Consider the following 144,179-nt stretch of genomic DNA (forward strand, 5'->3'; position numbering starts at 1 on the left):
CACCTTCCACCATGATTGGAAGCTTCCTGAAGCCTTCACCAGGAGCAGATGCCAGCACCATGCTTCCTATACAGCCTGCAGCACCGTGAGCAAATAAACTTCTTATAAATTACCCAGTCTCGGGTACTCCTTTATAGTAACACACAAATGGACACACACATGCCATCTAATTTTGTTTCTTATTTGCCAAGATTTCCTGTTGTTCTCCCCATCCCCAACTGTTCATTCCTTATGTTGGATTTCATTGATTTGGTCATTGCTGTCTTCCCTTTCATGTTTTGGATGTTGGACATCCTTTCTTTTCTCCCAGTGGTCATCCGAAATGCTTAACATGCATATTTAAATGTTCCTTTTCTACCAGGATATTAATCAGTGCTGACCCAGTAAATCAAAAATTTCAGCTCAACTTCACTATTTTCTTAGTTTCTCCATCACTGATCACTCCCACCCCTGCTCCCATGTTGAGATCATTGAGGGCATGAGAGATTCATTCATTCACTGAGCGGGCACTCAATGAGCACATACCGTGAGCTGGGCAAATCCCAAGCTCTGGGCATGCAGCACTGAATGTGTCTTACAGGATTCCTACCTTCACAGAAGGAGACAAAAATAGAAAAATGTATTCTATGTTAGTCATTCCCCAAGACGGGATGGCCTCATTGGGAAGGTGGCTTGCGAGTGGCAAGGGAACACCAGAGAGTGGGAGGGTCCAAGGGGCATAGAGGGATGAGGGGCAGCAGGCCTGAGTGGGCACTTGCCTGGCAGGGTCCGGGGAGCTGATGGGCAGTGAGCAAGCGGGCCATTGACCTTAGCCATGGCCGCATGCTTAACCCAGGTCAGTGGAGTCTGGGAAGTGTGGTGGGAAGCGCTGCAGGGAATCAAATAGGCTCACTGCTCTAAACCACTTCCCTGGTAATCATCCAGACAAATGTCCCAGGTCCCTTCCGCCCTTTGCAGCCACCATGAAGTGCAGAGTTCCCCCAAACTATCTTCCCTTGGTGGCAGGCTTCTCTGCACATTCTGAGCTGGTTTCCTCCATATTTGTTCTGCTGCAAATCCAATGCAGTCTGCCTTTTTATCCTCAGGAATTCTGCAACATGTTAATATACTCCACCTTTATGGCTTTATTCTTATTTCTTTTCCAAAACTATCCATTTATTCTTATTTCTTTTCCAAAACTATCCATTTTAAGCAGGTAGTCCCCAAAGATGACTAGCCACACTACCTTCTCTCAAAACAACGCTATAAATACTCACCAACAAAACAATACATGCATTATAAGTTTTATTTATAAGACTGGAACAGACAAGAATATTAGTTTGAGGGTTTTTTCCAATTGAAATTAACTAATAAAGTGGGAAGAATGACACAAAAGCTGCTATTTACAAAAGACAAGTATGATTAAAGAAGCTCAGTTTTTATTCCAAAATAGGAATAATGAGATACACAAAGTGATCATTTTATAAACACTGATCTAAATATTTAATACTCGTGGACTTTTTTTCTTAGGAAAAAAAGATTGACATCAACTCTTCGGCATCATCTTTTACAATCATTTATTCTTGGATTGTTATCCATTAGAGTGCTTATAAACGTCTCGGATAGATGTGTAAGAATGCATTCTGAGGCCAGGCGCCTGTAATCCCAGCACTTTGGGAGGCTGAGATGGGCAGATCACCTGAGGCCAGGAGCTCAAGACCAGCCTGGCCAACACGGCGAAACCCCGTCTCTACTAAAAAAAACAAAACAAAACAAAAATTGGCTGGGCATGGTGGTGGGTGCCCATAATTCCAGCTACACGGGAGGCTGAGGCTGGAGAATCACTTGAACCCAGCAGGCAGAGGTTGCAGTGAGCTGAGATCGCACCATTGCATTCCAGCCTGGGCAGCAAGAGTGAAACTCCGCCTCAGAAAAAAAAAAAAAAAAAAAAAAAAAAAAAAAAGAATGCATTCTGATGATGACCTTGAACTGTCTTTAAACTTTTCCTTCAAGTTATGTGCCACTTCAAAACCAGTGTGGCACTGAGGATAGGAGAGTGGGAGAAGGGAGACCTGGGCTGCAGAGTCCAGAGATCAGAACGTTGAACGGTGGCTCTAGCTCTTTCCAGCAGTGAGACCTTGGAAAGGTGGACTCTTTGCATCTCAACCTTCTCATCTTTCAAAGGGGAAGAGTCATTCCAATCACACAAGAAAGGATTGAACAAGATGATCACTGGCCGGGTGCCTGGGCAATGGGTGGCCTCTCAACTGTGGCTTTAAAAACCATTCTGGGCCGGGCGCGGTGGTTCACGCCTGTCATCCCAGCACTCTGGGAGGCCGAGGCAGGCGGATCACAAGGTCAGGAGATAGAGACCCTCCTGGCTAACGTGGTGAAACCCCGTCTCTACTAAAAAATACAAAAAATTAGCTGGGTGTGGTGGCGGGCGCCTGTAGTCCCAGCTACTCGGGAGGCTGAGGCAGGAGAATGGCGGGAACCCGGGAGGCGGAGCTTGCCGTGAGCCGAGATCCGCCCACTGCACTCCAGCCCGGGCGGCAAAGCGAGACTCCGCCTCAAAACCATTCTGTCGGCCTGTGAAGGGTGAAGCCTGAGAAATGCGCCTCCCTGCCTCCTCTCTTCTGTCCCCACCTCCTCTCTAGTCAAGCGAGATTCTTCCCTGAGGAACCAAATATCAGTAAGAGAAAATGAGCTACTTCAGCAACTGAAAACTAAACTCTAGTAAATTACAGTCATAAGTCTAGTTCTCATCAACTATTTTCTACATCGCTTTGGTTGTTTTCATTGTTTTTTGGTTGTTTTCATTGTTTGTTCCAAGTAAGCAATGTGGTCCTCTCTCCTTTGTGAGGCAAAGTTTAGGTCAACCTCTGTTAGCCTCGTTTCCTCCTCCCCAAACCCCCCCAAAAAAACCTGTTAGTTTTAAAGAAAGCTTCTTTGCATTTTTGCCCTTTCTAAGAGGTAGGGTATTTACCCTACATTATTTTAATAGGATCATATTTGCTCTGAAGTAAATCAATTTGTTTAACTTTATGAAATTTGATGCCTTTGGGCTAGCCTCTGAAACAGCAAACTTATAGGCAATTAAATAATTCTTATTAAAACGATCTACTTATTTTTTCTTGTCTCCAGCCTTTACAGTTAAAATGTTCCTTTGGAATATTGCTTTGTAGGAGGTTACAGGGGAACCTATTTGGCTGAAATCCCATCTACTGAAATAGTGGCACTGCTACAAAATAACCCAAGATTCTTTAGAACTAAGAGAAAAAAATCAAGTTTGTCCATGGAAGCACACGAATGTCAGGACAGGAAGCAAATATTTGTTCCTCATGAAACAGGCTTTAAAACAGCCCTGGGCAATGGGCTGGCCCAGAACTTGGGAGTCTCAAGTTTTCATTCCCACCCACTGCGGAGTCTTTTCCTGGCTCCCAGGACCACAGCCTCAGGGGCCCACGTGTACTATGAGGGGCTGCGCTGCAGACAGTCCCTGGGGTCCATTCCAGTCAAACACCCCACAGTTCCAGGCCTCCCTTTAGCCTCAACAGCATGAGGGCTCTGAGCACTTCTCTCTTCCAGAAAACTCGCCACTGTCTTCCTCAGATGTGTCGTCCGGTCAGAAAGAAGAGCGGCCGGTCTTCCCTGGCATTGGCGGTCTGGAACTCATCGCGCAGCCGGAACTGCCACTCATCCTCGAGCTCCAGGCGGACAACCGTCTGGCGCAGTGAGCTCCGGTCCTGACAGATGACACACAAGGTCGCACCTGTGTGGACAACAGCAGAGGTGTGGGAAGGAAAAACTTGAGTTTATCCAGATGAAAGCGGCTGCCTAGATTCTACTTGCAATGGCAAGACAGGGCACTGCTGGGAAGGGCAGAAGCGGCGTCCAAGTCAGCCTCTTGCTTCTTTCAGGATGATGTGCAATCTTAGCGAGACAGGAGTGTGGCTGGGATGTGGCAGGTGTGCGGGGGAGAAAACACGGAGGCAGAAGGAAAGCTGAGCAGGGACTGAACTGAGATGCGGAGAGGAAGGAGAGAGGCTGGTCGAATTGCAAACCAAGCATCCTCAGCCCCAGCCGGTAGCTCACATACCCCACCCTACCTACCCCACCTTACAGCTTCATCCCCCTCTTCTGCCACCCATCCAGGCCTGGGGCAGCCCCCACTGTCCCATGTGACGACCACAGGAATTCTCCTTCCTCTCAATTCCCAGCACATGGTGACACGTCAACCCAGTCTCCTCCACGCTTTCCCTCTCTGCTTCCCCCCCACCTTCGTGTCCAGTCTTCCCTTTAGATGAAATGTTTCCCAAGGCAGAGACTGCTGTAGAAACCTCTTGATCTTTCCCAAGGCCTTAGACGCTGCTGGTGCTCACTCAGTGCCTGCTAGAGAGGAAGGTCAGAGCCAAGGGCCACCAAGGAAAGCGAAGGTCAGCTAGGGATCTGAGCAGGACTGGAAATGCAGACTGGAAATCGTGTTTTCAAGTCATGCAGAACAAGTGCTTTTCATTCTCAACCAAGCTGGCGCAGACAGGAGGAAGGCTGGCGTAAAAGCCAAGGTGGTGTGGGACCTCCCAGGACGAGGAGGAAGACTCGTCTACCAGGGGGAAGAGTGTCAGCAACGACTGGGACACTGATGCGAAGGATTTGGGTTGGAAAAGAACACAGATGGCTGGTGCAGTGGCTCATGCCGGTAATCCCAACACTTTGGGAGGCCAAGGTGGACAGATCACCTGAGGTCGGGAGGTCAAGACCAGCCTGGCCAAGATGGCAAAACCCTGTCTCTACCAAAAATAAAAAATTAGCCGGGCGTGGTGGCAGGCGCCTGTAATCCCAGATACTCGGGAGGCTGAGGCACGAGAATCACTTGAACCCGGGAGGCAGAAGTTGCAGTGAGTCAAGATTGCACCACTGCACTCCAGCCAAGGCAACAGAGTGAGACTCCATCTGAATGAATGAAAAAGAAAGAAAGAAAGAAAGAAAGAAAGAAAGAAAGAAAGAAAGAAAGAAAGAGAGAGAGAGAAAGAGAGAGAGAAGGAAGGAAGGAAGAAGGAAGGAAGGAAGGAAGGAAGGAAGGAAGGAAGGAAGGAAGGAAGAAAGGAAGACAAGAAACACAAAGGCTAAAAAAATGTCTGCAGTTCATCTAAAAGAAAGGGGGATGTGTCCTGCCTCTACCCAAACAGGCATAGGGAAAAGAGAGCCCCCGGAGATCAAATCCCAGCTCTCTTGCACGCCCCTGGGTGGCTGAGGCAGTCCCTTCCCTCTCTGATTCTCAGTTTACCTATGGGCAAATAAGGACTAAGACCAAAGGCCCCCTCCTCAGGGTACCCAGTGACTACAGTCATTGAAGACAAGGTGCAGGGTTAAGAGTACAAAAGTTACCTTTCAGAAAATGAAACTTTTTCAAAAAGCTAGCTCCCACAAAAGAGTCACAGAGGTACAGCAGCAGTCCACTGAACAGCAAGTCCGAGCAGCTGATGTTTAAAGAGTGGGGCCTGGAGCTCACATAGCAAACAGAAATCTGAAAAAGAAGAAATCTAAGAGAGAGCACCGTTTTCTATGAAATGCTCAGTGATGTTTGCACCTAGTAAATACCAACTGCTTGGTCCAGCTCAAGATTTTTGGGGGGCCAGAGACAATATTTTCATGTTCTTTCCAAATCTGTATCTGAAAAATCAATTCTGGAAGTTTTATCCAGATTTATCTAGTCATGAGTTCATCTGAGAATCAGAATATTCAGGCGGGGCACAGTGGCTCACACCTGTAACCCCAGCATTTTGGGGCGCCGAGGCGGGTGGATCACCTGAGGTCAGAAGTTGGAGACCAGCCTGGCCAACATGGTGAAACCCCATCTCTACTAAAAATACAAAGATTAGCCAGGCATGGTGGCACGTGCCTGTAATCTCAGCTATTTGGGAGGCTGAGGCAGGAGAATCACTTGAACTCGGGAGGCGGAGACTGCAGTGAACCGAGATTGTGCCATTGCACTCCAGCCTGGGCGAGAAGAGTGAAACTCCATCTCAAAAAAAAAAATTTGGGAGCATCAGAATTGGGCTGGCTTCCTAGCTTCTTACTTCTGGGCAAAGCATCTCAGGTCTCTCAGCTGAATGGCTAAAGCTATAAAGTGGGGTCAACCCCGAGACGAACGAGTTGAGGACTTAGGATTCAGAGTTCCAGATTCCAGCCCATCGGTTCTAGAGATTTCTCTGAATTAGGGATTCAACAGCACCCCCTCTGAAAGTCACCTGAGATCCCAGGTTAAGGTAACAGTCGACAGACAGCACTGGATGGTCATGGTTCTTCAGAGAGAGCGGGAAGAAGTGGTGGCTGTGGTGCTGCAAGAACTTCTCCAGCAGGAGCTGGGCGGGCGCTGCGAGGAAGGTGTGCTTGCTGTCCGGGGCACAGATGTACTGGGCCGGCACGACTGCCGCGGAGTTATCGGACACCTGCAAGGAAAGCGAGGGTGTCAGACCACTACCGCCCTCAGGGGCGAGGACCTTCCCATGGCTTCTGGGTGGCACGGGGTGGGCCAGGCATGGAAGCTTGTGTCGCTCAGGGGAATGAACTGAGAACACATACTTCAAGAATAAACTTCTCTGTTGAGAAAGATTAGATTTTACTCAAGGGAAACATGCAAGAGACACATCCAAATGAACCAACCCAATCAGTAAGAATGATAGACACTGATCATTCCATGCAGGAAACCGGCTTTCCGGTCTAGAGAAAACAAGAGAACCCACGGGCTTGGGGGATGCAGGCCTCTAGGAGTGGCCAGCTCCCCACCAGAGATCCTGTCCCGGTCCCGCCCAGCCGCGGGGCTCTTCCCACCCACAGCCGGCATCCAAACCACAGGCTCTTGCTCCATCACCAACATGTTTACATCAGACTCTCACTGGCTTCCCTCCTGTGAGTCCTAGAGAAAAGTCTGGAACTTTCCCATAGCTGGGAAGGCCTGCCTACTTCCCCAGCTCCTCCCCACCACCCTCCTCCCCTTCCCCCATACTGACCTCACTCCTACCTTTCTGCACCTTCCCCCACTGAAGGCATCCTGTCCCTGTCCCTGTCTCTGTCCCTGCCTCTGTCCCTGCCCCTGCCTGTGCCCCTGCCCCTGCCTGGGCATGTGGCTCACTCTCTTCCTCCAGGTCTCTGCTGTAACGTCACTTCCCCGGGGACTCCCACAGACTCAGGTCTCCCCACAACACACCGTTCACCTTTGTGGTGCTTCTCCCGATGGTCCTTAACTAGCCACGTGTCTGACATCTGCCCCGGCTGCTGGGCTGTGTACTCCTGAGCATGGGGATTGGCTGCTCAGTAAGTATTTAATGAATAAATGAAAACAATGCAGTGATTTCACTCACATGAAAGATTATAAGATATGACTAGCTTTCTTATGTATAACCAATATGCAATCAGACGTAATAGAAAATTAAGATTATGCTCAAATAATAAAGATAAAATACCCAAGAGTTTAAAAATGACACTGAAGGACATAAAAGGAAAGTTTGTTTTAAAGGCACGTCTGGCCCTTTGATGGAGACATGGTGAAGGTGTCTGTTTTCTCTGATTAAACAACAAACCTCACACAATTTTAAGATCTCAGTGATGGTGTAAGTGGGGGCCTTTTATTTAAAGGTCTTGTTACTTTGCAAGAGAAATGAGGAGAGGCCTTGCACTGCTGGAAAAGGCGCAGTACCTGCCTCTGGGGGTCAGTGAAGATGGAGCTGGTGTCCCAATTCAGACCCAGCCCACCTCAGCATAGCTAAGTCTGTAAACTCAGCAGTTTAGAGAGATGAGGAGGGAAAGAGGCTGGGAAAGGCAGCTGGTGGCATTAGGGCAGGATCAAGACAGACAGAAGTGACAGAGAAAGGGGCTCTGGCCCATAGGACTGGGGAGAGCTTCGGGCAGAGACACACCTGCTGCACTGCTTCCTGGAAGACACAGAGCTATCAAGACTTGCTGTGATTTTACATCTTAATTCCCCAGGCCTGCTTAGCTGGAACACACGTAATCGCACCAGGTCTCTCCCAACCCCGAGGCTGCCCAGTGGACACACAGTGTGACTATGGAGCCAGCCTGCAGAGCCATTCAAATAGTTATGCAATTAGGCACCATCCCAGGGGCCCAAGGAAGAGTGTGGCCTGAGACCTCACCCAGCTGGGGTGGGTGAGAACACACAGGAAGGCTTGGTTGGAGCCTTGCCCCCAGCAGAAGCTTGCGGGATACTGGTTAATATCAGAGGTAGAAGAGAGAGCCCATGGAGCCTGTCATTTCCCAGGGCTCAATGCCAATTAAAAACCTTTACTGACCCCATCCAGTAGGGCCCCGCCCCACGCGCTTGAAAGAGACACAGCCTCCCCCGATTGCTCCTACTGCTCAGTGTGCGTGCCAGGGCGGCCCAGGCGGTGGACATAAAGCCCTGCCCAGCGGCGAGGAGCTCACCTTGGACGTGATGTGGAAGGACCTGTGGCCGCCCACCACGATCTGCTTCTTCATCACGCTGAAGCGGTTGAACCGGCAGAGCAGGAGGCCGGCGCTGTGCACCCGCAGGTTGAAGTCTACATCATCACACAGGAACCTACTCAGGGCCAGAGGAGGGGTGGGTGTGATGGGGCACGGCTCACACCCTCTGTCACTGCCCCCAGCACCTAGAGTGTGGGTCCCCATCGTAGGGGGCTATGAAGGTGGAGTGGGCTTCATTCTTGCCTCAAGACCTTCCTTCCTCTAGGGGAAACGTAAGGCAAAACAGACAAGGAAAACCCACAGGACAGACAGGGCCATCTCTGCACGGGAAAGGCAGTGTGTACCTCACGCTTAAACCATACAAGGTCTGCCCGGTGGTGACCAGAGGCCAAGGGCCAAGTGCAGGTGAGAAACGTTACCAACACGACCTCACGCATCGGTGAAAAAGAAAGCAACAAAAAACCTCCGAGGGTAAAAACATGAGCCGCTTTTTACAGCTAAGAAGAATAGGGCTCGGAGGTGAGTGGCCTGCCTGTGCTGCAAAGATGATACACAGCAGAACCCGGGTTCCCAGAGGCCCAGTCAGTCTGGCTCCAAAACCGACCCTCTTCGAGCAGCTGACGCAGGCTGTGGCCCAGTGCCCGGTGCAGACAGGCACTCCATGGACACTGAGCAGTTGAATCCTCTGGAGATGGGAGCACTTCTGTGACTAGATATGTACAGAAACCTACAGAAATTATCATTTTCTTCCGCGCTAAAGCTCCTAAAAAGCAATGTATTGGGAGAATGAATCGAAAAGGCAAGAAAAAAAAACCACACAGTCCAATGTAACTCACTCAAAAAAGCATCATGAGAATTGGTGAATGAAGCTGAATGATCTGCGAATACTCAAAATTATTCTACACTAAAAAAACTGGGACAACAGAGAGCAAGGCCAGGCCAGTGCTCATCGCCAGGACGCCTCTGCAGCCCGAGGCTGCCCTCACTCGGGACTCTGCGCCCCCGGGGCCGCCGCCTCCTCCGCCCCGGGTGCAGACGCTCACCGGTTCTGGTTGTACTGCACGTTCTGGGTCAGGTCCACGTTCAGGATGATGAAGTTGTGCACGTGGCAGCGGGAGAAGGGCTCTCGCACCTCGCTGGCCCGGGTCTTGCTGGACCACTTCCGCAGGCCCAGCAGGGCGTAGTGCGTGATGTTGGGGGCCGCCTCAATGTGCTGCATGATGTGCTTCAAAGACACGTTCCTTTCCGACCAGGAGAACTCCCTGCTCGAAGGAGGGAGAGTGAGCCCCTAGGCTGACACCGAGCAGCAGCAAGGCCCTTGGGATCAGGCAGTGTGGCACCGGCTCTCAGACTGCCGTGAACACCTGGACAAGCCAGTACCCTGCACAGGCCCCCAGGGGCCAGGCACCCTGCTGGGCACTTCCCACGGGCACTCATTTCTTCAATGTGCTGAACACATTTGCAGGCCATAATTTAGTCAATTATCACAACAACCCCAAGGCATAGGTATTCATTGCAGATGAGGAAACTAGAACCCAAAATGATTTAGCCATTTGCTTAAAGTCACACAGCAAATAAAAATAAAGCTAGGAGTCAGCAGTCAGGCTAGCGAGGAGGGGTGGGGCTGGGGGCAGCAGGAAGGGAGTTTCTGGGGGGCAGCAATGTCCCTTTCTTAATATCGGAGTTGGTTAAATGAATGTGCTCAGCTTGGGAAAAGTTCTGTATATATATTATACTTTCCTTTTTGTCTATATATTAAATGGATAGTGTGATTTTCTGTATTATACTTCAATAACAATTTTTTTTTTTGAGACAGAGTCTCACTCTGTCACCCAGGCTGGAGTGCGGAGGCACCATCTCCACTCACTGCAAGCTCTGCCTCCCGGGTTCACACCATTCTCCTGCCTCAGCCTCCCAAGTAGCTGGGACTACAGGTGCCCGTCACCATGCCTGGCTAATTTTTTTGTACTTTCAGTACAGACAGGGTTTCACTGTGTTAGCCAGGATGGTCTCGATCTCCTGACCTTGTGATCCACCCGCCTCTGCCTCCCAAAGTGCTGGGATTACAGGCATAAGCCACCACACCTGGCCCAAAGACAATTTTTTAAAATTAAAAGCAAGCCAGGCTTGACACGTGAGCTCACTTTTACCACACCCAGGGCTCTGGGAACCACACCCACCCCTTCTACTATGAGAGGCCCTCCGGTCTTCCGGGGTGGGCGCACTCCCCATACAGAGAGTGCACACTCGTTGGTCATCCTTCGTAGGGTGGCAGTGCTGTCAGGCCACCTCACCTGCTTCTCTCCCCAGCAGAGTCGACATCCACCACGTTCCACATCACGCAGGAGTCATCAGAGATCACGATGAAAGGCCAGATGTCCTGTGGCTTGATCCCCAGCTCCTCCTGCCGGTTCCGCTCAAGCTCCAGGTTATGGTAGGACAGCTCCTTGATGAGGAAATGGGCAGCACCTACAGTGGGCGAAGCAAGTGGACTCAGGGCTGTCTCGCACCCACACCCACAGCAGGCAGACCCCAGGCAGACCTGCCGCCAAGGCCGCCCAGACAAGCCAGCTCTGACCTTCCTGACATGCATCACCTGTCACAAAACACGGCCCATGGGCTAGGGAGAGAAAACTACAGGGAGGAAAACACTCCTCTCCAGGTGGAACACACATTTGCTTTCTTATGCTTTCTTCTCTAACCATTGAAAATATCAATTTGGCCAGGCGCAGTGGCTCACGTCTATAATCCCAGCACTTTGGGAGGCCAGGGCAGTCAGATCACCTGAGGTCACGAGTTTGAGACCAGCTTAGCCAACATGGTGAAACCCCGTCTCTACAAAAATACAAAAGTTAGCTGGGAGTCATGGTTGGTGTCTGTAACGCCAGCTACTCGGGCAGCTGAGGTGGGAGAATAGCTTGAACCCGTAAGACGGAGGTTGCAGTGAGCCGAGATCATGCCATTGCACTCCAGCCTGGGTGACAGAGCGAGATTCCATCTCAAAAAAAAAAAAAAAAAAAAAGAATGAAAGAAAGAAAATATCCATTAAATGGATAACACTGGGGCCGGGGGGAAGACTGCATAAAAAAGTCAAACAAAATGAAAATAGCTTTAAAAGTCCAAAAGTAAAAGGCTTGATGTCACATGTTTAACTTTCATCTCTAGAATACTCTCTCAAGTGTTCGTTCCCAGGAGTTTGACTGAGTAGATGATGTTAAAGGACACTCACCAACTCCAGCGCTGTTGAAGATACTGGGGAGCACCAGCATGATGTGGTTGGGCCAGTATTTCTTATAAATCGCCATCTCGTATTCCTTGACGACCAGCACGTGCAAATGGCTGGCACCATCCATTGCATGGTACAGATTAAAGAGCCCATGTTCGTGACGGCCAGTGGTTGGAGTGAATGTTGGACTTTTTATATATTCATGGCTCTGCAAAGTACAGGTATCATGAGGTAGAGTGTTTGTAAATGTGGCCACAATTAGTCCCTTGACATGACTTTGCAGCATTTTCCATCACAGAATGATGACCATTTCCATACTGCTGGAATTTTCAGCCTTGTGACTTGCTTTTCCCAGTAAAAGTCAGGAAAAATGGACTTGTGCCAGTCCTGGGCATAGCCTCAAGATGACTTACATGTTCCACTCCCTCTCAGAACTCTCCCATGCACAAGCCCGGGCTAGCCTGCTGGACGATGAGAGATCACTTGGAGGAGAGCTGAACAGCCTAGCTGAGGCCACCAGCCAGCCCGCAGACAACCTGCTGGCTCACTGTCAACACGAGTGAGTAAGTACAACCGAGCCCAGAAAACCACCTGGCTGAAGCAAGCTCAACCTGCTAGCCCACAGATCCCAAAGCTAATGCTTATTTGGGAATGGTGTGTTAGGCAACAGAAACTAACTGGCATATAGCAATTAACCAAATTCATTACCCTCTCATATTAGAATCTAATGTTGTGCCCAGAGTACTCATTATTCATGCATGCCTTGCATTTTCCATACACTATGAACACACAACACCCCCCAATCGCCGCCCCATAGAGCTTAGCTATCCACTCGGGTTGTTATATCTTTTATGTAAATAACTGTTTTCTTCAACTCCTTCCTTAACAATAAGTTCATCTGGCAGAGGTAGGCCCTCTGCTCCCTCTGAATTCCTCAAAGCACCTGCCACAACACTGTGAAGCACTGGTGCTCACGGCCAGCTCCGCCAGGAAGGCTGGAAGGTGAGTGGAGTGGTGGAGAAACCCCAGCTCTCATATTTCATCCATGGAATTTCACCGCAACACCCAACCCCAGCCCATGGGTTAGGAGGTAGCTTACAATGAAGGCCTGTTGGGTACACTACAAATATTTTCATTGCTTAATAACAGGCTGCTGGGTCTGAAAGGCCAGGTGCAACTCCACAGGTGCCTGGCACTCTGGAGAAGGAAAAGCAGCCTCTCCACATGGCCTGCCTTGAGCGGGGCTGACTCTGAGCTGACTCTGAGGTGATCAGGTGAGGACTGTTAAACCAAAACTCTACAAGAAGCATCTCTGTAAGAATGGTCAGAGCAATGAAACATTCAGAACAATCTCTTCAAAAGATAAAAGGAAATGTGTCTTTTAGAGAGACACACTGAGATATCTATATCTATAGGTATAAATATCTATAGATAGATGACATGATTTGAGGTCTGGGATTTACTTCCAAATAAAACAGGAAGGAAGAAGAGGAGAGAGGGATGGATGAAACAAGGCTGGCCATGAGTTAGCAATTGCTGGAGTTGGTAACGGGCTCGAGAGGATTCACTGTACTGTTCTATCTACCTAAGCCTATGTGAAATGTTACCTGGCAGAGCATTCAAGAAAAGATGGAGCGGATGAACATCTACCCAGCTCCTGTTATCTTCTAGGCACGGAGCTAGGGCCTTTCATCAGTTATTCCAAATAGTTTTCACCACAAGCTTTTGCAAGTTACTACTGTTCAACATTACAACAAGGAAATCAAGGCTTGCAGATATTAAGTGACATGTTCAAATACACAACTAGTAAATGGTAGAGCAAGGCTGAGGCTTGGAGTGACTCCAGAGCCTGTGTGCGACACCAGCCTCCTCCAAGTTCAGTCCTGTATCGGTGTCTGCACTCCCTCATCAGGCAGTTCTGTCTCTAGTCCCCGGCTCAGTCCCCACTTGAAGCCACTTGGATCTGCCCCACTAGGTCTCTGAGCCAGTACCTTGTCTGTCACGAGGGGCAGTCGCATGCTCTCCAGCTGGCCTCCAGGTTGGCTGAAGACAAAGTGGTGCTCCTTGGACTTGGGGATGATGAAGTGCAGCTGGATCTCCTCTCCTAGCATGGAGTAAGAGAAGGCAAAGGCGTGCAGGGTGGACTCATATAGCTGGGGTGTGGGGGAAAGGACAGAGCTTGCCATCAGAGTCCGGCCTGCTTTCCAGAAGACCCCAGGCCCACTCTGCTGTGACAATGTGCAGTTCACGGTCACCTCTTCCCTACAGCACAAGAAACCCACAGGGTGACTCCAGTGAAAAGTGTAGACACCTAGGTCTGTTGACAGGGCAAGCGTGCCCGAGGCCACACAGCCACGGCGAGAGCCTGCTCCCATCCTCAGTCCGCGTGGGGCCTCACCCCGCCGTGCCATGCAGGCAGCAAGCTTTTTGGTCCCCGTGGCTTGGAACCAGAGCCCTGTTCTGGGTCACCAACTAAAGCATTCATGCTACAGAGCTCATTTGTAATTCTAATATGTGTATTTTTCCATCACAGTTACATGCAATTGCATATTAGCACTAGCTGCATATGCTTGGACGCTCCCATAACACTTCGCCTGGCACCGTTCTGTCCTGTGTGCTGCCATTAACAATCCTACAAAGCAGTACTGTCATCATCCCCATTTTACAGATGTGGAAACTGACATTCAGAGACCTTGGGCTCACTCCTGTCACCAAGTCTGGCTGTGCCCTTAGTCACCTCCTCCAGCCTCCATTTCCCAGGAGCCTCACATCCCACATCTGTGCACGTGTTGCTCTGGGTGTGACTTCCAGCCCAGCTTTGCCCTCAGCTTAAACATCCTCTTAGGACCCCACCGACTCACAGCCCTCCCTACTGACATCCCCTCCTCGCCATGTGCTCTGCATGCATCCCAGGGTTCCCAGGGGAGGAGGCGGATGAGCACACACTGCTTTAATCTCTGCTATGGCTCTGCTAGACCCACAGAGCCCTTTCTTTGGGAGCAGAGATGAGGGACAAAGGGATTTTGACTGGGGGAGGCAGTTAAGGAGGACACACTGAGGCAGTTTCATAAAAAAGGTCAAGGGAGCCTTGGAAAAGAAAACAGAATGAGCAGGTGCAGGCCACATGGAGACGGCAGCCAGTGGGTCACACGGCCTCTGCACCAGCGCCAGCTGGTTTCAAGCCCCCTCACCGTCTCAGGCCTCCTCGTCTTCCACTGTGGCCCCCAGACCTGCACATCCCTGAGAACACAGGCCAGGCGCAGCCCAGCCGGCTGCCTCTCCTCCTCCTCTGCCCTCTGGTGTCTGTTGATGCAGCCCGAGGTCCTGACGGCACCACCCACTCCCGACACTGACAGGGATGACTGGGGACTGACACCTTTCAGTCTCTTTCAGTTCCCTACATTTCAAAATTAAGGATGTGTTTTCACATATGCTTTTGTTTGCCTTGAAAGAAAAACTACATCTCCAAGAAACAAAACGTTAAGAGAGTTTATCTCGAACAAATGGGATTACTGATTATTTTGACCCTTAAAAAATTGCTCGTATGTTCTTTCTTTCATCTACAGTACAATTGCATACTCAAACAATAAGTGCTGCGTCCCCGGCAGCCAAGCTCCAGGCCAGGCAGACAGGGGCTGTTTCCCTCTGCAAAAGGGATGGAAAGAGAGGCCAGTGTTCTTGCCTCAGGCCTTTCTGAAAGCAGCCCAAGACGTTAGCTGCCCTACACGCCTCTGCTCCCCAGCCAGGCATCTGACTAGCTCCTGCTAACTCTGGTCCTCTCCCTCTGCCCCTCTCTCCCTTGCTTGGGTCTGAAATGAAAAGAAATACTCCATGTAAAATAAATCCTCTCCCCTGTTTATAAATAACCAGCCTCCCAGGCACTCCATACACCTCTATGGGACTAAGAGACCAGTCTAAACACAGCTCTACCCACACTGGGCTCCACTTGGGAGTTCCTGCTGAAAGAGTCCTCGTTCCTCTCCATGGCACCCACCAGGCGTTTTGTGGTCTGGCCTCTGCCTACCCTCCAAGTTTCGTGGCTGAGTATACCCACCCCAAAGTCTGGGTTCCAGAAACACCCAACCCACATCATTTCCCATCCCCCGGAAACCCCACCTCCCCTCTCCCACACATGCTGTCCCTCTCCCTTCATCTTATTAATTCTTGGCCCCTTGGCAAATTCTTATTAATTCTTCCAAATCTTCTCTCTTCCACTCCCCACCCAAACAGGATCCTCATTTATAAAACAGGGACAATGAAATTTTAGTGTGAAGTAAACAGGACACTAGACAGGATAGTTCCCATACAGTGCACCGTAAGTGGCTTGCAGGTGTGGCTTCAGGTGACCCACCAGAGCCTGAGGCAGCCAGAGGCCTGGGTCAGAAGCCTTATCCATTTCTGTGTGTCTAGGATAAATATTTTCTATTGCATAAAAGGTTGGGAGAGATTAATATATAAAAAGTGCCTAGGCACATTGCCTAGCATGCAGTAGGTGCTCAATAAATGCAAATTCCTCCTCTTATCAATGGATTTCTGTGCCTCAACCATAGTACTCTTTTTGTCTGCTTCACATCATTACGTTTTGCTTATGTGCACATCTCCCTCCTAGACTGAGTGTGGAGGACGGGGACAGAGTTGATTCAGCTCTGCACCCTCAGTGCCTGGTACAGAATAAGCACCTGGTGAGCATCTGCTGCATTGGACTAACTTCTGAAATCACTGGGACCTAAAGATGATGACCACTTCCACGGCTGGGTAACTTGGCCACTGATAAACACACAACCCCAGGAGAACCGTGGTACTCTAGTTCCAGCAATAATTCCACAGACAATTGAAGGGAACAGAGGATGCAAACAGACCAGGAAGCCAGGGCTTCCAGAACTCTCTATCTCCTACTCTGGAATGAAAGCGTGAGAGAGCAGGGGAATGGATGAGGTGCGCCAAGGTGAAATGCCTGGTGGGGAACTGCTAGGGCCTACCTGGTAGCGGGGGTGGAAGCCCATATACTGGTGGCACTGCTCGCAGTGGTGGTAAGTGTTGTATGCTGCATACTTGGACAGTCTCATCCGTGCCGTCTGACGCCGCACATAAAGGTCCTCCGGCTTCCGGGACATCCCTCTGTCTGCACCAAATTCCCCAGGATTAAAAAGCAGCAGGGAGCAAAGCAAATATTGTCCCCTGCCTGCTCAAACAGAAACCAAAATGCTCAAAATGACCAGATAACAGGATTCTGTCTTGTTGGGGAGGGCTGCCTCTCACCTCCCTGGGCCCTGATGTGACAGCTGGTCAAAGGAGACAATGAAGGACCACAAAAGTGTCAGTGGAATAAACTAATTAAGGCACTGTCCATATCATGTCTTACTGTAGACTAAAAACATTTCATCAGCACCTGTGTAAAGATCCACTACACAATTTAAATCGATTGCCAACTTAACACGCCAGCACTGAATGCAGATGAACTGCCCCTTGTTTTTCTTTTTTTGTTTGGTTTTTGGAGACAAGGTCTTGCTCTGTTACTCAGGCTGGAGTACAGTGGCATGATCTCAGCTCAGAACCTGCAACCTCCGCCTTGCAGGTTCAAGTGATTCTCCTGCCTCAGCCTCCTGAGTAGCTGGGATTACAGGTGCATGCCACCACACCTGGCTAAGTTTTGCATTTTTTGTAGAGATGGGGTTTTGCCATGTTGGCCAGGCTGGTCTCGAACTCCTGACCTCAGGTGATCCGTCCATCTCAGCCTCCCAAAGTGCTGAGATTACAGACATGAGCCACCACACCTGGCCCCAGCTTGTTTTTCAAATGACCTGGCCGATTAAGATTTTAACACTCTGCCTTCATTAGAAACTGGCCTACAAGAAGGATCCTTGGTGCAAGGGATGTATTTTGATAGCAAAAACGATAAAGTTGTTGGTTTAAAATGGAGTCTGGTAGGTCACTGATATGGTTTGTCTGTGTCCCCACCCAAATCTATCTTGAATTGTAGTTCCCATAATTCTTACATGTTGTGGGAGGGACCTGGTGGGAGATAACTGAATCATGGGAGCAGTTTCCCTAATACTGTTCTCATGGTACTGAATAAGTCTCATGAGATGCGATGGTTTTATAAGGGGTTTCCCCTTTTGCTGGGCTCTCATTCTCTCTTGCCTGCTGCTATGTAAGACGTGCCTTTCGCTTTCCACCATGATTGTGAAGCCTCCCCAGCCACGTGGAACTGTGAGTCCATTAACTCTCTTTTTCTTTATAAATTACCCAGTCTTGGGTATGTCTTTATCAGCAGCAGCGTGAAATGGACTAATACAGTCATTTCCTTTCTCATGGCATTTACCAAACCTTTCTAATCTAAGTTTATAATCGCGCTGGCCCCGGTACACTGCAGCGTCAGCACACCATGGATGTCAGGGATACCTAAGGGGGAGGGAAAAGTCAAGACATCGGGGGAGGAGAGGTGAACACGTGTACCCGTTTTGACAATTCCAAATTAGTAAGTAAACATACACATCTTTTATCTTATATTAGCGAGTCTTCAGAATATTCCAATGGTGACAAATCAGTAAGGGTGTCGTCATCGTCACTTAGCACTTCCTGAGCAACACTCTTCAACTCACTGGTTTCCATTCCTCCCTTCCTCATACAGGGAGATGGTGACCTCAGTTCTGTACTAGGTATGGCAGGTTAATTCATCACCACCTGATTTTATGCCTAACAAAATCCAGCTCGTCCCTTCAAGAGGCCGTGCCCATGCACTTTGGAAGGTGAAACAAGAGATTCAAAGTCTGACCTTCACTCTTTATACTCTGATAGTGTGAACAAATCAGGCTGGCATCTTCATACTTCGGGTCATGAATGATGTAGTCAAAGGGCAACTTCTTGAACAGCTCCAGGTCTGGCCAGGGGTCGCTAAGCTGGAGACAATGCCAGTCAGATTCTTCTCTGAGGTCTATAAGATTGGTAGAAACATAGATGTGACAAAATAGGAAGTGAAAACGATTTAGTCATGCGGTGCTGAACAACACAGAATATGTTCTGAGAAATGCGACATCAGACGATTCTGTCACTGTGCTAACATCCTAGAGTGCACTTACACACCTACATGGCACAGCCTGCTACACACTAGGATATGTGGTGTAGCCTACTGGTCTTTGGCTACAAACCTGTGAGCATGGGTGTCCAATCTTTTGGATTCCCTGGGCCACATTGGAAGAATTGTCTTGGGCCACACATAAAATACACTAACACCAGTGATAGCTGTTGAGTTTAAAAAAAAAAAAAAATTGCAAAAAGAAATCTCATAATGTTTTCAGAAATTTCACAAATGTATGTTGAACTGCATTCAAAGCTGTCCTGGGCCACATGCAGCCCGTGGGTGGGACAAGCTTGCTATATAGCACGTTATTGCACTAAATACTGCAGGTAATTGTAACACAATGTGGAGCATTTGTGTATCTTGGCCAGGCGTGGTGGCTCATGCCTGTAATCCCAGCACTTTGGGAGGTCGAGGCAGGAGGGTCACCTAGGGTCAGGAGTTTGAGACCAGTCTGGCCAACATGGTGAAACCCCGTATTTACTAAAAATACAAAAATCAGCCAGGCATCGTGGTGGGTGTCTGTTAATTCCAGCTACTCGGGAGGCTGAGGCAGGAGAATCACTTGAACCCAGGAGGCAGAGGTTGTAGTGAGCCCAGATCTCGCCATTGCACTCCAGCCTGGGTGACAAGAGCAAAACTCCATCTCAAAAGAAAAAAGAAAAAAGAAAAAAAAGAATTTGTGTATTTAACATAGAAAAGGCATGGGGGAAATATGGTATAAAAAATGTAAAACGGTGCGCTATACCGGGCACCCATCATGCACGGGGCTTGCAGGACTGGCAGTTGTTCCAGGTGAGTCAGTGAGTAAGCGGTGAGCAAATGTGAAGGCCTGGACATGGCTGTGCATTACTGGAGACTTTACACTCTCCTCTTAGGATACACTCGATTTGTAAACGATATTTTTCTTTCTTCAATAATAAGTTAACCTTAGCTTACTATAACTTTTTTTTTATGATTATACTTTAAGTTCTAGGGTACATGTGCACACGTGCAGGTTTCTTACATATGTATACATGTGCCATGTTGGTGTGCTGCACCCATTAACTCATCATTTACATTATATCTCCTAATGCCATCCCTCCCCCCTCACCCCTCCCCACAATAGGCCCCAGTGTGTGATGTTCCCCTTCCTGTGTCCAAGTGATCTCATTGTTCAATTTCTACCTATGAGTGAGAACATGATGGTTTCCAGCTGCATCCATGTTCCTACAAATGACACGAACTCATCCTTTTTATGGCTGCATAGTATTCCATGGTATATATGTGCCACATTTTCTTAATCCAGTCTGTCACTGATAGACATTTGGGTTGATTCCAAGTCTTTGCTATTGTGAATAGTGCCACAATAAACATACATGTGCATGTGTCTTTATAGCAGCATGATTTATAATCCTTTGGGTATATACCCAGCAATGAGATGGCTGGGTCAAAAGGTATTTCTAGTTCTAGATCCTTGAGGAATCGCCACACTGTTTTCCACAATGGTTGAACTAGTTTACAGTCCCACCAACAGTGTAAAAGTGTTCCTATTTTTCCACATCCTCTCCAGCACCTGTTGTTCCCTGATTTTTTAATGATCGCCATTCTAACTGGTGTGAGATGGTATTTCATTGTGGTTTTGATAACTTTTTAACTTTATAACCTTTTTAACTCTTTGACTCTTTTGTAATAACACTTAGCTTAAAACAAATACATTGTACAACTGATCAAAAATGTCTTCTTTCTTGATATCCTCATTCTATGAGCTTAATATTTTAATTTTTCTACTTTTATTTGTTTTTTATTGTTGTTGTCATTTTTCTTGAGACAGAGTCTCGCTATGTCACCCAGGCTGGAGTACAGTGGCACCATCTCGGCTCACTGCAAACTCCACCTCCCAGGTTCAAGCGACTTTCCTGCCTCAGGCTTCAGAGTAGCTGAAATTACAGGTGCATGCCAACATATCCGGCTAATTTTTGTACTTTTAGTAGAGACGGGGTTTCACCATGTTCACCGGATTGGTCTCAAACTCCCAGCCTTGCCCCACTAGAAGGTCTTTAGGGGCAGTAACATTCAGGGAGCTGTCATCTCCTATGAGAACAATGCCTTCTTCTGAAGTCTCCCCTGAAGGACCTGCCCAAGGCTGTTCTACAGTTAACTGCTTTTTAATAAGTAGGAGTATACTATCATAAAAGTAATGGTAACTACATAAACCAGTAACAGCTGTTTATAATTATCAAGTGCTATGTACAGTACGTAATTGTATGTGCTAGACTTTTGACAGTACTGGCAGTGCAGGTTTATTTACACCAGAATCGCTACAAACACGAGTAATGCCTCTTGCCACAGCATTCCGATGACTACGATATCACTAGGTGATAGGAATTTTTCAGTTCTCCTAGAATCTCATGGGACCAGTGTCACAGATGCAGTCTATTCACCAAAACATCATTATGTGGTGCACGACTACATTTTAAATGTGCACAAAGGATGATGCTTGGAGTGCAATTGTTATTGAGTCCGTGGGCTGCTGGGAAACCCCATTGTATCTGCAAGGCTCTTGACACATATTACATTTTCAGGATTGTTCTAATGAGGCAAGAACGTGGATTCAGAGCTATCTCCATCCAGAGGAACAGCCTTGTGCTGTTTGCTGTGAGAATGGCTTTGCTCTCCTGTCCTAAGTCTGACTTCCACTCCGGCCAGAGTCCTGACCCAGAGGACCTCAGCCCTGTGCTTCACCCCAGCACCGTCTCCCCAGGTGACCACCCTGGTGGCCAAAGCCAGCAAAACCTGCATAGCTTCCTTTCTTGCCTCTATCTAAATGCTCCCCAGCCCATATGGCTCAGTTCCTGTCACTCCACCTGTAGAAAGGCTCTTGGAGTGCTCCAGCCCAGGGGCTTCTCCCTTCTGATGCCAACAACATTTGTAGTCCAAACCAGTTTTCCATTTGCCGTGTCTCATCTCACATGGTGATCATTGTAGTCTATGGTGCCTACTAAATGTCTGTCAGCTAAAAGGTAGAAAAATCTAGTTGGCCCAACTCAAATTATAAAACATGTTGATTATATTAAATACATGTCCTACTATAGTGCACACATGGGCAGAGTGCATGTCCATAGGAAGGCAGGGGAGAAATGCCTATGAATATTTAATAGGTTTTGGTCAAGCATGGCGGCTGACACCTGTAATCCCAGAATTTTGGGAGGCTGAGGTGGGTGGATCAGTTGAGGTCAGGAGTTCGAGACAAGGCTGGTCAACATGGTGAAACCCTGTCTATACTGAAAATACAAAAATTAGCCAGGCATGGTAGCACATGCCTATAACTCCAGCTACTCCAGAGGCTGAGACAAGAGAATCACTTGAACCTGGGAGGTGGAGGTTACAGTGAGCCGAGATGGGGCCACTGCACTCCAGCCCGGACAACAGAGCTAGACTCTGTCTTAAAAAAAAAAAAGGTATTGGTGCTCTGTGTGTGTCACATTTAATCCCTATAAAACCCTATAAAACAGAAATTATCCCTATTCAACGAAAGAGATAAGATTTAAAGAATGGGCTTTATCATTGAACAAACTGGGTTCAAATTCTGTCTTTATCACTGGTATGTCCAAGAAAGAAAGGAGACCAATTCAGCAGGGCTGCAGACTTCATCTGAAATGTGGTTCCAACCCGTGGGGAAACCTTAGAAAGCTCAGAGCCAGGCTGAAGAGCCTCTCCTTTCCTGGGAGGCAAGGCCGAGGGCTGAACGAGTTTCCTTGGCTGCAGATTTTCTCCAAATCAAAACTGAAGCACAGTTGACAGCACCCCACCAAGTGCCCCTCAGCACTGGTGCAGCTGGCTGGCAAGCTCTCCGCAACACAGACAGGACTGTCTGACAAGCTCGCTCTCCCAGCACAGCAGACTCATTGACCAGACCAAGTTTATGAGCCCCTGGGAGGAGGGAGGAGGAGGAAACAGGGGAGGTTATTTTACATGAGCTCAAAAAGAAGTTGATCATTTTTTTTTTTTTTTTTTGAGATGGAGTCTCGCTCTGTTGCCCAGGCTGGAGTGCAGTGGCGCGATCTCGGCTCAGTGCAACCTCCGCCTCCCAGGTTCACGCCATTCTCCTGTCTCAGCCTCCCGAGTAGCTGGGACTACAGCCGCCCACCACCACACCTGGCTACTTTTTTTGTATTTTTAGTAGAGATGGGGTTTCACCATGTTAGCCAGGATGGTCTCGATCTCCTGACCTCATGATCTGCCCGCCTCGGCCTCCCAAAGTGCTGGGATTATAGGCGTGAGACACCATGCCAGGCCAAGAAGTGATCTTAATCAGGGTAAACTCTGTTCTGGAAACGAGAACAGGATTTTCCCCACATTTCACGTATTTCTATTGTGCCCCAAGACACTGACCTCCCTGCTCAGCTGCCTGAGCAGGAAACCTCCCCTGAGGGGTAAGTCTGCTTTGCAGAGGCAGCAGTCAAATCTAATTCCATCCAGCCCTGCCACTACTCAGCTGGGCTCCCAGGGATGTGATTTATGAGGAGAATGGAACATCTACCTCACGCTGGGCCTAGGAAATTAACATGGTAACTTATGCAAAGTATCGAGTTCATCGCTCCACATGCAGAAGGTACTCAGTAAACAGTCATCTACAGGCCGGGCGCGGTGGCTCAAGCCTGTAATCCCAGCACTTTGGGAGGCCGAGACGGGCGGATCACAAGGTCAGGAGATCAAGACCATCTTGGCCAACACGGTGAAACCCCGTCTCTACTAAAAAAAAAATACAAAAAAACTAGCCGGGCGAGCGGGCGCCTGTAGTCCCAGCTACTCCGGAGGCTGAGGCAGGAGAACGGCGTAAACCCGGGAGGCGGAGCTTGCAGTGAGCTGAGATCCGGCCACTGCACTCCAGCCCGGGCGACAGAGCAAGACTCCGTCTCAAAAAAAAAAAAAAACACAGCCATCTACTAATCATAACTGTATCCCTACAGCAAAGGCCTGATACTGAGAAAAATGACTACAAGATAAATAGCACCCCCTATAAGGTCCTTGGGATGAGTCTGATCATGAATCTGAGAATTCCATCTAGAAAGTGAAACATAAAATTAAAGTCACTTGAGAAAGTGATGCAGGTGGTTCCAAGCCCACATATCCCCAAACAGATAACTCACTGATATTGATCTCCTCCTCGTCATAGACATCCACTTCTGTGAGCCGAACAAGCATCCTGGACAGGACACTGAGAAACTGCAGGTAGGCACCTGTCTTCCCGATCTGTAAAGGTATGGGAGTTAAAACCTCCAGTGAGGAAGCACTATCCATGTGCCAGGCACTGGCTGAACACCTGGCATGGCTCCTGCCATCTGCCTCATTTGAAGATCCTGTCTTTAAAATGAGAGCCCCATGGATGCAAAGATATTTGAAGGGAACAAGCATGGCAGGTGGACAAATGGACTCCCACGAGCATGAGGCCTTCCTGCTTAAATATCCTTGCAAATGCATCTCTAGATTTTAACCAGCTGCATTTTTCAGCTGTTAGAAATAGAACTTTATCATAAGCCAAAGAAAGCTGCTTCCAAAAAATAGGATACTATAAAACATAATGTCTTATGAATCTTGCGAATTGCTTGTCTTAATCCATATGTCTGTACAAGACAGCAAAATTCATTGTATAAGACATTTTAAAAAAAGTGCTTCTTGTATTTCTCCTTCTAAACCCAGGAAAAGAATGACTTTCTTCTTCCTTCTCCTGCTTCCTGTAACATAGAGTTCCCTGCTTCCCCAGCCAAGCTTCAGGGTAGCATACCTCCTATTAATCTTAGTTCATTTTGGTTATTACTGATTGAGAAGTACCCATGGTCTGGTCCAGTACCCTCCCTGTACCCCTGTATAAAGAGCCACTACAAGCATGGTGGCTCATGCCTGTAATCCCAGCACTTTGGGAGGCCGAGGCAGGTGGATCACGAGGTCAAGAGATCGAGACTATCCCGGCCAACTTGGTGAAACCCCGTCTCTACTAAAAATACAAAAATTAGCCGGGCGTGATGGCATCCGCCTACAGTCCCAGCTACTCAGAAGGCTGAGGCAGGAGAATTGCTTGAACCCGGGAGGCAGAGGCTGCAGGGAGCCGAGATCGCACCACTGCACTCAAGCCTGGCGACAGAGCGAGACTCCGTCTGAAAAATAACAATAATAAATAACAATAATAATAATAAATAAAAGAGCCATTCCAGGGACGTGCTTTCCAAGCACCGAGCCCAACGCCTGGTTCATGCTACAACTCAGCAAATGCCAATGAATGGAAATAACTAACTTTACAGAGGAAAATATGACACCGAACCACAGGGAAGCTTCAGAGAAAACATCTGCAATACAGACGATTGCAAAGGACAAAAATCTGTAATATGTAAAGCACTTCTACAAATCAACAAGAAATGTCAAATGGCCTAAAGGAGACACCAATAAGAAAAACCAGAAAATCACTGAAAAAGAAGTCCCAATGACAAGTAAAAACACAAGAATATGTCACTCTTACTAGTAAAACTGTAATGTAGTATTTTTCACCTATCAAAGAGACAACAATTTTAAATTGATAATATCCAATAGTGTGAGGGTGTGGAAGAAGGGAGACTCCTTGGTAAGAAACATTTTCTTTTCTCCTTTTTAAATCAGAAAAAGTAATATTGTTCGTTGTACAAGTTTAAGACACAAATGGATACTGAACCGCATTCCAACCCCAAAGCCCAGCTCCGTTCTAAAGAGCAGACCTCAGTCCCCAGCCTCCTCCTCCCCACATCCTCACACCCAGGAGATTCTGCCATTGAGAGGTGAAATGGACTTTTGCTATTAAGGAAACACCAGGCTGCGACTGGGAAACAGAACCCCCAGTTCTCCATCCATGGTTCACCGAAATCTTCCAGTGGAGAACCCAGAGTTTTGTTTCTATTTGTTAGAGAACATGCGCAGTGGCCGAGTGAGATGACGTGGGGTGAGGAACCGTAGTCTGATACACCCAGAGAGGTCTCCCGTCCACCCCCAGCATCACACAGGAAGGAACGGAAGCCACCAGCCCTGAGTGGCAGATGAGTCCCGCCCTCCTCCCTCTGGTCTACTCCAGGCCGTTGGAAAAGATTCCATCATGGGAAGTGTGAAAAGCGAAGACGTGGGTGCGGTCACCCCCATGCCTGCCCTCCACAGTCCAGGGCTGTGCTGGGGCAGCGAGCAACACCCACCTGAGGGGGGCCACTGAGCAGCAGCCTGCGGGGGTGGAAGCCGTCCACGCGGCCCTCGGCCCGGTTGCCATAGTCCATGTGGCTGGGCCGGGGCACCGTCCACTGCCGGTAGTAGAGGGACTGCTCGGTGGACGTCATGGTCTTGCTGAGCAGGGGGCGGAAAGAGCTGGCCCACATGACTGAGGGGGAGGGCAGGAGGGAGGCAGCCTTGGGCAGACCGCTGCTGTCAGTGGACACAACCATGTCGTACACGAGCTTGGGCAAGAAGACGATGGGTGGCTGGCGACAGGCCTTGGTCAGGGAGCACTGGGAGGCCTGCAGGACCCACGTGCCGGCAGCGGGCGCCACGGATGAGGAGGACGAGCCCGAGGAGGAGGACAGCTGGGAGCACGACGAGGTGACCGACACCTGGATGCTCCCCTGGCTGGTCTTGAGGCTGTAGTCAGGCTGGGGTGTCAGCCCGGGACTGTGCCTGCTGATGGCCGACGGTGGCCCCTGACTTGCCCGGGGCCTCTGTTTCTCACCAGGGGCTCTGGCCTCCTCTGTGGGGCCACAGGGCTGGGGCGACCTGGCATGCTCTCCCTGGGGGAGCCCTGTGGGCTGAGCCGAGGACTCACCACCAAGCGCTGAACCTGAGGAGAGATGAACCTGGTCAGGGACATCCTAGAAGGTAACTGTCCCAGGAGTGACCCATTCCAGGAGTGACCTGTCCCAGGAGTGGCCCATCTCAGGGGCGACTCGTCCCAGGAGTGAGCTGTCCCAGAGCTTGCCGGTGGCTCCTGTTTCTGCCCCAGGCCTCCTGTACTGTTTCAGGCAAACAGACCCAGTGGTTGCGGCGCTGGCTGTTGTGACTGAGCTCCAGCCTATGAGGCAGGGCTTCTTTCGGTCTCCGAGCTCTGGGCTGAGGGTGAAGAGGCTCAGTGCTGACTCCATCGGGGGTGTCTGGGAGCACAGGCGCAGGAGATGAGGGAAAAAGAAGATGCCCCCAGCCAGTCTCCTGGTGGGCTCTGACCTCTGACCTTTCCCCATCCCAGATCAAACAGCAGCGACTCTCAGCCGTTCCCCCAGCCACAGCTAGGTGCCTCCCTGCCTCCCGCAATGGGGGCCTGCGGCCAGCGCACCTGTCCCTGCACCCTGGCCCTGTGCGTCTCGCCCCTGAGCCTCTCAGCCCTTAAGGCTTCCTCCATTTATAACACCTTCTGCAAGGCCTGGTTGGGGGTCAGCTGCTCTCTCAAACCTGTGGTAACCTCACCTACCCTGAAATCTGCCCTCTGCCTTGGGACAAAAGTACTTCCTCATATGTGAAGTGAAAATGTTGCGAAAAACGACTGCAAAATAACACGTCTTTTATGAGAACGATGAGTTCGTTCCTTGAGGTCTGGTCTACATCTCATTTATCCTTCAGGGCTGATCCAGATAGCAAGGAGGCCCTCATAATGCTTTTGGCGGGAAGACAGGGGACACTCTGTCATGTTCGTGGTCCTGACTGCTCTCGGAGACAGACGGACCCCTTAGGGCAGAGACCGTGTAAAGCCTGTGGTTGGCACCGCCCACCTCCTGTGGCTCTGGCTACAAGGAGGGCTCATGAGCTTGTATTGCCTTTTGTTGCTCTTCCCCCAGTGAAGTCTCCGTGTCTGTTTCTCTCCTTGTGCTCAGCTGCTCTCCCCACAGGGTACAGGGTTTTCCCAAACTAACAGCAGCAGGGAGAACAGCCGGGGACCCACCCCTAACATGGCCAGGACTCAGTCTGAGGCCCCAGCCACAGTGAGGGGCAGCGTCCATGGTCTTCACCTGAGGACAGGGGCAGCGGAACCCTACAGTCTTGCTCAGCCTTCAAGTTCTCCGATCCCAAGTTCACCAGAACATTTACTCTCTAGAGAGTCCAGTGCTTCAAAGATTTCCTTATCTTTCCAGTTCTGATGGAAAATAAAGGATCCGCAAATAGCCCTATATAGGTTTGTTTTCATTCTCTGAAACCTCAAAAACCAGCTCGCTGATCTGGTCCTTCCCACGTGGGAAGACTCACCGGACGCCTTGGAGGAGAGGGACGAGGATGTGGAGTCGTGGGAGTGGGACCTCTCCCTTTTCATGGGGCTTCTCTTCTCCAAGGTGGAGCCTGTTTCAAAACACACAGGCTGCGAATGCACCGAAATACCCATCCCTGACATTTGCCCAGCACTTCGCAGTGTGTAAAGTATGTTCCCATGATCACCTCTCCCCAGCCATTCACTCATTCACTGCCATCCTCCAGGTCCCCACCATGGAGAGGGCACTGAGGAGACAGGAGCGGGCTGCGGTGCAGGGAGGCACTCTGGGTGCAGCGAAGGCCCCTGCCCATGAGGCACAGCTGCAAGCTGGTGGAGGAGATGCAAAAAGAGAGGGGTCGGGGAGCCTGGGGGAAAAGCAGGGCATCTGCTGGAAGAGGGGGCAGCTGGCCTTCGTCCTGAAGGGCCACAGGGCTTTCCAGGTAAAGCAGAGAAAGGAAAACAAGCAGCAGGAAGGGCAGCCGTGCAGCGCAGAGGCCAGGAGGGCAGAGCACAGCCCAGCCACTGCAAGTTTAATGCGGGCCAGTGTGCAGTGCAGTGGGGCTGTGGGTAGAGAGGAGCAGATGGTGAAACTAAAGAAAGGGGGTCCTGAGACGCCAGGGAGCGTGGAGATGTGCAGCAGATACCCACAAGTGAAAGAATTAAATCAGATTCCCTGCTGTGCTTGGAAAAGATGGCTACAAGCAAGCAGGTCTTTCCATCTGCATTTTACAGACGAGCAAGCTGAGGCTAGCAGAGGTCCCATAGTCAAGACAGAGGAGGGAGACCACAGACCCAGTCTACTGCCCACACCCACCTCCTTCCACTCTACACACTCCATAAATGCTTTCTAGTTTTTGTATGATTGTCTACATATTTCTCATCACATTGTTGACTACAGTCAATGCCTTGTGATGTTAACATTTATGTGTCCCATTAAAAAGATGGCATCAGATTTGAAGAGTCTGCAAATGAGCCTGTTTTCATAAATCTTAAAAATGGACAGCATGCTGTTGGGTTGATGCACAGGGGAAATAAGCAAGCAAATCACACCAGGTCAGAATCCCACCAGTGAGTGGAGCGAGGAACTCTAAGAAATTTTGAACTTGAACTCTAAGAAATCTTAATTTTTCTTCCTACTCTTTAAGAATTCAAGAACTAGGAAGAATCTCTACAGGGATTCCCATTTTCTCACACCACCAAAAGAGATGGGGAGAAAACAAGCAAAATCTGAATTCAATGAGAGCTCTGCCATTTCATCCAACACTGGAAACCTCTCATCCAGAGCTGCTGTCCAGCAGACAGGCCCCAGGACCCTGCTGAACTGGAGACGGCAGTCTCCATAAGCACAGGCAGCCTCAAAGCTCAGAAGCCAAGAAGGACGTGCAGACATGGACACCTAGGCTGAGGGCAGCCACCCCTCACCTTCTGTCCCCAGCTCCTCATCCTCGTTGTCTGTGCTGCTCAGCTTCTCTGCATCACTTTCCACGGCCTCATTCCTAGCCCCCTTCTCCAAGGGAACCTCGTTGCTCACAAAGTAGGCAGCCAGGCCCAGCTCCTGCTCCAAGGCTGTTCTCACCAAGCAGGATGAGTTTATCAATCGCAGGTCGCAGTACCTCAAAGACCTAGCAAGACACAGAAGAGAGTGTCTGTTTAGCGCCTTCCACAAGTGGGGTGCTATTCCCACTGCTGCAGGCAGCACTGATCAGGACCACACCCCACCTTCCTGGTGAGGACCCAGGGACTCGTACAAGTGGAAAAGCCAACAGTGTTACTGGGAGCTTGCAGCAACAAATTCAGTATAATAGTAAATCTTTGGGGACACCCACTATGCATTTAGCCCTGTGCTGCATTAACTTTTGGGCCAGGTAAAAAAGGGGCTTGAACCTGAGCTCTGCTATGAGGCTCTGATTTTTTCATCTGAAAGACGGGAATAAATATTAATAACCATCTGGCTGGGCATGGTGGCTCACGCCTGTAATCCCAGCACTTTGGGAGGCCAAGGCGGGCCGATCACTTGAGGTCAGGAGTTCGAGACCACCTAACCAACATGGCAAAACCCCATCTCTACTAAAAATACAAAAATTAGCCGGTTGTGGAGGCGGGTGCCTGTAATCCCAGCTACTCAGGAGGCTGAGGCAGGAGAATCACTTGAACCCAGGAGGCGGAGGCTGCAGCGGAATTGAGATCATGCCACTGCACTCCAGCCTGGGCAACAGAGTGAGACTCCATCTCAAAAAAATAAAAATAAAAATAAAAAACATCTAAGTCCACTGTGATAAAGATTAAATGTAATCAGTGGGTATTTAATTATTCAATCCAAGTGAACACATGCCAGGGGACCAGATGCTAGAAATACGATGGCGATCAAGTCGGACACCAACAGGCAATGCTGTGAGCAGGAGAGGAAAGGCCAACCCCATGCTCAGACTCGCGCAGCAGAAACGCAACCAAGGCAGAGCGCTCAGAGCGGGGTGCGTGAGGGTTCCGGTGGGGCTCTGAAACTTACCGCTCACGTGACCTCAGGCAAATGATCATTCATTGACTCAACCATAAAACAGGGTGGTGACACTACTGCAGCAAGGAGTAAGTTTTATATGAAAAGTCTATCATGACGCCTGGTACAAAGAAGGTACCAGAAGGTGCCTGGTATAAAGAAGGTTACAGAAGGTACCTGGTACTCAGCAAATGCTTGCTAAAATTTAAAACAGATTAAGACATTGTCTCAGTCCTTCAGGAGTTGAAGAAGGAAAGAATTAATCCATGTGAAATTGCAACAACCAAGGTCAAATGTTCTGGAGCCCCCCTTCCCCTGGCCCATGAGTACGCAGCATGCAGAGGCTGTTTGCTGAAGTGTGGGGTGGTCCTGGGGGAAGAAGTCAGGCCCACTGCCAGGCAGACTGGCTTAATCTCAGTAGGCCTCAGTTTCCTCATCTGTAAAATGGGACTACTGAACTAGCACCTCTCCGCCAGGGTAAAGGTGAGAGTAAAATGAAATACAACATAAAAGGAGAATCTAGGACAGTGCCCAGAACATACAGGAACTCCACTGATGTCGGCTTTTACTATCTGTGGCCGGCCGTCTGCTCTTCTCCATGGGTATGAAGTCTCTAAAACCGAATCTGTCACCACCAATCCAAGAAACCGCCTTACAGGAGGCCCAGTGACCTGAGTCTCGAGTGTCTGCATGTCTGTGTGGTGGCCTAGAGACCTTCCCCCAGGGGACATCGAGTGGATGTGTGGCTGAGACTTTCTAGGCTGTGATGGCTTCGGAGGGACACACCTTCGAGACAGTCCACTCTGTGCTGGAAGAATCAGCTCTTTCCAAGCAGCGTCAGTTGCCCCCACTCCCAGAACACCTCCTAAGCCAGGAGGGCCCAGGCATGGCGGCAGCCTAGGTACCAACAGGAACGGTGGCCGCAAGTCCTGGAGAGGATGCCTTACTGTCCCAAGCACAACTGCCATCCCCAACGCACACAGAGCGCCCCATGGGGGGAAACGGAACTCAGGAGGCTTTCAATCCTGACTCCAGCTGTAGGGCCTCCACTCGCAGAGCCCGGCCACAGCCATCACCACGAGCCCAAACAGTGCCTTTCTGAGAATCAGGAAAAGGGGCACCAGCCTCAGACGCACTCAGGCCCCTGCTGGGAAAGCCACGATGAAGGTCCCACCCACGGTGCCTGTGAATGCGAGTGGTGCTGCCTGCCGTCGGGGCATGGCAGTCCCCCTGACATGCTCCCTGAGGGGGCCCAGGCAGCCAGCTCCTCAGAGACCCCCAGGGGCATAACCCCTCCGCTCACCTCGGCAAGGACTCCCCGTGTGGGTCCATCCCACTGAAGATCAGGATGCAAGGCAGACCCTCCAGCTCCAAGTAAGTCTGGGGTCTCCACTCCACATCCTCGATTTTCTGCCACATCTGCAGAATAGAAAAGAAAATAAAGCCACAGACACCTCCCTTCCCAACCAGCCCAGCGCAGAGGAGCCCTGATGGCCTCCCACACCAATTTAAACTCCTTGAACTACATCTTCTAACCAAAAGGAAATTTCTTTAGACTGCAAATAAGCACACCATGAAAGACGGGAATTTTCAGTCGTCTAGAACATGTAGACTAGTCAGCCAGGGGATGTCCAAGACATCTCTGTCAGCTGACTAGCTGCGTGAAAGAACATCTGTGTTGTCAGCTGCTCCTTACGTCTTTTTTTTTTTTTTTTTTTTAATTGAGGCAGAGTGTCGCTCAGTCACCCAGGTTGGAGTGCAGTGGTGCAATGTCAGCTCACTGCAACCTCCACCTCCAGGGATCAAGTGATTCTCCTGCCTCAGCCTCCCGAGTAGCTGGGACTACAGGCGCATGCCACCTCATCTGGCTAATTGTTGTATTTTTAGTAGAGACAGGGTTTCTCTACGTTGGCCAGGCTTATCTCAAACTCCTGACCTCAGGTGATCTGCCCACCTCGGCCTCCTAAAGTGTTGGGATTACAGGCGTGAGCCACCGCGCCCAGCCAGCTGTTCATGTCTTGCCTGTGTTCTCTCCTGACAGTGTCCTCCCTTTCATTCCTGTTTTCCACTCATTTGTTCTTTCCCTGACCTTTTTGCACTTTCTGTCACCTGTGGGTGGAGTGAGAACCTACTATGGGTCAGGCGCTGTGCTAGGCTTTGGGGGCTGAGTTCTGTGGGGATGGCCCTCACCCACCACCATCCGGGAGGGGGGCTGGATGACAGGCAGAGAACATGGCACTGCCCTGGGCATGGTGGAGGGAGAGGGTGGCTTCCTGAAAGAGGAAAGACGCCAAGCTAAGCGCTGCAGAAAATAAGCAGGGCAGCTCAACCTGGAACCCAGCACTTTGGGAGGCTGAGGCAGGAGGATCACTTGAACTCAGGAGCTTGAGATTAGCCGGGGCAACATAATGAGACCTTGTGTCTCCTAAAAATTTTAAAAATTAGCCAAGTGTGGTGGCACACATCAGTGGTTCCAGCTACTCAGGAGCCTGAGGTGGGAGGATCCCTGGAGCCCAGGAGCTCAAGGCTGCAGTGAGCTGTGATCGTGCCACCACACTCCAGCCTGGCTCACAGAGTAAGATCCTGTCTCAAAGGGGAAAATAAAGAAGCATCAGCTAAACAAAGAAGAGAGGAAATGGATCCCCAGAAAAAAAGAAAGCAGGCTGCTGCTGCCCAGAGGCCTAAAGTCATCAGGCAAAGCTACAGGGGTATGGGGGTGCTGCTGGGGCGGAAGGCAGGGGTGGGGAATCACAGAGAGGAGGCTGGGGGGTGGCTGGGTCTAGACAAGCCACGCTGGCCACGCTGTGGGGTTTGTGCCACTTCCTGCCTCTGGTGGGCCTCTCAGCTCTCCCAGGTACCCCCAGGCCCTGTGCCCCTCCCCGTGCACAGAACCTACCCTGAGCTGCTTTACGAAGTGCTTCCCCACGGTGACGCCCGAGCTGGGACTGCCCAGGATGATCTCGAAGTGCTCCTCCAGCGCCAGCCGGGCCCGCACGTGGGCCAGCCGCTCATAGGCCACGGCTGCCAGGGGCGAACAGGGCACCCGCAGCAGGACCATGAGCCCGTGGCCACAGGGACACTGCTTCGGGGAGTTGAGGAGGTTCTGCGTGATCTCCAGCGTCTCCACCGACGTGTAGTTCTTCATCTGCGGGAGGCCGCTCACGGCCATCAGGGCGGCCGCATAGTGCTGCACAAGAACAAAGGTCCTGATCACCGCGCTGTGCAGGCGGGGGAACCTGCAAGGAACACAGAGAGACCATGCCTGTGACGGCTGCGCCCGCCAGCCTACTGCTGCCAAGTCACCCAAGACATCCGTCACTCTGGCACAGGCAATTCCTGCATTACACACAGTTGTGCTGCCTTTAGAAGGTGGTTGTGGGAACCTGAATGAGAAGTCTTCTTTAGAAACCAAATTATACAGTCCTTTTTTTTCCAGCTGGGAAACAAAAACATAGGTTTGTTGTTATTGTTTTATGTTTTTCAGCATTTGGCACTTAGTAGCTGCTCAATAAATATCTGTCCGATGAATGAGCTGATGAATAAATGGTATAAATGCCTATTTTGTCTCTATCAGCATAATATGCAGTTCTCTGAGGAGGTGGCTAAGTTGCCCCAGGTTCCTACTAGAAACAGGAGAACCACCAGCAGTCAATATGGAAATGCAGCTACCAGAGGCCCTAGTTCTAAAGGCACATCTCTGTGTTCACTTCGATCACAGTGAATTATTAGAAATATAACTAAACATATTTTAATTTGACAGACCAATTACAAATCAGAACATATCCAGCCAAATCAAGCATCCCAGTTTTTGCTTTAGAAACTGTGGTTACTATATGTGTCCCCACACAAGGCGTGGCTGCTCCCACAACCACCTGCTCTCCTAGAGTGGCTCTGACCCATTAGTCAAACAGATCCCAGGGCACCAATGGAAAAGCCCAGGTCCCTGTAGATGACGCTGTTTCTCAACAGGAACAAATAACGTGGTATCCAGTTCATGCACAATGTTCTTCTGGGTTGATTGAGCTGGAAGGAGTCCCCCTAACTCTGGCTTTTTGTAGCAAAGGTAAGGTAGTTTCTCGACCTACAGAAATGAGTACCACACCATGGCCATGCCACTCTGTAAGTTCTATCAGGGCGGCCAGCTCACCTTCCTACAGCACCTGATAGCATTTCTGACATTGCGGTGATATCCCTGCTCCTGCTTCCTGACCATCCTCCTCCTTTTCTTCATGCTTCCTTCAGCACCTCATCCACTACGCAGGTCACAAAAGCTGGAAGCCGGCCTGGCGAGCTTCCCATTACAAGTGCCGTCTCAGGAAGGCATAACTGGTCCACAGACTCTGGCATGAAGGGGACTCAGCAGCCCACAGCCTGCTCTACCTACCCCTGGTGCACCGGTCAAATAATGCCCAGGAAACGGACTGCCTGAGGTCAGGAGTTTGAGGCCACCCTGGCCAACATGATAAAACCCTGCCTCTACTAAAAATACAAAAATTAGTTGGGCATGGTGGCACATGCCTGTAATCTCAGCTACGTGGGAGGCTGAGGCAGGAGAATTGCTTGAACTCGGGAGGTGGAGGTTGCAGCAAGCCAAGATCATGATCACCACTGCACTTTGGCCTGGGCCACAGAGCGAGACTCCATCTCAAAATAAATAAATAAATAAATAGATAGATAGATAGATAGATAGATAAAAATAAATACTAACGCTGCCCAGGAAGAAAGAAAGAAAGTGCAGTAGGAAAAATGGGCTCTGCTCAAAGGACAGAGACTTCTGCTTCTGACAAGATGGAACAACGGGATCAGATTTATCTTCCCATCTGAAACAGCTGAAAAACTGAACACATAAATGAAACAACTGCATTTCAATACATGAAACATCAGGCAGTGAAAGACAGTGATCCTAACGATGTGAGACAAATCAGGTGAGCCCCCCAGCTTCTGCCTACAGTTTCTGGGATGTATTCAGGAAAAGGGAAGCCAGCCAAAGCTCGGTGGTCTCCCTGAGTTGAGGAGAGGTATTGAATTTCAGGAAAGCCAAGGCAGCTAGAGATCACAGGGCAAAGTACCAAAGAGGAGAGATCTGCAGAGGGTCTCCCTAAAGTCTTCAGCTGACATGAGCAGTGCACATATGTAAGGAAATGACCCAAGGCCAAAACAAGAATCCTTTGGTTGCCAAAGAATTAAAGGGAACAATGTCTCAAGTTCATGTAGGGCTGGGAATACCTCCTGTTTCCATAGCCAATATGGAACACCTCGGAGTCATGAAACATTATAGAGTACTTACTCAAAGAATTTTGTCTTAGTAACTTTTGGCAAAGTTAGCCCTACATTAAATACTGCTCTGGTCCTGCCTAACAAAGTTTAAAACCAGGACCTGGAAGATTAAACTGTATCCAAGTAACTTAGTTGTATCTCCCCCCCCCAAAAAAAACTCAGTATTTATAGATATACAAATATATCTAGCACCCAACAAGGTAAAATTGACAATGTCTGGCATTCTCTCAAAAGTTATCAGACATGTAAATAAGAAGGCAAATATGATCGATAATTGTAGGGAAAAGAAAGAGAGATCAGACTATTATTGTGTCTGTAGAAAAGGAAGACGTAAGAAACTCCATTTTGACCTGTATCCTGAACAATTGCTTTGCCCTGAGATGCTGTTAATCTGTAACTCTGCCCCAACCTTGAGCTCACAAAAACATGAGTTGTATAGAATCAAGGTTTAAGGGATCTAGGGCTGTGCAGGATGTGCCTTGCTAACAAAATATTTACAAGCAGTATGCTTGGTAAAAGTCATCGCCATTCTCCAGTCTCGATAAACCAGGGGCACAATGCACTGCGGAAAGCCGCAGGGACCTCTGCCCTGGAAAGCCGGGTATCGTCCAAGGTTTCTCCCCATGTGATAGTCTGAAATATGGCCTCGTGGGATGGGAAAGACTTGACCATCCCCCAGTCCGACACCCATGAAGGGTCTGTGCTGAGGAGGACTAGTAAAAGAGGAAAGCCTCTTGCAGTTGAGATAAGAGGAAGGCCTCTGTCTCCTGCCTGCCCCTGGGAACAGAATGTCTCGGTATAAAACCCAATTGTACATTTGTTCCTTTCTGAGATAGGAGAAAAACCGCCCTGTGGCGGGAGGCAAGGCATGTTGGCAGCAATGCTGCTTTGTTATTCTTTACTCCACGGAGATGTTTGGGTGGAGAGAAGCATAAATCTGGCCTGCGTGCACATCCAGGTATAGTACCTTCCCTTGAACTTATTTGTGACACAGATTCCTTTGCTCACATTTTCTTGCTGACCTTCTCCCCAGTATCTACCTGCTCTCCTACCACATTCCTCTTGCTGAGATAGTGAAAACAGTAATTAATAAATACTTAGGGAACCCAGAGACTGGTGCTGGTGCAGGTCCTCCATATGCTGAGTGCCGGTTCCCTGGGCCTACTGTTCTTTCTCTATACTTTGTCTCTGTGTCTTATTTCTTTTCTCAGTCTCTCATCCCACCTGATGAGAAATACCCACAGGTGTGGAGGGGCTGGCCCCCTTCAATAATAAAGGAGGGGCAACAAATTGATTAATAGAAACTGACCCAGGAATGACACAGATGACAGAATTTACTGATAGCAAAATTAAAACAGTTATTGTAACTATATTCTGTATGGCTAAAAATCTACAGCAAAGACTGAACTTGTTGAGTAGAGATATAAAAATCACAAATCAAATTCTAGAGATGAAATCTTCAATGTTGTAGATAGAAAATAAACTAGACCCTGAATTCTCATGGGAGCTATGATCTTTGTACGTGACCTTGCCCTGCCAGCCACAATAGACTTGTTCAGGTATGGAAACCCAACTCAGGCTAAGCCAGTCTTCTCTTGGAATTTTTCAAACTATAACAAAGAATAAGTCCTCTCCTGGAATCTGGAGACCGTGAGGCTCAGCATCAAGCAGTGGTAATGTTTTTCAGTGCACGGAGGAAGGCATTGTGCAGTGAGATACAATACAACCATCGTACAGATACCAAAGAGAAAACAACACAGTCTTGGCAGTGTTTGAATACTTAAGTTGTTAGGTATCTCTGCTGTTCTATGGTTTATTTGTTCAACCTTTCCTATTATTTTATGAGTCAGTACATCCCTCTCTTTTTCTTAAAAGATTTCAAGTTGAGTTTCTGTTACTTACAACAAAGAGTCCTGATTAATAAACACAATAATTATGTATCATCAATGTGTATGTATATCAATGCATGTGACACCTGAAATTGTCTTTTCTCTCTTAGGAATCTTGTTATAAAACTGTGCTTTTGTAAGATAAATACACACACACACACACACACACACACACACACACACATATACTGGATGAAATTGGCAGCAGATTAGATAACACAGAAAATAAGACTCATAAACTTGAAAACACAGCAATAGAAACTAAAATATTCCAGCACTTTGGGAGGCCAAGGCAGACGAATCACTTGAGGCAAGGAGTTCAAGACCTTGGCAATAGAGCAAGAAAAATTTTCAAAAATTGGCCAGGCATGGTGGCATGCACCTGTAGTCCCAGCTATTTGGGAGGCTGAGATGGGGGGATGGCTTGAGCCCAGGAGTTTGAGGTTACAATGAACTATGATCATGCCACCACACTTCAGCCTGGGCAACAGCCCTAAAAGATTCTTTCTTTAAAAAATGATAATAGGTCGGGCATGGTGGCTCACATCTGTAATTCCAGCACTTTGGGAGGCCGAGGTGGGCGGATCACGAGATCAGGAGATCGAGACCATCCTGGCCAACATTTAAAACCCTGTCTGTACTAAAAATACAAAAATTAGCTGGGCATGATGGTGCGTGCCTGTAATCCCAGCTACTCAGGAGGCTGAGGCAGGAGAATCGCTTGAATCTGAGAGGCAGAGGTTGCAGTGAGCTAAGATCGTGCCACTGCACTCCAGCCTGGAGACAGAGTGAGACTTCGTCTCAAATAATAATAATAATAATAATAATGAAACTAAAATCAAATAGCAATCAATTAAAAGGCAGAGATTGTCACATTTGATAAAAAAGACTCAACTATAAGCTGCCTACAAGAAACCAAGTTTAAACACAAAAAGAGAAACATGCTCAAAGTAAAAGGATAAAAAATTATAATCTATGGTAACACTAGTCAAAAGAAAACTAGAATAATTATATTAATATCAGAAGAGATTATAGAGCTATAAATAATATTCTTTGGGTCATTTGAAAATAGTAAAGGAGTCAACTTATCAACAGACACTTCACCAAAGATGATACACAAATGGCAGATAAACATAGGAAAAGATGTTCAACATCATTAGTCACTGGAGAAATTAAAATTAAAATTACAAGCTACAGCTTCATACCTATTAGAAAGAATAAAATTTAAAATACGGACCATACCAAGTGCTGACAAAGATGTAAAGCAACTGAAATTCTGATGGGAATGTAAAATGAACCACAGTTGACCCTTGAATAACATGGGTTTGAACTGCAAGGGTCCACTTGTATATGGATTTTAAACCAAAAGCAAATCAAAAATACAGTATGTTTTTTGTTTTAAAAACATGGACATGGAAAGCTGACTTTCGCTTACATGTGGGTTCCAGAGGGCTGACCATGGGACTTGAGTATGCATGGATTTTGGTATGTGGGGGACAGTTCTGGAATTAACCCTCCATGTATACCAAGGGACAGCTATGCTTTGGAAAACAATTTGGCAGCTTGTTAAAAAGTTAAACATACACCTATCAAGTAACCCAGCCATTTCACAACTAGGTGTTTACCCAGGGGAAGTGAAAGGATATGTCTATACAAAGCTTTGTACATGAATATTCATAGCACCTTTATCTGTAACAGCCAAAACTCAAAAACAACCTAAATGCCTCTTAACCAGTAAATAAACAAACTAGTATGGCCATACAATAGTATTCTATTCTAGAACACCAGCAGTGAAATGGAACCCCTTTACGCTTAACAGCTATTAGTATCCAGCCAAAGCAGTATACCTTGGAACATAGCTTGAGAAGGATGTGTCTAATTTCATCCCTTGTCTGCAAAGGAGAAGAATGAGGTTCAATAAGAAAAGCGGGTAGAAGCCAGTTGATGCTGACAATCAGTGGTATTTTGTTCAGTGGCATTTTGCTTTGCATTAGATCGTCTATAAAACTTGGCCTGGCTTTACCACAAATAAACCATGCAGTACCTGGTAATCACTTAGCCTGTCTGAGCCTCAGTTTCATCTATAAAATGAGGTCTGTTGCAACAGGGTTAACAGGGCTGGCTGTGCAGTCAGAGTGACTCTGAGTTCTCACCCAGTTCTGTCACTTGCTAGACACGTGGCCTGAGAAAGCTATGGGGCCTCTCCAAGCCTCAGCATCTTCATTTGCAAAGTATGGATAACAGTAGCAACTGGCTCAGAGAGGCAGTGAGGATCAAATCAGATAATGACAGTAAAGTCCATGGAAGAGCCAACGACACAAAATAAACATTCAATAAATGATACGCATCGGAAATAAAAACAAAGCAGACTGTGATCATCAATGCAGTTTCTTTTAAAACTTTGTTCTCTTCCTCCCATTTTCCTACTGTCCATTGGTTCGAAAACATCATTCCACATTCCAGCATATTTCTGCTCACTGTCCTCTCTAAAATTTTCTAGAGCAACAGCATGACAAAGATATCACTGACCCAAAGGGATTCAAACACAGGAGAAGAAAAAAACCAGGGTACATTTCATGGAGAAACTGAGTCACCCAGGAAGGAAAGGTCTCCCTTCCTGGAATTCCCTGGCTGGCTAAATGCACCTCAACTTCCCCTTTAAGCTACTGAGCACTTCTAGTAACTGAGAAGAGAAACAAGTACCTTTTTCCTAATGCAGTGACCATGGCTTCAAAGGAGCTGTCGTATCTGAGCAAGGGGAGGCTGTGCCCTGAAAGGGTGGATTCAATAAACTCCGACAGCCCGAAGTACTTCTTATTTTCCTGACATAAGTCCACTCCCTAAAACAAAGAAGAGCATCGGTCACTCCAACCTTGCATCTGCGGGGACGGCCAGAGGTTCACGTGCCAGGCCTGTGGACGACCTGGGTTGGCAACTTCATCTAAATCGTGCCTACTGTGCAGCGGCTTGAATGGCATTTTATAAACTTCTTCCACCTGCAGAAGCAGAGCAAAGAACCTGCCATACTTTAAAAATGGTGTGTCCCCATCGCTCAGGAGTTTTCCATTCATTCGGTCCCAATGTCTTTACCAAGAAGAAAACCAGTCTTATCTTATTTTAACATATAAATGTCTTCGTTAAATTTGCTTCTTTCTACAATCTTAAGCTGGTTTTAGGAATAAGCAAATCAATTATCTTGCATTCAGTTGCTACTAAAAATCAGTAGATGAAGAAAACATTTATCTAGCCAATTTTACTCACACAGACATGAAATTCCAAAGTTGGGGGAATTTGTTGAAAACACAAAGGCATGAAAACTCTACCCCTAAACAGCACAGTGGTTAAGGGCTGAGCCAAGGAGCCAGTGGCCTGGGTCATATCCCAGCTCCACGACTTTCTAGCTGCCTGGCCTGAGGCAAGTGGCCCAACTCTCTCTGTCTCATGTTCCCCATTTGTAGATGAGAACTCATCCTAGCACCCGCCTTTTGCATGAGCTCCCAGCAGGAAACACTTTGGGCAGGGTCCCCCTGGCTCACGGGAAGTGCCTTACGAACAATGGCTATTGCCACCACGGATTCTCGGTCCACAGGACAAAAGCCAGGTATTTTTTTAAAGTTCCTCAGAGGATTGCAAGGCACTCCAAATAAGTCTCATCTTCTACCTTTACTTATTCCTGTGTAACTAACTACAAACCACCCAGAATTCTCAAATTACCAGAATTGTTTTAGACTTCTATTTTGATGAGAAAATGCCAGGTGATAAGCTAAAACCTCACCACGTTTTAAGGACATGTGTTTAGTTTGAGGAAGGAGATTCTGCATCTCACTACTCAAGGATGTAGGCATAGGAAAAAAGGAACCTTCCTAAGGCTCCTAGAGACATTGAGCATCGCTCTGTATGGAGCCCAAAGTCCCCAACCCCCAAGGGCTCTACCTTCAATATCTCCATTCAATGCCATAGAACAAACATTCCGAATGCTGCTCAGAAAGCTGCAGTCACCAGAGGAAATGTCACACAAACTGCATTACATCTTCCGAGATGAGGAGGCCAACTGGCATATTGCAGGAAGGTTTCCAAAAAGACCAAGAAGGATTTACCCCTAACTCTGGGTTAAACCAAAGATCCAAGGAGCTGGAACCCATTATCCTCGACCACATTGGTCAAGGCTTTTACTAAATGTAATTTCTGCAAACCCAAGTGTCATTGCTACACAAGGGCCCAGCAGCCCCGTGGCACTCACATTACTGCAGGAGGCGGGCCAGTGGATCTCATTGTAGGGGCTGATGAGGGTGTGCTGTGTCTGCAGTGCGTACGGGAAGGAGGTCACGTGAAGTGTCACAATGTTAGAGGCCTCCTTCACCTCCCTGCAGTTGAGCAATCGGTCCACCAATCCCACCGACGGGTCACTTTGAGAATAGAGGTTATGAACAGCGCTACTGAGGGAGGAAAAGACATAATCAGTTGAATTACTATATTGTTTTCTAATTTTGCAAGGGTGCAGCAGTTGAATAAATGTATAACTAACCCCCGACTTTGCCAACAATGGAAGATTATGGCTCTGCCCATGACTAGGAATAGAGAAAAAATGGCTGGCGTTCAGGTAGCTGTCAGGGACTCTCCCGAGACTCGTTACTTAGGAAAAATGTGTCTGGCGGCGGATGGTACTCAGAGAGGATTTCTTATAAGACACACACTCTTTCTATCCCAATCAGTGATGTGTCCGTGAGAATGTTCCATGAATCATTTGTTCCTCTTTGGACCCATCTGATTGTGTACTTATCTCCTTACAAAGTCCTTCTGACCTTGAAACGATCCAGAAAAGATATAAAAGAGTAAATTCTATAGTCAGTTTAAAAGGCAGCAGGAGAGGATTGGGAAGCATTTTGGACAAGGGGTCTAGGAGACAGGCCCAGCTCTGCACTTCTCTGTGGGACAAAGGCCTTTGGATTCTCTCCTGTAAGTCTAGGGGATTAAAAAAAAAATCAGTGCTTAACCCTTTGGATGGCAGGAGGCCACTTTGAGAAACCTACTCCCAAAATGAATATTCACAATATAGCTCTTTCTATAATTTCGGAATGTTCCAATCTCCCCCAAGCCCATACATGAATTCTGGATTGTAAACCCATTACGAGGTGATCCTTCAGGTCCTGACCAGCCCTAACTAGCTATCTGTGGATCTGTGACAATCAAAGGTTTTCTCCATGACCTGGTCCAGGAGCCCCCTCCTTCCTCATCTACATCAGAGGAAATGTCTGAGCGTACAACTCCTAGGCCAGTCTCACAGAGATGACCAATACTGCTAAACCACCAGAAATCCTGCCAGACGCTTGGCTTGGCCCATCTGAAATCCATCTGTGTTTATGTTCATTTTAACATAGTGAGTAAAATCACCCCTTAAGAATGGCAGGCATCAGCTGGGTGCAGTGGCTCACACGTATAATCCCAGCACTTTGGGAGGCCGAGTCAGGTGGATCATGAGGTCAGGAGACCGAGACCATCCTGGCTAACACAGTAAAACTCCGTCTCTATTAAATATACAAAAACAAAATTAGCCAGGCGTGGTGACGGGCTCCTGTAGTCCCAGCTACTTGAGAGACTGAGGCAGGAGAATGGCGTGAACCTGGGAGGCTGAGCTTGCAGTGAGCCAAGATCGCACCACCGCACTCCAACCTGGGCAACAGAACGAGACTCTGTCTCCAAAAAAAAAAAAAAGAAGAGCAGGCATCAGTGGTGACCCACGGTACTGGAGCCCACAGAGCCTCTTTCAGGGAAGGGCTAGGCTGAGCAACTCCTGCTAGGACCCTCTGCACCCCACACCAGCATGGCTCCTTGGGGCTGAGTGGACTCTGAAAGAAACACATCAGGCATCAGGCTGTGATTCGAGGGCCTTGGCTCTGCCACTAACACCCTCCCACTCCACCCTGCCCTGTGACTCTGGGAGACACGCTTCCCTTCTCCAGCCATCAGATTCCACCACGGTAAATTTCAGAGGTGGCACTAGAGAATCCCTGAGATAACTTCCAGCTCAAGATTGTGGAAAACATCCACGGCACCTGCTTACAAACACCAAGCCCAAACATCATCCATCTTTTCAGGATTTGTACCCTCAGCCCCCAGGAACATCCACATATATCGTTTCAAGGAAGGAAAACATCAACCTGTCATATATCAAGTCAATCTAACCTCACAAGATCCCAGTGCGCATGGTCATGGATGAGGACAAAAAGTGTGTGCGGGTTCTGGAAAGAGTTTTGCAGAAAAGCCTTAAATTTTGTCTGTGCCTCCGCGTCTAGTTTCAGGACATACTGTTCCACCCTCTGCTTCGTCATGTGCTCTTTCTCCAGACCAAGCTCCAGTAAAACCCCTGCAACACAATGGAAATATATCAGTAACTCCAAACATGCCCCCCGGTTTCCATTCACTCAACAGACACCTGATGAGCGACTCCTATACAGCAGGTCCTGAGCTAGACTCAGAGACGCGAGAGTAGGGAAAGGGAGGGGAAAACTCCCACACAGGTTACAGCTGCGTAACTGTCCTGCACAGGAGCTGGGGTGCAGGCAAGCCTTGGCTGTGTGTACAGCAGCCCTCCCTAGGGGCACCGGCTTCATGAAGCAGCTGATCCCAAGCGTGGTAAGACAGAGGAAACCGAAAGGTCCTGCCAGCAGCAAAATCCCTCTCTCAGTCTGAACGCCACAGGCTACACATTACGCCACTAACGAGTAAGTCTTTTCAGTGAAGACACTGGACATCTGTGTACTCTGTGGTTAAATATGATATCCTTGAAAGTACAAGGGTATCAGTGATGCTAGATAGCAACACATGGTTAGGTCACTAGTCTGAGTGGGACATGGTGAAAGTTCAAGTTTCAGCTCTACCTTCAGCAGATCGTAAAACCTTGGGCAAGTCACTGTCTCTGAACGTAGGTTTCACAATCTATAAAACAAGGGCAACATTACTTGCTCTATCCACTCTGTAGCAAAGAACAGTGTCAACACCCAAACACGGATTTCGGCAGATCAAAGCTTCTCCACACAGGCCACGTGACTTCTCCCCGAAACATCCCGTACCTGAATGCCACACGTGGAACAGAGTCTGCTGGTAGGTCACTTCTGAGGGTGGAATGCAAATGAGAAAGTCCACCTTCTCAAAGGATCCCAGGTCCAGATTTTGGGTGCTGGAATCCGCAATGGAACACACATGGGAGAGGAGCTTCTGCGCCACTGCCAGCTGGAAGGGCCGGATGCTGTGTGGCTCCAGATGGTAACCTGGAACCAGAGCCCCAGGATGCCAGGTGAGCCCCAGGGCACATGGCTACTGCCAGGCCCTTGGCCAGAGAATCAGTGACTGGTCCAGGGGAGACAGCCCCATGCACAAAGCGATGAGGGAAAGGGGAATAACTCGTTTATCAAGTCCCTGCTCTCAGCTAAGCAGTGGCGGGTGTAGGGGTAGCGATCATTTTATGCGCCATCCTTCACTTAATAATAAAAACAAGAACCAAGCACTTGGGGAGCACAGCAGAGGCAGTGGCCTCTTCTGCTTAGAGAGGACAAGGAGCCCATCCCAGGGGAGGTGACACTGAGACTGGACTTTGGAAGAGGACTGCAAGCTCTCCAGAAAAGAAAACTAACGATGGTCATTTAGGAACTCCGTATGAATAGAAAATATCAGCCACAGACTCGGAGGCAGGAAATGAGCATCGAGAAATCTACCATCTCAGAAACAGTGATGGATGTGCAATTCAAGATTAAATGAGATTGTCATAATTAAAGACTGAATTTTAAATTAGGCATCAGGTCTACTGTGACTCTAAAAAGATGTCCTGTCTTGTGGATGTGCCCCTGACATTGCTACCTCCAATCTGAGCCCTTGGATTCTACCCCCCAGGCCAGACCCAGGCCCTCGCCAGTGCCCTCTCATCGTCCACCGAGCACACATGAGCCCTCTGTCCCCTCAGCACCCACTTAGCATACTTGCGCCCACTGTCCTCTCTCACGGTGCACACCTGTGCCCACTGGCGCCTCTCACTGCACACAGCTATGCCCACTGTTCCGTGTCACTGTGCACACCTGTGCCCTCGCCCACTCTCACAGTGCACACCTGTGCCCTCACCCACTCTCACAGTGCACACCTGCGCCCCCACCCCCTCTCACTGTACACACCTGTGCCCACTGTCCCCCTCACTATACACACCTGCGCCCCCGCCCCCCTCACACTGTGCACACCTGTGCCCCCGGCTTTTCTCACTGTACACACTGGTTCCCACTGCCCCCCCTCACTATACACACCTGTGCCCCCGCCCCTCACTGTGCACACCTGCACCCCACCCCCTCACTGTGCACAACTGTGCTCCCACCTCCTCTCACTGTACACACCTGCGCCCCCGCCCCTCACTGTGCACACCTGCGCCCCCACCCCCTCTCACTGTACACACCTGTGTCCACTGTCCCCCTCACTATACACACCTGCGCCCCCGCCCCCCTCACACTGTGCACACCTGTGCCCCCGGCTCTTCTCACTGTACACACTGGTTCCCACTGCCACCCTCACTATACACACCTGTGCCCCTGCCCCCTCACTGTGCACACCTGCGCCCCCACCCCCTCTCACTGTACAAATCTGTGCCCACTGCCCCCCTCACTATACACACCTGTGCCCCCGCCCCCTCTCACTGTGCACACCTGTGCCCCCACCCTCTCTCACTGTACACACCTGTGCCCCCATCCCCCCACTATACACACCTGTGCACCCACCCCCTCACTGTGCACACCTGTGCCCCCGTCCTCCCACTATACACACCTGTGCACCCACCCCCTCACTGTGCACACCTGCCCCCCACCCCCTCTCACTGTACACACCTGTGCCCACTGCCCCCATCACTGTGCACACCTGTGCCCACTGCCCCCATCACTGTGCACACCTGCGCCCACTGCCCCTGCCCCTCATCACTACTTTGTACCTCCCCCACCCTGAGAGATTCCTTTTCACTACTCACTTGTGCACACCGGTGTCCCACTGACATCCAGGGATGCTGCTTTAGTGACAGAAGAGGCAGTGAGTGAGGAAGAAATATGGCCTTGATTTTCCTGGTGAAATTTGTCCAGCAAAATGTCAATGTCACCCTCTGCCCAAGACAGAATAAACAAATGGGTTTTCCATGTCAGTGAAATTCAGCAAACATCTACAGGGCAGTTAGTGTCAGGTACTGTCCTGAGGCCTGGAGTCGTGAAGGTAAAGAGGACGTGGCCCATCCTGTCAAGGGGTCTTAGCCTAGTCAGGATGAAGACACACTGCCAGAGTGAGCTCCCCCCACACAGACACAGCCGGTGCCAGGGCAGAAGGAAGAACAACATGGTAAAGGACAAAAGGGAAGGTCCCAAGCCCATCTGGAAAACGAAGGGCCTGAGAAGCTTTCTAGGGGTACATGAGATGAGTCTTGAGGGGTGGGTAGCTAGGCAAACAAGGGAGAAGGATGCTCACAGCCCAGAGCACAAGGGATGTGGAACTCTCCAGCAGGAGGGAAGACAGGGAAGAGAGGCCACCAACGCTGGAAAGGTGGAGAGAAACAGGCGCAAGGGCCTGTGTACCGCACAAAGACAGATCCCACAAGGTGCCCTCCACCCCTCAGGAGAACTCTACAGCCCAAGCAGGAAGAGATGGCCAGTCAGAACCCGCGGCTGTCACTCAAGAAAAGAAAGGGACAGAAATGCAAGTGCACAGAATGAGGGGCACTCTGCAGTGGAGGTCAGCCTTAGCCGGTCACTGGCAGGGTGGGGCAGAGATGACCTCCCCCGGCACTGATTTCTGTCCTATTAACGTACGCATATGCACCTGTCTCATGACAAGCCTACCTGGACAGAGGGTGCTAAAGAAGGCCCCCAGCGAGTCTACCTTCCCCGTAACCAGCTGGTAATTGACTTCCCTCTGGTACTCTGCTGGGGTGAGAAGGCTCTCGGAAAGAATCCGGGCTTGGTATTTTCCTGGAAAGCAAACAACTTTCACTGTACCAATCGCATCTTCCCTGCTTGCTGGCTGTGTGGCCCTGGACTAGTCCCTTAACCCTTCTAGACTGACATTTCCCATCAGGAACCTGTGGCTAACAGCAGGATCTACCTCCCAAGCCTGCTGTCAGGCGACGCAAGATAACGGTGCCTGGCACATGGCAGAGGCTCAGGGTCTACTACTGAATGTCCTACTCACAGCAAGGTAAATAATTTATTTTAAAACACACACACACACACACACAGAATGGGTTTAAGATTAAAGAACGCTGGTTGGGTGCAGTAGCTCACGCCTGTAATCTCAGCAGTGCGGGAGGCTGAGGTGGGTGGATCACCTGAGGTCAGGAGTTTGAGACCAGCCTGGCCATCTCAACCAAAAATACAAAACATAGCGAAAAACCATCTCTACCAAAAATACAAAAATTAGCCGGCCCATCTCTACCAAAAGTACAAAAATTAGCTGGGTATGGTGGTGCACGTCTGTAGTCCCAGCTACTCAGGAGGCTGAGGCAAAAGAATTACTTGAACTCGGGAGACAGAGGTTGCAGTGAGCCGAGATGGTGTCACTGCATTCCAGCCTGGGCAACAGAGCAAGACTCCATCTCAAAAAAAAGAAAGAAAGAAAGAAAAAAATGCTAAAAGACAACTCAGACACTGTACTTAAAAAGTACATTAAACGCCAGGCATGGTGGCTGACGCCTGTAATCTCAGCACTTTGGGAGGCTGAGGTGGATGGATTGCTTGAGCCCAAGAGTTTGAGACCAGCCTGGGCAACATGGCAAAACGCAGTGTTTACAAAAGTACAAAACTGAGCCGGGTGTGGCGGTGCACACCTGTAGTAGTCCCAGCTACTCCGGATGGAGGCTGAGGCGACAGAATCACTTGAGCCCGGGAGCTCGATACTGCAATAAGCCAAGATCTCGCCACTGCACTTCAGCCCAGGTGACAGAGCAAGACCCTGTCTCCAAAAAAAAAGTGCATTAAATTCTGCACTCTTAAAGTAAGTTTTACAAGGTACAAAAAATTCCGGCTGAAAATGCACAACACTTGTGAAGATTTAAGCAGGCCAAGAAAGCTCACGTGTTTGGTGTCTGCCTCCCCCACCCAAAAGAACACTCTGGACAGGCAGATACTGCTCTGCTCCCTGTGGGCCCCCAGCCCCTAGAACAGTGACTGTACATGTGAGGCCTCAATGGGTGTTTTTAAAAGTAAATCAATTGGCTGGGCACAGTGGCTCACACCTGTAATCCCAGCACTTTGGGAGGCCTAGGCAGGTGGATCACTCGAGCTCAGGAGTTCGAGACCAGCCTGGGCAATATGGTGAAACTCTATCTCTACAAAAAATACAAATTAGCTGGGCATGGTCCCAGCTACTTGGGAGGCTGAGGTGAGAGAATCTCTTGAACCCAGGAGACAGAGATTGCAATGAGCCAAGATCAGGCCACTGCACTCCAGCCTGGGCAACAGAGTGAGACTTTGTCTCAAAAAATTAAATTAATTGGCTCCTGAACACAGACAACACAAGGTCATTGTTTTTTTATCTCCAATAGATGGGTGAAGACACAGGGCCAGAGCTCCTGGTGTGAGTGACCACCCACGTAGTGGAGCCAGGTTTTCAACAGGGTCTTTCCACACTCCCAAGCTGAAGCCAGGGCTAACCTCACCAGCCACTCAGAGCAGGGATGAGATTGTAACTAAGTCATTAGTCAAGGCTGCCTTCTGAAGCCAGCTACTGAGCACAAACCACAGGTGCTAACTGCTTCTGCAAACCCGGGCCACCCTAGACAGAAAGGGAGAGAACCACCAAAGGAGGGGACCAGGAACGCAGTGCAGGGGGCTTCCCCGCAGCCGCGCGGCCCAGCACTCACCAGTGACGGCGATGCAGGAGTCGATGGCCGCGCTGCGGCAGGCGCAGATGATGACCACGTAGTTGGTCTTGGCGAGCTTGCCCTCGACCAGCAGCCGGAACATCTCGGAGAGGCCCTCGGCCAGGGAGTAGGCACACTCGATGACGTGCACGCTGTCGTTGCAGGAGCTGGCGGCCAGGCTGGCCAGCCAGGGCAGCTGCGCGGAGGTCACGGGTGCCACGGCGCTGGGCGCGGGTGGGAAGGGCTGCGGCGGCGCCTGCTGGTACTGCCGGATCTCGGTCAGGTGCGACTCGCGCCAAGAGCGCAGGAAGATCTGCTCCAGGTCCTCCATCAAGGGCACCTGGTCCGCGGCTGCAACACAACGCGGGCGGAGGGCCTGCCACAAATGCCAGCGACATCCGGGGACGCGCAGGTGCAGTGATGTGGAAGTACCCATTTAAGTTATTGCTGTGAAATCATATCACAGACGGTTGGAGCACGAGGGGAGGGCATAAAATCCGCCACAATCTCACCACTGCCCTAACAGAGCCACGGTATTTATGTGTATTTCTTAGTCTTTTTTTTCCATATGCAAGTTTTTTTTTAATTATAAGATGATTTGTACATTTATTTTTATTTTTAAGATTAAGCATTCTCTTTGACAATCCAGAAACATAGTCCTCGCTCACTCTTCAGCCATACACACCTGAAACAGTTAAAAGTGATTCCTTAATTTTCAATGACAAAGTAGGATAAAGGAATATGTTCTCAAGCTGCAGTTCAATTTTGCTGTCCTCTTTTCAAAAGCAAAAATCTTACTTTGCTACCAAGCCACTCACCAACTATAAGGAGAGACAATTTTTCAAAAAGCCAACAAAACCCAGTAAAAAGAATAAGTATCAGCCCAAAATTATCACCCAAAACACCGCTGTTGCAAAAAAAAAAAAAAAAAAAAAAAAAAAAGGAGGAAGCCAAATTCCCATAGCTTGTTAGAGAAGGTCTTTAAAAAGAATTCAGAAAGTTAGGACCGGAACTGCCATGGTATAGGCAGGTTACACTGTTCCTATGTGCATATACAGTGGTAAATGTATAGAACATTCAGTCTGGGAATATAGGCTTTCTCCTACTCCAGGACAGGGAATAAAAACATGCGTTGCTGGAATTAATATTAAAATTGTCCTTACAAATAGCTGTAATGATTGTCCATATAAACTTTGGGTCTTGCATTCTTTCCGTAACCGTGACCTTATCATCAGTTTCAGCGCCATTTTCAGCCATCGTAAAGAGCGCTGTTAGCACGTCCATAATGTCCCATCATATGTAAGCACCACCGTAAGTTTACTCAGCAAGGTCTCTATTGTGGATTCTCTTATTTCTTCCAAATATTCACCTTTATAAATACCTCTGCAATGCACATCTTGATGTATAGAACATTACTTCCTTTGCCTAAAGTCTCAAAGGTGTATTTACAGAACCAGCTAATACATACCATCAGCTGGCTTCCAAACGGCCTGAATGCATGAGTTTACCACGCAAACGGTGCATTTGACAAGCACTGGTTTTACTGCACCTAAGCACCACTGGGTACCATCATTTGGGTTATTAATTCAGAAAAAGGTGACTTGATTTGTGATTCGCATGTCTTTGACGATGAGTGAGATTGAATACTTTTCAATATTTGTTTCCTTCTGGTATTTTTTTCTTTTATGAATTGTCTGGTTTATACGTCCAGATTTCACACTTGATGAGCTGGAGGATAGTGCACCAGGCTTCCATTTAGAAGGTGGGTTCCAGTCCAGCTCTACCCAGCACCAGCTGTGTGGCCCTGAGCTATCTCATACGGTTTTCTGATGCATCACACGGGGTTCATGCCACCTGCTCTGTAGGCCGTGCCAGAATGATTAAATTAGCTTATATCTCCATCTTTGATTGGATACATTTAATCAGAATTCACTACTTCAATTAGCTAATTAAATTAGAATTTAATTAGATTAGCTGTTATCTCTCTCTCTTTAAAACTTTCCTTTGAGTCCACATCTTCTTCCAGAACTAAACCCTACCCAGAGCTGTCTATACACGCCATACTGTCTCCTCACCTCCAATCTCTCTAATCCACTCCAAAGTGACTTATCCCCAATCTTTGCGTACATCATCATCAAGGTTGCCAATCACTTCCCATGGCCAAACCCAATGGTCAGAGTCCAGTCTTCCCTCTGCTCAACTCCCAGCCATGCTGGCACAGTTGATCAGCCCCTCTCCTTGGGAATGCTTTTTTTCACTGCTTCTTATCAACATTCGCCTATTCCCTCAATATAGCTTGGCAGACTGTCAACTTGAGCTGCGGACACTGTGGGGCATCGGGAAAAGGACTCACTGACCATGCCTGGCCTCATGGAGCTTACACCCTAACTGGGGGAGACACACTTAAAGGGAACAATCACAGACCCTAATTCCTGGTGCCCTAAAGATAAAGGGCATATGATAGGGGCCTGGAGGGCGGGAGCTGTCTTACACACAGTAACAAGAAGGCCTTGCTGAGGAGATGATGGGTGACCTGAAACCTGAAGGACATGAGGGAGCAAGCCACACAGATGTCTTTGGCAAGAGCATGTCACAGGGAAGGAACAGCAAGTGTGGGATGCCTTGGTGGGACCAAGATTGCTGAGGGGTACAGCGGGCTGGGACAGAGCAAGCAGGTGGGACCAGGAGGCAGGCCGGGCCCCAGGAAGGGGTGGAGTGAGCGACTGATGGGAAGCCGCAGCAGGGCTCTGAGCAGGGAAGAGATGCAATCGGATTCCCGGTTCTCAGGGATGTGGGGAACAGGGCAAGAATAGTGCCCCGGTGAGGGGACAGCCACAAAGAGGGTGAGCGAGACTGGATTCAGGATGAAGCCGTGCTTACTGACGGACTGGTGGGGACTATGAGAAAGAGGGCAATGCTGGGTTTCCCAGATTCTCCACTGTTCTTTCCTTCCTTCTCACCCATTCTATCTCAGTCACCTCTTCTGGATCTCTGAAGACTGGAGGTCCCCAGGCTCAAACCTTGGCACTTTCCTCTCCCCGTAGCCACCTGCAGCTGGTCTCATGGCTTTAACATACATCATCTGTAAGCCAATGTGTCTTAAATGTATACCTAGAGCTTCAACCTCTCCTGGGGCTCAAGGCTTGCCCATGCAAATGAACACAGGTGACTTGGCTGTCTCGTGGGCATCTTGTACAAACTCATGCCAAGACAGAACCCAAGTTCATTGCTACCATTCACCTGGCTGCTCAGGCTGAAACCCAGGCCTCACCTGCTCCCACCTCCTTCAGAGGGATTTCCAGCCAGACTTACCTTCAGAATAGCCCCTGCAGCTCACTGCTGCTGCCCTCAGTGGCCCAAGCCACTCTGTGCCTTTAATAGGCAACAACTGACTCTTTCTCTGTTTCCGCCACCGCATCTGCACCATCTGACTCCACACAGCAGCCAAGGTGGCGTTTTTAAAGTGAAAATCAGATCACCTCCATCCCCTGCCTAAAAATACTCTGGTGGCTTCTCCATGTGTCTACCATAGAATCACACTCTTGACCGGAGCTTGCCCCCTGTGACCACACCTCTCCCTCACACCCTCTCTCTGCTGCAGCTACACTGGCCTCTCCAGCGACCTGGGACGCTCACTGCTCCCCACCTCACAGTCTCACCTGGCCTCCCTCTCTCCTCAGGGCCCCACCTGTCCTCTTTCCTCAGATCAACACAAGGCTGACTCCTTCTCAGGGTCGAGGTCTCTAATCACAGAGGCCTTTCTTCATGGCCCTAAACTGGCCCCACACAGACACACACTAATGCATGTGCCCACCTTTACCTGCCTGTTTTCCACTGGTTTATTGCTTCTCTCTCCCACTAGACTAGAATCGCCTCAAGGGCAGGGTCTTTGCCCAATTCCCTGCTGTATCCCTGTGCCTGGAATGGCAGATAAATACTTCTGGAAATGTCTCCATTAACTTCAACCTACTTTCAGCCCCTCAATGTGGGTACGCCCACAGTGACCTCACGACGTCCTCCCAGTGGAGCCATAAGCTCTCCCCACGTATTTCAGTTCCAGCAGCCCAAGTCAGCCCCCACAAGGGCCGAGGCCAGGTCTGTGCTCGGGCTGTGGCCCCTCCCTGCCACCTGACCAATAGGTGGAGGTGACTCACCCAGCTGGACCAGGTAGTAGACAGTCAGCAGGAGCTGCATCTCCTCAGAGATGGGCTGGATGGCAGAGGCGCCATACTGCTCGTATGCCCGCGAGACAGACTGGGAATTCTGGTAGCACGTGTACAGGAGGGGGCTGACCACGACGTCATTCAAGTTCCCACACAAGTAAGGGAAGTTCCCGTGGCCTGCAGAGGAACAGCAGTGACTTGGCACCCGGTCTTGTGCACAGCTCATGGCCCCACACATGAGTTCTCTGGGGGTGAGGGAGCTGAAGGAGACAAGTGAACTGCGCAAGGTCCCTCGAGTGCCCTGTCCTGGGAAGCCTTGCTCATTGAGTGCACCTGCTCACCCTTCTGGAGCCTACGATGAGAGGAGTCACCTTTTCTAACCAATGGGGCTGTGCCACTTACTGGTTCATTTCGTCCAATCCTCTTATTTTTTACAAGTGAGGCAGCTGAAGGGAGGGACTTGCCCAGAGCCAAGCAGCCACCACCTGTCACTCCTCCAGCACCACCGACGGGACACCTTGTGGGCAGAGCACCTTCCAGAGCTTCACTGGGTGCTGCCTGCCAGGCCTTGCCTCCCTGACTCCAAGCAGGGAGGATTCTGCCCTGCATCCTCCCTCCCAGGGCTATCTGGCAAGGTGAGTTGGGATAATACATCACCACAGAGACCAGAATACTGAGTCATTCTTTTTTTTTTTTTTTTTTTTTTGAGACAGTCTCTTGCTCTGTCCCCTGGCTGGAATGCAGTGGTGAGATCTCAGCTCACTGCAACCTCCGCCTCCCGAGTTCAAGCGATCCTCCCACCTCAACCTGCCAAGTAGCTGGGATTATAGGTGTGCATCACCACACCCAGCCAATTTTTGTATTTTCAGTGGAGACAAGGTTTCACCATGTTGCCCAGGCTGGTCTTGAACTTCTGACCTAAAGTGATCCACCCACCTTGGCCTCTCAAAGTTCTGGGATTACAGGCGTGAGCCACCATGCCCAGCCCATTAGAAGATTCATTCTGAAGATAGCCCTCAGAGGTGGAATCGTCCAGGCCAGGTTCAAATCTCTTTCCACTATTATTTAGCTACATGACATCAAGCAAGAAGCTTAACTGCCCTAAACTTCAGTCTCTGCATTTGTAAAATCAGGTGCAGCTATCAAATCCTCTCGGGCCTGCTGAGCTCTGAAAGGTGGCACGTGTGTGTGTGTGTGTGTGTGTGTGTGTGTGTGTGTGTATGGTTGTGTGTGTGTGTGGTATCTTGCACTCCGGGTACTCCATTTAGTCACCAAAAATATATTTTCTGACTTCGGCTGTGTGCTATATGCAGACGTCCTGCCAGGCTTGGGGAGTAAAGCTGGTGCCTGGGGCACAGGTCATGTTCTCAAAGACATTGCTTCTCAAGGGCTTGCCAAACACCTGCTGGCCCATCCAGAGCTTCTGATGCAGAACTGGGGCCTGATTCTGATTCCAGGATGGGTCCATGAATTCACGCCTCTCATAAGCTCTGGGGCGATGCAGGTTCTGCTGGACCAGGGGCTACCATTTGGGTAGCACCACTTACAAATATTACGGTTGGCAAGAGGCAAGGTAAAGAGTTACTATAAAAGCAAGCATGTGACATTTGTCATAAAAGAGGGACAGAGAAGTGACAAGGGAGGCAGAGGAAAGGGAATCTAAGACAACTTCATGGAGAAGGCACAGGGCTGAGTCGTAAGGCCTCAGGAGGGCTTGGACATGTGACTGTGGGGAACTGGAGTCAGAGAGACAAGGGCTTTACAGTGAGGGGTGCAGTGGAAACAGACAGGCAGTGGAGGGAACAGAGCACACCTGAGAACCAAGAGGACAGTCTCTATTCTGAGATTGTTCGTGTGAGAACCAAGAGGACAGTCTCTATTCTGAGATTGTTCATGTGAGACGTAGACTGGCTGGGCTTTCTTTTCTGAGGCTCCTGGTTCAAAGCAGAGGCAGGTGAAGCCCTGCCTACGCCTCCAAGCCTCGCACCCTGTCCTAGCTCTGTTTCCTGAGCACTGTGTTCTTGAGACCTACCACAGACACATCACGGCCACATAAAAAAATGCATGCAACATGACTGAAAGAACGTTGGCCTTCATTTGAGGTAGACCGGGGGGCCCAGTGGAACTGCCTCGGTCATTGGTTCTATGTCATGCTAAGGTCGAAACTCAGAGTTGCATGCTACTTCCTGAATACCCTGTCCAGTTTTTGTTTTTAGGAAAAAGACATGCTCTTTCTTATTTCTTAATTATCAGGGTGCTTCTCCCACTTTCCTACAATCCTCCCTTCTCTATCTACAAGCATGATACCAAATGCAATAGTAACGTATTTAAGAGGGGCCTGCGTGCACAGTGTGTCTGTGTGGTGTGTGTGCCGTGCCTACGTGTGTATGTGTGTGTGTGTGGCCATGTGCCAGCCATTCTGGTGCCTGCGATCACCAGCCAAGCCCTGCTGAATCCCCCCAGGGTTTCCCATTGCAACATCTCCAGCTTCATCAAAGGGATTTCTTCATTTGAGCCAAAAGTCTACCCCCCCACGTAGCATACGTTAGCCCACTGCACAAAACGGATCAGATCTAATTCTGTTTGATGCTTCTACAGTGGTGACCATGGCTATCTTTGCCCAACCAAAGTAGATTCCATAGTCAAAAAATACTAGTGGCGTGGGTGACAACAGGAGACCACCCACCACAGCAGGGCTCCTGCAGCCAGGGAGTGATTTGTTTTTTCCTAATCCTCGGCACTCAGCACCGGGCCTGGGATCATGGCAGATGCTCAATGAAGCTGAGCAGATGAAGGAAAGAACGAGGAACAGGCAAATAGACTTCATGGCAGGGAATCATTTCACCTGGACCCACTGCGGAAAGCTTGACAAGCTCCATCATTCTTGGCATCTGATCAGGGGCTGAACTAGTGACTGGCTCTGCCTTGTTCTTTCCTTGCCCTGGAAAGCACTTTAGGTTTGTCTCAGGAGGATACCCTTGGAGTCAGACCGGGAAGAGTTCTCGCTTTTGCCTGTTTCTCGTGCGTTCCTTCAGGTTCTTCCATTCCCACGACTCGGTGCACTGCTGTACTTGCCTTTAAATATCACTGGCTTGGCCTTGCATATTTTCAGCAAGTTGTCAGGAACAGACACTGGTTCTCCAGAGGCCACCACTGGGAAGGTGACTGAAGCTGGTCCCACCAAGCCAACCTGGGGCACGCAGGACACGCCTGTGCTCTCTAGGAACACCCAAGAACATTAGTAAAAACATCAGACAAGACATCCACTTCTCACACACCTGACATCAGGCCAGGCAGCAATGCTGCTACCTCCTGATCAATGTCCCTGATTACAGGAGCACCAAAGTCTTAGAGTCATAGATCCCTAAGGTCAAGGGCACCTTTAAGTTCCTTCCATCCATCCTTCCCCCAATGGTTCGGTCTCCTCTTTGATATCCCTGCCAAGTCATAAACAGCCCCTTTTAAAATTTCCCAAGGATCAGAGAACTCACTATCACACAGGGATCCTAGACCTTGCAAAGCAAGTCTAACATGTGAGAAAGAAGTCTTTGGTTACACCAAACTCTGCCTCCTTAGAACTCCCTCAGCAGTACACACGCACATTCACACACATGCACGCGCACACACGCACACATACACACACAACTGGCAGCAGCACTACCACCAGTACCCAAGTCTGGAATTCTGGGCAAGGCTGCCATCACTTACCATACTTAGCTCTGTTCCCACCACCTTGAGGGTAGCCACCATCTGGAGCTGATGGAGATTCTGGAGACCACCCTTTGTGGCGTTTTTTGGGGGGCCCGGAGTTGGACAAGATACCTAGACAATATTCAGAGTGTGGATTAGGCTATCATCAGGAAAGAGTTCCAATAAAACTTTCCCTTGGTTTGGAGGACAATGATCTGTTTTGTTTTGTTTTGTTTTTCTAATCACAGTTTCACACAGGTTTTAAGGAGCTAGTGAAATATCTAGGCATAAGGAAATGTCAGTTTTTGTAAATGTTTCATTCCAAAGTTGTGTGTGTGTCTAAACGATCTCTCTCTGAGCCCGAGCTCTTTCATCTTTAAAATGGGACACTAAACCCTACTCTGAAAGGTGGTTTGATCAGGACTAAAGAGAATGTACGTAGAGTGCTTTGTGCAATGAATTGCAGAGAGCCTGGGCCCAATAAGGTAGCCAGAATTACCCACGTCATCATCATCTTCACCACCATCATTATTGTTATGGACATATTCCAATCTGAAGGGCTGGAAGACAGAAATATGTTTCTGCAGACGGGGGCAGCAGCATCTGATCCACCACCACAGCCCCACCGCTTGGGGGCAGTACTGATCCGCCTGTGCTCCCCTCCCTGCCCCAGCCAGGAAAGTTAATTTCAGACTCAAAAAAAATCAAGTACAGAGGCTGACACCCACTGCAATGAGTCATCCCTGCCCACTCTAGACAGCAGCATGCTCATGACTCAAGCTAACTTCGTGAATGTTTCAAAATATCAAGAACTGGTTTCCATAGTTTCTTGACTAACCAGACACAAAATTCCCCTACATGTAGAGATTCATGTCTCAACCTCAACTGTACATTAAACTCAACCAGAAAACTTTTAAAACTCTGCCTGGATGTAATCCTATCCCAGTTAAACCAGAAGCCCAGCATGGGAGCAGGACTCAGGCATCCCAATATCTCAGCGCTTCTTCTTGATTATAATGCACAGCCCGGGTGGAGAAACACCAATCAGAGCAATTGTTCTCCAGGTATGACCCGAGGCACTGCACAGAACCCACATGGCCCTTTTAAACCTGTGCCTACTAAACCTGTGTGTCCCTGGGCCCCACCTTGACCTCCAGAATCACATCTCTGGAAATGACAGTAAGAAAACACCATCCTTTGTAAGCCAGCCTGGTGATTTTTTTTTGAGACGGAGTCTCACTCTTGTTGCCCAGGCTGGAGTACAGTGGTGCAATCTCGGCTCACTGCAACCTCTGCTTCCTGAGTTCAAGCGATTCTCTTGCCTCAGTCTCCCAAGTAGCTGGGATTACAGGCGCGCACCACCACACCCGGCCAATTTTTGTATTTTTAGTAGAGACAGGGTTTCACCATGTTGGTCAGGCTGGTCTCGAACTCCTGACCTCAGGTGATCTGTCCGCTCAGCCTCCCAAAGTGCTGGGATTATAGCTGTGAGCCACCACACCCGGCCAGCCTGGTAATTCTTAAGCACACTTAAGTGAGAATCATTGCTTTAGAGTCTCTCAAGGGTAATCAAAGAAATATTATCACCTCATTAGACTGACTAAAAGTAAATAAAAAGTTAAAAGCATAAAGTACTTTGTTTACAAAGAACTTTCAAACCCGTGGGCTCCTTTGGCCCTCCCAACAACCACTGACGCAGCTGCTGTTTTCTCCTCCCTGTTTGCAGGAATGAGGCCTTTGACTCTGCAAACATCTGTCCCCAGTTGCAATGCGGGACCCCCCACAGAGGCTAAGCAGCCAGCTGCTCTAAAAGCTCTACTGAACGACCAAAGGGGACAGGGCTTGGAATTGGATCTCAGTAAGGATGGAAGAGACACAGATGTGTTCTCACTTTTGGAAGATAACCCTATAAATAGCTCTAAGTAGACCCTAAGCCCATGAGCTCTTTCCAAATGATGTCACCAGGAGCTGCTCCCATGGTACCAATGTGGATCAATTATTTCTCAAAATGTCTCTTAGGGAGGTATTATTTGGCATTTTTGGGAGATGATTCATTATGTAGCCTGCTTGGTGCAGGACATTCTGCATGCTGCCCACTCTGTCCCAGCATCAAATGCCAGTAAGACCCTGTGCCTGGGGCAACAAATCCATCCTTTACCAGAACATTTCCTACCCCCGCCCCCCAGGGGGCAGCACTTCTCCATTGGGAACCAGTGAGTGACAGGACTCAAGGCTTCAATAAACTCCTTATGGTATTAGATGCAGTTTCTTAAAAATTAATTTTGAGCTCTCGCCCCAGAGCAGAGGAGAAGGCCCAGGAACTCCAACACTTCAGCTGTGCTCAACACAACTCAACTCAGCCAGCGTCATGCCCTCTGGCTGGGCTCCCCAGCGGCTGGTACCAGGGGCTCCAAGATGCACGTTACCATGGTGCTGCCCTTGGGAACTGCACAGCGCCGAGGCCCTGATGGCCACATGTGGCTGCGGGACTAAGCCTGGGACGGCTGGGAGCCCCGTGCACTCACAGGGAGCCCTCCTGCATGGAGCAGGTGCCCCCTGAACTAAGCTCACAAAGGTGATTTAATAGGTGAGTGGAGAGAGCAGCCCAGAGCTGGGATGCAGGCACAGAGCATGGAGACAGGAGGATGGGGCCATGGGGGTGGGGGAGCTCAACTGCCCAGGGCAGCCAAAATAGCAGGGAATGAGGTTGAGCAGGTGGGCTGGGGCCAGATTCTGGAAAGGCTTGAGTGCTCCCCTAGGCAATTTGGAGGAGCTCCATCTCCCACACCCCTCCATGGAGCATGGCAAGGAAAATGCAGTCAGTCCCACACAGAAGGCTTCCCAGGGCCACCTTCACAGGGTCCCGGGCTGAGGGAGGCCCTCATCTCCCTGCTGTTCAGGGTGGAGGTTGGGGGGTCCACAGACAGCCCAGAAGGGAAGCTGTAGCAGCATGGCATCCCCAGTATCCTCATCCCCAGATGTCCAGCTCTGCAGCCACAGGGCTGCCCCCAAATGCAGCACTCGGCAGAGAAGCAGCAGTCCCTGGATAAAAGCAGGAGGCTGCCTGGGGCTCAGCTGCTGCGGAGGATGGGACTTGCCACTGCCTAGGACTTGGTTGCTGTGGGTTTCAGACTCCAGGATGGAGGTGCTGGTTGGGAACGGGAGGCCTCGGATTCTGTTCAGAAACTACATTCGCCCCTTCAGTCAAGAGTTAGACAATTCACAAGATTTTCACCAGGGAGGTCCTCCACCAGCACAGTGGAGTGGGAGCTTAGAGGCCTGCCCCTGCCTCTCTGGACCTCTGTCTCCTCCTCTGTAAAACAGTGTTGGCCTAGATGGTTTCTAAGGGCTCCTCCAGTTTGATGTCTTAGATCTTCAAATCCAATTTAGCTGAGTGCATGATGGAGGAAGACGAGAATGGCTTATGAAGTGGCTCCAGATGAACATGGTGGGGAGAGCACTGGACTGGGAGTCCTCAAGCAGGTCCCCAGGTTGCTCCACCCATTCACAGCTTCCTCAAACCCTCCTCTGGCAGGAGGTCTGCTCAGCCCCTTCACTCACCTCTCTCATCCACATCCTCACCTCCTCATCCCTCTTTGTTTCCTTTCTCCCTTTCTGTCTCTACATGATGCTTCCCCAACTTCTAAGTTGCAGTTCAGTTATCACCTCCTCCAGGAAGCCTTCCCTGAAAAGACTAGCCTCAGCAATGACGCTGATTTGGATGAGAACAGCCGGTACCAATTAGTGAGCTGCCAGATGTGCTCTGACCTTTCATACAGCACCTCATCCCTCTGAACAACCCTTGGAGCAGAATTCTTATCTCCAGGTGAAGAAACATTTATTGAGACTTGGCCAAGGTCCCCTGACTAACAAGAGACAGCAGTAGGTTTTGAATTCATATTTATCTGATTTGGAAGCCCATGTTCTTCCCCAACAACACATTGCTCCAAAATTCTACCATCCTGCAGCTGTGCAGCCCACAGGACAGGTCACTCGCCATCACCACAGCTGTCTCACTGCTCCTCGGCACACACGACAACTCCCAAGTGTCACTCATACAGCACCAGCGCCTGGGCCCAGACCCATGGACTCAGGAGGCACCCGTGGTCCTGGCCTGACTCTCATGGAAGCCACACCAGACTCCAGGAGGCTCAGCGGCCCCAGCCCAGCAGCTCCCATGCCCCCTCTGGCCTTGGCCCAGAGAAGAGCAGGATCCCCAGGACAGCCAGGACAGGCAGTGCTACCTAAAGCCGATGGTCGCGGCAAGGCCAACAGGTTATTCTTTGCCAGCTGTTGGCACTTTGGGGAATCTTTGCCGTTGAAAACAGCCGGACCCACTGTTGCGCTTAGTGAGGAGTGATCAGAAGCTGGTCCTGAAAGCAGATAGAAGGCAAAGAGGAGGGTCAGTTCACGAGAATGCTCTGGGAGCCAGGCAAGGAGGAAAACACTTTCCTTGCAGTTTCACAAACTAGCTTTTCCCCAGCAAGTCTCATCAGAAGGTTAGAATTCCCAACAGTGATTCTGCTACACGGAGAAGATACATGCAGATACATGCATACACACACACACACACACACACACACACACACTTCTGCCTACACACAAGCATACACATGCACAAACATGTACACACACACGCATGCACACATGCCTATATACATGCACACCCAGGAACATGCACCCTCCTGCTCACACCCCAATGGACACACAGCCTGAGTGAAAGAAGGACCAGGGCACTTCCTGAATTCCAGGACCACACCTGAAACTGTTCTGCTTCCTTCTACCTTCTCTCTCAAGACCTCTGGTTGATATGGTTTGGCTGTGTCCCCACCCAAATCCCACTTTGAATTATAGCTCCCATAATCCCCATGTGTCGTGGGAGGGGCCTGGGGGGAGGTAACTGAATCATGGGGGTGGTTTCCCTCATATTGTTCTCGTGATAGTGAAGAAGTCTCACGAGATCTGATGGTTTTATAAAGGGCAGTTCCCCTGCCCACGCTGTCTTGCCTGCCGCCATGTAAGATGTGCCTTTGCTTCTCCTTTGCCTTTCGCCATGCAGAAATGTGAGTCCATTAAACCACTTTCTATATAAATTACCCAGTCTTGGGTATGTCTTCACAGCAGTATGAAAATGGACTAACACATCTGAAGTCCAGGAGAGCAGTTGGGTTTGCAGCTACCTGGGTGCAGACTGTTCACATGGCCCAGGGTTCCCTAGGTCTAAGGGTAATTCTGGGGACAATCATGGCTTCTGGTCTCCTGGGGCTGACAGAACTGCTTAAGTTGTCCATGTCAGTCAGAACGGTCTGGAAACAGCTTGAGTCAGGAGCAGCACTGAATGTTTCCTGTGGGTTTAAGGGGGTGGCTCTGAAGCCAGATGACATGTGTTTGAGCCCAGTTCCACCACCTCCCAGCTGTGTAACCCTGGATGCTTACTTAACCTCCCTATGCCTCAGTGTTCTCATCCAGAAAACAGGGATGGTCACTATAGCAACTCAGAGCCACTGTGAGAACGACATGAGTTAGCAGAAGAAACTGCCTGGAACGGTGCCTGGCGTGTAACATGCTTTGAGTACTTGCTGATACTACCATCTTATTTATTTCTTACAATTGCCCTACAAATTAGACAGAAGAGATTTGCCTAGCTTTACAGATGAGGAAATGGAGGTTCAGAGGATTTGAGTTGCCCCAAATCACTCAACTAAATGGTGACAGCACTGGAGCTTACACCCAGGCACCCTGACAGCAAAAACAGCAGGCTCTCCAGGCCATGATGGTAGAGGCACTGGGGGCCTGGGCATGGGGAAGCAGCGAGGAGCTCTGGAGGAGAGTATGTTCCAGTCCCCTGCCCAGGCGATGGATGGGCCAGGTGGGTACAAGGGCACTGGCCTCCTCCCAGGGCCAATGTGCCTCTACAGACCCACTGGGCAGGAGGCATGAAAACAAGCAGCGACCTTCCTGCATCCTTGGGAAGGCTGGTGTCTACTGTGATAACAATCACCATGCTTAGGAAGTCTGTGCAACATGGTGAAATGCCAAGCATGTGAATCAGGGTTCACATCTAATGTCACCTCTTGCCTCCACCTCCTCCTGCCCACGAGGTCCTAGGCAAGCACCCAGCCTCCATGAGCTTCATCTTCCCAATCAGTAAAATGCGGAACGGAGGCCTGCTCACAGCATGGTTGTTGGGCTTCAAGGCATTCACACAGCTGGGGAGTGCTGCACATGGGGTGAATGGCAGCAATCTGGTCTTCTCCACCCCTTCTAGCAATTCATTCAAACCCTGACTCAGCACCTTTACATAGAGAGCTCTATGCTATGCGGGGATTGTATGGGGGGCGGTGCTGCAGATGGACCCTGCATATGTCCCCACCAGGAGATCCCACTTCATATCAAACAGGAAGAAAGAAAAGCCCTCCCAATGAAACACCTAGCATTCTTTGTTGAAAAGTATATCAAATTCAAGATGAAAGTAAAGGTGTTATAGAAAAAGATAACAGCCCCTTGATTTATTTTGAAGAATGCGTGACTACATAGTCAACCGGACACATCAGAGACATGCCAGCTGTGTGGATTCAGCAGCCCTGGTATGTCTCTGCCGCCTCACCTGCCTGGTGAGCTCCCATCAGGATGCTGGGGTTCGTCCCGGGAATGGGCTCGCTGGGGAAGGCAGCCGCGCTCTCCAGGGCCGGGAAGGAGGAACCAGAACAAGTACTGGTGGGGATCTGCCGGCTTCTAAACTCTAAGGGGGCAAGGTGCACGTGTGAAAACCAACTCGCTCTTCTCCAACAGTTACGAAATGAGTTCCTGGAGTGGAACGTGTCCTACAGGACAGTGAGCTATGGAGACAGTCACACAAGCTGCCACCACATCCTGGTCTTTGTTTCAGCGTGAAGCCAGGGCGAGGGTGTGACTCTCTACTTGTGGCTCAATGCCAAGGGGCAGCTCTGGTTGTCAAGAGTGGGAGCAATGGTGAATATTTAGAAGAAAGGGACGAATTATACAAAGAAGTCACCCTACAGCTACCTGTAACCATAGACGAGAGTGTTACTTGAAGATAAAGAAAACGATACCAACTTCCACCCTTATTTCCTCCTCTGGGAAAGGCCATCCCCAGCGGCCAGTGAGGTGGAGAACCTCTGAGGTGCTTGGACCCAGCAGGTGATCAAAGACGGTGAACTGGTCCCATACGGGGCAAAACCACTGCATCCTCAGGGCCTGAGAAATGACTGGCAAGTAATAGGGGTTCAGGAGGCATTTACTGAACAAAGCAAGAAAAGCAGAGAGGAAGGAAGAATGGGGTGTGAGGGAGGTGTTCCCAGAGCCGCCCAGCCTAAGGCCTCTTCCCTCTACTCCCAGGATCTGCCTGGGAGAGTCCAGAAGACAAGATGGGAACAAGCCCAGACAAGGGAGGAACACCTCACACCCCAGTCTTGCCCTCTACCCATGGCAGGCCACTGAGAATCCAGCCTCCTCCTCGCCCCACAGAGCTGACTGTGGCCATGAAAGCTACAGCTGAGACAAAGAGGGTGGGAAGGTAGCCTGCTCCCAACATTTCTGAAAGCTGCAGCCCAATCACTTCTTCAGAGACCAGCAATGTGAAGCTGATCTTTCTGGCCATAGTTCAGGATTTAGGGGCTTGTGTGGGGCATTGTTCAAGCCGAGCTGTCTTAAGTCAGGTTCTCAGCCTTGGTGCCGGTGACATTTGCAGTGGGCTTCTTTGTGCTGGGGGCCACCCTGTACGTTGCAGTATGTTCAGCCATACCCTGGTCCCTACCCCAGATGCTGGTGGCACCATCCAGTCATGACAATCAAACTTGTCTCGAGTTACGGCCAAATGTTCCCTAGGGGACGAAAGTCACCCATGGTTGAGGACCACTTGGGTGAACTACTCAATTTGGGAAGATGAGAACCAGCGCCCCAAATACTTGCCGTAGGAGGTAACGCACAGTCTGGCCCTCTGTCAACTTTTTTTTTTTTTTTTTTTTGAGATGGTGTCATGCTCTGCTGCCCAGGCTGGAGTGCAGTGGCACCATCCCAGCTCACTTAGACCTCCACCTCCCGGGTTCAGGTGATTCTCCTGCCTCAGCCTCCCGAGTAGCTGGGATTACAGGTGGGCACCACCATGCCCAGCTAACTTTTGTATTTTCAGTAGAGACGGGGTCTCACCATGTTGGCCAGGCTGGTCTTGAACTTCTGACCTCAAGTGATCTGCTCACCTAAGCCTCTCAAAGTGCTGGGATTACAGGCATAAGCCACCACGACTGGCCCTCTGTCGACTTTTAAACATCCCATCCAATTAGACTGTCACTGTCAACCAGCTTAACGTCCATAACGAAAGGGAACATTTTCCATTTCATAGGCCTGGCCTTTTGCCTGTGATGTGTGCTGCTATGCAGGGGCCTCTCCCCAGCATCACAGTGACAGGCACCACGGGCCACTTGGGGGCCCAGCACTCCCCACCTCCTTCACAGCCAACCTGCCCACCTGAGCCTTTCCAACAGATTAAAGGTCCTTTGGTGAGAGTCCCCTGTGCATTACGGACCAGGTAATACTTCAAGTGTTTCTGCTTCTTGGGTTGAGTGGTCAGTTTCAGATTTATATGATTGGAGAATTCTGTGAAGTAACAGAAGCCTTTCTTTCCACAGCCAACAAAATTCCCAGAGAAACCTGGAGAAGAAAGTAAACCATAAACATCTTTATTTTTTTATTTTTATTTTTTTTAGATGAAGTCTCATTCTTGTCATTTAGGCTGGAGTGCAATGGCACAATCTCGGTTCACTGCAACCTCCGCCTCCCAGATTCAAGTGATTCTCTTGCCTCAGCCTCCCAAATAGCTGGGATTATAGGTGCCTGCCACCATGCCTAGCTAATTTTTTTTGCAGTTTTTAGTAGAGATGGGCTTTCACCATGTTGGCCAGGCCGGTCCTTTTCAAATAAGACAGAGTTCATCCAAACTCTGAAGATCCACTTTCTGTACCACCAGCCAGAGAACTCCACAAGGCAAGCACCCCACCCTCTTAGACTAGCCCAGAGGTTAAGATGGCCTCGACTCAAATAAAAGAGGACCAAGAAGACTTAGTGATAGAGATGGGCCCAGGCAAATGTGGAAGATTTAACATGCTTGGGGGCTACTTAAACATCTATGTAGAGAGCAAACTTTGCAAGACAAGAGTCATCCCATTCCACCGTGTACACGGATCGGGGCGCCTGAAATGATGCGACAGCTCTTATTTCCGGGGGGGTGGGTTAGTTACACTCTCAAAGCAGTGTGACTAGTGAGATGGGCTACACTGGGACACCTCTTAAGAGTCCAAACTTCCATCCTGCTCTCAACTTGATCCCGTGAGTTTCTGAAAAGAAATCGGGAGAGCTCCGCAATGCCTGGCCGGCACGCTGGTGAGTGAATTCCGTGGCTTAGCAGCCAGTAGATGGAGACGCTCTGCTCGAATGTGACTATCTTGCTGCTGCTGGCCTCTGCACCAGGCCTACAACTGACTTTCTGGGAGGTGACAGAGGCTCCCATCAGCTGTGAGGCTCTAAACAAGCCTCCTACGCGGTGGCAATGACAAAAACACCTCTTGGGAGCTATTAAAATCCAGAGAAATGTGCCTGAAAAGACCTTCATACGCTGTAAAGCCTATTCAAACCATGTGCATCGGGAGTGCTGGTTAAGGTGAGAAATGTGAAGACTTGGCTTCTGCCCAGGATGACGGCTCTTATTTAAACCATCATAAGATGGCCTTGCTTCACCCACTGGTATGTCTGGTTTCTATAGGTCCAAAGGCCTTCAGCTGGGGAGATCCTGAAGCTAAGACTCATGTGTCATATTCTCCATTTGATAAGTCTACAAAGGTCACTGTGCCTTGGGCTGTGAGGGCCACCCGGCTCTGTGTGTAACTCTGCTCTAAAAGTCTCCCTAAGGTCTCTGGCTAGTGTTCAAAATAACTCCAGTTAGTGAAGGTTAAAAACATCTCCACAGATAAATGAGACATCTACATTACAGAGGCCGACTGGGCTCCCTGATCTATTTTGAGCGCATTTAGTCTTCCTCAAAAGGCATTAGAAATAAGGACAGATCTCTTGGCCTCATCATAGGACAGTTACAGGATAATTTACCTTCCACAGTCCTATTCCCTCTGTGCCAGCACAAACAGTAAGGTCCTGACATGAAACACTGTCCTCTCCATGTGCTCGCTTTCCACGGGACAGGCAGGGAACTAACACGCACAGGGAACCAGGGCCATTCTTGCCATTCATCTCAATCTACAAGTGACACAGGAGCCAGTCAACCTGGAGGGCAAGTCCTTCTTTGTGAAATCAGAGAACCAGAGAGGCCCGTTGTTCAAATCCATAGGTACAGAAAGTGTGGCATTCAACTCCAGCCTAAGGATGATGTTCTTGCCCACAGGCCTGGCATCCAAGGCTGCCCTGATGCCCCCTGGCCTTCATCTCCAGCTTTATTCCTGTCCTTCCTCTGATATGCTAATTCCCAGCTGGACTCCCCTGCCTCTCAACCCAGCCCGCTCCCACTGCCCTCCATCGACAGGCTCATCCTCTCCTCCAGGGCCCCACCTGTACACATCCAGCCCTCACTCAACATCCTGCTCCAGTGCCTACTCCCAAGAGCCTTCTGTGACCCAAAGGCTGGCTGGCACTTTCCTCCGGACTCCAGGCTCTTCCTGTAGCTCAGGGGCCTCTGAACATCCCAGTGATTGAAATTTGTGTCTTTTTCCCATCATTATCCCTCTAAGCTCGCAGCATGACTGCACATGTGAGCTGTGTGTGTGCAAGTGTACAGGTACTGACTAATGCCCAACACACGGCAGGCAGCCATTTAATATCAAGAGGGAAGAAAAGAGAGAGGAAACAGGGTAACTGTGAACAGTAGCCTGTCAGGGTTTCTGTAAGCACTCTGAAGGAATAATCTCATGTCTTTATTCATTGACCTCCAACTTAGGGACGCTTGAGCTAAACCCAGCTCAACTGCTGCCTAAGAACAAGGCCCGAAGAAACCTTCAGAGCTCCCTGGAAGGGCTTCTAAGCCTGTTGTTTAAAAGATAGATGAACAGGAAACAGAACTGCAAGACGCTAAGAGCAACTTGCCAAGGCCAGGCTGTCATCCCTCTCCAGAGACAGCTAAGCAGGTTACAGGCCTCTGTCCCATAAGAAGCACAGGCTGGGGACCATGGCTGTGCTCAGAGGCATCTCCATCTCCTCCGATGGGATGGGAGGCACAGACAATAGGGAGCCCTTTGTGATTCAGAAATGAGGGTGGACACCCTGGGTCTTGCTAGTACAGGAAACATTTAGGGACTCAGCAAGCAAACTGCTTTTCTGCTTTGGCAAAAACTTTCCGGTCAGGAGACCCAGCTGCTCTCCTGTGAGGTGTCTTGGAGAGACAGCCACAGAGGCCAACCAAGAAAACCACAGGAGAAAGAGGAAAATAATGACCTGTTCTCTTCAGAAATCTACCTTAGGACTTGGAAGTCTAGAATTTTTTTTTTTTTATATGATAGGCTTAGAAAGCATGGGATCCTGCCTGTAATCTCAAATTCCTGCCGGGTGTGGAGATCCAGAATCGAAATTCTTCCTTCAGTGTCCTCACCATGGGAAACAGTCCATCATCAACACATTCTTGTCACCACGCACAGCCACACCCTGTGATTTTCTCGTGTGTCTAGTTTAGCAGCTACAGGTAGCATTTGTTTAACAAGCACGTCCTGGGCGGATATGTGTGCTGGCCGCTGAGTAAGCCTCTCCCCTTCTGCTGAGAGGACAGTTACATCCACTCCCCCCACCCCTGCAAGGAAGTGTGTATAAGCCTGGATGTCTGAGGGGCCTGCGTTCAAATCCTAACTACAGTTAGGTGATGTGAGGCAGGTAACTAACATCTCCGAGCTTTGCTTTCCTCATCTGTCAACAAGGTGACAATAACAACTTCGTAGTGCACCTGTCATGGGTCAGGCACTGTGTCGAGCACGTTATAAATGTTCTCATTTAAACCTCATGAAGTCTGACAAAGCAATCAGCAGCAGTGTCCCAGTTCACAGATGAAAGCATCAAGGCAGAGGGAGAGACAGAAACCCATCCATGGTACAGGGTGACCCAGCCACGGTTACAGGGTAGAAAGTGCTGGAGTTAGGATCTGAACGCATCTCCTCCCAAAAACCCACCTTGTAGGAGCACTATGGGGTGAAGTACCTACGAGATGTCTAACATGTCAGGGGCACTCTGCAAGCAGCCCTCCTTTCTCTACCCTGGACTAAGCTGTATTAGGAAGGCGAGCACAGTAGGGGTCATGACACTCACATGCGGCCCTAGGCGGGGGAAATAGATAGCCCCCACCCCTCCAACAGTGTGAGATATGGAAGAAGCAGCTCCATTTCTCTGCATTTCCATGTTCCAACCATCACAGGGAAGGCTATGACTAAATGGGCCCTATGCCTCCTTCTAGGACTAAAGTGACATGATTCTTCTTGGAAGCATCCATAGGTGGCTTCCTTCAGACCCAGTGGTCTCTGAGCACTTGGCTCATAGCAGGCTGGAGATGGCCCAGATTTACTGCTGGGGCCACTCCCTCTGCAGAGGGGTCCTCCCACAAAACCTCAGGGATGCCTCTAGAAGTTCACCTGTACCTGACCTTTCTTCTAGAACCACAATCCAAGGAGATCTCGCTGATAGCCACTGCACCAGAGCTGGGAGCCACAAACATGTCCCCCACGCCTAATGCCTCCATCCAGCGCCTTCCCAGGACAGTGGATGCTCAGAAGGGCCTTCCTCTAGACCACTGTCCCTGTGCAGAGGGCCCCTAGGCCCTAGTCATCAACCCTCCATGAAAAAATGCAAATCTGATGGATACTTTTACACACAAATATGTTTAGAAAGAAAATCTGATAGGAAACAAACCAGGTGCTCTGGGCAAGACATACATTAAAAATGCATGGTTCATAATTGGGTAATGTTTTTGGTTAAAAAAAAAAATGGTCCCTGTTAGGAAGAAGGAACAGACACAATTAAATAATCCCACGATTGAGGCAGAAGTACCGGTAGCAACGAGAGCAGTTCCTCAAATTCGGGCAGCATTTTCGAGTTTATAAAGATCATCATATAAAGAGCTGAGTTATCCTCAAAACCACAGTCAGGTACCACGTACATCTTTATCCCCTTTATAGATGGCAAACCCCAAGGCAGGAAGCACTTCTCTGCCAAGATGGGACTGGCTGTTCCAGCACAGTGTGCTATGGGGAAGAATGAGGAAACAGCAGGAGTAATTTAGGAAGGCAATTCCAGGAAGACATCCTGGCAAGTGGGATTTCAATTGGGCCTGAACAGCAACTCTCTGTTCCTTCCAAATAATGAGCCTTGAAAGCCCATGAGCTCAGACAAGCACACACTACACCTAGAAACTAATGACTACCCTCCCCGTGCCTGAAAATAAACAGTTACTTGGGACAAAAATAAGATCATCTTTGGCTCACTGTGCCATATTAATTGAAAAAAGAAAAAACAGAATCTGGGAAACATTATTTTAAATCCCCACCTGGATGGAGAAAGGAAAAGACCATGGGCAAAGTAAAACAAGGTTTTATATATATATGTGTGTGTGTGTGTGTGTGTGTATATATATATATATGCATGCCCAGAGCCCCTGCCTTAGTATTTTGGCCAAATCCCAGCTCAAGTGTAGAAATGGCCTCCTTGTGTTGGGGAAGCCTAAGGAGCCGTACCAGGATTCCAGGTGAGACAGGAAGTGGGGCAGGGGTCCCAGGTGTTCCTGGGGAATATGAAGCACTCAGGGGTGGTCAACAGTATGATGTTGTGAGGTTTGAAACATAAAACTCTCAGGCCATCGTACTCCTCTAGAATCCTGAAGTTCATAACTAGCTCTTCTGCCTCAGTTTCTCCCTTTGCATAAAAATCAGTTGTGTATCTGACTTCTAAGGGATCTTCTTAAAACACAAATTAAAACACAGTCATCTAAATTTAACATCTAACACTCTAAATATCCTTAAAAATATCAATTATAAGGGTAAAACTAGGGAGGAAGGACCTACACATTAAGAAAAATTTGAGACACAGCAACCAAATGCTTTAGAAGACCCCTGTCTGGATCTTGATATAAATGCACCAATTGCTTTAAAAAAACTGCAAGATACAATTTGAACACACTGAATATTTGTTAATATTAAATAACTGTTAAATCTTTTAGATATGATAATGGTATTGCAGTTCTAATGAAAAGCTGTTTTTTTGTTTTGTTTTGTTTTGTTTTTAAATGGAGTTTCACTCTTGTTGCCTAGACTGGAGTGCAATGGCTTGATCTGTGCAACCTCTGCCTCCTAGGTTCAAGTGATTTTCCTGTCTCAGCCTCCCGAGTAGCTGGGATTACAGGTGCCTGCCATCACGCCCGACTAATTTGTGTATTTTTAGTAGAGACGGGGTTTCACCATGTTGGCCAGGCTGGTCTCGAACTCCTGGCCTCAGATGATCCACCCCCTCGGCCTCCCAAAGTCCTGGGATTACAGGCGTGAGCCACCGCACCTGGCCCCAATATCTTTTAGAGATAATGCCATGTGGAAATATTTACAGATGAAATGATACAGTGTCTGGGATCTGTTTCAAAATAATCCCAGAAAGGGAGAAGAGGGGGACATTATCAATGAAACAAGATTGGCCATGCGTTGGTAACCGTTAAAGAAGGCTAGATCACCTCATACCATGATACTCTGTACCTCTGTAGTTTGAAAATAGCTCCTTTTCCAAGCAGAACTCAGCTGGGCACCCCACCCTGCCACGCTCTCTACCAGCCTCCGCTCCAGCCACAGAGCACTCCAGCCACTTCTCCAGTGTGCCATGCTGTCATGCACAGGGAGTTCCCTCTGCTGAGATGCCCTTCATCCTCCAGGACCTGGGCATCAGGGCCAGACCGTCGGGGTTCAAACAGCGGGGTGGCCCTGAGCAAGTCAGTTAGCCTCTCTGTGCTTTCATGTCTATATATAACTCTAGATAATAACAGACCTACCATATTGGCTATTTTAACTTATTTCATGCAGTTTCTGGCACATGATAAATGCTCAAAAAGTGCCAACTGCTATTAGTGTTTGGTTTCTGTTGCTGTTATTCTCCAATTGGCAAAATTCTACTCATTTTTCAGGGCCCAACTCAGATACCACATCCTCCCATTCCCATCCTCACTGAACACCTCCGATTCCCGGAGCACCTTACCCTTTCTGCTAGATCATGTCGCACAAGGATGTATTTTAAGATTTATTGACAGAGTCATTTGTTGTGGATTTCTAGGCTGATTCTTGGTGTGCCTGCATCCCCCCACCCTGCCCCCAGACATAACTGAAGGTCCAGGCTTTCGTTTCAGGTTATATACTCAGTAAATGCATGCTGAATTCTTTGCCTGCTGAATGAACAAAGGACTCGTTTACTCCCATCTAAGAAAAAACAATCTAGCGGGATATGTTTTCCTTTTTTATGTCTGAGCTGTCAACTCATTTAGATAAATTACCGGGCAATAAACTGAAGCACACACCTAGATTTTAATCTTTCAGCTTTTTCAGATAAAATACCTGAGTTGATTAAAAGTCACTAAAACAAGTCTCCTAATACTGCTGCTTCCTCCAAGGTATTCCCCAGCCTGTATTTTATAGATCACTAAAAACACTGAGCCCTGCCGCTGCAGGGCTGGAGGGCGCCACCTTGTCCTGTGTAGCCATCAGGCTTAATTGCAGGAAACCTAAACAGTGTTAAGTATGCAAGCTGAGAGCATAAAGTTATTTTATTAAAAGAAGAAAGCGATGGTTATTACCAACCAGGCCTTGTCACCCATTTCAGATGGCTTTTGGCAAGCAATTAACAAAGCTCCTACTTCCTCTTCTCGATGAGCTGGCTCTGTTACTGGGCTGGTGGTGAAGGAACTGAAAGATCCTCGTCTCTGCAGGCCAAGAAGGCAGAGCCTCCTTGATTTACTACCCTGGCAATTCCTTTACATTCACAAAGTGGTGGAATCCAGATGAATCCCCGGCCGCTGCCAGATCAAACGCTAAGGCGGTCACCAGGCATGGCCTCCCGGACTCACTTTCATCCTGAGCGACTATCGTAAGCGTTCAGTCTGTCATTGAATTATTCCATCAGCTTCTTTGCTAGAGTGGGTTTTCTGGGATGATTCTGTTTTAGAGAACTAGTTACAGTGAGTCCATGAGCCTGCCTCAAGAGAGTTGGCCAAAATGTCTTCTCTCCTTCGTCACTGTCTAGTGGTGGGGTCCCTCCAGCGAGCATTCACCTGCCTTGTGTCGGAGTTCACACACGTGTGTGTCCCCAGTGCCTTTGTGGCAGGAGCCACCTCATTTCTTCACCCTTCTCCATCTTCATCCTTTGCACAGCTCCTCAGACATGAAGTGTGCTCAATAACTACCCATGGAGTGAGTTTATCCTCCCAGCTTTTGGGGCCGTATCAAGTGCAAAACTGGAGGCTTCAAAACTTTTCATTACCCATGGAAAATATGTAAGAAATTGTAGGGGTTTTCAATCTAGAAGTTTTTCCCATAAATTCTTATAATCAAACTTGCTCTGCATGAAGACCGTTCCTGAGGCTACACCTGAAGTGGATCATTACCAATCCTGCCTCCTGCCCAGATTTCCTCCAAAGAAGATGCCAGGCCAGATAGAGGGGGCTGGAGCCACAGTCACAGGATGAGAACAGCCAAAGGGCCAGGGCACATGTGGAAGTCGCCTCCCCGCTTCATGGATGAGGACACAGAAGCCCAGGGGGCCACACAGGGACCTGTGGGCAGATGCAGGACAGGAACCCAGATCCCTGGGCTCTCGGTCCACACCTTGGTGTCCTTAGATTTTACTCCACAATGGGGGAGCCTGCTGAGTGATGGCCTGGCACACAGTAAGAACTCAATTACATCATATGAGCAAAGGCAGCCAGGCTTGGCAAGGCCTGGCCCCAGCTCTGCACTCAGAGCCTTAGTGGGCCAGCGGTTGTTGGAAAGATCAAAGGCTAGTGGTGCCCAGGGCTGGAAGGGAAAGCGGCAGCTCCCCCATCTTGACCCCATCTTGACCTTGACTGTGGGATGGTACCAGCTAGAATCTGGAGCCAGGAAGACTTGAGTTTGAATCCTGGCTCTGTCTCCTTTACTCATGCGACCTTGGGCAAGTTAACAGATACAAGCCCACCTATAAAACTGGGATAATAAAGACCACCTCTTGGCTGGGCATGGTGGCTCATGCTTGTAATCCCAGCACTTTGGGAGGCCAAGGTGGGCAGATCACTTGAGGCCAGGAGTTCGAGACCAGCCTGGACAACATGATGAAACCACATCTCTACTAAAAATACAAAAATTAGCCAGGTGTGGTGGCGCACTCCTGTAATCCCAGCTATTTGGGTGGCTGAGGCATGAGAATCGCTGGAATCCAGGAGGTGGGGGTCGCAGTGAACTGAGATAGTGCCAGTGCACTCCAGCCTGGGCGACAGAGAGAGATTCCATCTCAAAATAAATAAATAAACAAATAAGCAAACAAGCAAACAGACCATGTCTCGAGAGATCAGTGATAAACCAAAGGGGAAAACAGATACAGGGTGCCTGGCAGTCCTTTAGGACAAAACATTCTGGAGGCAGCAACACACTCAACCTCATTCTCCTCTGCCACTGTAGGCTGTTTCTGAGACTGCCTAGGACAGGGTTTGTCACCCATTCCTGACACAAGCGGGCACTTAGGGAGGTCTGAAGAATAAATGTATGGAAAATGAATGCTAAATGGTGAGCTTTCTGCAGGGATGCAGTCATACTGTAAATGCATCTCATTTGCATTCCATTCCACAAAGAACTCTTCTACCAAAAAACATAAACAGGGCTGCATGCTGCACCTGGGGTCCCAAAGGTGGTCCCTCTGTTGCCACCACCCCCCGCTGTGACCTCCCTTGACCTTGCTCTACCCAGTGCAGAAAGAGCCACAGAGGAGGACAAAGCAGAACTTACCAAGAAGAGCATTGTGGCCATTGTCATCCGGCAAGAACCTCTTGTCAACGGCGCACACCAGGAGATGGTCCGGTAGGCTGGGGGACTTGGCCCCCACAAGGAGAAAGCCCGCAGGGACGTCAATGGGCTCGTTGGAAATGGAGACGAGGCGCAGGTCCTTCCCAGCCTGGCAGAACCCTAGGAGGGGCGGACAGGGCTCACACGCTGCCCAGGGCTTCCCAGAAGCGGGGTCACAGGGGCAAAGGGAGGAAACGCTCTGGGTCTGCTCAGGAGAAACCCTTATCTCTGGGGGTGCTTGACCTCAAAATTAATCCTGAGAGATAAAACTATAATCTTAGTTGGCTGGACATGGTAGCTCACGCCTGTAATCCCAGCACTTTGGGAAGCCAAGGCAGGAGGATCACTTGAGGTCAGGAGTTCAAGACCAGCCTGGCCAATGTGGTGAAACCCCATCTACTAAAAATACAAAAATTAGCCAGGTGTGGTGGCATGCACCTGCAATCCCAGCTACTCGTGAGGCTGAGGCAGGAGAATCATTTGAACCCGGGAGGCGGAGGTTGCAGTGAACCAAGATTGTGCCCCTGCACTCCAGCCTAAGCGACAAAGTGAGACTCCATCTCAAAAAAAAAAAAAAAAAAAAATATATATATATATATATATATAAAATCATAGTTATCCACGACACAGATCACACATTATTTGTCTATTGGTGCCACCATGTAATGCACATTAATGTGCAAATGAAGCTCAACAGGAAGAAATTTTAAACACATGATGGCAAATGGAAACATACAAGATAAATCCATAAGAAACTGAGGGTCCTCTGATGTTTCTTACATGCTGCATTTTTGGGGGCTGAGAAAGAGGCCATCATGCAAAATGAAGGCTGAGAATCTGATAGCATCGGTTTCCTCTAGGGGGCGGTGGGGAGGACTCGTGGCCAGGACACAGGCACAGAGCAGGCCGAGAGCATGGAGATTCTCATTCCATGCCCTTCGGAACCTTTTGCGTTTTAGAGTTTGTAAATTTTCTATTCAAATAATACATCTCTACAAATATTTGGGGGAAAAGGTAAAAGAGAGAGCCAGCTGAGATTAATTTGGATAAGACTTTTCCAGGGCACACCCAGCTCCATCTCCTGTGTTCCCTGTAGCTTTAGCTCCCAACTGAGACCTCTCTGGGAGCCCCGATGAGCCAAGGCCTTCCCGGCAGAGCGCTATAGGACGTCATGAAGACTTTCCTCCTACGTGTAGGGCTTCCTCACCGAGCATTTGCTCCATGGTTTCCCATGTGCCGCTGGGCGGGGGCAGGAGAAAGCAACACCTGTAGGGGAGACGCTGGCAGGCGTGGGGCCAGGACCACCACATGCCAGGCACTGGTGAGGCAGGCTCTGCAAAGCTCTCATCTCATCACCTGCAGCAAAGTGTGCTGTTCCCATTTTGAAGATAGGGAAACTGAGGCTCAGAGAGGTTGGGTGATTTGCTGCAAGCTACAGAGAGGTGGACCAGGAAGGGAGACCAAGGTGACTCCTAGGTTTGGGGCACGATATAGTCTGGCTGTGCCCCCACCCCCATTTCATCTTAAACTCTAACTCCCACAATTCCCACATACTGTGGGAGGGATCCGGTGGGAGGTAATCGAATCATGGGGGTGGGCTTTTCCCATGCTATTCTCGTGATAGTGAAGAGTTTCCCCACACAAGCTCTCTTGTCTTGTCTGCTGCCATGTGATGTGCCGTTCACCTTCCACCATGATTGTGAGGCCTCCCCAGTCACGTGGAACTGTAGGTCTAAGAAACCACTTTCTTTTGAAAATTGCCCAATCTTGGGTATGTCTTTATCAGCAGTGTGAAAATGAACTAATAGAGGGCAGTTCCTTGCATTGGCTTGGGGAAGGGAGGTCAATTCCCTGAGGTCAACGTCAATTCCCAGAGGTCCCCTAACTCTCTGACCTAGGTCCCTCCCAGCCTGGTGTGCTCCATGCCTTCTGAAGAGCTGGAGGGATGTAGGCCATGAGTAGTCACAGTGTTTACTGTATTTATTTGGAAATTATGTGAAAATATAATGACCATTGGAGAGTTTACCTCTTAATTTTCTTTTTTAAGAGATAGGATCTTGCTATGTTGCCCAGGCTGGCCTCGAAGTCTGGGCTCAAGCAATCCTCCTGCCTCAGCTTCCCTGTAGCTGGGACTTGACTACTTGCGCCATCATGCCTGGCTGAAGAGTTCACCTCTTACCATTTAATTCAGTGACCTTTTAAATACTTAGACACTAGAAGTCCTACCTCACTAAGAGCCACCATATTGCCTTCCCCTTGCCTGGAAGAGCAGCCCAGAAAGGGCTGAGTCCCTCCCCTCCCAGTCATCATGCTCAGGGTCAAGTTCAGACCCCAAGGCAGAACACATGGGGCCTTCACACCAAGTCTCATCACTCTTCCAAGCCTGGCTCTGCCACACCTCAGGCCCCTACGTAAATAATCTGTTAGCAGTTCCCCCAAATGAGCTGTAATTTCACCCGACTAAGCCTTTGCATATGCTGTTCCCTCTGTCTGGAACTTCCCAGCTTCCTCCAAGCCCTCCACAGTCTCCTGGCTGACTCGTACTAATCCTCCAAAACCCAAAGGGCCACCTCCTCCAGGAAGCCTTCCCAAAACTCTCTACCTGCGTTAGAGCCCCTCCTCTGCTCCATGCACCCCTGCTTGCTCCCAACTGCGTGCAAAGTGTGTCCACTTCCCTGTATAGCTCCCATCAAACAGGGATCTCTCATCCCATTTATCTCCATATATCCAGAGCAAAGAGTTCAATAATTACTTCAATTACTGCTTAATTTAATAATAATCAGTTAGTTATCTTAAATAACTAAGGACTGAGCACAATGCCTGGACATTGTAGGCATTCAAAAAATATTTGTATGGGGTACCACAGTGTCATATGTAAGCCCTTTTACAAATAAGGAAGTGGAGGCTCAGAGAGATGCAGTGATTGGAACACAGCTATTCAACTATCTGCTAAGCAGCCTGGCCTGCATGTTCCAGTTGTGTCTGATGCTCAAAGTGATGTTCTCGCCGCTAACTGGCCTCCCCACTTGACTGGCATGGTGTCAGGACAGATGAACTCACTAGCAAAGAGGTTGTGTGGCGCATGGGTGTCAGAGTCAGGGGTCTGCCCCACGCCTCTCTGAGTGCACAGTACAAGCTCTCAGCACAGGGCTAGGCTGCCACCCGCCCAGCATCTCCAGGCCTCTGTTCCTCAACAGTGAAATTGTACCATTACTGACTGAACAGGGTTCCTGAGATTATGTGTATCTGCCTGTTCAACACTGACATACTGATGGGTATGAAAGATTATTCCAGCCAAGCACGGTGGCTTACGCCTGTAATCCCAGCACTTTGAGAAGCTGAGGCAGTTGGATCTCCTGAGGTCAGGAGTTTGAGACCAGCCTGGTCAACATGGTGAAACCCCATCTCTACTAAAAATATAAAAATTAGCCAGGCATGGTGGCGTGTGCCTATAATCCCAGCTACTCGGGAGGCTGAGGCAGGAGAATTGCTTGAAGCCAGGAGGCGGAGGTTGCAGTGATCTGAGATTGCACCACTGCATTCCAGCCTGGGCAACAGAGTAAGATTCTGTCAAAGACGAAAGAAAAGAAAAGAAAAGAAAAAAGAAAAGACAGACAGAAAGAGAGAGAGAGATTGATTATTCCTCCTAATCACTTCTGAGTTTAATATGCTGTGCAAACAGGCCTGAGTAGGGAAAATGTACTCTAGGTTCCAAGCAACCAACACAGAAAAATGAATATCTGGCTCCCAAGCCACTGGTAAAGTTGAGGCTGCCAAAGAGCAGCACAGAGGCCTGCCTTAGCATCCAGCATGGTGTCTCTGGAGCTCCTGCTTCAGGAGGGCAGGCCGGGCCAGCACCTGCTGGGGGCCCACAGGCATGGCTCACACCTCAGGGAAAGCAAAGAGGAAGACCAAAGAGGACCCCTGCAGCACAGTCACAGGCTCGGTTACCAGCCTGGCCATTGCCTCCAGGCAGCATAGCAGGCACTGCCTGGCCAGGGGCTGGCAGAGGCTCACCATCTGTGGTGCAGCATCCTTCAGGCGGCGGGTGCAGCTGGAAAGGGTTTGGGGGGCTGTTTGTTTCCAGCCCTCCTTCTCCCTCTTCTTCCTCTTCCTCATTGTCCACTCGGCTACCACCTAGATGGGGGAAGAAGAGTGATGAGCAAGGCAGCTGCTGTCTGGCCTCAGAGCTTCCCCCGGGGCCTTTCCTCTGCCTGGATTCTCAGGCTTAACAAGCCCAGGACCTACAGGACTAATCCAGAATGGGTTCCACCCATCCTTAACAAGCACTCAGCAAGTCTAGCTAGCTCGGAATTAACTTGTCCTTACAAACACTCTGTCAGTCGGGTTTTATCAACCTTCTTTACTAGAGGGAAAAGCTGAGGCTTGCTCAGGTTGGGTGACTCGCCCAAGGTCACACTGCACACAGACCTGGACCTCATGACTCCAAATTCAGGTTCACTTCTCTTCCATCTGCCACAGCTGCACATACACCAGACGTTTAATATGTGAAGAACTGGCTGACAAGGACTGAGCACAATGCCTGGACATAGTGGCATGCCAAAGATATTTGTGTAGAGGGTACCACAGTGTCATATGAAGACCATTTTACAAAAAAGGAAACGGAGGCTCAGAGAGATCCAGCAACTGGCCCACGGCTACTCCACTATGTGCTAAGCAGCCTGGCCTGCATATTTCCAGCCATGTGTGATGCCAACGCTGATGCTCTCGCCCCAACCTGCACTGCTTCATTTGGGAGACAAAATATAGGTAGCATGAACAGCTTCACACAATAAAAGAGAGCTGTCAAATTGCACATTGTCTATGGCCATACCACCCCGAACGCACCTGATCTTGTCTGATCTCAGAAGCTAAGCAGGGTTGGACCTAGTTAGTACTTGCATGGGAGACTGCCTGGGAATACTGGATGCTGTAGGCCAGGCGCGCTGGCTCAAGCCTGTAATCCCGGCACTTTGGGAGGCCGAGGCAGATGGATCACCTCAGGTCAGGAGTTCGAAACCAGCCTGGCCAACATGATGAAACCTTGTCTCTACTGAAAATACAAAAAATTAGTTGGACGTGGTGGTGCGTGCCTGTAATCCCAGACTCAGGAGGCTGAGGCAGGAGAATCACTTGAACCCAGGAGGCGGAGGTTGCAGTGAGCCGAGATCACGCCACTGCACTCCAGCCTGGGCAACAAGACCAAAAACTCCATCTCAAAAAAAAAAAAAATTATCCCCAAGGGAAGAACACAGGTAAACATTACTAGACACACAAACACACACACATACAAATAGCCATTCTAGAACAGGGTCAGGTATGGTAAGGATGTAGGAAGCTTTTTTTAAACTGATAAGAACAGATACTACACTTGTTCTTAACCAAAAGGCTGAGAAGTGATGTAGGAAGCTTTTTTTAAGGGAAATAATATTTCAGAAGGAATGGTCACTGTTGAACAGGTCAGGACAGCCTAGAGGTGGCCATGGAAATCCCACCACTCCCCAAGCCTGCGCTCTGTCACTACAGGGAAATGAACTTCTCAGCTCCAGCAGGCAGGGTCTCTGCCCTCACTCATCCCTGTATTCTAGACACCCCACAAGGAAGCTAAGTATGACTGTGTTGGGCAGCCCAGTGGCTCTGGGTACACAGAATCGTACCTTATTCACTAAGTACTGCTGGAGAAGGCAGGATCTCAGGCTGTTGAAGTTTAGTCCTACCAACTTCTTGTAAGTTAGACATTTGGGGTAAAAATCTTTCTCAACTTCTCTATCTTTAAATGTCATTTAATAAATAGCATACAGAGTTCTTCAGGGAACAGGGTCATTATGAACATCCTTAACACACTGGGCTAGGATACAGGCACTCTTTGCTTCTTATTTCTTTCTTTCTTTTTTTTTTTTGAGACGGAGTTCTGTTCTTGTCGCCCATGCTGGAGTGGAATGGTGCGATCTCAGCTCACTGTAACCTCCGCCTCCCGGGTTCAAGTAATTCTCCTGCCTCAGCCTCCCAAGTAGCTGGAATTACAGGCACCTACCACTACGCCCAACGAATTTTTGTATTTTTAGTAGAGATGTGTTTCACCATGTTGGTCAGGCTGGGCTTGAACTCCTGACCTCAGGTGATCCACCCGCCTCGGCCTCTCAAAGTGCTGGGATTATAGGCACGAGCCACCGCACCTGGCCCACTTCTTATTTCTTTGTCTTCTCCTCCAGTATTGGTTTATTTGCTGTCATGTCTCAAACCCTCACTTAACTTGGCTCTAACACCATCGATCCATCCAGAGGGCTAAGCGACCTGGGTTAATGATGAAATCATGTGTAGTAGAAAGAGACTGGACTGGAAATCAGGGAACTCAGGTTTCTGTACTAGCCTGGGCCACTGCCTATGTGGACGCAGGAAAGTTACTTAACCTCTCTGTGCCTCTGATCCTGCATCTTTAAAATGAGGTGGTTAATCCAGACAAACCTTAAGGTCACCTGGAGTTGTGACGGTCTATGTGGAAAAACATGGCCCTCAGAGCTGCACGGGATGTTCCAGATGTGATTTAAACAGTAGAGCATACTGGAAACATAGCCTCACAATGGCTACCATTTCAAACGGGCTTGTGGGACAAGAGGCAGAAGAAGCTGAACATTTCCAGCAGGTGGGAACCATGACTTTGGGAAGGTCACAGCAGGAAGTGACTCAATAATTCCTGATCTCTCGGTCTTCCTGGGCTTAGAGGACACAGAGGAGGTAGGAAGGCTGTGAAGAGATTACCCAGAGGTGGGGTGGGGAAGGAGGTACATTCTTGAGCCTGCTTCGGATGCTTTCTTCCTGGCATTAAAAATAGCAGGCATGGTTTTAGCAGAAGGTATAAAGAGTCATGCCCAGACCCCAGGCTCCAGCAATGCAGTACAGGTCTCCATATCAGGGACACAGAAGACTCTGTCTGCAAAATCGACTCTGGTCTCTAAGCCAGTACTACAGAGGCTCAGAGGGGATGGCACAGACACCAGCTATCAGTGAAATAAGGGAGACACAATCCCAGGAAAACTAAAACCAGCAGCCCCCAAGGCCCGCACCATCGCAGTAAAGGGCACACCCGGGAATGCCTGCATGTGATTCTGCTAAGCTGCTAAGAGCAGGAATTCAGACTCTCAGAAGGCATGAAAGAAGAGGGTCGTAAGCCTCAAAAGGTCAAAGAAAGAGCTCAAAATCCAGTCAGTAAGAAAGCAGGATTAAAGGTCAAAGGTCTACGTCAGATATTCCAGGGGCTGTGATGGGAAGATCCACTAGCAACAAGCTTGAGGGGACATTCCTGCCCGGGAGCAGACTAAACCAGACATGTTTACCCAGGTCTCCTGGCAGGATGAGAGCTCTAAAATGGCGTTAGACAAAACCAACTGGATTGGGAGCTCAGAATCCTAATAACAAAACACAGGAACTCAGGGGCCCTGGAGCACCACTTCCCTCCATTCCGTACAAGGCTACTGCTTTGAATGTCGACATACAATTGTGTTTTCTTTCCATGAGCACAAACTCTATGGCATTCTAAGTGGGTGGGACTACAGGATTTTACCTATGTTCTGTTTAATGAATAAATACCTATCCCAAAATGCTGGACAGTGTCTGTTTTGTTGATCTCTCTTCTTTAAAAAAAAATCAAGAATGTATAAAGGGTTTTTCCCCTATAGGAGGTGATAGGTTAAGAGCCCAAATTCAAAGAGCAAAGTAATAAGACTCCTGCTAAATCCCCCTCACAAATACATAAAATGTTAACAGATCAAGGGGTGTTCAGCATACCAGCACCCCGGTCATAAAAACCATCTTTAATGTCATTGTCTGAGGAAGGCCAGCAATGAGATAAGAAACCCCGACAAACAGACACAACGAGATGTGGCCTGGATAAGCCTGTCTGCGCCAGGTTTGGCTATGCAGGAAGCAGGGGCTCTAGCTGATGAGTGCTTGGTTTAGAGTAACATTTAGCAAACCAAAAGGAATCTGTCTCTTCCCACCAGCCCCCTCAGCCCCCTTGTTTTCCCGCACTAGAAAACCAAACTCTCAGAGGACTTCTCTCTTCTGTTTGTTGGACAAATGGGGAAATCTCAGGGCTTGTTCCAGTTTTCATAGCAATGTGGAGCTGGACAAGCCGACTGACAGCTGGCAGGGAACCTTCAACCACAGCACCGGAGGAATGAAGGCTTAAGCCTCAGCACTGTCCCTGCACAGTGCCACATGTTCAACAGCAGATAAGGGCACCCTGAGCTGTCGGAATGTCAGACACAGCCTCCCAGTTAAAGGTGGGCAGAAAGCAGCTATCAAGATCTTTCAACAGGAAGGAAAGCTGATTTGGAATCCTCAAAGGGCTTTCTTTTTTTTTTGAGACGGAGTCTCGCTCTGTCGCCCAGGCTGGAGTGCAGTGGCCGGATCTCAGCTCACTGCAAGCTCCGCCTCCCGGGTTTACGCCATTCTCTCGCCTCAGCCTCCCGAGTAGCTGGGACTACAGGCGCCCGCCACCTCGCCCGGCTAGTTTTTTGTATTTTTTTTAGTAGAGACGGGGTTTCACCGTGTTAGCCAGGATGGTCTCGATCTCCTGACCTCGTGATCCGCCCGTCTCGGCCTCCCAAAGTGCTGGGATTACAGGCTTGAGCCACCGCGCCCGGCCCCTCAAAGGGCTTTCTACTCCTCTCTCCCACTCTGGGCAACCCTGAGTCTACTCAATCCCTTGTCTGTCCCCTTTTTATCTCAGAGCTTGGCCAAAGCTGAGTGTGCAAGTGCTGCTCAGTCACTCAAGCTTCCAGCAAACCACCCTTCCATCCTCCCAAATCACAGAACTCAATTACTTCGGCTTGTGAAGTGAAAGCACTTTGTGGATTTTAAGGTATCATTCAAATAAACATTACCATCAGTATCACTATTACTAACACATCATTAGCCACAAAGCTCTTCAATACTATAGACGTAGAGGATGACTAGGTAATTCATATTCCACCAAAGTCTTTCAACTGGCCAAAAACAGTCCATAAAATACTCTCCAGCCATTCCTCAGCTCCCCATAAAATCAGTCACGTCTCCCATGCCAGAAAACATCGGTGCTTTTGATGTGAATGCCAGAGAATTCTTGGTTTTCCTAATGCATGGTTTTGACCACAGTCTAGTTTCTCTCAGACCCAGATCCAGTTCTTCCAGGGGTTTAGAAGGGCCATTTGCAAGGTGAATTTAGTAACAATGTTTTAAACAATGACACAAAAATGCCTCCCTGCTAGAATAAGGAACTATCAGATCTCACACAGGCTCAGTGTGGGGCCCCTTGAAGACAAGACCTCCACACCTCGTTTTTCTCTAGGTGCAATTCTCTCCAACCCAACCATCCCCTTCCACATACACACTCACGCACAGCAAGACCACCCCAGCACAAGACCTGGCTCACTGAGTGCTTTCTTCTTTAATTCTAGTTAATTAATTTTTGTTTTAAAGCATAGCCCCCTTTTCACTTCAATAGCTAAGAGAAGTCTGCGGGTAATTTCAAAGACATCAACTTACAAAAAGAACTTCCATAACAGAGCGATCTCATACTATGGATCGCTGAGGGGTTACTTCTGACACAAAAACACATGGCTATAAAAAAACAATCATTTCATTCTCTGCATAATTAAATAAACTCTAAAAAGTCATCCCCATGCCTGAAGAGAATTTAGTTCTTTATTCCTGGCATATATTAAATTTATAAGGGTTTGCTTTTGGTTTTTAAAAGTTTCTAAGAGTTCTCGTACCTACTATTACTTTGCAAAGATAATAGCCACGAATCCCAGGACAAAGAGAAAGAATATATTGCTGAGGGTCAAAATTTCTTGCTTTTCCAAGTGAAAATGTCAAACCTTCTAATAAGAGCATAAGTAACAACCGATTAAGTTGTCCTCTTCCTTTCTCCTACTGATTCAATGAATAATTTTATTTCTTGCAACTTTACGGCTGACACTTATTTACATTTTAGCCAAACTAAGAACTTGTACACAGTTTTCTTTTTCTAATAATTCTTTTCTGCTAGATTCAACGTCTTCTACATAAAGAAAACAGTTTCCAGTTCTGGTGCTAACACTAACTGTGCACAATAAAAGAAAGACACAAATAAAAGCAATGCGCATCTCCTACCTTCTAGAGCGGCAAGCTGCTGCTCAGCTTCCAGGTACAGCTGGGAAAAGATGGGCCTGGGCACCAGGTTGTTGGACCGCAGGGATGCCTCGATGGAATTGTGCAAGACCTCTTCAAAGCGTGTCGTCTTCAGCTGTCCAGCGTAAGAATTTCCCATCTTCAAGAGAATGGAGTCTTCTGTTTAAAATGGCATCTCAGATTCGGTGCAAAAGTCTGACTCCACGCAAGGCAGAAGGTGAAACAAGTGCAAGGAGGAAGGGCCATGTAGCCTCCGCTCAGCAGAGACCAAGAAAAGGCGGCTGTCCTCAGCTGCAGCTACTGCCGGGCAATTACAGGAAGTTATATAAGTAACAGCTTTCTCTAATTTAGCACTCAGCAGAGCCTGACACCTCTTAGAATATTTCACTAGAGGTGCCTCTTTGCCATCCCCAGATTTCACAGGACTCCCACTTTTCCCAGAGACGTGGTCCTGCCCCTGAGAGTTCCTAGACGAATGACGTTTCATTTTCCATGACCTGCAGACGAATGGGCCCTCCGACACTCTTGTAAGTGATGGCAACTGAGCAATCCACCACAACCATTCCCAGATTTGAGGATTAGAGGAGCCGGCCTCCCCCCACCTTCCCGAAAGATAGGCTAGCAGGTCTCCCATCATTGTCTTTGCTGGTAAAAGGCTGATTATTCTCATTCTTCCTTTAAAATGTTTTTTAATCTACTAAATGTTTCCATGATTCAAGTAATACAGAATTAAATCTGGAAAACGTGGAAATCACAGAGGAGTGGGAAAACGAGGAAAATCACTGACATTTCTATCCCCCAAGAGATTTATTTTCTATCCCCCCAAAAATCACAGAGAATCACTGTGATTTTTTTCTGCAGCAGCTTGAGATATAATTCACATACCTTACCACTTAAAGTAGACAACTCAATGGTTTTTCATATATTCACAGTGTTTTGCAACTATCATACGATCAATTTTAGAATGCTTTCATCACCCCAAAAGGAACCTCAGACCCATCACTCTGAAACCCTCCAACCTCTCCAGCTGGAGGCAATGATTAATTTATTTTCTGTCTCTATAGATTTGCTCATTCTGGACACTTTGTATAAATGGAATCATTCAGTACGAGGTCTTTTGTGACTGGCTCCTATCTAACGTTAGCACAATGTCTCCAAGATTCATCTGTTTAGCATGAATCAATACTTCATTCCCACTCATGTATTTTGATGTACTGCTTTAGACTTAATTCTTTGCAGAACTTGCGGGTGGGAAGGGACGGGAGATTGTATTCACATAATTATAATCATACTATAATACACATTTTTATTGTTTTTTTTTTCTTGACATAAGCATTTTGCTCAACCCTCTTGCAAATGTTTTTAGAATAATTTTAATGGCCGCTTCCCTTGAGTGAAAATGCTGATATTTGTTCCGACATTTCTCCCTGATTATACATATGGTTAAATTTCTATTTTCAGTCCTTCCCAAGAACAGGCATTTAAATGTGTATATGTCCTTAATGTTTTCCATTTATTTTCTATTTTATTACATTTAGCTATTTGTTATATTTCTGTTCTACTTCCTTTTGGTTTAACTTGTACTTTTTTCAAACTTTTCAAAACAGTTACTTTATTGTCATCTTTATTTTTCATCTTCATTAACAACGAAGACATTTAAGGCTACATGTTATCCTCTGGGAACCTCCTTTGCTATGGTACAAGGTTTAGTGTGAAGTATTCTCCTTTTCTTCTCTTTCTAGACAGTTTATCATTTCCCTCTGATTCCCTCTTTGATCCGTTAATTATACAGGAGTGTGTGTTTAATTTTTAAACAGTCAAGACAGTGATGGGGGGTGAGTTCAGCTTCATATTATTTACTTCCAGTTTTTAATAGATTATAATCAAGACTGTGGACTTTAGAAACTCTACTTTTGAAACTTGTTAAGGGTTTCTTGTTGCCATATACCTGCTGGAGTTTTTCAGATATGAGAAAAGACATTCGTCAACTCTGCAAGGGATGAAAGGAAATCAATCAGATTATTCAACTGTTCTATATCCTTGTATGTCTCTTGTCTACTATCCTGTTCATCTTTAAAGTAGCATTTGACTTATAAAATGGCACCAGATGCCTGCACTGAAATGACCACAGAATGGCAGTTTCCTGCCTTCGTCTACAATGACTGCACACACGCGCGTGTTGCGACTGGCTTCACCAGCCAGCAGAGATCTCCCATTCACTCTCACTCAAGCCATGTATAATAAATTCCCCTCGTCCTTGTTCTGTGGGTGGCAGAGTAGCTTCAAGGTGTCATGCTTGGTGCCCTGAAAGAGCTCTGCGTTCCCTGCGGAAGGTATAATAACTGGTATAGTCAGGTTGATTTCCTGCCCCTATTGTAAGGAAGAGTCAGCCTTTCCTCTTCCAACTAAAAGTAAATGGAAGGCATTAACCACTTCCTGCCTGTGGCAATAACTTCTGACCACAGGGCCCCTTGGTGAGCCTCTGCTTATAGCCTGGGGAAATGAGCTGTGGGAGGACTGCTTCAGGAATTAGCCCCAACAAAAAGAAAGTGCTCCTGAAAGAGAGAGGTCAGCAGCCGGAGAAACCTAACAAGAGAGCGGAAGAGGCTGCAGGGTCCTGTCGTCTGCCTTGTTTCTTGATCTGCTGCAGACTTGAATATGTGACTGAGGGGTTGCCAGCCACATTTGGGTACACCTGCATTATTCTCAACTCAGGGTGGTATGTTTAAAGCTGCCGCCAACTAATAACATCCCAAATGCCCTCTCTTTCCATAGCATCTTTGTCTACAGAGCTTAAGGCACACAGGAAGAAGTTTCAAGTCGGACTCATTTTACATGCAGCCCCTGCAGAATCGTGTCCCCTGACGGAAAGAACACGTCGGGGCATCCAGACCCTCCCTGCCCAAGGTCCTGTTCAGCTGACCTCACAGCTGACTGGCACCCAGGAGACCCCAGCAGTGAAGGGACATGTCGGCCTGATGTAGATGGGGCAATAAAAACGAAGAAGGAAAAGTAATATCCATTGTCCAGCCACTGCGTGCGAGACACTGGGCACGCTCCCTACTTCACACACAGTAGCCCACGGAAGAGGTATGATGAAGCCCATTTTATAAATGACACATTTGAATCTAGAGATACATAGCCTGCAGAAACACTTGCTGAAAAAAAGAAAAAAAGAAATAGAATGGGGAAGAGACAGATGGAGAAAGAGAGAGAAGCAAAAAACAACATGGCATAGAAAAGTGGAGTTTTTGTTTGTTTGTTTTTTGAGACAGGATCTCACTCTGTTGCGCAGGCTGGAGTGAGTGCAGTGGCATGATCTCGGTTCTGCAACCTCTTATCCTCCCACCTCAGCCTCCCCAAGTGGCTGGCACTACAGGAATATGCCACCACACCCAGCTAATTTTCGCATTCTTTGTAGAGACGGGGTTTCGCCATGTTGCCCAGGCTGGTCTCGAACTCCTGGGCTCAAGAGAGCTCCCAAAGTGCTGGGACCACAGGCAGGAGACACCATGCCCGCCCAGTAAAGTTTTCACACTCATAAAATTAAAACTTTATTTTATAGCCCTAAACAAACATCAAAGTTTTAATATCTGTAAATAAATAGTGGAAGAAAAAATAAATATCACTCCCTATCTAATGATGCATTTGACATCAGAACAGTAAGTACATACCACTAAAGAAGAATGAGGAGGCATTGCAACAGTATTAAAATTTGTGGTTCTTTTTGTTATTCCATTGTGGCCACAACCAAACAGTGTGGGGACTCTCTAGATACCACGGCAGTGCCCTACCTTACAGACAGGCCCTGACTGCAAATCCACACCTGCCGGGTGAGGAAGATTCGGGCCAGACCAGGCCTGTCGTGGAGGCACATCCGGAGCTCTTTGACCCACTGGAATCCTGCATTTGACCAGTGGAGAACTAAAGACCCAGAAAGAGAAGAGCCTAGTTCAGGGTCAAACACTAAAGCTTCAATCCTCCCAAACGCCACATTGAGACAACACCTACAAAAGGCTTCCTTGGGATGATCCTTCTTTCCCTGGCCTGGCCCTGACCGCTCGCTCTCTGTCCATCGTCTCTTTGCTAGACCCCTGCTGCAGTTATTCAAGTCTGCAAACTGCCTGTGGGATTTCTTCCATGCCCTAACACATCACATCCACCGCCTGCATTCCAAGGCCTGGACCAGTTTCTCTTAAGGCTGGTGTGTGATGCTCTTCAACTACAGAATCTGAAGCAGTGCCCATCAGGGCAGTGATGATGGCCAAACCACAGCCTTCACCTGAATGCAGAAAAGCCTGGCCGTACTAGTCTGTAAGGAGCAGGCACAACCCCGCACAAAGTGATTTAATCACCGGGCCTTGGTGTTCTCATCTGTAAAATGGGCACTTAGAAAAGTTGATTGTTCGTTACAGAAAGTAAGAGAGACACGGTATATTCAGTGCATGATCATTAATTTCTAGTTAAATCTGGGCATTCACAGGAAAAGAACTTCAGATTATAAATGACAAGTGACAAAAAAAAGCACTATTGTCCATAAGTACTACAACTTAAAAGTGGGGAGAAATCAGTGAGAACTTGTGTTGTCAATGGGGCTGGTACTGGAAGCAGGCCAGGAGGGTTGAGTAGGATACTTCTGGAAAAAAACTAAGACCAGCATTTGAGGAAAGGACAGGAGAGTGCAAAGGCATGAAAACTCCAAGGGAACAGACATACTCTAGAAAAAGAAAGAAGTTAATTTGCCTAAGAGTAAATGGTTTACAAGATGACATAGTGATAGAATAACAAAAAGAAACCCAAGGGTGAAAATCAGACATTGTATAGGTGACAGTCACTCCCTGGAGCCGCAGAGCTAGAGACTGATGATAGTAAAGATAATGCCTGTCAATCAGATAGAAATGATTGGGATAAAACTGGAGGGAAGACACTCTTTCAATAGGACCTTTGATATCTGCTTATCTTTAAGAGTGAGGCACAAAAAGTTGCTTGGAAATTCTGTACATGGAGATGCAACTGGTTGCCTGGTGGGCTTCATGGGAGGTGATCAGATGTGGGTGTGTTTCACCAAATCAACCTCAAACACAGCTCCATGTCAGTTCGAATCCCAGCACCAGTACCTAACTTCCACTGGCCCTTCTGACCCCAGAAGCACCCACAGGCTTGACCAGATGAAGCCAACTGACCCAGGTCAGTTTGAAGTGGCAACGGTGAGCTATCTCAACATGCTCTAGATGGCTGGGACATTGACCTGAGCTATGCTTCTCCCATGGTACTGGTAAATCTGTGTCCTTTAGAGGACTCGGGTAGAATGAGAATTTTTAGGTTGAGTGGAAGTTCAACTAGAATAAGCGCAGGGCAGAAGCTTCAAGGAAGATAAGCAACTATTAAAGGCGGGGACAAAGAAAGGAGAGGAGGCTTCTGGTGAAATGGGACAGATGGAGAACATGCATTGTCTCTAGTCCCTTCAAAACCTCACTAAAAAGACAATGAAGGAATGTGCAGGTATAAGCACCCAAAGACAAAGAGACAGGAGAGAAAATCACAGCAGACAAGATATGCCAACAAAACTTAGCATATTCAAAGCAGAGGAGAAGTAGGGCTAGACTTAGAAAGAGTCAGAACTAAAGCCCAGTCCTGAATTTGGTGAGGCATCCTGAGAAGCAAACCAATTCAAACGTACAGAACCCAGATAAGGCTTAGGAATTCCAGGCAACAAGGTGAAAAGTAGGGCTGAAGAATGGGAGGACTCTCTCTCCCTTCCCGAGCTGCCCCTTCCCCTTCTCTGCAGAAGTCTGGGAGTTTACTCAGGACAAAGTAAACCAAAGAGAATCTGGACTCTTGGACATAGCTGGCCACAGGTATGAGACGCAGGGGTGAAAACAGGGAAATTGACTCAAATGATGCAATATCCCTTCTCTCATTTCTTTTCTCCCATTGGCTCCCCTGAAGTGCAATCATGCTTAAGGACGGACAGATATTGAAAATTGGGGGTACTCAGTATAATAGATCCATATCTAATCACCTTCTGTGAGGTCCAGCAGTCAACCAGCAGTTTTCTTTTATTATTTATTTTATTTATTTATTTATTTACTTACTTATTTTTGAGACAGTTTCGCTCTTGTTTCCCAGGCTGGAGGGCAATAGCACGATCTCGGCTCACTGCAACCTTCGCCTCCCAGGTTCAAGCGATTCTCCTGCCTCAGCCTCCGAGTAGCTGGGATTACAGGCGCCCGCCACCTCGCCCGGCTAATTTTTGTACTTTTAGCAGAGACGGGGTTGCATCATGTTGGCCAGGCTGGTCTCGAATCTCCTGACTAAGGTGATCCACCTGCCTCAGCCTCCCAAAGTGCTGGGATTATAGGCGTGAGCCACCACACCCAGCCAAGCAGCAACTTTCTATGCTGACTTAAAAATAAGCAGACATCCAAAGATCATCAGCATCACAAGGCTTTTGAGAAAATCCTTAAACATAAAACATAGACACTAAAAGAAACAAAGAGACAAAAGAGAGCAAACAAAAACCATAAAGGAAACACATCTGCCACAATTAATATCTTCAGAGGGATAATCTATCCACAAAACAACCGTAAACATGGAGAAAACCAGAAGGAATTCTTAAAAACTGTTTACACAATAACAGAAATTTAAACTTTAGTAGAAGGGCTACAAGGCAAAGTTGAAGATCAAGATACAAAGAATGGAAAAGAGAAGAAAATTGAAATGATTTTATTACATAACAGGACAACTATAGTATGAAGCTGAAGTTTTTTCAGTAGTTTTCAATGTCATTTTCCTACCATATTATTTCCAAAATGAGAGAAAAATAGCTACTCTTGGCCACGCTGAAGGCTACTCTGAAACATTTCATTAATGTGGCTCCTATTTATACATTTAACAATTCTCTTTTTTTCGTCTTAAAGTAGGACAACTGAGATGTTACCTAGGAAAGGACTAATCAGACAGCGAATACCCACAAAGAGAAAACATTTCAATGTTTCCTTTTAATATCTTTATTCTATTAGAAAATAAACTCTTCGGGGGTTCGTGGGGGGAAAAAAGACAACTGGAAGATCAATCCATGAAGCCCAGAAGGAGTTCTAGAAGAATAAAAAAAGAAAAAGGAGAAAATGATATTCCCGAAGAATATTTTTCAGAGCTGAAAACCATAGATTTCCAGATTTAAAGGACCCATCAAGAGCCCAGCACAACAAATGAAAAGGATACACATGGAGGCACATCCATGAAATTTTAGAACCCTGGAGATAAAGAGGTAAAGAAACAACAGGTCACATTCAAGGGCTTAAAATAATCAGGAAGACTTTGGATTTCTCCAAAGCAATACTGGACACTAGGAAATAATGAAATAATGCCCGGAAAATTTTGAGGGAGAATTATTTCCTACCTAGAATACTCAACCAAAATAACAATCAAAGTGAGAGTAGAGTGAAACCATTTTCTGAAATGCAAAATCTCAAAACAATTTATCTCCCAAGTTCCCTTTCTCAAGAAACTACTGGGGAGTGGTGTAAATTAACAATTGTGAAGCCAGGGGGCCAGGATGGGGGATCCAACAGAGGGGAGAAGGAGAGAGAACTCACAAGGTGGTGATGAGAACAGCTAGACGATCCACACTGGAGCAGGGACAGAAGGCTCCAGGAAGGAGGTCTCCAAGAAGAAAACAGGGTAACAGATTTAATTATCTGATGTGTTCAATGATATTGAAAGGAGTTTACAAGTTCTATCAGCATATGCGGATATATTATTGACAGGTACAGGAAGAATAAGATGTACAATGACTGAAATTTTAGTTACGCACATTGTAAGTCTATGGTGAGTGCTGATTCAAACAAAATTTTGATATAACTATTTTGGAAGAATGAGAAAAGGGAAAGGCATGTGTATGTGTATGTATGTGGGTGTGTGCATGTGTGTGCATATGTGTTTGGGTATGTGTACATGTGTCTGGCTGTGCATGTGTGTGCACATATGTTTGGGTATATGCACATGTGTGCACACACCTGGCTATGTGCATGTGAGAATGTGTGGTGGGTTTTTTTGGGTTTTTTTTGAGACAGGGTCTTGCTCTGTTGCCCAGCTGTAGTGCAGTGGTGCAGTCAGAGCTCACTGTAGCCTCAACTCCTGGGCTCAAGCAATCCTCCCGCTTCAGCCTCCTGAGTAGCTAGGACTATAGGAACACGCCACCATGCCCAGATAACTTATTTTGGTAAGGACGGAGGTCTTGCTAGGTTGCCCAGGCTGGTGTCAAACTTCTGGGCTCAAGCAATTCTACTGCCTCGGCCTCCCAAAGCACTTGGATTACAGGAGTGAGCCACTGCACCCGGCTAACAGTGTGTTCTTGGAGTAGAAGGAAAGAGGTATAAGAAAGCTAAATTCTCATATTCCACAGTAAGAATGAAAAGATGGCCTAGACACAAACAATAAATGGCAACACCAGCTGTTACTTGGGAATAAAGAGGTAATTCCAGAGAAGAAAAAAAGGGAAGAACTTAAAAATGGTTTTAAATTTTGTCAATTTAAAAATGGTTGTCTCTAGGAAGAAGGAATTGGGGTAGAAAGAGGTTTTTCATTTTCATTTTAAAGTTTATAATTTAACTTTTTAGACTGTGTGCATATTTATATTTTTTGAAAAAAGGATGGTTATATTTTAAAAATAAATGAAAGGCCGGCAAGAATAGAATGACAGACATTATTATGGAAGCTCAGTAGAAGAGCAGCTGAAGCTCATGGTAGACTGCAGCCCGATAGCAAAGGAAGGACACCTGTAAAGAATTATCTAATTTCATCCTGCCAACAACCCTGTCTTCTAGATACTTCTCTCCCTACTTTTATCCCATATGAAGAAACTAAGAAAGTAAGGTTTGGAAAGGTTGGACCTGTCTGAAGACACACAGCTAGTGCCTGGTCTGGAATTAAAAGCCCATCTCCAAAGAATCTCTTCCAGGAGAAGTAGTGTTAAGAAATTTAAACTGGCACAGCTGAGCACAGTGGCTCACACCTGTAATCCCAGCCCTTTGGGAGGCCGAGGCAGGCAGATCACTTGAGGTCAGGAGTTCGACATCGCCCTGGCCAACATGGTGAAACCCCATCTGTACTAAAAATACAAAACATAGCTGAGCGTAGTGGCACACCTGTAATCCCAGCTACTCGGGAGGCTGAGGCAGGAGAACCACTTGAGCCCAGGAGGCGGAGATTGCAGTGAGCCGAAATTGCAAAATTGCATTCCAGTCTGGGCAACAGGGTGAGACGCCATCTCAAAAAAAAAAAAAAAAAAAAGTTTAAACTAGCAGAATGTAAAATTCTCAGACATCCTCATTTTCAGAGTTATAAATCTGTATTATCATTACTTTCTGGTGCCTTTTCTAGTAGTGACAAGACATTTCCTGATTTTACAGAAAGCTAAGGCATTCCTCTAAAGTTCTAAAGGACAGCACTAGAGACTCGGCCTAAAGAGACTAAGCCTGAATTCACACAAAAAGTGAGACGCGCTCCTGAGCACGGCAGGGTTTTCATCATGCTGGGAGCCAAGAAAGTCCTGCAATTATTTCGAGAGCGGGTTCTACCTATTCTCCCAGAACCACATGAGAAAGCTTGTAAGGTCCCTATTACAGAGCTTGTATGTTACAACATGTATCCCAAGTGAGCACATAAAAAATATCAAAACTTCAGTTTATAGCTAATTTATCTATTCACTTCAACTATGTGTGTATATACTTTATAATGCAAATAATATATACTGTGGTTCATGCATACATAAACCACATATAAGCATATAAAAACATGTCCATGTTCTTATAAATCAGTAAGGACATATGTTGTATACATATATACGTGTGTATTTATTTACTGAAAGAGAGAGTACGAATGGAAGAATAAGAAAACCAGTATTTCTTTCCTACATACTATGTGCCAGGAAATTTTCTTCCAACAGCTCAATGACAAAAGTATTATTGTCTTGGTTTTGCAGATGAAGGCAGGGGGCATGGGATGTAAAAGCATTCTTTGTCTTCACATCTTTGTTCCTTTTTTTTTTTTTTTTTTTTGAGATGGGATCTCGCTCTGTCACCCAGGCTGGAGTGCAGTGGCGCGATATTGGCTCACCACAACCTCCACCTCCCGGGTTCAAGCGATTCTCCTGCCTCAGCCTCCCGAGTAGCTGGGACTACAGGCATGCACTACCATGCCCGGCTAATTTTGTATTTTCAGTAGAGACGGGGTTTCTCCATGTTGGTCAGACTGGTCTTGAACTCCCGACCTCAGGTGATCCGCCCGCCTTGGCCTCCAAAAGTGCTGGGATTATAGGTGTGAACCACTGCGCCTGGCCATCTTTGTTATTTTCTTTAGCAACACAAACCCCAAACATTTTAAGTAATAATCAATAGCTGCTGTCAGGACTACTTTGTGCAGAGATTTTTCTTGCTTTCCATTTGTAACTTTATTTCATCACAGTCCTAAAACTCAGGTAACGTGGTTCTCATTTTACACATTAGGAAATTGAGGCCAGGTGACTTGTCCAAGGTCCCACATTTGGAACAATTTTAGAATGTCCAATGATGGCCCTTAGTATGCTTTACTGAAAGCAAAGATTCATTGGAAAGATTAATCCCTTTTCTTTCAGAAAAGGATGCATTTTTTAAAGTTGCTTTTTAAAAATGGTGTTCACTTGTCCAGCCATGCTCAAAACTTTGGGTTAGGGAAAGGATTGCCTTGGGTCCTCTCATCATGGTGCTTTGCCAAAAGGGGAGCTGCCATAGAAAGTTGCTGATTGGCCAGGTGTGGTGGCTCATGCCTGTAATCCCAGCACTTTGGGAGGCTGAGGCAGGTGGATCACCTTAGTCAGGAGATTCGAGACCAGCCTGGCCAACATGATGCAACCCCATCTCTGCTAAAAGTACAAAAATTAGCCAGGCGAGGTGGCGGGCGCCTGTAATCCCAGCTACTCGGAGGCTGAGGCAGGAGAATCGCTTGAACCTGGGAGGCGAAGTTTGCAGTGAGCCGAGATCGTGCCATTGCCCTCCAGCCTGGGACACATTTTGTAGCCTCATCTAAAAAGAAACATTTCTAGCCAGACAAAGAAACCCGAGAGCGGGCCGGGTGCGGTGGCTCCCACCTATAATCCCAGCACTTTGGGAGGAGGAGGCGAGTGGATTACCTGAGGTCAGAAGTTCGAAACCAGCCCAGACAACATGGTGAAACCCTGTCTCTACTAAAAATACAAGTTAGCCGGGCGTGGTAGCAGGCGCCTGTAATCCTCACTACTCGGGAGGCTGAGGCGCAAGAGTCGCTTGACCCCGGGAGGTGGAGGTTGCAGTGAGCTGAGAATGCGCCACTGCACTCCAGCCTGGGCGACAGAGTGAGACTTTGTCTCAATTAAAAAACAAACAAACAGAAAACCGAGAGCATTCTAAGAATGTGGCCTGCAGACCCGTCCCCTGCGTGGAGGTGAGCAGGCAGACAGGCGCGGGACAGATGGGTGGCCAGTGTTCGCTCCTCCACCTGCACCCTCAGCACTGTGGGCCCTTCCCTGGGGATGAGAGCAGGAGCCTTCTGACTCCAGCCCATTCCGAGGAAAACATTCTTGCCCTGGCCCCTCCTTAGAGTGACCCCTCCCCTCCTCTTCCCTCCTTAGAATAGAACATCCAAAGGTTTGCCCACAGGTAAAAAATGGATTTCTTTTAAAAGGCTTCGCCGGGCGCGGTGGCTCACGCCTGTAATCCCAGCACTTTGGGAAGCCGAGGCAGGCAGATCACGAGGTCAAGAGATCAAGACCATCCTGGTTAACATGGTGAAACCCCGACTCTACTAAAAATACCAAACATTAGCCGGGCATGGTGGTGGGCACCTGTAGTCCCAGCTACTCGGGAGACTGAGGCAGGAGAATGGCGTGAACCCGGGAGGCAGAGCTTGCAGTGAGCGGAGATCACGCCACCGCACTCCAGCCTGGGCAACTTGAGCAAGACTCCGTCTCAAAATAAATAAATAAAAATAAATAAATACATACATACATAGCTCTCAGACTAGAAGGGTTAAGCATCCAGCCAAAATCAGGGTCCAAATGATTTCCCTACTCCTCTCTGAGGTCCCTTCACTCCACGTTTTACCAATCATGCAATGAGGCACCTCTGTCTAAATGAAGCCTCCATCTGTCAACAACAGCGCTGAGTCCCAAAATGGGCTCTGGGACTCACTTCCTTAGATAACACTTGGCTCTAGGTGCTCCTGGGTGCTGCACACTCGTCATTTTGCTAAGAAAAATAAAGCCACAGCTTCCCTGTACTGCCCACTCCTCAGACCCAACTCCTCCCCACTGCCCAGTCCATTCACAGACAGGCATCAGTACCCATTTCTTCACACCAACCAGCAGCACACATCAGGGGTTCAACCCCCGTGCGCACATATATGGCCACCGAGGCCCACGAGGTGCTGAGAACACAGTGCTCTTGGGTTCCAGTCGCAACATCCAGTTAGATCAAAACCAGCAGGAATGACAGAGAGGGCCTTACAGGTCCCTTCAAGTTAGGAGATAAATCAACTTCTCATTATCATTGGACTTCACCAACATCAAAAATTATTCTCAAACTTGGGCTTTGCAAAGTGTTCATAATCTGTCTGCTATAGTGGTAATAGCATGCACTTTTCAATAAGACCACCAGGGGCCTGATTCATGGTTATGCTGCTTTCAAGCTGTGTGACCGTGGGCAAGTTACCTAACCTCTCTGAACCTCCATTTCCTCTTTTATAAAATGGAGATACTAAGAACCACCTTACACGGCTGTAGTGAGGACTACATTAACATGTAGGGGAGTTGGCATAAACTAGATGTTAATAAGTTCCAGTTTCCTCTCTCAAATTGGAATTAACTGCCCATAATTCTAATTTCTAGATGCTAACCAGAGACTTAATTTTAAGTCTTAATCTTAATTTTATTCACTCTCACAGAAGTTTCTCCAATGGAATTAATTAAACTTCTGGCTTCCTTAGGAGTACACCTATTGAAACGTGCCTCTCTGAGTAGATATTATATCATTTAGTCGCTTATCCCCCCTTCTGCTAGCTTCCCAACTAAACTTGAAGGGCTTTGACAGCAGAGACTATTCCAGTCACCTCTTTACTTCCCATGGTGCCCGGGACACTGCAGGTCCCCAGAAAACACCCCCTAAAAAGGAGAGTAGAAGAGGAAAAGGAAGACCACACGCTTAAGGTTACAGAGAGAAAGAAACAGACTGAGGTCCTGTCTGAAAGCATTTGGATTAGCATTTAAAGCCCCAGGTGTACCAAATAAACACACCTGAGGCTTTAATTTAGGCCCCCGGGATGCCACTGCTGTTAGAATTCCAGAAAACTAATTAACTAATTCCCACTGCCCCAGGTGTTACCTGAACTTACTTTGTTGTTTTCTGCTCCAAACAAAGCCAGAGGGGCCAGAGGAGAGCCCTTCCTATGGGCATCAAAGTACAAGATGTGCGCTTTGATTCCTTCTTCATGAACACACTGCTGCTCAGCCGCCCCGGGCCGCCCCGCGTCTGTTCTCTCTTCAGTTTACACTTAAGCCAAAATCAACTGCTCCCTCTTCTGCCCTCCCCCAGCACTTTGCTCATACTGCACCTTCACTGGGCTCTGGGTTTGTTTTCCCTGAGGCCACAGGGAGTGTATCCGTGTCTACACCTCCCCCAGGGACTGAGTTGCTAAATGCAGCAAGGAAGCTCACCCAATACCCCTCTTCCCCTTGTTCCCCTCAGAGCCCAGAACAGTTTCTTACAGGAGAGTGGATCTGAATGGCGTTGACTCTGCCGATGATCCCACGCTGCAGATCCTGCTCCACCACCACCCAGGCCACCCCAGGCTCCAAGAGCAGATGCAGCTGCAGGCCTTCAGGGTCTCAGGGCTCAAGTACAGATAGCCAGGTCTGTCCCAAGCCACACATGGACAGCTTTTGGCCTGTTCTATGCCTGCCCTGTGAGAAGCAAAGAACTTTCCTCTTCCAGAATCATGATTTTGCCTTAAACAAAGGTAAATGCTTACATAATCTAAATTGGATCCTTAGCAGAAATATTTCATTACCACTTAGAGCGAAGGGTGAAACTGAACTAGACACAGTTCCTGCCCTGAAGAACCTCACAGAAACACAGGAACTGCAGGTCAGCAGTGTAATGCAAAATAGAAGAGATGTAGGCAAGAAGGCCTGGAGGGAAACAGAGAAGGGAATGGAAAATTCTATCAGGTCAGTCTTGGCGGGCCTCATGGAAGGCTCAGTCGTCAAAGTTGAGTACAGGTGTGCTGTCTGAAAAGAAGGGGCGAAGGTATACAAGGCATCGGCTTGACCCAAGGGTGAGACACCTATTGTGTGCCTGGGCAACACAGGTCCTTCCAGCATGAGGTGTATGCAGGGACAGGGGGTAGGAGGGCAACGAGGGGCCCGTTCAGCCTAAGCCCTGCTAAGGTGTTTGAAATTAACCATGTCAAGTCACCAAAGGAGTTAAGCAGGGCTGATGAGGCTGTGTTTGAGAGATTCCTACAGCTTCCTAAGGAAGGCATCTAGGAGGATACTGCAATAGACCAAGACTCAAAGAGAACTAAAGACTGCATCTGTGCAGGATGAGCAGCACGAGGAGTCTAGCTGACCTCAGGCTTTGGAAAGAGTCGGAGGCAGTGGTGGTGTCACTGTCATGGAGAAGAGTAGGCATGGGGGTCTGAAGAGAGAGCTGCAAGGTCAGGATGCCAAGTGTTCTGATCCCCATGGCCTCCCCTCGCTTGCCATCTACTCATTCACAGATGCCCACAGAGCCCGCCTGTGCACAAAGCCTCAAGCGGTGTGATACCCTCTCCTCCAGAAGGATCCATGGCAGAGAAGGAAGGGTCATGGTCTAGAGTCAAGTCTACAAGAGAGAAACCCCAACCCTGGCTTCCTGCCTGGCCTCCCTTTCCCTTCCCTTTCTGCCTCGCTGCCTCCATTCTGAATTACATCCAAAATACATCACGTACCCTCCAACCTGGGGTTCCATCTCCTTCTGGGAGATGGCCCTCTCCTAGAAGCCCTGCCAACCTGGCCCTTCAGGGCCACTACCCTGGCCAGCCACAGGGACATGACCCCACTCAAATCTCACCAGAACACCCCAAATTCCAGAAACCACTGACCCATGCTCCCTCCTCTTCCAATTTCCCTACAACCACATTCTAACTGGAAGAATTCCCCAGCCAACGCACAAGCATGGTGACTTACTTCTGGTGTGTCCAAAGTTTGAGAAAACAAGACTAGAAAAAAGCAACACTCTCAGGACTGCACCCTCAACCTGTCTCATTTTCAACAGCCAAGGAAGGATGGGAATGGGGTGAATGGGGTGCTCCAGTAATGTGGTCATAGTCAGCCCCCAATATATGACACGGCAATAAATGCATTGAGACCGCAGGATGGTCTCCTATAAAGTCTTTGCTGGCCCTCCTAGCAGGAAAACAAGGCATCATTGTCATGTAGATTTCTCCGATCTTCCCTAGAGGAACTCGTAAACTCCACAGGTGTTATTGAAGGGAGAAAAGCTGGGCTGAGAGGCGACTGGTGTCTAATCTGCTTGTCTCTCCAACTCAGACTGCCTGACCCACAGCCACAGCTCAGCCCCGAGCTGCTCTGCCATCTGTGCACAGAATGTCAGAGAGTGTTTTTTTGAAGAACATCTTTAAGTGCTCTCAAATGGAACTACAAAGCTATCAGCTATGTCCCCTCCAACTGCAGTAAGAACTGAATGGAAGAGAAGGACTTTCAGAATAAAGCCAGGGAAGTAGAAACCACTGAAAACCTTCTCTCTAGAACCAACCAGGCAGGGCCCAAGAAGTGTTTCGAATCTCATTCATAAGAACACAAACTAATTATCTGCAACCCCTTTGGATATCATTTCAAACAATAAAAATAAGGACACCCATTCACTCAGTGGACTTGCCTCAGTTTACTGCTCCCCTGCACCTTATTAGAGGCCCATGCTTTGCCATTATTCTGCTGAACACAGGCCAGAGCTGTCTTCGTAACAAGTCAACACAAACCTCTCCAACCCCCAAAAGCAGGTACTCGCTTGCAAAGTCAAATAAACCATACCTTACAAAAAGCTGGTCATTTCAGGCACTCCACAGACCAACCAGCCAAGAGCAGGCTAAGCCCAGCAGAAGTGGAAAGTGTGCAGGGCCTCCTGCCTCCCGGCCTGTGCCTTTGATCTGCGCCTGGGGATGGAGGAGGATGCGTGGGGCGTGTAATGCCCTACTGTGCAGAGCCAGGCTCGGGTCTGCCTGACACCATGGCTCCCTGGACCCTGCTCGGCAGGGAGAGGCAGCCAAGCCAGCCAGGGAAAAGGTTTCAGAGCTGGTATCTGCTCCCAGAGCTACAACAACAACCAAAAAAAAAAAAAAAAAAAAAATCAGCAGTAGCCCTTCCAACTGGAGCTTCATCTGCCCAGTGCCTGCCGGGTCAGATGGCAAATGCCACCGTTTCGTGTCTTCTTGGCCCTGAAGTGTTTTGCTGGGTCACAGTGCTCTCCACACAGGTACATACCAATCTGTCTAACCACCAGCAGTTACACTGATTCTTTTTAAACTACATGGAAGTTTGTGTACTTGGAGTGGAGCCACAGTACGCTGTGCAGAGAACAAAGGGTCAGGAGAAGAACACAGGCTTTGCCGTGGAAGACAGTCAGCTGGCAGCCTGGCTTGCCTCCGAAGGATTACAGGTAGCGCGGACCTAAGGCACATAAGCAAGCACGTGTCCCTTCAAATAACTCTGCTGTGAATACCATGGAATACCCCAACAACAAAAACTCCCTGGAGAGTCCCAGGATGCACATTCTTACACTTCTCTCATTTAAAACATTTCTACCACTATAGAAATCTTCAAGAAAACAGTAGCTATTGGCTGGGCACAATGGTTCATACCTGTAATCCCAGCACTGTGGTAGGCCGAGGTGGGAGGACTGCTTGAGCCCAGGAGTTGGAAACCAGCCTGGGCAACATAATGAGACCACATCTCTACAAAAAATAAAAATTAACTGGGTGTGGTGGTGCACACCTGAAGTACTGGCTACTTAGGAGGTTGAGGTAGGAGGATCATTTCAGCCCAGAAGGCAGAGGCTGCAGTGAGCTGTGATCACACCACTGCACTCCAGCATGGATGACAAAGTGAGACCCTCTGAGAAGAGGAGAGGAGAGGAGGGGAGGGGAGGGAAGGGGAGGGGAGGGGAGGGGAGGGGAGGGGAGGGAAGAGGAAGGGAGGGGAGGAAGGGAGGAAGGAAGAAAAAAAAGAAAGGAAGGGGGAAAAGGAGGGATGGAGGGAGGTAGGGAGGGAGGAGGGAAGGAGAAGGAAGGAAGGAAGGAAGGAAGAAGGAAGGAAGGAGGAAGGAAAAGTGAGAGAGAGGGAGGGAGAAAGGGAAGGAGGGAGGAGGGAGGGAGGAAGGAAGGAAGGAAAGGTGAGAGAGAGAGGGAGGGAGAAAGGGAGGGAGGGAGGAAGGAAGGAAGGAAGGAAAGGTGAGAGAGAGGGAGGGAGAAAGGGAGGGAGGAGGAGGGAAGGAGAAGGAAGGAAGGAAAAGTGAGAGAGAGGGAGGGAGAAAGGGAGGGAGGGAGAAGGAAGGAAGAAGGAAGGAAGAAGGAAGGAAGGAAGGAAGGAGAAGGAAGGAAGGAAAGGGAAGGTGAGAGAGAGAGAGGGAGGAGAAAGGGAGGGAGGGAAGAAGGAAGGAAGGAAGAAGGAAGGAAGGAAGGAAGGAAGGAAGGGAGGGAGGGAGGAAGGAAGGAAGGAAATACCAGCTCCTGTCCAGAGCTCTCTTTAACATCCCTGTGGCAATTCACTCTTAGGAATCCAGGACTCCTGATCAAATTCTAATTCAAAAAGGAAAGAAAATAAATCATGAGAGCCCACTCCAATTATGCAAATACCTTTAACTTTGCTTTTTCTCTTCTTGCTAGGATCACTAACTTCCTGCAAAAGTGACTTGAATGTGACCCAGGGGGTTCAAGATCATTTATCTTTTGTAACAAAGGCTAAAGAGGCAGATTACTCCTCTTAGGGCCCCAGTCAGCGAGGAGATTTCCCAGCTGTTCCTGGGCTCACTCCCCAAAAGCACCAGGCACTAACGGGTAGAACTTCTGTGGTGGGCTTGTTCGTTCCCAGGCTGGGCAATGCCTCCCGAAAAAGGGCGGTGGAGACCCCACCCATCCCTGCACCTTCATCACCAGGCAGGGGCAGCACCCACTGGAGGTTCTGCCTGAGCGAGTATCTGCAGCTCTGAAGTATCCCCAGTGCCAGGGCTTTACTCGTCGGGGAGGCACACTGTACATGGTCTGTACATAGAGTGCCCCATGCCTTCTGCTGCTCGGGGCACCATGTGTGACAGTGGGAAACTGGAAACTAACAAAATACCCAACAAGAAATGCATGCTTAACACAGCCTGCAATAAATGCATAAAAGCTATGTGCATGAAGAGTTTGTCAATGATGCAGACGTACTTAGGATATAACATTCAGCAAGATACATTTACTGTATAGAAAGATAGGTAGATCCTATGGATAATTTCAAATTCTTATATATGATATCATATATATTAAAATACACACAATATGTTAAAATAGTGTATATTATTTATTATCTTTTTAGAGAAGGGGAGAAAGAGTTTAAGCAGTAGAGCTTTTAAGATGATGGGCTCTGGACCCACGTTTGGGTTTGAATCTTCACTTATTGGACATTAGACCTTAAGCAAGTTACTTAACCTTTATGTGCCTCAGTTTCCCTAACCAGAAAAATGGGAGAAAAGTACTTGCTTCTTAGAGTTGTGTGGATTTATTAATTACTATGTATAGGGTGCTTAGAATGGTACCTGGCACATATATAATATTAAACATACCAGGATAATAGTAACAATTCTTACCAATACTAAGCTTGCAACCTGTGAATAAATAAATTAAACGTGTAAAAGGGACTGAAAGAAAATGTCGGCCAGGCGCGGTGGCTCACGACTTTTATCCCAGGACTTTGGGAAGCCAAGGCAGGCAAATCACCTGTGGTCGGGAGTTCAGTCCCAGCCTGGCCAACATGGTGAAACCCCATGTCTACTAAAAAATGCAAAACTTAGCCAGGCGTGGTGGCAGGTGCTGTAATCTCAGTTACTCGGGAGGCTGAGACAGGAGAATCTCTTGAACCCAGGAGGAGGAGATTGCAGTGAGCCACAATCCCACCATTGCACTCCAGCCTGGGCGACAAGAGTGAAACTCCTTCTCAAAGAAAAATCAAAGAAAAGAAAATATCTATGGTGCTTGCCTCTAAGTGAAAGAATTCAAGGTTTTTTAAAACATGCTTCTTTCAACTGTGCTGTAAACTGCTAACTTTTAAACTTGATGTAACTTACTATTATGAGGAGAAAATTAGCAAAGTTTGCTTTCATTAGGTCTGAACTGCAATGACTTTGAACCAACTATGCTTTCCTATTACTGTCAAAAATAGGCCTTTGATGTGAAAACGGCAATGAGGCATCTAAAGAGGACAGAGCTCACCTCCAGTGTTAACTCCATCTGCTGTGCGGCTCTCTTCTCAGTTTAAATCTGCAATTCTTTGCTTAATGCCAATATATCTTCTTGCCATAAATCTCTTTGTTCTATTCTATACAGAATGCTCTTCCACCCCGGCCAAATCCTCTCCACATTAAACATGACAATCATAGCCACAGTTAGGCTTTTTGTGTGTGTGTGTGTGTGTGTGGCATTTTTCTCTTTTTGGCCACAAAGGTTAGAAGTGATTACTTTCAAAAAGCAGAAAAATCTCCATCTATCCAACAAAATGCTCTAGAAACCATATAACCACCATTAATAAATAAACATGGCTTGGCTTTTACTGACTGTTTCCCTGAGAGGTTTCCAGATCACTAGAGAACACAAAGCTTTATTGGGACAAATCATGCGGGGTTGGTGCTGCTGGCGCTGCCCGGCTGCTGACTGCCTGGGGCACCAGCAGCACCTCCGCATCCTGCCATATCCTGTCACCCCTCCGACTCTTTGCACATGCTGTGTTCCTCCTGCCTGGAAAGTCCTTACTCCTCATTCATGCCATGAACTCCTACTCATCCCTCAAGACCCAGTTCAAGCATCTCTTCTATTGTGTGGTGGTCCTGGCCTCCCGAAACTGAGCTGGGCATTCTCTTTGTGTCCCCACCACTCCTGTGTAGGCTCCAGGCTTTGGTAGTCTCCCAGGACCATGGTTATCTGTGTGCTTCCCTCTCGCCCCTGCTGCCTGGGATCCCCAGGAGAGCAGAGAACACGGAGATGTATGCCCTTGGCCAATCACAGTGCCTAGGAAACAGAAGGTATCTGATAAGAGTCTGTTTACAACGTAGTGTTTGCATTTTACAAGGAAAAAAGAAAAAAAGAATTCAGGGCAGCAAGAAGAAAGAAGATGAACACTTCCGACATCCGCATCCAGGCAAAATGTAGACAGACCAGAGATTTAGTGGGCACAGTCAGGAAGTGGGGAAGATAAAACAAATCATGTAAGTGGGGCGAATGCAACCTTTTCCTATACTCGTGAAAGCGCAAGGACCCCAAGCCTTTCCATCTCGTTAGAGACTTTCCTCAGCCTCTCCCATTGAATCACCGAATCCTAGACTATCAGACCTAGAAGTAACCAAAGAACTCAACGTATTTCAATCAACAAATACCTTATTTCTCTATTATTGATTATTATTGTTTAAGTGTCATCCTGTGTGCTAGGCACTGGAAACTCTAAGAATAGAGGAAAAGTCCTTTCCTTGTAAAAATACTGTTTAATGGAAACAGAAATTTAGATTATGAGAATTAACTTCTAATTCAACATGGTACCTGACCCTTCCTGAGATGACCTTTAAAAGATACTGAATTAAAAATAAATAAATAAATAAATAAGTGGGGTGAGGTATTTTAAGCCACAGTGACAAAAAAAAAAAAAAATTGAAAGGAGGCCGTTAGCTAACAAGAGGTTCAGGTTTCATAAACTTCCAAAAGTCAGACTAGAGAGGGAACGTGGAGCTGACACAGGAGAAGGGTCGGGGAACCAACTGGCCCTGAGGAAATCCATAGACTCAGATACGCCAGACAACTGCTGGGAGGAGTGTGCAGCAGCACTGGGACCAGCGGTCTTCTGTGAAATCCTGTCTACAGAGCAGGTAGCCCCTCCGCCTCCCACCCCAGGGCCAGATGCAGATCTCCCAGGAGCCAGGTGTTCACCCCAGGCAAAAAGTACCGAAAGCTCTTCTGATAGAAATTGAATCAGCCAACAAGGGCGCGGTGGCTCAAGCCTGTAATCCCAGCACTTTGGGAGGCCGAGACGGGCGGATCACGAGGTCAGGAGATCGAGACCATCCTGGCTAACATGGTGAAACGCCGTCTCCACTAAAAAATACAAAAAACTAGCCGGGCGAGGTGGCGGGCGCCTGTAGTCCCAGCTACTCGGGAGGCTGAGGCAGGAGAACGGTGTAAACCCGGGAGGCGGGGCTTACAGTGACCTGAGATCCGGCCACTGCACTCCAACCTGGGCGACAGAGCGAGACTCCGTCTCAAAAAAAAAAAAAAAAAAAAAGAGCTAGAGCCACTAACACACCGTCTGGCATTCAGAGGCCTCCAGAATGCCAGCTGATTCTGTCCTGAGCACCCCAAAAGCAACACCTGCCAGGCACCAGCGCCACCTGTGGACACAACATTCGCAGGCAATCTTCTCCGCCTTATTCTTAAACACACATGAAAATCCAAGGGTCACATGGCACTTAAGGAAGGAAACATGAAAACAACATCCAGGAGAAGAAACAGAAGACACCAAAGCGATCAGAGAAAACCCAGGGATATGTGAAGAAGAAACACACAGCCCCGGCTAATTACTATCCTCAGGAAGATTGAAGGCCACACTCTATTTCCCAACCAACCCAATCGCGGAGCGACTCAAAAATCACACAAGAGGAACCCTCACGGGTGAGCCTCCTGATCTGGCTTTAATGTTGAGGGACCCCTGGGTAAACTGAAGAGCTTTGCAGAAAGGCTGGGGGTATGAAAGCTGCATGCTCCCCACTTCAGCACACAGGGTCAGCAAGAGTTGCAGTGATGCTCCCATATACAGTCAGTTCAGCTATAACGCTTGCTTTGAAACTGCAAATTTGTACAGACAGATTGATACATTACAGAACAATTTGGATACCTTATGAGTTTTGTGTGTGCCTGGTGACTTCCTCCGCAAGAAACAACAAAAATAAGTTCAGAAAAATGGTGCCCAACTGAACCGAGCTGCTTGAGAATGTACAAAAGGCACACACACACCAGCCTCAAGAACCTACCAGCTACCTCCAGTCACCACACGTGTTAAAAGCCATGTCCTTCCACACACGGTGTCAGAACTTTCCATAGGACTCCAGGTCTCTGTCCTTCCTCCATTTGGCAGGCCCTCAGGAGCTTCAACCCTTCCACTGAAAAAACTTCATTTCATTTACCTTTGGACTTCGAGGTAAAATCCCATCTCTACTGCAGTATTTATGTATCTCTTAACCATTTAGCATGTGTAAAATGGTGCTGCCCTTTTTATTAGGTTTTTATCTTTTTAAAAAATGTGTCATTGATGAAGTTTTTGAAAGCTGTTCCCCTAAGCCTGTATTCGTCACAAATCCTGTGGTTTTTATTGCCCAATCTTGCATGGTGCAATAATTTTTAGGAACACATGTATCATGTTATAATAGAATTGATTATGTGTTTACATTTCTGCCTGCAAGCTACAAATTTTCAGGAGTTCTCCTAGGGGAGAACATGGAGGGAGAGCATGGTGTACAGATTCTGGTTTAGAAAATATGGTCCACACAACTGAATTTCACACCAGTCACCCCTAGTTCATTATTTCTGGCTGCCCCAAAACGTTCATCACTTGCTTGGTTTTCTCCCTGCACTAAGCTAGAATCTCTTCCTGGGATAGGACCAATTGTTGGGTTTTGTTGGTAGAAAAGACATCTGTGTATCATCCATTTTTTTCCTCCGTCAAATACAAAATTAAATTCAAGCATAAATAATGAAATTGTTGTTCCCGGCTTCTGTTGACAGAGTCTCAGGGACACTGTGGAGCTGGGTGTGCCTGGGTCCAGTCCCCGCCCCCTCACCCTCCGGAGCTGTGTGACCTTGGGCAGCTCCCTCACTCCCTGAGCTCCAGTTTCCTCAGCCATAAACAGAGATAACAGTGCTGACTTCAAAGCTGGCTTTGTGAGATTAAATGAGATAATGTAGTAGAGTATTTAGTACAGTGGCTGGCACTTCAGTGTTTTCCCATTTATCTTTTTTTTTTTCAAGATGAGTGATCTCTTTGCTGATCATAAATATATTCCTCCATCTGTCTTGTGTCGTTTGCCTACATTGAAATCCCATCCCAATCCCCGTCTCTATTTGAATGTGAAGCTGAAAAATTGCAGAAATGAATCATTGGGATCTGCAAAACCCGTTAACTTGTGGCACCAAGTTTTTTGTCTCATGTTGATCAGCCTCTCTTCTTGCGTTTCTCTCCCATTAGTTTGGAGTTGCCATTCATTCCTTCCATTTATCCATTCACTCAACAAACATTTACGGGTGCCTGGTATCTACTGGCTACGTGAATGACTTAACTTCCCAGAACCTCAGTTTTCTTGGCAAAATGAAGATAATAATACCTCTATCATAAGGTTGCTGGAAGGCTTTCCATGACACCAGGACCGTAAAGCACCTTTGACACCGTCTAACATATGGCAGGTGCTCAACAAAGGATACCTTTGACCGGTATCATCACGATGACAATGAACAAGCCATATCCCTAATGGGGCTTAAACCTGGAGAACATGAACACTCTTTCCACTGCGCTAGTGTGGACAAGCACACACATCGCTGGGAAGATCTGCAAGCCTCCCTCCTCCCACAGACCCAAACATGCTGCTGCAAATGTTTCACTGGCTACAAAACAATGAGTCTGATTACGACTCACAACTGAAAAGGCACCAAGCTTGTTTAGGTATGATTCATCATTGTCTGTTGCGGCAATCAGAAGTATTTTGGTTGCTTCTAGGTCAGAATGACCCAGTTGCCACACTTTTTTTTCACTGCTAAAGTTCGTAATGAACCTTTAAACAAAAACTAAAGGCGTAAGGAGAGATGACTACTTTGTGGCTTTTGCTCAAAGTGAGGACGTTATCAGCTCTGCCCTTCAGAAGCAAGCCCTGATCAAGGAAACCATTCACACTTGATTTTCTTTATTTTATTGGCCACAATTGAATACAGGTATAATTTTCATGAACCTCCCTCGCTCCAAGACCAGAGCTCCTAGGACGTTGTCTCTCCTATCTGTTTCCCGGCACCCACCAGAAATAAGCACCATGAGAGTGTTTACAGATGAAGTGCTCCTATACGCAGGTTGATTTTTGAGCAGTAAAAAGAGAGAATTAATGACCCGAATATATGATCTTTGCTAAACTCTTCAGGAATAAATGAACATTTCCCACTTTATCCTTGCTAATGTTGACTGCTTAGCAAAGATAATTTCAACGTATTTAACATGGCATATTCAAATGACAGAAAGTATGAAATAATAGTAGAAAGCAGAGAAAAGTATACGTAAAGAAAGAAAGTGGTATCATTCACATCCTTAACACCTAATCTAATTATAATTTTCTTAAATGCATAGAATAAAGACTGAGAGGAAATACACTAAAATGTTAACTGTGGGTATTTTAAAACAAGAATTAGGACAGGTGTGGTGGTTCACACAGTAATCCCGGCATTTTGGGAGGCCGAGGCGGGTGGATCACTTCAGGTCAGGAGATCAAGACCAGCCTGACCAACAGGGTGAAACCCTGTCTCTACTAAAAATACCAAAATTAGTTGGTCATCGTGGCAGATGCCTATAATCTCAGCTACTTGGGAGGTTGAGGCAGGAGAATCGCTTGAACCCGAGAGGCCAAGGTTGCAGTGAGCCAAGATGGTGCCACTGCAATCCAGCCTGGACGACAGAGCAAAACTGTATCTCAAAAAAAAAAGTTAATTAATTAAATTAAAATTTTAAAAATAAAATAAAAACAAGAATTATAGGCAAATATTTTTCTTGTTTCTAATCATCTGTATTTTCCAAATTTTTTACAAATGATCACATGCATGTTTTATAAACAGCTTTTCGGGGATAAAGTATAATCATAAAATTCCAAGACTATAAGCTTGAGTCTCTCTGTAGGCTGCACAATGTGGAGCAGATGAAAGGAACCGAATGCTGGAGTCGCACCAACCTGGCTCTGCCAATCTCCAGCGGGCAAGTCACTTAACCTCTATACCAATAGTGGTCTGAACTAAACCAGCTCTTTGCCAGCCTAGGCTCTAGCTCAACATCTGCTTGTATGCTTCAGGCAGCTACACTCCCACAGTAAACTGGGAACCTCCTAGGAGCTAAATAGAACCAAATATCCCCAGGCCTGGGTGACACTGACTGAGCTGACCTCCAGTACAGGGCCTGAGGCCACTTAGGAAGCAGTCAGGGCACCTGCCCACACCCTCCGAACAGGCCCGCCTACCTAGGGAACTCTTTCTCCCTGGCGCTAGGCTAGTTTTGTGGGGGGGCTAATGGAGTTATGGACTGGGATGGGCGGCCTTGTACAAAGGGCTTCTCTGGCCAGAGGGAGCCAGGGTGGCTTCCGCTCCATAAACACCAAACTTCCCCACCTTTCCTGGCCAGCCTCAGATCCTATTTCCCCCAGGCAGTCTTCCCACATTGGCCCAACCCTCACTCTAACCCCTTTTTAAAAACTGTGTGTATTAAACTTAAGTAGATACAAAAGAATATTGGTATGTATGTTGCACAGACTCACGGTATAATGAAAACCATGCACCACGGGCAGGTTCTGAACAAGCACCTCACCATCGTCTTGGAGGCCCCCTTCTCGTCCTCCATCCCTGCCCCCCATAACTCACATCCTGAATTTTATGTTTATTTCCCTTGCTCTTCATGAGTTTAACAACATGATTGATTTAATTGTAACTTAATTTTTTTTTTTTTTTTGAGACAGAGTCTTGCTCTACCCTCAGGCTGGAGAGCAGTGGCGCAATCTTGGCTCACTGCAACCTCTGCCTCCCGGGTTCCAGCGATTCCCCTGCCTCAGACTCCCAGTAACTTAACTTTTAACCTAAATTTGAACATAGATTTTACTTTTTTTTTCTTTTTCCTGTTTGGCAAAGATCAACTTTAGTGTGCATAAGAATCACCTAGGGCCGAGGGCAGTGGCTCACACCTGTAATCCCAACACTTTGGGAGGCCAAAGCAGGTGGATCACTTGAGGCCAGGAGTTGGAGACCAGCCTGGGTAACATGGTGAAACCCCATCTCTACAAAAAGTACAAAACTTAGCCGAGTGTGATGGCTCGTACCTGTGGTCCCAGCTACTAGGGAGGCTGAGGTGGGAGGATAGTTTGAGCCCAGTAGGTCGAGACTGTGGTGAGCCAAGATGGTGCCCCTGCCCTCCATCCAGCCTAGACAACACAGTGAGACTCTGTCTCAGAAAAAAAAAAAAATCACCTAGGGGTCTTATTAAAATGCAGATTCTATTTCAATACATCTAGGCTATAGCCCAGAAATTTAGCATTTCTGACAAGCCAATTTAACTTAATTTTCATTTAACTTTTAAACTAAGAAACACATTGTTTCATTTTACATGTAGTTTTGTTTTGTTTAGTTTTTACATTTCTCAACTGTGTATGAATGGGTTCATGCTGTATGAATTTTCTCAGACTTGCTTTTCTGCCTCATACGACATTCCTGAAGTTCGTCTACAGTGTTGCCTGTACCTATGAGTCATTCACATTCAAAGCTGTATAGTATTTTATGATATAAATATACCACTTTCTCTTTCCAATCTACACGTTATGTCTATTTGAGTTATTTCTAGCGTTTGTGTGTCAGGAGGGTACACATATAACTTGTATCAATCAACATTACCATTTGTCTCCTGTTACACACACAGTCACAAAACTGCCAGGGAACTCCAGGGGGCTCACGTTGTGGGCTACATCAATCGCTCCCCTAGAGCAAGGGGGTGGTACCCACTGACACCCCCATTATCAGGTAAGTAAGTGTTCTGGCTGTTCCACAACCTCATCCATGCTTGTCACTGTCACACTTGGGAATTTTTGGCAGTCTGGTGGGTGTAAAAGGGTATCTCATTGTGGTTTTAATTTGCACTTCCCTTGTTACTAGTGAAGTTGAGCATCTCGTCATATGGGTATTAACTATCTGTTTCTCGTTTCTTTCCAGTTCCTAAGCCAGCACCTCAGTTTATCTTACCAAACCAAAAGAAACTTCTGTGGATCGTCATATCTTGCTCTTAATTAGTTTTTGTCCCTGCCCTACAGTATGTTCCAGTGTGTCTTTTCACTGTTTTACAGGTTCTTTTCTCTCATGGGGGTGAGGGGTACTCTTCCATCTTTACAGGTTTAATACAGATTTGTCAATTTCACTACCTTAACTATTCTCTAGATTATTCTTCCCATTATTTTCAAATGAGGCAGATTCTCTGAATCCTGGTGAATAGGAACTTTCAAAGTCAGTGTGGGCAAAAAATATATATAAACCAGGAGAAAATAAAGTCTTATATTTTTTGAAGATAGTAACTGCTACAATGCAAATCTGCACTTCAAGTAAGCAAAGTCACATTTTAGTAATATAGAGAACTGCTAAAGCCAGTTGAAAAAATTGCCAAGGGCTCATTCTTTATTCAACTTAATTAATGAATGACTTCTAAAAAATACTGTCTCATTATTCTTTTAGAATAAATAGCTATAGGTAGCAAAAAAAAAAAAAAAAAAAAGGTAAAATTTGACAAACATACATTATTTCACAAGAGTATTGGTATTAAGGAGTTTGCCCAGGAAATTCAGACTTGGTACCAGGCAATGCTTACAGACAAAGCATAACTAGGTAAAGGACTTTATAAAATATTCTACTTGGGAGGCTGAGACAGGAGGATTGCTTAAGCCTGGGAGTTCAAGGCTGCAGAGAACTATAATTGTGATTGTGAATAGCTACTGCACTCCAGCCTGGGCAACATAGCAAGATCAATCTCAAAAAAAAAAAAAAAAAATTCTATAACCATAGATTTTATAACTCAAAGGGGACTCAAAACTCTCACCTAGTCTAACCCTCTGACTTATAATAAGAAACTGTTATATCATTTTAAAGACAAAGAATAGAAGAACATTTGATCAGAGTAAATAATTCTGCGACTTTCAAGTAGGGTATCTGCACTGTATAAATTCTTGCCTTGTATGGAGAGATTCGAAAGATCTTTCTGCCACAGATGAGCTTTCACATAAATGTGGATTTGAAGTAAAGTGATAGAAAAGTCATCATCCTTCTGTTTCCCCAGTGACCCCGAGATTTTTGTGATCTGTCCCCCAGACACAGTCACAAGTCTATGAATTCAGGGCCCTTTCCTGGCGTGAACAGCTGGGACCAGGAAGGTCTGACATAATCCCTGGTGTACTGTTTTCCTCAGGATGTTTTGGGTTTGGTGGAATTTGATTTTACAATCTGAGAAAGGCTGATTCTGAGATCCTGTGTGTTTATTCTGCAGTTATTTGACTGTCAGTGCAGTAAGAAGATAAGCCTTCAAAATATTTAAAGGGAAAGGAAATTAAGGGACTTAGGGATATTGATAGGTCTTAAAGCAGTTTGAGGATCTGCATCAGCAAAACAACAAATGTGGCCAACTTTGTCAGAATGCTTTTGGGATTAGGGTCAAGTGTGGCGCCCTCCCAGGCCTCCTGCACTTTTCCTTTGGAGCACCCATCACACCAGCTCTTCATGCTTCAGTGTCTGTCTTCCCATAGGACCCTGAACTACACGAGAGCTAAGACCACATCTGTTTTACTATAGAAACTCTGGAGCCTAGGCAGTGCCTGGCTGCCTCACTGAATAGCTCCTGGCTGAATGAATGAGTGCAGTCTTGCTATTTGGAGAGGCTGGCCTTCAGGAAAGACTGTCCAGGGGACAAGTTGTCCAGCCGATCCACCAGATGCCCAGGTCCCACTCTGTGACCAGGCTTCCCTGCAAAGCATTTTTAGGCTGAGCAGCTTGGTCCCTCGTGAAGTTATCTTTCCAAAGTTGCACTGAAATGTTATTACCTTGGTTATCTTTTGAAACCATTACAGAAAACAGCCATATGGAATTGGCTTTGGCATTTTCTAACAAATTAAGTCTACTGTATCATTTATATGAGGTCCCACAATCAAGGTTATTTTGAGAATTTAATGCCGTGAGAAAACGTCCTTTCCCTTGAAGAAGTGACATGCCCCTTTCTTTCTTTTTTTTTTTTTTTTTTTTTTTTTTTTTTTTTTTTTTTGAGACGGAGTCTCGCTCTGTCGCCCAGGCTGGAGTACAGTGGCCGGATCTCAGCTCACTGCAAGCTCCGCCTCCCGGGCTTACGCCATTCTCTGCCTCAGCCTCCCAAGTAGCTGGGACTACAGGCGCCTGCCACCTCGCCCGGCTAGTTTTTTGTATTTTTTAGTAGAGACGGGGTTTCACCGTGTTAGCCAGGATGGTCTCGATCTCCTGACGTCGTGATCCGCCCGTCTCGGCCTCCCAAAGTGCTGGGATTACAGGCTTGAGCCACCGCGCCCGGCCCCCTTTCTTTCTAATAATATGACTAGTAGCACTTATCACTTCCCCATTTTTTTAAGCACATGATAGCAACAGGTACATTCAAAAAATAAGCTATGACTAATTTCAGGGAAAGCAAAAAACTATTCAGGATAAAAAACTAATAGCAGTACACTACATGGCTCTGCTGTCAAAGTGTTTACATGACTATAGTGATGTATACATTGAATTGGGCTATCAAAATCATAAATAACTGTAGTGGAGGGATGGAGGGCAGGATGTGGATGTCTGCGTGGGGAGGATGAGGCATGTGTGAAAAAGAGTAACATCCTTATCTTCCATATTAGGAAGTTTAAGAATATTACCTAAAATTCAAAAATCAAGAAGTAGAAAAATATGTTATTTAGAAATATCAAGATAATTACCAAAAGAATCAGTTAAAAGGATTGAAGCCGGGAGCGTTGGCTCATGCCTGTAATCCCAGCACTTTGGGAGGCTGAGGTGGGTGGATCATTTGAGGTCAGGAGGTTGAAACCAGCCTGGCCAACATAGGGAAACTTCATCTCCACTAAAAAAATACAAAAATTGGCCATTCGTGGTGGCCAGCACCTATAATCCCAGCTACTTGAGAGGCTGAGGCAGGAGAATCACTTGAACTTGGGAGGCAGAGGTTGCAGTAAGCCGAGATGGCACCACTGAACTCCAGCCTGGGTGACAGGGTGAGACTCTGTCTCCAAAAAAAAAAAGGATTTAAAGTTTTTGCCCCCAGAGAACAAGACAAGACAAGGGAAGAAGGCATGAGTAGCTATAGAGAATAAGACCTCAATTAATACTGAATACATGTTATTTAATCTTCACTAAAATTCTTGTTTTACTAATGAGAAAACTGAGGCTTATAGATATTAAGTAACCAAGATCACATAGCTAGTAAGTAGTTAAGCTGAGATTTTAACACAGCTTTACTGAAATCCAAAGCTCATAATCTTTCTACTATGTTCTGCTCCTCTCTTATTCTCCTCTAAGAGGACTAGTGATATAAAGGAAGAAAGCTTAGAGCCACAGAGTCTCATGAAGTGCCGTATCATGTAAAAAAGAAAGAAATGTGGCAAAGACGAGTGCAGAAGCGTGAAGGACAATGTTTAAGACCATTCATAGAACTAGGGCTCTATCCATAATTAACCTGTGTGAACTTAAGCCCTCTATGGATTTTTCTTGCCCTAGAACAAGCTAAGTTGGCATTGAGAAAAGAAAGCCTTCAATACAACCCTCCCAAATGTCTGATGCTTCTATGCCAAGCTGAAATATGCCTTAGAAGCACCACCCACAGATGACAGCAGAGCTACTCTCTGGGCAAAGTTAAACTCAGAAGGCACTTGACTCCGCGCAGCCCGAAGCTTTACAACAAAGGATCCATCAGGGCACCGCAGGGCATGGGGAAAGCAATGATGCTGAGAGTCCAGGCAGGAGGTGAGTTCGCAGCAGGATGGAGCCGGGGCCAGGAGAATCTAGGTGTGTCGTTCAGAACTAGGCATATGAAGTTCTGACTGCTGGAGCCCCCACCTCATGCTCCATCCTGCCAGGCTGGTCTGTCTCTGGTAGGGCAGTCCTGGCCTAGAGAGTGGTGTCTTCCACCCTGCAGTTGGGTTGGTGCTTCCCTATCACCAAGAGTGGCAGAGTTTCTGTGTGAGAATAGCCTCCCATGTCTTGGCCAACTGAGGCTCAAGTCAATCCACAGAGTAGGTCATTCCAAAAGGAAACAGGCAAAAGGAAAGAGGAAAGAGAATATGACCTGAATGCCTTTTATTTATTTATTTATTTATTTATTTTGAGACAGAGTCTTCCTCTGTCACCCAGGCTGGAGTGCAGTGGTACAATTTCAGGTCACAGCAACCTCCACTTCCTAGGTTCAAGCGATCCTCCTGCCTCAGCCTCCCAAGTAGCTGGGACTACAGGCACACACCCGGCTAATTTTTATATTTTTAGTAGAGATGGGGTTTCACCATGTTGGCCAGGCTGGTCTTGAACTCCTGACCTCAAGTGATCCACCTCCCTTGGCCTCCCGAAGTGCTGAGATTATAGGCGTGAGCCACCGTGCCCAGCCCGGATGCCATTTTAAAGGCTCCATTAAACATGTTTAAATTGATTGGCTCAAGTCAGTATGAGTTCAGGGAAGCACCTTACATATCAATAATCATATTTGGCTGTACCTAACACAGCCAACCACAATGGCTTAACCCAGTAGAGGTCTGTTCTTCCCATGGAACAGCAAGTCTGCAATGACTTCAAGATCAAAGCTCCTTCTGCCTTTTGGAAGGCAGCAAGTGTAGTCCGCATTCCAAACCAGAGGAGAGACATGAGGGATGAAAAGAACATGGCCGCTTTACCAGAAAAACAACAGCGTTTCTAGAAGACCCACCCATAGATGTCTGCTTCCAAAACATTGGCCAGGACTTAGTTTTTTGGTCACCTCAGCTCCAAAAGACCCTAGGAACTCAAGTTTTTAGCCAGATACTCTGCTATCCCTAACAAAATCAGGGTTCTGCTAGCCAGGAAGTGGGGAGATGGACAGGGTTGTCTGCCACAGGCCACAAAGACTGCAGCATCCATGCAACTAGTGAAGAGAAGATGACTGATGTGTTTTGGAAAGCACAGTATGAAAAGTAACGAAAGAACAAAACAGAGCAAGGCCAAATATGTCCCAGACAATAAGGTCATGCTGACCTTTTGAGAAGAAGAGGATGTTCAGACAGGACGTGGTACTGCAAGGGAAACACAAAAATATCAAAGTGTTATTTTACAATCCTGCAGAGGTGGCTATTTCCAACTAAGTATGGCACACAGATTTCCCTTAGAGGGTACTCTTGCCAGGAGTTCACATGCCACTTCATTTCACCCTCAAACAGTCCTATGACTCTTGGCCCTGTCCTCAAGAGTCATGGACACTTCCCCTCCCTCTGTCATGCCACCCAATCTAACGGCCGTCAATTAGTGATTGCACTGCAACCTGTTTAGTGTTACAACCTGTCTCCTGGGCCTGGCCATGAGGAGCCCCAGCCCACCTCCTTCAGACCATCGAACAAGCTCTTTCCTCTTCACCAAGCCTTATCAATAATGTCCAATTTGTCTTCTGCAACGAACACCTTCTACTGAGGGGAGGGAGAAAAAAGATTAATTTTATACTGAAGTGTTTAATAATTTCATTATGAGGAGTACAAATTTGCGCTGGCAAATTTAAATACAATGTGTACTCTGTGTGTGTGTGTGTGTGTGTGTGTGTGTACTCGCGTGTGTGCATTTCTTCAGACATAATAAACTGTGATCCCTTTCCTGTGAATAAAGAGTCCTTGGGCTGAGCCTGAATGAGCCTGAGAAAAGACCTGTCCCAGTATGAATTCATGGGTACCATCCTCTCAGAAAGCAGTTTCATACTGTGCCAGACACTTTGAACCAATCTAGAGAGGAGAGATGGTGGTAACTGATGGAGACCCCCAAATCATAAGCTGCATAGGCTGCGAACACAGTAAGCCGGGGGCAAAGAAGCTAAAGCCTCCCGCGGCCTGTCTGCGGTCACCTGGAAAAGGAAACAGGAAGGGGACTGATGAGAAAGACTGAAAACCAGCGTTGTCTGCAGGTCCTCCCGTCTTTTTGGTTTTCATTTGAATCACAACATTAAGACTTCTGCTCGGCACACCAGACATCTATCCAAAATATGGCTTAGAACTCAAGGACAGTTAAGAGCTCTGCAGATCTCTGTGCCGAGGACAGGATGCCCATTTACTGCGTCCAAGGAAAGACACACATTATGGAAGCCATACCAATCGACAGAGTTTTGTGGACCATCTACCGTGGCGTTCCGAGACCAACAGCAATTAGCTTCCAAAATAAAAGTGACATTAAAACATAGAATCCACTGAACATTTTTTTTTAACTTTTATTTTAGATTTAGGGTACGTGTGCAGGTTTGTTACCTAGGTAAACTCATGCCACGGGGGTTTCTGCACAGATTGTTTCACGCAGGTACAAAGACTAGTACCCAATAGTTATTTTTTCTGATCCTCCCCCTCCTCCCACTCTCCACCTTCAAGTAGACCCCAGAGTCTGTTGTTCCCCTCTGTGTGTCCATTGGTTCTCATCATTTAGCTCCCACTTATAAGTGAGAACATTGCAGTGTTTGGTTTTCTGTTCCTGTGTTAGTTTGCGAAGGATAATGGCCTCCAGCTCTATCCATGTTCCTGCAGAAGACATGATCTCATTCTTTTTTATGGCTGCATAGTATCCCATGGTGTATCTGTACCACACTGTCTTTATCCAGTCTACCATTGATGGGCATCTAGGTTGATTCCATATCTTTGCTATTAGGAATAGTGCTGCAAGAAGATCTTTTTCTAACTGGAAGATGTCAAACAAGGTGCACAGGATGGATGACGGGCACTTTGGGAATCCTGGTGAGATGTGCTGAAAACAACAAACCCTTCGTTTCAAGCCTGCATAGGCAAAGGAGATCTATATAACAGACATCACATGACACAGCTATCCCCGAGTCTGCACAGCTAAGAAGCTCCCCAGCGGGAGCCTCCCCAGATCCCTCTGCTTGCTTCATTCTTTGCCCCATCAGAAGTGCTGTTTTATCAGGCAGAGGGGATGTGCCTATGGACTTGAACTCCCTAAAGCAGGAGTCGAAGTCCACCTGTCACGGGTGTAAGAACCACACAGTCAATGGCTGTCCTCTTCAAAGCCAAAAGCCCCAGGAGGGCAGGGACCATGATTTGTAGGTTCCTGCTGTGAGTCCTGCACCAATGTGCAGGGTCCAGCACAAAAACCAGTATTCAGGCGACAGCTGTGACAGAGCCAGCGGAGTTCAACTTCCTAGGCCTCTTTCAAATATAGAGGCTTAAAAAGCGTCAGCTGCAAAAAGACTCTACTTTAACCCATTTATGCTGGAGGTTACAATTTTTTGAATTGCAGACGTGTGTGAAAAATCAGACCTTGGTGATGACCTTGAGCAGTAGGATATAAATAATTCCTACATACTTAGTGTTCCAATAATGGAACACTAGGCATAAATAGGTTTAATTGTTCTCCTGGGACTCATTCATACTTAGAATTAATGTTAAGACCTAAAAAACTACTTGAAAATCTTATAATGCAGATAATACGTGCAAATATGCAGAACCCTGGAACTTGGGAGTTGCGCAGAATGCCTGACAAAGCCAGACAGATAGACAGACGCCCCTGGGGGATGATCTGCGCTCCTCTTCCTCTCCCAGGCACAAAGCAGAGACTTCTTGCAGACAACTCTGTATTTTGAGTTTAAAGAGCCGAGATTAACTACACCGAGAGGGAGAAAAGCAGAGACATAATGTGTAGACCACAGATCACTGCAGGACACGTGTGGGAATAGAGCCTGGTACAACGGAGTACATTGTACAAAGATAAAGAGTATCAGTGCCACCCACTAAAGTCTTCTGTGGCAATAACTTCAGTGTGGTGAAAACTGGCTCAGAGTATTTCTAAATACGGCGTAAAGTAGCAAACAAGAAGTGGTTCACGTTATTAGCATTTTGCAAGATGTTCAACTAGATTTATTTATATGTTAAAATTTATTTTGAATCAGAATGAGTTCTTCGATGACAAAGGAGAGGCTCAAGAGCTGATTTTTTGAGCCTCATATTTGACAGAGAACTCTCACGGGGTTAAGGAGCACAAGACGAGTGGAAGTGAAAGCTGAGTTTACAGCAAGGGAGCTTTCCAAATCAAGGGAAGTTGCAAAGTTAAAAAACAATTCAGCTACGTGGGACACAAATTTTTTTATCCTTTAAAATTTTTAGAAATTCACATACGCTAATTTTTTAGTATCGTTAATATCAATCACTTCTGCTCTGTTCTGTTTTTGAACTCCTTGAATATCAATCACTTCTGATCTAAGAAAAGAGACTAGGCCGGGAACAATGGTTCATGCCCGTACTCTCGGCACTTTAGGAGACCAAGGTAGGCCGATTGCTTGGGCCCAGGAGTTCAAGACCAGCCTAGGCAACATGGTGACAGCCCATCTCTACTAAAAATACAAAAATTAGCTTGGTGTGGTGGCACATGCCCGTGGTCGCAGCTACTCAGGAGGCTGAGGCAGGAGGCATCACCTGAGCCCAGGGAGGTCGAGGCTGCAGTGAACTGTGGTCATGCCACAGCACTCCAGCCGGGGCAACAGAGTGAGACCCTGACTCAAAAAAAAGAAGCAGAAGAGAAAAGACCAGCATAAATTCATCCCTCGCTGGGTGAGTGCTGAGTCGCCTATACATGCCTAGCTCAGGTCCTGACAGACCATGGAGCCCATGCAGCAGAGGGCATAAGAATTCCAGCACTGCCCACAGTGGGATCCCAGATGCCCCCTGCTAACTGTTTGACCTTGAAAACATTACTTAATCCCTCTGCACCTCAGCTGCCTCATCTGTAAGAGGAAGAGAATGGTAGTACCTACCTATGGCAAGCAGGATATTGGCTCCCCAAACATAGCCACACCCTAAGGCCCGGAACCTGTGAATATGTGACCTTATGTAAGTGGGAAATGGCACTTTGCAGATGTGACTCAGGTTCCAGACTTTGAGATGTGGAGATAATGCTGGACAATCTGGGGGGTACAATCTAATCACATGAGTCTTTAAAAAGAAAGAGACTTTGCCATCTGTAATCAGGGATAATACAAGAAGAAGGAGGAAAAAGAAAGAGGAGAGGGAGGGTGGAGAAGGAATTCAAAGCCTGAGAGACACTTGACCAACCCTGTTGGCTTTGAAGATGGAAGAAAGGAAGCTCCAGCCAAGAAATGTGAGTGGCCTCTAGAAGCTAGGAATGGCCAACAGCTGATAGTCCTTCCCTACAGGGATCTGAATTATGCCAACAACCCAAATAAGCAAGGAAACAGATTCCTCCTGGAGCCACAGGAAAGGAATGCCACCTTGCTGACATCTTGAATCTAGCCCAGTGAGACCAAAACCCATCTTCTAGCTTCCAGAACTGGAAGATAGATAATAAATGTGTGCTGTTTTAAGCCAATAGATCTATGATAATTTGTTACAGCAGCAATAGGAAGCTAATACTCTATCTCAAAGGGTTGCTGTAAAGATGAAATGAGTTTAATCTATAAAAAGAGCTTAAAACAAGGCTGGGTATTATGGTAAGTACTTAATTAATCATTTAACTTTTTTGGTGCAGGGGGACAGGTCTCATTCTGTCTCCCAGGTTGGGATGCCATGGTATAATCATGGCTCACTGCAGCCTTGACCTTCTGGGCTCTAGTGATCTTCCCATCTCAGCCTCATGAGTAGCTGGGACCACAAACCCGAGGCACCATGTCTGGCTAATTTTTGTATTTTCCATACAGATGGGGTTTTGCCATGTTGCCCAGGCTACTCTTGAACTTCTGAGCTCAAGCAATCCACCCCCATTCAGCCTCCCAAAGTGTTGGGATTACAGACGTGAGCCAATGCGCCTGCCCTCATTTAATTTTTTAATGGTGAACAAGGTAAGTACACTTCATGTTCTCACAGCACTTTAGTCTTGAGGGTGAGAGGCTAAATAATTAAACAAGTAATCAGGCCAGCCACAGTGGTTCACTCTTGTAATCACAGCACTTTGGGAGGCCAAGGCAGGTAGATCACCTGAGGTCAAGAGGTCGAGACCAGCCTGGCAACATGGTGAAACCCCCTCTCTACTAAAAACACAAAAATTAGCCAAGCATAATGGCAGGTGCCTGTAATCCAAGCTACTCAGCAGACTGAGAGAGGAGAATCTCGTGGACCCGGGAGGCAGAGGTTGCAGTGAGCCGAGATTATGCCTTTGCACTCCAGCCTGGGCAACAAGAACGAAACTCCATATCAAAAAAAAAAACAAGAAATTATAAGATGTGAAAAGGCTAAAACCAGGAAATTACAGGACAATCAGAGAATACCTGGGTGACTTACTAACTTCACAGAGACCTAATAAAGACCCTCAAAGATGGTCATTTCCTATGTTCAAAATGCCAGCCTTTAATAATCCAACAAGCAGTAATATCCAGATAGCCCTTATTACCAACAATATAGGTAACTATGTCTATCTAAATTGTATTAAACTACTAGTCTGATTAAAAGAGAAAGTAATTGGTATCTTTCTATCAAACCAATTTTTGGAAGCTATCTGTCAAGGAAAAAGATAAGACTTTCGAGGGGATTTTTTCTTTTCTATTTTCTTTTTTATCTTATTTTATTTTATTTTGTTTTATTTTTGAGATGGAGTCTCGCTCTGTCGCCCAGGCTGGAGTGCAGTGGCGTGATCTCCACCCACTGCAAGCTCCGCCTCCCGGGTTCACGTCATTCTCCTGCCTCAGCCTCCCGAGTAGCTGGGACTACAGGCACCTGGCAACATGCCCGGCTAATTTTTTGTATTTTAGTAGAGACGGGGTTTCACCGTGTGTTGGCCAAGATGGTCTCGATCTCCTGACCTCATGATCCACCCGCCTCGGCCTCCCAAAGTGCTGGGATTACAGGCTTGAGCCACCGCACCCGGCATGATTTTTTTCATTTAAAACGTCACATGCTTATATTTTATGCACATGCACTTTTTTTTTCTTTTTTTGCATTTCATTTTACTGCCCTATCTACTGCTCAATAGACCTGGAGAACTTGCCCAAGTTCTATTCAAATTGACACCAAAATACCATCAGAATCTAATGTAAATTATTTTAGCAGGTTTGAGCCTTGATTAAAGGACATGCTGCAAATGCATCTGGAGGCCAGGACTGGATGGGTCTGTCTGCATTAACTAGAGCCATGCCACACACCCCCACCCCCGCCCCCCACCCCACCCCCTGCCCGCCCCCTCCCCGCCCCCTGCCCACTGCAGCAGCAGCAGCCCTGTGCACAGATAAAGCCGCATCTCGTTCGACGCCCTGACCCTAGGTTTCTGGAGCTCAAAACTCAGCGTCTGAGATACAACAACAAGCTCCAGAGAGAAGAATAGCAACTTTTTCCTACTGAAAAGAAAGGAAAACACAGTCACCTTACCCAAACAGCCCAAAATACCTTTAAATGAGCATGACTACTTTCTCCTATACACTAATTTTTTTAATGTGTTCATCTTCAACTTTCAATGATTGTGAAGTCATAAATTCCACCCAAATGGATCTCCATGCTCCTCCTGACCTTGACGTCAGACAACTGGAAGGAGGCCTCAGTTTTCTCAGCAGGTTGTCCACTCCACTGCAGACCACAAAAGAAAACTATTGCCTAAAAATTAGCATGATATTCCATTTTGTCAGTTATTGCATCCTTTATTCCTTTGCTCTTTAAGAAATAGCACTAAGTTACCTCTCTAGCAAAATGCCCACAGTCAAGAGTTAAAAAAAACCTAACCCACTCCTTGGAAAACTCTCTGGGTATTGTGAAGCTACCAGTATCTTTCAATTGCTGCTAAAGATGCTTCACTACTAGTTGTTAAATGTAACAACCAAGAATTACATTAGCACAAAATCACTCTAGCTCCCACACCTCATAGCCAAGACCCTGTTCCCACAGCTAACCTCAATCCACCTTCAGACCAAGCCCCTTCCTCTTTTTTTTTTTCAAGTCTACAGCACCGGGTCTCCCAGGCGGTCTCCCATCCAAGTACTGACCAAGCCAACCCTGCTTAGCTTCTGAGACCAGGCACATTCAGGGTGGTCCGGCCATAGACCCCTCTCTCTTTGTAAGGAAAAGCACCTGAGCTGGCTGGGAGGGAGGTGGTCATAAAAGGCAGTCCAAAAAGCAGGCGCCTGGGTTTGAGCAGAGGTAGCCAAATGGTACAAGGCAGGAGTACCATCTTCAGGCAGCGACTGCGCAATACCACCTTGGACAAGGCACACAAGATGATGCTGCTGAAAGGTAAAGGGCAGGGAGGCCAGAGGCAGCAAGGAAGAGGGCCAGCCCAACCTTGGAGGGTCCACAGGACACGACCCCAGCCTACACCCAAAATCTCACTCATCCAAGTGGCCCTAGGGCCACTGCTCACACCAGGGAACCTTCCAGACACAGTGGCAGAGAGAGCCACTAGAATAATAAGCAGTGGTCACATCATCCATGTCCCATATTAAGGAGTTTGGACTGGATCCTAATCCTCTGCTCTGTTCCTGGAAGGGCTTCCCCAAAGCAATGCTCCCAGCCTCACAGCCCTCGCCACCCCACTGCCCATGGAGGAGAAAGGTCTGTCTCAGCAGGAGATGGAAGCCGCTCCTCTTTCCTCCTCTAGGTAGAATGAATCCAGTGAGAGCCTGTTAGCACAGAGACTTTGTCTCTCTTCCTTGCTGGCATGTGGCAGCTTCCTAGGTAACTTCAGTGTGGATCTTTCCCTTAGATGGACAGCCCCAAGGTCCATCCTGAAGGGAGGGAGTCAGGAGTTGGGGCGGGGAGCTTGGGCATTTGGCCCTCACGCCTCAACCGCATGGGTCCACAGCCTTAGTAAGAAAGGTGAGATTCTGATCTCCATCCGCCTGACTCCTATGTCAACTATAGCTGGGACTTGGGATGGGGAAGGGGAGAGTCACTTATTAGCTCCCGAGGCCAAACGGAAACACTGCAGGGTTTGAAGACCCTGGGACATGTTCTAGAAGACATTTGAGGATGCACTGGTGGGAATCTGGTCTGCATGGAGACCTGGGAGAAGCCAGTTATGACAGTCCAGCTGAGGATGGCACCAGAGCAATCAGGGCAAGATAGAAGAGAACAGATTGCCCCCAAACACACACACACACACACACACACACACACACACACACACACACACATCCCGCAGGAAAATCTACAGCACTAGGTAATTACCTGGTTGTGGGGGCAATGAAAGATTCCCAAGTCTCGGTAGATGGCATCAAAGAGTTGAGGAGAAACTGGACTAAGGAGAAAAAGCCGGGTACATTTTGGACGTGGTGCTCTGGGAGGACCCCCAGCAAGCAGGGTGATGTCCAAGTCTAAAGATCGGGTGTGAGACAGACAGCACTTGTTCCTATGGTTCACGTGACACCCACCATGTCCCACCACAGAGGCCATCTACATATTTTCACTTTCAATGCCCAGATTCTGGATTTGCCAAGCCAGTTTGAAATAAACCACTGAGCTCTAATGAGCTTTTCTCTGGTTGTATTTCTGCGGCATGCCCAAAGTGCTGCCTTGCCTGGCTAAATCTGCCTCCCTAAGGAGCTCCATACCAGCCTCCAAGCACAAAGCCTAGAGTGGTTGAAAGAATTTACTCTGCCCCTAGGAGTCTGAAGTGTTTCACAAAACCCTACTAGGCTGAATTAAGAAGAATGCCACAGGATTTTAGCCTTTGCTCTCAGAGAAATATGCTGTCACCTCCTGTTCCCGGAGGAGGGGCTGATGAAGGATCACTCTGGCCTGAGAACATCTGCTCTGCCCCTTTAGGCAGCATCCCTCCTGGGAGACACAGGGGGGGACGGGGTTGTGGCCACCTTGAAGCCACCAGGTCAGTGCCCCTGCCCTCCCCCTGCACTCGGGCTCCCAGGGAGAGCCTCACATCTCACAGGGCTTCCAGCAGAGGAAGCAGCCAGATGATGCCAGAGAAAACCTCGGAGAGGCAGAAACACAATGGAAAAAGACAGAGTGGGAGGTTGCCTCACTCACATCTACATTATTTAAGACTTCTAAAAAACACAACAATAACAACCTAATTTCTTCTTGGAGAGTCTCAGGCTTGCCGATAATAACATCTTCATTCATTCATTCTTTCCTACTTAGCACATTTTCCTCTCACTACCCCTAGACTCTGCTCTTTGAGTGCATCATCTGTATCCAATTCAATCTCTGTTCCCTCTGCACCAGCCATAATACCTGGTATGTTGTACTGTTTGGAGAACACCTACTGAAAGACTGAATGAGTGAGTGGGTGTGTGCATGGATGGATGGATGGATGGATCGATGGATGGATGGATGGTGGAGGAAGACATGGGAAGATGGATACATGAGTGGATGGATAGATGGGTGGGTGGGTGGATGGATGGATGGATAGATGGACAGACGGACGGACGGACAGACGGACAGACGGACGGACGGACGGATGGATGGATGGATGGATGGACAGACAGGTGGGAGAAGAGACAGGAGGATGGATACATGCCTGGATGGATGGATGGATGGATGGATGGATGGATGGATGGTTGGACGGATGGATGGATGGATGAATGGATGGACGGATGGACAGGTGGGGGAAGAGACAGGAGGATGGATACATGCCTGGATGGATGGATGGATGGATGGATGATAGAGGAAGAGATGGGAAGATGGATACATGCATGGATGGATGGATTCAACTAATAGCTTTTAAGTGCCCAGTCTGTGCCAAGCACAGCGCTAAGCACTGGGCATACAGAGATGGCAGAAGGACTCAAAACCTAGTAGGGAGAAATGCCATATTCCTAAGTCAATACATGATAAATGCTATAACAAGGAGGAGAGAGCAATGGACTGAGCACAGAGGGGTTGTGCCGACTGAGCCCCAAAAGAAGCAAAGGATCTCTTGGCACCTGGTTCAGGATGTGCCTTCCCAAACCTGCAGTGGCATTCCTTTGACCCAACTGAAACCTCCAAAGTTCATTCCAGTTCTTTCCCTCTAAAGAGCCCTCTGTAATCAACACCCCTCCCCTTCGGCTTGACAAACATTGCTGAGGGTCAAGCCCCTCCCCAAGACAGCAGTTACATAGTACACACATCTGAGGACACAATGCTGACATCTGATTGTGGAAACATGGTGTGGCATGGTAGTGGATGCTGGCAAAGGAGTGTAGTGGGAATCGTGTAGGATCCAGAGTCAGAGTCTCCAACGGGTAAATTCCAAGTTCATCAGTGCAATAGCAAACTTGGGAACATAACTGATTTTCTCTGACTCTCGCTTTTTCCATATTGATGTGGGTAACATGGTAATACATACAGAGCAGTGTTGTTTAAAAGACTGAATGAGAGCTCTGTGTAAATAAGCCAGCACCATATCTGGTACACACACATCTGGCTCTCAATATGAATCGCCTATTTCCCGCTTCCTGGGATTTGGAGACACCATTTCTTTTCCATTCCCTTTTGTCATGTAGATTCAACTCTATCCCATCTGGTCCAGTCTCCCAATCAAAAATATTCCTCCCTCCACCCATCCCCACCCTCTCCGCAGTGATCCAGCTCCTATGCTGTTGGAGTGAGTAGGAGATTAATCTTCATCCTCCCCTATTAGGATGTGAGCTCCTAAGGGCAGAGGCCAGGACCTATGCAGCTCTATAACCCCGAAGCCTAGCTCAGTACCTGCCACAGATTACTACTCAGAAATTATTGGCTGAAGAAACACAAGTTATGTTGGTGACGCCAGTATTACTACAGCCCATGTGAGTGCATCCTACCAAGCCAGGCTGTCCAGCCAATATGTCAATATTGGTACCAAGAAGGACCAGGCCTGGAAGAGCACTTCATACACCCTGGGGACTAAATAAATGTGAGTTATTACAAGGAAGTCGCTGTTCTTTTTTTTTAAAGCAAGACTGAAAACCATCAATTAACTAGAATGATCGGGAAATTGGGTGTTGCTGCTGATTTAAGTTTCTGGCAAGTCAAAATAAATCTCCAAGCCAGGACTACGGAATTTCAGAAAACGGAGAAAATTCTACCAGCTAAGGAGATGAGGGAGGCTTTCTGAAAGAAGTAGGCCTTGAAGGATGACTAAGGGGTTCCCTATAATCCCTATACTGGGCTAGACCAAGAGAATCTAATTTGTGGCAAAGATCTTGAGTGTTGCTCTTGGACAAAGTAATTACCATGACCCTGAGCTGCTTTGAAATTCCTTCCCTGAGATGCCCATCCTTTGATTCTGGGATTGAAATCCATGAGGGTGACATACAGGTCCTTACTGTTCCCACACAAGGACAAAGGAGAGACGCCCACTCACCTCTGTCAGGGATATGAGCTGCGAGTGCCTCACAGACCTCCAGGACAGCTGAAAATGTCCTTATGTGGGAAAATAAAGAGGACAGACAGATTTGATTCATCCTCAGGGCATTCTAGAACCATAGCCAGCCTGCTTACACAGTCATCATTATGAATACAAATAGGAAAACAATCAGACCCAATTAAGTCCATTTTTTTTAAGCTTTGCACTTCAGCTCCAGAAGAGAGTAGTTTCGTCTTTATCAAAATCTCCATTCCCAGGCGGACGGTGTGTTGAAAGAATCCATAACTCTTTCTCTTCAGCCCACAGGTTCCTTCACCCTCACTGCCCCAGCAACTGAAGGAAGGTCATTTTGACCTGATTATCTTTGTCTATAAGTCTTAAGCCATATTCGCCTAAGCAAAACATAAAATTACTTAAGCTGCGTAAAATGTCTCCTAAGTCTCATTCTTTTCTTAGGATTCTTCAGATCCCACGAGGGTCACTGAGAACATGCCATGTGTTGGGCACAGTGAGCCTTTCAACAGCTGTGTGAGATAAGAAGTCTTATCCCGTTTGTCACACAGGGAAAGTGAGGCTTGATTTGAGCAACCAGCTCCTGTACTAGCTGGCAGGGTGTGGGGCACACAGCCCAACCCAGGGACCCACGCCAAGCTCACCGCACCTTCCACCAAAACAGAGTAATCTTCAACAGTCCTTGGTCTAAACACACACTAGTCATTTTTTCTAAAGCTTTAGGAAACACACACGTTTCCCCTTGCTTCAATGTTGCCAGGAAAATCCTTGCAGGAATCACACCCATTGCATTCATTACTAAATACCCAGGGCATAGCACATAGTAAGCACTCAATAAATATTTGTTAAGTGAATTTTTACTTAATAGGAAAGTACTTAGCTCCTTTTTTTTTAATTTTCTACTTCAGCCCCATAAGAATTATAATTTCTCTCTTTGGGTTTTACTAAGTTAAATGATGATCCCCAAGACACAAATTCCTCCCAATGAGAGAGTGGTCAACTTTTTAAAATGAAAAGAAAAGAATTTGAAGACAGCTTTGCTGGAGGTGATGGTGGCACAACATTGTGAATGTACTAAACACCACTAAATTGTTCACTTTAAAATGGTTAATTTTATGTTATGTGAATTTCATGTCAATTATTTTAATGTATTTCCAGCACTGTTCCCGAATATAACTCCATTGCTAGTGCCCTGGGAATTCCACTCACTACAGGCCAGAAATCGCTGAGTAACAGAAAGCAACGAGACTGGACCAACATTTTTTCAGGAACACAGACAGCAAAGTAACAGTCAGGGAGAAAGGGGCGGTGGGCGGTAATAACAGTCATACCCATCAAGGTCTCCTCCACTGACCAGCGCTGGGCCAGGCATTCGTGGTGTGTTATCTCACTGAATCCCCACAACAACTCTAGAGGCAGGACCCCTGTTCTCCCCAGTTCACAGTGAGACTAGGTGTCTAAAATACAGGGCAAACATGCTGAGTGTTTGCTTTGGGCTATGTGAAACCCACTGTGCAGTATAGAGGAACCCCATTCTCCTAAGCTCAGGGTCTCAGCAGTAGGCAGGTTCCTGGATGAGGATGAGAAGCAGTGAGACCTGAATGCTGCTCTCCTGTGCAGACGCCCTCCTCTCACCGGGTCACCTTCAGAGGGCATGCTGCTTCCTCATCTGGAGACATCCAAGTTCTCCAAAATGGAGTTCCTGTTATCTTTTCCACCCACCCCTAATACACTATGGCTCCAGCCAGCCTTTCCCTGAACTCACACTCCCATCTTGTCTCCATGCCCAAAGTTTACCCCACCTAGAATGCCATCCCCTGCTCTGTTCTTACTCCCCATTCACTCTGAGGGATGTAGAGCCAAAAATTGTCTTCCTAGTTCTGCTTTGCTGGCTATGCAATCTGGGGAAAAATGTAACTTCTCTGAGGCTCAGCTCTCCAGCCATAAAATGGGGATGATTGTGTAGCACCCAAAAAACTATGACCCCTAGAAAAATGCTTCACTGGATGATGGACAGTGTGATTTTTCATCCAAGCCTGGCTACCCATGGCCATTCACGAAGAAAAAGCTTCGTTCTCATAAAGACCGCTGGGAGGAAGTGAGCCTGACACCCCATGCCTGCCCTCACCACTGGCCCTGCAGAGGCCAATATGAAGAGTTCATGCTGGCCAAAGCTGGGCAATTTGAGCACCAAAACAAATAAATACTTTGCCAGATTAGGCACACTGACTGTGTTTTTAAAAATCCATACGTTCATAATCGGCCAGGCATGGTGGCTCATGCCTGTAATCCCAGCACTCTGGGAGGCAGAGATGGGCAGATCACCTGAGGTCAGGAGTTCGAGACCAGCCTGCCCAACACAGTGAAACCCTGTCTCTACCAAAAATACAAAAAATAGCTGGGTGTGATGACGGGTGCCTGTGATCCCAACTACTCAGGAGGCTGAGGCAGAATTGCTTGAACCCAGGAGGCAGATGTTGCAGTGAGCCACAATAGCACCACTGCAGTCCAGCCTGGGTGACAAGAGTAAGACTCCATCTCAAAAAAAAAAAAAAAAAAAAATCCGTATGTCCATAATATATTGAAAAAAAGAAAAAGAAACTAACAGTGGGTCAGCTTTGGAGGATGCTAGGAAATAAACTCATTATCCAGAAAACTGGTGGATAAAGGAAAAGAACCAAGCCTTCCTCCTGCGTTTCCTGTGTGAGCAGTATTTTCAAGTAACCAAATCAGAGATGAGGAAAATTTCTTTATAATAGAATTCCAGCGAGTATATGAAGAAGGAATTATAAATTAGGGTATCATCATTTTACAACTTCTAATGAAGTCACGGATCTTAGCAGTGACTGGCAATTGTGGCTAAATCCGATGATGAAAGATTGAAGGGGGAATTTTAAGATGGATAGATCAGGCTGACAGTTACTGAAACTACTAACATCACACAGGGAGAAAAGCGGATTGCATCCTGCCATGGTGCAATATGAGGTACACACCATCACTCTGGCATCTTCTCACCAGATATTAAATCTGAATGTGATCCAGTCCCTACATCAAACTACCAATTTACTGAATATACAGGGACAAAGATACACATTAAACAACAGCCGAGTGATGCAATCAGCAAAGTCCAGTAAGTAGGGAATTCCAAGGCACCAGTGATTGGGTGTTTTCAACAAATAAATAGCAAGAAAAAACTGTTACAAACCAAAAGAAACCTAACAGGCATATCAATAAAAAGCAATGCATGGACATTTTATTGGATCCTGATTCTAGCAAACAGACCAACTGCAAAAACATGTTAATGAAATAAGGGGAAATTGAATTGTCTTAGCCCATTGGAGCTGCTCTCACAAAATATCTTAGATCAGCTAATTTATGAACAACAGAAATTCATTTCTCACGTTCTGGAGGCTGGGAAGTCCAAGGGTATGGCACCAGCAGACTCGTGTGTGGTGAGGACTCCGTCTCTGCTTCAAAGATGGTGCCTTCTCACTGCGAACTCACATGGTGGAAGGGGCAAGTAGGCTCCCTCAGAACCTCTTTTCTAAGGATGCCAATCCCATTCATGAGGGCAGAGCCTTCATGATCTAACCCCCTCCTAAAGGCCCACCTCTTAACACTATCACAATGGGGATGAGGCTCCAACATATACATTTTAGGAGGACACCAACATTCAAACCATAGCAAACATTAACTGGATAATTGGTACAATAAGGCATTACTGCTAATGTTTTTTAGGTGTGATCACGGGATTGTGGGAACATTATTTTTTAAAGAATACCTTTAGAGATACACATAAAAGCATTTTTGGATGAAAGGATATACCTGGGATTTGCTTCAAATAATCTAACAAAGAAAAAAAAACACATGTACAGAGTGTAATAAAATAAAATCGCCCACGTTGCTAATTTTTTTAAATCTGGGAAATGCATATATGGGGGGCTCATAAAAATATTCTCTTTTCTTTTGTGTGTGTTTCAATTTTTCCATGATAAAAGCCTTAAAAAGGAGAACAAAGTGAATATGGTCCTGCAACCTTTGGACTTAGGGGGAATTATGATAGAAAGAAAAATTTGGATTCACCTTTAGGCCACAGATGGTTTTGTGTTTTGGAAGACAAACTCAGTGGACGTTTTGGGTAGGCAATGGGAATGGTGGAGAGTCTGGCAAACAATGATTTGAAACGCTATGGATCTAGAAAGAAAAATCTTCAACACAGTGCAAGCCAAATCTCTAAAGTTTATGTTGGCTTTAAAAGGATGTTTGTTTTATTTTGTTTCATTCTAAATACAAGTGTAGACTACACTGTCCTGGAAAATGACTGTTTGTTCTTGGGAGGATTATGTACATTCTTGTTCAAGCAGCAAGCCACGTAGAAGGGGAGTGGCCAGGCAAAGATGTCAGGAAGTACGCAAAACAAACCTTCGCCACACTGGGGGAAGGCCAGAAAGGAGCCCAGCCTGAGGCTGCCAAAGTATGTGCAAAGCCCGTTCTGATGAAGACCCATGCAGGGCGCTGTTCTTTGTGGGAAAATGAAGGATCTGGGAAATATTCCAATGCCAGCCTCGTGTGTCCCAGATGCATGGGATGGCGAGGGTGGTTGCAGAAGTAATTATTTGTTTTGGTGTTCAAATTGTCCAGCTTTGGCCAGCGTGAACTCTTCACATTGGCTTCTGCAGGACCAGTGGTGAGGGCAGGCATGGGGTGTCAGGCTCACTTCCTCCCAGCAGTTTGTATGAGAATGAAGCTTTTTCCTGGTGAGGCCAACCCCTGGATTAAGTGGAGGGTTTTCCTGGAGGAAATAGAAATTCAAACTGCCATGAGCCCCTGGAGAAGGAAGATCTAGGGATAGAATTGGACTGGGGCGCAAGCCTGTGGCATGGGACTGGGGCCACACCGGGGATAGGCTGAAGGGCCTGGAAGAGCTCAGTGTCTATCCGTCTGTCTGTTTATCCTTCTCTCAGAAGAAGAAGAAAAAGAAAGCAGACCTCTACCATAGGAGAAATGGACTAGAAGCTGTCTAGAAGTCTCTGAAAACAATATAGCTAGTACATTGCTTTATGTTTTTTGGCGTATAATTCCCTCCTGGGATAATTTCCTCAATGTATTACTGTAAACAATGCAGCCTGGGTTTAGATGAGTTAATGGAGAGAATTAAAGAAAGGCCCAGAATCCTCAGTAAAAATAATTTAGGAAAGGAAAAGGCAGCCTTCTTCTCACCCACTCCAAGGCCTATGTGATAACAGCAGCAACAGCTCCCCTTAGTCCTGTGGTCTCAGGACTCCAGGGTAGAGTAGGGACCAGAGAGGGACAGACTCAATGTGAACACAGCTGATGGGGGCACCAGGTAACCAGCTCTACCCAGAGCCTCCAAGGGCAGGAAGGACTCTGAGAAGCAGGAGGCCTGTGCCTGGACAGGCAGCAACTCCATGCCAGGAGACGCCCTTATTAGTCAAAATAATACCCATTTGATAGAACTGCAAGGGCTGGGCAAGGTTTCTGAACTAATAAAACACAGAATGCAGTATGCATGTTCACTCTTGGTTTCTTGATACCAAATATAAATTACCTGATCTAGTGCCTGCACCAGAGTAGGCAGTTACTACAGGGCCACTTTTGATGCTATTATTATTATGTTGCTGTTATTGTTTTTCGGTTTACGGGGGTTTTTTTGGTTTTTTTTTTTTTTGAGTCTCGCTCTGTCACCCAGGCTGGAGGGCAGTGGCGCGATCTCGACTCACTATAACCTCCACCTCCCGGGTTCAAGCAATTCTCCTGCCTCAGCCTCCGGAGTAGCTGGGATTACAGGCACCTGCCACCATGCCCAGTTCAGTTTTGTATTTTTAGTAGAGATGGAGTTTCGCCATGTTGGCCAGGCAGGTCTCAAACTCCTGACATCAAGTGATCCGCCCACCTCAGCCTCCCGGAGTGCTGGGATTACAGGCGTGAGTCACCTGTTACTGTTGTTGTTACTACAATTAATCATGAGAAAATGCCAATGCTTGTGATATCACCTACCAAGAAAACTGCTATAAAGAGAAGGATTAGTTCTTTTTAAATCTCTTTGTATAATAAGTTATTATTATTGTGTACTTTTGTATCAAAATCAGCAACTTTCTTTCATTGCTTCACGCAAAATATAAAGGAATGTAACACACGTTGTATTTAACGTGGGTGGATTCTTGATCCTGAAAGTTCTGAAAAACAAAGTGTGATACCCACAGTACAGTGCAGTCTGTCACTGCACACTGCAGTGTGTGTGGAGTATTAGGGGCTGGCGGTTGGCTCCTCCCCAGGATGGAGAGTGCAGAGCTCAGGGTTCCATGCTACTCTGCTGCTCCGACTCTGGTCATTCTGCCAGTTCCCGAGCCTCCCCAGACTTCCATGATTTCATCCCCAGCACACATCACATTTTACCATAATGAACTTTAGATGGGACTGTATGATCATTTATAAACACTTTGGGGAAATCCACCTCCAATCCCTAACCAATCCCAAAGGCAGATGGTCTAATAGAAAATAATAAATACACCAACTAAATCTCCACTCTTTTCCCCTGGCCACAGAGAATGGCCACCTAGGTTTCTCATCACCTAATGAACAAAATTCCCACTGGTCTGAATATGCTAAGGCCTGCCAAGGAGATCATGGGAAGAGAAGCTCTGATTCCTGGGCCTTGGGCGCTCTCACCATTGGCCTCCCTGAAGAAAAGGTGTCACTGGTTCCTCTCAGGCGATGACCACAAGCCCAGTTCCCAGATAAACCATTCGGCCCTGGCTCAGCTGCATGGTAAGTACCTGTTGACACATTACCAAACCACGCTTCTCAAAGACAGGAAATTCCAGCATCTATACTCAATCAAGAGCACATGAGATGATTTGCTGTGACTAGAAACATTACTCCAAGGCCACAGAGAATGTTAGACCCCGTAAGCACAGGGACCATGTGCACTGGGCTCACAGGTCTGTTCTTGGTGCCTGATGTACTGAAGGTGCTCAATAAATATTTGTTATAGCAATAAACAAACACAACAGGCTTTGATACCCAGCCCCGTCGCTTCTTCACTGTAGAACCATTAGTAAATTGCTCTGCCTCTCTGCACCCTGCATCACCAATGAGAGTTTGCTGAGGTTAAACATTATCCTTTTTTCTGATTTAATATTTATTTACAGCATGCCTTACTACTGCTTTACTTCCAAAGTCTGTTTACAAGTTAGTTTGAACACTTTTATTTTTTTCCAAGACAGGGTCTTGCTCTGTTGCCCAGGCTAGAGTGCAGTGGTGTGATCACAGCTCACTGCACCCTCATTCTCCTGCACTCAAGCAATCCTCCCACCTCAGCCTCCTCAGTAGCTGGGACTACAAGTGCACGTCACCACGCCCGGCTAATTTTTTATTTTTATTTTTTGTAAAGACCAGGTATCCCTATGTTGGCCAGCCTGGTCTCAAACTCCTGACCTCAGGTGATCCTCCTGCCTTGGCCTCCCAAAGCATGAGATTATAGGCATGAGCCACTGTAACCAGCCTAAACACTTTCATTGTTTTTATAATTTAATGATTTGTTATTATTGAATTCCTCATATCCCTGAGGATGTGGGACAAACTCTCAGAGAACTGCTTGTGTGAAAAACTCTAGCTCTGTCCAGGGTGGCCAGGGACAGTGTAAGGACGACTGACTTACACTCCCCTCGCTGTCATCCCCATCTCCGTAGAATGTGATGACGCCTGCCGGGCAGGGTGTGGGACTGACTTACACTCCCCTCGCTGTCGTCCCCATCTCTGTAGAATGTGATGACGCCCGCTGGGCGCAGTGGCTCACACCTGGAATCCCAGCACTTTGGGAGGCTGAGGCGGGTGGATCACTTGAGGTCAGGAGTTCAAGACCAGCCTGGCCAACATGGTGAAACCCTGTCTCTACTAAAAATATAAAAATTAGCTGGGCGTGGTTGCACGCTCCTGTAGTCCCAATTACTTAGGAGGCTGAGGCAGAAGAATCACTTGAACCTGGAAGATGGAGGATGCGGTGAGCTGAGATGGCATCACTGCACTCTAGCCTGGCAACAGAGCAAGACTCTGTCTCAAAAATAATAATAATAAAATAAAATAAAAAGAATGTGATCACACCTATCTTGCAAGGCAGTTTTTGCTCAGAGCCAATGAGGTGGCCCAAAGTGTGTTGTGTCTGGCACAAGAAAGGGCTCAATGAATAGTGTAGGAATGAAAACCAAAAAGTAACGTCCAATTATTTATAAGGGCCAAAAAGTAGAAATAACCCAAACGTCTATCAACCAATATTTGGAAAAATAAAATGTGATCTATCCATACAATGGAATGTTATTCAGTCAGTAAAAGGAAAAAAGTGCTATTACATGCTACAACATGGATGAAATTGGAGAACATTACACCAGGTGAAAGAACCTACACACAAATATATGAAATGTCCAAAATAAGCAAAGTCTATAGAGACAGAAAGTAGATCCGTGGTTTCCAAGCAAGGAAGGAATGGAAACTACCTGCTCATAGACACAAGGTTTATTTGTTAGTAATGGAAGTATTTTGGAGTTCATGGAAGTGGTGGCATAACTTTGTAAATCTACTAAAAATCACTTCAATATAGTGAGTTTTATGTTATGTGAATTATATCTCTTTTAAAAATTGCTTTAAAAAATTGCTTTAAAGACCCCCATCCACAATTTCACTTTTCATGGTTTCAGTTTTCCAAGGTCTGAAAATATTAAGTGAAAAATTCCAAAAATAAGTCATAAATTTTAAATTGCATGTCACTCTTAGTAGCATGATGAAATCTCCCACCTTCCTGCTCCATCCCATCCAGGATGTAAATCTCCTTTGTCCAGAGTGGCCACACTGTGGATACCACCCACCCATGACCACTAGTCACTTATGACCCATCTCAGTTCTCATGTCAACAGATCACAAGAAGGGTGAGTACAGTACAGTAAGAGACAGAAGGAGAGAAACCACAATCGCTTAACTTTTATTACAGTATATTGCTATAATTGTTCTATTTTATTATTAGTTATTAATATTTTACTGAGCCTAATCTATAACTTAAACTTTACCTTAGGTGTGTATGTATAGGAAGAAACACTATACATATATATAGTGCAGTACTATTCATGGTTTCAGGCATCCACTAGGAATCTTGGAACATATACCCCATGGACAAGGGGGAACTACTGGAATGCTGAATGTTGTGGAAAACTTGTTAAAGTCAGAATATGTAATAGGCAATAAACAGGAAGGTTATCTCGCTCTACTAACCCTCAGATAACCAGATGTGAGCAATCTCACCAGCAATCAAAGCGCGAATCATCATTCCACACTTGGAAAGTGGCCAAAATTAAGAAGCCCAACAATATTTAGTGTTGGCAAAAATGTGAGGGAAGAAGCACTTATCTGCCACCACCAGGCATGTATTAGTCTGGCCACGCCAGCGAGCAATTTGGCAGTGCCTACTCAAAGTGGAAGTGCACATACCATGTAACCCAGCAATTCCGCTCCTAGAAACTCCCCTACTGAGACACGAAGAGATACAAAAGGATGATTAGAGCAACATTTGTCATAATATTATAAAAAAGAAAACAATTAAAATGTCTACCATTAGAGGGATAAAAAGAAAACAGTGATATATATTCACACTACCAAATACCAAAGATCAGCTAAAATGAACTACATCTATCAATAATGTGAATATGAACAATGCCATTTACAACCCCAAAAAACATAAGCACTCAAAGCAAGAGATACAGATTTATGTAATAAATGTGTGAAAATCTGGGCAGAAACAAGCTACGCCATACTCATGAGAATTGTCCCTCTGGGATGACGGAGGAGAAAGGGGACTTCCCTTCATCAGGAACGTTTCTTTCTTTTTACTGTCTGGGGCCATGTACAACAGCCAAGCCAGATGGGGAAATAAGATGACAGTGGTTTCTGCAAGCCCCACATAACTAGAACATTGGTCTCCTCATCCTCTGAAAGTTACTCTTACCAGGCACCTCTGCAGTAGCCTCCCTTTCTCCTTTCCAACATGAGCCATGAAGCTGGACAGCCCCATAGCAACAACACAGACTAGAGGTCGGATGGACTTCATATGAATCTCAGTTCCACCCCTTCCTCTCTGTGTGGCCTTGTCACTGGGGCTTTCTTAGTCCCCATTTCTCAACTATGAGACAGTAACAAAACTTTCCTTTGGACTTGTTAACACAGTTAAATTATGTAATCCTTCCACCAGTGACATCACTACAGGAAGTGCTCCAGATAAAATAACACATAAAATAGATGTAGACACATAATAAAGTACTTGGTACAATATTTGAGGCCAATAAATATTTTCATATTTGTATATAAAATAGATAATAAAGTAAGAGTTTATCTTGCTCCTTGCAAGTTAAACTGTCTTGTAAATAGTTATTTGCTCCTTTAATAGTTTATCCAAATAAAGATAAACTATTAAAGGAGCAAATATATGATCTGAGGAAAGCCCCAAATTGCACTAGTTCTGTAAACTGAAGAAGAAATCCGGCCAGACACAGTGGCTCATGCCTGGAATCCCAGCACTTTGGGAAGCCAAGGCAGGCAGATCACTTGAGCCCAGGAGTTCAAGAGCAGCCTGGGCAACATGGCGAGATCCCGTTTCTAAAAAAAAAATACAAAAATTAGCCAGGTGTGGTGGTGCATGCCTGTAGTAACAGCCACTGAGGAGGCAGAGGTGGGAGGATTGCTTAAGCCAGGGAAGTCAAGGCAATGAGCTGTGACCATACCACTGCACTCCAGCCTAGGCAACAGACTAAGACTCTGTCTCAAAAAACAACAACAAAAAAAAGAGGGCCAGATGCGGTGGCTCATGCCTGCAATCCCAGAACGTTAGGAGGCCAAGGCAGGCAGATCACCTGAGGTCAAGAGTTTGAGACCAGCCTGGCCAACATGGTGAAACCCCATCTCTACTAATAATACAAAAATTAGCCAGGCGTGGTAGTGCATGCCTATAATCCCAGCTACTCAGGAAGCTGAGGCAAGAGAATCACTTGAACCCAGGAGGTGGAGGTTGCAGTGAGCCCGGATCGTACCATTGCACTCTAGCCTGGGTGACAAGAGCAAAACTCCATCTCACAAAAAACAGAGGAAATCCAGGCTCTAATAAGTAAGAAATCAGTTCAGCACAAACATAAATAAAAAGGGAACTCTGAGTATGATGCTTGAAAATTAACAAAACATAGCAAGGACCTCGCAGGAAGTGGGCACTTCACGTGTGTTTGAGATTGGACACATCTTGAAATTATCTTCCTAAAAAATACAAAACAGCATATAAAAACGGCACCTTGGCCAGGCGCAGTGGCTCACGTCTGTGATACCAGCACTTTGGGAGGCCGAGGCAGGCATATCACCTGAGGTCAGGAGTTCGAGACCAGCCTGGCCAACAAAGTGAAACCCCGTCTCTATTAAAAATACAAAAATTAGCCTGGCGTGGTGGCATACACCTGTAGTCCCAGCTACTTGGAAGGCTGAGGCAGGACAATCGCTTGAACCTGGGAGGCAGAGGTTGCAGTGAGCCAGCCTCGGCAACAGAGCGAGACTCTGTCTAAAAAAAAGCACAAAGCAGCACCTTCTGTCTTAAATGAGCTGGGTCACGGTAACTCGGAGATCAGCAGCAAATGTGTCTAAAACATTTCAGGATCAAGAATCCCACCTGCCCTCTCAGGCCCACCCTTCTGCCTCTCAGCTCCCCACCACCACTGCTTCGATTTACTCAAAATACCTATGACATGACGGGATAAATGCAAAGTCAGCAGGGAACACAGCTGATTAAATAGTGTCCCTTCAGGAAAAAAACTGAACGTGTTCACTGGCCGAAGCTGCAGTACTCAGTTCAGGTCCCATGGGTGCCCAGATGGTGGATTCCTGATTCCTGCCCTCAAGGGAATGGGCAGTGGAGGAAAGACAGAGCTTGTCACTACCTTATCTAAGACCCTGAGATGGGACCCTGGCTCTGTACCACATTCAAGTCACATCATAGTTTGAACTGGGGAGTGAAATGGTGTCTCCTGAACTGCTAGCCTTTCTTACATCTCATGCTAGCATTTCAACCCAACTGCAGTTTGCCCGTCACTCTCTCCACTTTCTGTTTCGTTTATTCTGCCATTGCTCTTACTCTGACTTGCTCTCACAGAAGTCCCGTAGTTGGTTGGGAATCTTAACATTCCCTGCTGTCAATATATAAAGTACCCATTATTTGTTCATGAAAACTGAGTAAAGCTCTGTGGTTCCGCTTTCCCAGCTGCTGAAACCATCTTCCCTAATAAGTAACAGTGCATTACTTGAAGGACACATTTGAGTCTTTCCTGTAAATCAGGTAGGTAATTTTACTTGCAACATTTTTGTTGCTGCAATAAGAATACTTTACTAATCAGGCCAGTCCAGTGGCTCGTGCCTGTAATCCCAGCTGGGATGCTGAGGCAGGTGGATCACTTGAGGTCAGGAGTTCGAGACCAGCCTAGCCAACATGGTGAAACCCTGTCTCTATTAAAAATAAAAAATAAAAAAAAATGGCCAGGCACAGTGGCTTACGCTGGTAATCCCAGCACTTTGGGAGTCCAAGGCAGGCGGATCACCTGAGGTCAGGAGTTCAATAGCCTGGCCAACATAGTGAAACCCTGTCTCTACTAAAAATATAAAAATTAGTCAAGTGTAGTGGTACATGCCTGTAATCCCAGCTACTCAGGAGGCTGAGGCAGGAGAATCACTTGAACCCGGGAGGCGGAGGTTGCAGTGAGCCGAGATCACGCCACTGCACTCCAGCCTGGGTAACAGAGTGAGACTCCATCTCAGATAAACAAATAAATAAAAAAATTTAAAAATTAGCCAGGCATGGTGGTACATGCCTGTAATCCCAGCTACTCAGGAGGCTGAAGCAGGAGAATTGCTTGAACCCGAGAGGCAGAGGTTGCAGTGAGCTGAAATGATACTACTGTACTCCAGCCTGGGTGACAAAGCGAGGCTCTGCCTCAAAAAAAAAAAAAAAAGAATACTAATCGGAAAGGGCAACAATACCATTTCAATTTTTTTAAAGCAATAATTCTATAATATAAAGAAATGATGTAAAAGGATATCTGATATCTGCAGATATTAAAATTTGAGTAGTAGAATGCTTATAGTAATGACACGGATACAGGTTCCTAGCAGACCCACAGGAAAGTTGTTATGTACAATATGATAGCTTTTTTTTGTAAAATGTGCACATCTACATTAAAAGGATATGAAGAATCTCCCAAAATGCTAACAACAGTCATGTCCACGTAGAGGAATTTGTTTTTTGTTCTGTATTCTTCCATGTTTTATAAGTTTTCTGCAATTAACACATGTAATTTTTGAGATGTGAAGAAAGTGATTTTTAATTACTTTAATCAGATAGATAAATCAACAAATTTTCCTCAGAACAAAAGAGACCAATGTAAGTAGCTAATGCAAATATTATTGATCTGCTCTTGCCTGAAATTAACAGCACAGTAGAAGCTAAGCTCAGGGCTCTATTCCCCATGGAGAGACCCCTTACACAGTCAGGGCAAAGGACATGGCCAGATAACAGTGTTTAGACATGTCTTTGATGTTCTCAGCCTTCATCCTGGACGGCCGACCAGCGGAAACAAAAGATCATTCTCATAGCACTGGCTGCAGCCAGCCTGTGTGCGCCCACCCCTTGCTGTTGCCGTTTCCCAGGCTGACCCCTGCACCCACACACAAAGGCCTCATTTGCAGCATGGTCAGCAGTGTCAAACAGTCTCTCCAGATTCAGCCATTGAAAAGACATTTCCTTTTTTCCAAACCAGCTTTGTGTCTTCATGACCCAACTGGAGTGAGAATGGAGTTTTGGAAAGAAATATACAAAAAAGACAATCTGCCTTTCACAATTAATAATAATTCTGTGGTTATGGGGATTGCAGATACATTTTGCTTATCTGTGCTTTTTATGTTCCCCCCCACCATGAACATGTTTGTGTAATGAAACATTTTAAAACCATAACCATTTTTTAAAATGAAAGCCCATGCTTCCAAAATAGCACTTGAGTTCCACATACTCTCTGCACAGGTTTTTAAGCAGCCAGCGGCTGTACGCCACATTTGGGGCTGGGAGAGACGTCACAGGGACAGACAACTGAAATCAGTCAGCAGTTCCGGTGGGTCTGCAGCTGACAGAGGAGACAAAGTGGGCACCCAGCCCAGTCATGCCCGTGCCTACCACAAGGTCAGCTCCACCCATGGGTCAGTGTGCCCCAGATCAGCCCAGGACGCCAAGTGTCACCACCCTCTCCCCAGGCAGGCAGGCTGCCCAGCTGCCCAGCCGCAAAACTACATAGGAACTCAGACTCCCATCACCCGGCCAGCTTGGCTGTCCCCTGACCCACGTCCCCACCTCACTGCCCCCCAGTTCTGACTCACAGTGTCCCGAAGCTGAGCAGTCTTTGTGATCCTCTTGAAGCCTAGAATTAGCTATGTGAACCTCATAATTTATTATGCAAACTTAAGGCACTGTTGTGTCCCTATATATTTGACTTGATAATAAAAAGCAGGAATTCTTAAAATCTTAAAATAAATAAATGCAAAGGCAATCCATCATAGGACAGATAGCCTTTTCAATAACTGGTGCTGGAACAACTGGGTATCTACAGGCAAAGAAATGAACCTTGACCTAAACCTTTTAGAAAACCTAAACCTTTTACAAAAATTAACTCATAATGGATCACAGACCTACACATAAAACATAAAACTATAACATTTCTGGAAAAAAAACAAATTTTTTATGATCTAGGCCTAAAGAGTTTTAAAATTTGACGTCAAAACTACAATCCATAAAATAAAAAGTGGATACATTGGACTTCATAAAAATTAAAATGTTTTGCTCTGCCAGGAGGTTGAGGCTGCAGTGAGCTGTGTTCACGCCACTGCATTCCAGCCTGGGTGACACAGTGAGATCCTGTCTTAAAAAAGAAAAAAAAAAGTTTTGCTCTGCAA

At 47.3% G+C, this 144,179-nt stretch overlaps 1 protein-coding gene and 2 pseudogenes across 2 annotated transcripts; 1 reads left to right on the forward strand and 2 right to left on the reverse strand.

Moving 5' to 3' along the window:
* Positions 1-2,554: 2,554 nt before the first annotated feature.
* On the reverse strand, positions 2,555-85,874 carry GREB1 (growth regulating estrogen receptor binding 1). Of its 2 annotated transcripts, XM_033176536.1 has the most exons (32): positions 85,542-85,874; positions 79,425-79,544; positions 75,351-75,527; positions 65,839-66,021; positions 63,959-64,093; positions 61,596-61,724; positions 57,370-57,483; positions 56,737-56,880; positions 53,653-53,838; positions 49,499-49,849; positions 47,481-47,609; positions 46,625-46,753; positions 44,700-44,897; positions 43,813-43,993; positions 41,870-42,065; positions 40,333-40,469; positions 33,360-33,699; positions 31,767-31,882; positions 29,392-29,591; positions 27,969-28,058; positions 25,943-26,574; positions 23,882-23,984; positions 18,447-18,605; positions 16,651-16,793; positions 13,663-13,824; positions 11,675-11,879; positions 10,740-10,914; positions 9,489-9,707; positions 8,425-8,560; positions 6,231-6,431; positions 5,368-5,506; positions 2,555-3,751 (listed from the first exon to the last, which is right to left on the reverse strand). In XM_033176536.1, exons 1-32 carry the CDS (start codon positions 85,696-85,698, stop codon positions 3,588-3,590), a joined length of 5,850 nt encoding a protein of 1,949 aa, XP_033032427.1. In that variant the 5' UTR covers positions 85,699-85,874; the 3' UTR covers positions 2,555-3,587. The 2 variants fall into 2 exon arrangements, with proteins under 2 accessions (XP_033032427.1, XP_033032428.1); XM_033176537.1 differs by lacking the exons at positions 2,555-3,751; positions 5,368-5,506; positions 6,231-6,431; ... (19 more) ...; positions 49,499-49,849; positions 53,653-53,838 and adding an exon at positions 54,965-55,213.
* On the forward strand, positions 80,228-80,346 carry LOC117063080 (annotated as a pseudogene).
* LOC117063192 lies at positions 80,665-80,808 on the reverse strand (annotated as a pseudogene).
* Positions 85,875-144,179: the final 58,305 nt, after the last annotated feature.

The sequence above is a fragment of the Trachypithecus francoisi genome, unplaced genomic scaffold (genome assembly GCF_009764315.1).
Source record: "Trachypithecus francoisi isolate TF-2019V2 unplaced genomic scaffold, Tfra_2.0 Lachesis_group17, whole genome shotgun sequence".
Lineage (NCBI taxonomy): Eukaryota > Metazoa > Chordata > Mammalia > Primates > Cercopithecidae > Trachypithecus > Trachypithecus francoisi.

Bases quoted from the DNA above. Each gene is read 5' to 3' on its own strand.
- GREB1 (XM_033176536.1), bottom strand. From the start codon at position 85,698: ATGGGAAATTCTTACGCTGGACAGCTGAAGACGACACGCTTTGAAGAG. The intron at 47,610-49,498 runs GTGAGTGCTGGG...TTTGCTTTCCAG, and splicing joins CTCCTGCATCGCCGTCACTG to GAAAATACCAAGCCCGGATT. The intron at 28,059-29,391 runs GTGAGGGGTGGC...GTTTTGAAACAG, and splicing joins TGAGGAGCTGGGGACAGAAG to GCTCCACCTTGGAGAAGAGA.